This window comes from Martes martes (genome assembly GCF_963455335.1).
Source record: "Martes martes genome assembly, chromosome: 1".
NCBI lineage: Eukaryota > Metazoa > Chordata > Mammalia > Carnivora > Mustelidae > Martes > Martes martes.
The window spans coordinates 104,134,892-104,256,787 of record NC_137888.1 but is presented as its reverse complement, the minus strand read 5'-3'; the positions used below and the strand labels follow the sequence as shown (position 1 = coordinate 104,256,787).

The 121,896-nt window shown below is 34.6% G+C and overlaps 1 protein-coding gene across 1 annotated transcript; it reads right to left on the bottom strand.

Moving 5' to 3' along the window:
• Window positions 1-1,058: 1,058 nt before the first annotated feature.
• Window positions 1,059-114,863, bottom strand: ATP11B (ATPase phospholipid transporting 11B (putative)). Its single transcript, XM_080809564.1, has 30 exons — window positions 114,547-114,863; window positions 88,702-88,818; window positions 83,495-83,584; window positions 81,723-81,803; window positions 76,793-76,900; window positions 76,473-76,601; window positions 75,747-75,850; window positions 72,295-72,342; window positions 70,169-70,233; window positions 67,100-67,181; window positions 60,491-60,641; window positions 59,168-59,365; window positions 52,474-52,716; window positions 51,723-51,898; window positions 51,228-51,296; window positions 49,821-49,894; window positions 49,642-49,745; window positions 47,072-47,253; window positions 45,701-45,904; window positions 40,085-40,238; window positions 38,805-38,907; window positions 35,214-35,359; window positions 34,002-34,061; window positions 32,362-32,489; window positions 31,158-31,296; window positions 20,714-20,779; window positions 20,065-20,168; window positions 19,653-19,818; window positions 6,225-6,358; window positions 1,059-2,105 (listed from the first exon to the last, which is right to left on the bottom strand). The coding sequence occupies exons 1-30, from the start codon at window positions 114,571-114,573 to the stop codon at window positions 2,024-2,026; spliced, it is 3,534 nt and encodes a 1,177-aa protein (XP_080665690.1). The 5' UTR covers window positions 114,574-114,863; the 3' UTR covers window positions 1,059-2,023.
• Between the last annotated feature and the right edge of the window lie 7,033 nt (window positions 114,864-121,896).

Sequence of the window (121,896 nt, the reverse complement as noted above, 5' to 3'; positions counted from 1 at the left end):
TGTAAACTGTTAAGGAAGATGTAATGCAGGACTATTACATGTAATTTTGTTATATAAATATTTTATAAGACATTCTAAGAAAAAACAAATTCTGAGTTATCTTCCACTAAACTACCCTAACTGAATATTTTCTGCAATATTTCCTCTTCTGGAACATGAATTGGTAAATGTATACATTGTACACTGTATAATCCCTTTAATGTATTGCCAGAATCATAGTATATTCCTAAATTCAATTTTGGAATATCTAAGTTAAAGAAGGGCTATTAATGAACATTAATATTTAAGCTGAAATTCATAATCTAATATCCTTGCATTACTGAAACAAATGTTATGTTAGCAAGAAAATAAAACTTAAAAAAAAAAGTTTATCAGCAAACAAGGTAAAGTCTTAATTCTTGACTCTACCATTCTTTCCCTACCAGCTCAATTCCAGAAGTCTTATATTCATGAGATGGGAAAGAGGTGGAAGGTTGAAGAATAAATCTACAGAAAGGAATTATTATATTCTCCAGAGAAAATTTTGGAAAACCTTATTTAACCATTTCCATACAATTTATATGTATATGTACACAATCATATACTTAGAGCTTGGTAAGCTCTTTAGCCAATAATCATTTCCAAATTTTAAAATGACATTACTTTTTACCAAAACAAATGACAACATTGATCATATGATAAACTCAGGATGGCAATTAAGTACTGAAATACAGCAATATGTACCTGATTAATCATTCATAGCATTTTAATTTATGCTGCCATTACCCCTTAAGATTTAGAATTTTAAACTTTGTTTCATTTACATCCTGTAGGCATGCCTGAAAATATACCTTGTAATGGGACACTGGACAGATTTCACTTTACTGTGGTAGTCTACTGTAACTTAGATAACATAAACTAACCTAAAAATAACAGTATTCTTACATGAAATCCTTTATTCTAAATGCTAGCTTACTGAAAGGCAAGAGCAATTCTAAATTAGCCACAGAAAGAGGCTCTTATCTTTTTAATTACCCTAATATTTTGATTTATATTAAAAATATTTGCAATATTTAAATACTGTCCAAACTTGTTTTTTATTGATATAGTCGAACTTCACAACAGTGTCATAAAATACTATAAACAGAGCTTTCAGATAGAGAGGAAAAAAAAGGCAAATTTAAATATATTAACCAGATTAAAGCATGCAAAAGATCCAATGATAAACACATTAAATAATAATAATATGCTAATGGTATATAATTTACCCACTATAGGTTCTTTGTATTCCGTCACAAAAATATTAGTAAACATCAACTTGAAATTTGGTGAATGGACTTGATTCCTGATTTATATATATAATATACCCTTTGCATGTATATACTTAACTTTACTGGTTGTGTTACAGTATTTAGAGAAGTTTGGTTTTGGTATATATTTACTACCCACAATGCAGTAAATAATGATGGGAAATGCATTCTCCTAATTTGCTCTGTGAACTTAGAAAGCACTAAAGAATTAACAACATGGGTCACCGAGGGACCAAAATTCCTTTCTATTCACATTAACTTTTCCCATGAAAAGTTTCAAATATAACTCTAATAAAAAAAATAGAGTTTTCAAGGCAAACTTTTCAGCATAATTTACAGAAGCAGATTTGAATAGAAGACTCAATAACCAAACTAATACTAAAAAATACAATTAACTAGGAATTACCTCCCTTTTCTACCTTGATATTAAAATACAGTGGCCTTAGCAAGAGGCTGAAATGCCATTAGGAGTCCCATAAGCATGAGGGACAACCCAAAGAGATAGAAAATGTCTCTTTCACAAATTCTAACATGTTCGGATTTAAATGAAAGGGGTTGAAAGGGGGTTATGTTAATGCTTTTTATTTGTTTTCCATTATAACTCCGAGTGGGTATGAAATACTTGAGAAATTTTAGAAAGTAATTCTGCAGAACTAGTGTGGCCATTACCAGGATGATCACACTGAATTTTAGGAAAGGAGTTGAAATGGTTCCCACAAAGTACTACTGCCCCTTTAACAAGTAGATGAGTCCATTGTGGAGAGAGTCAAGATGCTCCTGTCGTTGGTATAGAAAGGGTCCGATGCACTCCAAGATCTAAAGTAACAATAAGAGAAAAGTTTGGCTCACCAGTACCTATGTTTTAAGTGAGACAAAAATTTACTCTAAAACTAAGGATCAAAAATGCAATTTGAATATTAAAATAATCACGTATTGATTCATTTTTAAGAGCTAGGAGAAGTTCTCATACTAGCCTTGAATGACCAGTCTATTTATATAATACAAAAACTTGGAAAAAATAATGCTCTAGTCATTATATAAAATGTTAGCCAAAATTCAGACATTCATTAGCATTAAAATAATTTCTGTAAGTAGTAAAGCAGGAGATGCTCTTAAAATCTTAACAATACAATAAAAAATAAGTATGTTACTAAGAGTTATGCACAACCAGTTTTACTGAAAAGCAACTAGGCTACATTTTGACATTACAGAAGCAAACATACATTCCACTTACCAAAAGCTTTAGAATGAAATAGTAATATGTTCATATTATATTATACTATTTCTTTTCAGCTATAAATTCTATTCTAAAGATTTTAGCATAATTAACTTGAATGCAGTAAATGGTTTATTCAATAGGTATCAAAGACAGCTGAGACTCAGTAGGGTTTTCACTCAACTGAGAACAAATAAACCTCCAATGGTCTGGAAAATTTAACTACTGTCTGAATAATAAGGCCTATAAGCAATTAGTTACATAACACTTTATTTGCAGCTCTAGTAACTTAAGCTAAAATAACTCAAGACCAGAAATAGCCTTCCATGCTTACAAGAGCCTAACCCATTTCAAGGACAGTATCAGGACTTTCAAGTCAAAGGTGGCTTTTCTTAAAGGACTAAAAGTACTAAACAATAAATACATTTTATGTAACTTTTTCCAGGGTTTCCATTTTCCTAAACAAAGATGTTAGAGGAAGAGACTAGCATTTAAAATGACTTAAATTCACTCATCAAATTTCCACTGTTTCCTTGAGATTCTGTATATAGTTTAAGTTTAAATCAATTAAGCAAGCACAGTGATAATGAAGTTTGGAACCTAGAAATTTTACAAAGTTGGCAAAGAGGAACACAAATAAGCTACAACCATACTGGTAGTTCACAAATTCTCTAATTTTATTAGTTTCCAGAAAACCTTAAACGCTGTAGTTTAAGGAAGGGCCTGTTCACTACTGTCTCTCTTTAGTACCTAGAACTGCAACTGGTACATAGCAGGCAGTATTTATAAAATAAATGAATGAAATGAGTCTATGAACATTTCTTAAAAGTATTTATCCAAGAAAAAGTATGCTTAGATAGATATAACAAAACGTAACTCCCAACACCCTAATTATCAGGAGTCAAGTTTCCATTCCCAAATTGCCAATATTTTATATTAGTTTTTCCTCTTTTCCAACAATTGCTTACACAGGAGAATTTTATTAGTTAAGGTTTCTTTTTATCTTTCAAAGCATGCATGTGCATTCATATGTTAAATGTCATATTTGACAGAACATTAAATATGGACCTACATATTAACTATTAAGTCCTTTCTATTTAGAAAATAGGTTTGATTAGGATAAAGTAATTGTTGGTAAAACGCATAAAGAAAATCATTTATTGCTGAAGTACAGCCTTTAGTGTATGACATGGCATATCCTTCATATAGCATCATGATGCTACACTTGAAACAAAGCCTGCAATATGGCATATTCCTTTGAAAACATCAACTAATAAAATGTAACAACTTTTGTGCCCGGATGGTAAAAGTTTTTAATCAGTGGAATAATGTGCATATGAAAGCCCTAGTTGTATTTCTCAAGTGATGCTTGTTACCTCTCATGTTTAATAGGTTAATAGAACAAATATCCAAAGGCTTCTACATCTTGTAACAGAAGTATTAGTCTTGCTTCACCTTTTAAGTTAGACATGAAATAGAAATGTAGAATAAAGGCTGTTCCAAAATCAAAACAGAAATGCCAAAAGTCTTTCACTAATACAAATATATGTAAAAAAACAAAACTCTACATATCAAAATGACTTTCAAATTTTAAAGATAATGTTAATGGATATATGGCAATTTCCATATAGTCCTTGGAAAAGCACCAAGTGGTTTTTCATATTGTATGATTTTTATCCACTAGAAAAAAACTGAACAGATCTTAAAAGACTTCTTAAATTATTCACTTGAGGAAAAAAGGAGGATAACAACAGTACTAACCAATAATATGACCTGAGATGTTGGACAAAACTGGTAAGATATTTATAGTCTGTCAAATAAGATAATACTGTTAAACATTTTATTAGAAAAATAAAAAATAAAATCTTACAAAAGAAAATATTATGATACAATTTTAAGTGAAAAAAAGTAGAGGTGATAGGAGAATGTACTGAAATAAATCTCCTATTTCCAGGGGCAGGTTCAAAGGGATAATGCAGTATAAAAATGGGGGCATATTACCTGAATAATGGATATCAAACAATGAGAATATATATAAAGCAAAAAACCATTTTTGGCTTATTTAAAATTAATTACAGTTTTTTAATAGTTAGTGAAGATGTATACTTGCATTAAAGAGAACTTCCTGTTGAAGCAGAAATTTTAAAAATTCTGTGGAAGTTCTATAGTTCTCTCAGTCTAACTCCCACTTTAATCCTAAATAGTTAAGCTGTCTTAATAAGTAAAATAATACTATAAAGTAGGTCCTTCTGAAACTTCTGTTGGAAAACTTGGTGGCCTGAGTACATGACAGAGCTGCTTTCTAATAATGCACTTTATAATACAATTGTGTAAGTCAAAATACATAAGTCCCAATAAATTTAACTGCTCACAGTAATTCTTTTATGTAGAATAAAATTACTACAAAATGATACCACAGCATTATGGAAATATTTTTGATCACATGTTATAATCAATAAATGGAGACTGAAAACACAGATGTTAAAGAATGCTATTTATAAATGCAACTGTACCTTAAAGACTCAGCCATAACTAAAGGCAAAGTGGGAACTAGTAAGTTTGCCAATAAGCGTTACCTGAATTTTATGATACATGAATGATAATTACTCATTTTAAAAACAAAATCTAAGCAAATATTAAGTTATTTTATCAGAAGGTAATAATAGTTCATCCTCCACCCTCTATTCCCTAACCCCGGGGTATTTTCCAACCTTTTCCATGCCACGGCACACATAGAAAGTGATTATTCATGTGGTACATGGTGGACAATGTACATCTATCTATCCTTGCCCATCTATAACTCTTCAGGCACACTGGTGCACTGCTGCTCTCATTTTAGGAATATGATAGAATTCACCTTAAGAACATCAAAGCATGAAAAAAGTTATTTCTACTTCTTAATGTCCCCTGAATAATAATATGTCTCTTGGAAACTATAGAAGAAATGATCCATTTCACTTTTAAATAAATTTAAGTGGCATTTACCAAAACATGGCATTTTCTGTTATGATCCACAAAAGCAAGCACTGATAAACCTAATTCAAGAAAAAATTTGGGAGGGGACAGAAATGCTAAGACTCTTCTAAACCATAATTTAACATGCCTGTTCTAGCTTATAAACTTCTAATTAGACCATGAACACCAAGTTAAAAAAAAAAATCACAACTCATTTTAAAAAACTCATTACAGAGATAAAATGGTATAAGAGAGCAGAAATACAGCCTTCTGTGTTCATAAATACCTTAAAGTCTCAAATGGATGACCAGAAAATATACATGAAGAGTAAGAGAAGCAAAATCCTTTGATTTTACTATTATGTGTAGACTATTTGGTAAATACAAAAAGCAAACAAATAAAAAAAAATACAGAAAATAAATCAGTAATATAAGGTATAATCAAAAAAAGAAAGTTATAAAAACTAAGTATCATATACACACTCCTATTCACCACATTATTGAAAGACTGCAAAGCAAAAATTTTTGTTCATTAGATGAAGTCTCTTCAAAGGTGCTTTCTCTTCCTTTGTTAGTGAAAGAGCCCCCTACCCCAAAACTGCAAAGTGAAATCTACCATCAAAGAGTGCTAATAAATAGCACACCTCCCGCTTCAGTTGGTAAAACCAGCTGCTGATTTATTAGGTATCTAGAGACGCAGGTTCATCCTGTTCCAGTTTACAGGACACTCATCTGCAGCAAAGGCTACTTAGAGAAATTTCACACCTGCTGACATGGGTTGGACTACATCTTCCTACTACTCGTTCCAGCATTCTTCCAACAGATGCGCACGCTGTTTCTCCCTCTGAGAAACAGCACATGGAGTCCAAGCACTTGATACCTGAATTTGTTTCAGTAAGCTGGAGGAGTTAAAGCAGAAAAAAATTAGTTATTTATAGATCTGGATTTCCAAAATGCATAAAAAAAAAAGACAACAAGCACTTTAAAACCAAAAGTAATGTATACAAATATGTTTTCTATAATATGAAAATATATGGAAGGCTTTAAGACTAATATACAAAAATATTTAAAAGGCACTGTGTCCTAAATTAAAAGATGAATAAAATAATTACATAAAAGTAAGTAGCTGGCTTTTATTTAAATCTATAAAGATTTTGGATTTTAATGTCTTATTTTAATAATTTATTACAGCCAAAATGATTTACATCAACCACTCAAACTCAATGAATTCTAATTCTTGAGTTTTTGTTTAGGTGAAATGCTCCTGTAATTTCAATGAAAAATGTCTAGCAATTGAGAAAAACGGAGTGTGAACCATTCTGAAGACTGGGAAATGATAAACAGGCAGGACCTAACCCCAATCTTCAACAACACCAACAACAACCGTAGCAAATACTTATGTAATGTTTTCTATGTGCTGGGTTCTAAGCACTCTACATATATACACTGAAATAATCCTTAAAAATTTGTTATAATTTTATAATTATCCTTGAAAAAAGCATCATTTATCTTAAACTTGCTAAGCAATTACTAAGTGCCAATTATGCCCATAATCAGCTTACCTTACTTTAAAAAAATTTACCGATTAATTTAATTTACTATATTGAAATCCATTAAACAAATGACTTACTACTATTTTTATCAATTTCTGAAGGTATGCAAGAGTCACACTGATTCAGGCATAAATAACCCAGCAAAATAACTTAAAGCCAATACTACTAATAATCTTAATCCCGTTAAAATGAGGGAAGAAATGGTATGATCACATAGCCCAATGAATCCCAACCTTGGTTTTGACATGGTCAGGTGTACTCCTTAATTTCTCAGGGGGTATCATTTTAAACAAACTGTTTTTCATTCATTTTCCTTTACATATATAACATACTGTATAACAAATCTTTGGAAAGTATAGAGGAAGGAGAACAAAAATAGATTTGTTAGAGTGCTGCAATTCACAAAGGTTGGGAATCACCAAGTGTTGAGTGTGGGCATGACAACAGGGGACATTTGTGGAGACGCGCACAATGGACAGAAGATGGATATGATGGAACATAAATAACCTGGCGCTCAGAATATAAGGAACGGGTGAGGTCCTGCAAAATACCTGCTCACAGTAATCCTGCCAAAAGCAAGCAGTGTGAGACAACATGATTCCCGTCTGGCAATGACCTAACTGTCCCAATGTCCTAAGGTCTGCTGAGCACTGAGAAACAGCCAAATTTTACTTGTTCCTTCATTGCAATACCCTCGGTTTAGGACGATTTATGTTAGTTTCTTAAACTGTTTTTTGAGAGATGTTTACAGATGTCTCATGAAAAAAAGTTCCGTGGCCAATTAAGTTCCAGAAACACTATTTCAATGATGGTCTAAACAGACTTATTGAGTAAGGGACTGTCAATAAGTCAGGACACATGTTCAGTCTCCAGGAGGAGAGCTAGACATAGTGCAATTCTCAAACTGTATTTTTTTTTCCCCAGTAAAATCTTGCCCCTGGGAATCAATCAACACTAGGAAGAACATTAATATCCAGAAGAATAGTTTCGGAAATTTTATATGTCTCCCAGTTTTCTCCTTGGGTCCTTGGGCTCTAGTTTTCTCCATCTCAAAAATCACCCTCTACAGAAGCAGGACTCGAAAGATCCCACATGCTCAAGGTGGAAGTACAATACTGTAAGGGGGCTTTAAGGCCCTTTATAACCTGACCACAGGCTGCCTTTCTTGCTCAACTTCCCAATGCTTCTGTACAGTCTTCACACAGCCAACCAGTGCAGTGTTCCTTGCCTTCAGGCATATGTCAGGGCCTATCACCAATTATGGTCAGAAGGCTGCCCCCTACACCTACTTCGGTTTAAATACCATCGTCTCCATGAAACCTCCCTCACCTCTCCAACTATCAGTAATCTCTCTCTGGATTCTATTACCCTGCTTGTTTGCATAACTTAATGGTATGAGCCCTTAAATTCAACTTGTATTTATTAAGCAAGGCACTGTGCTGGTTCCTAGAGGGGATGGCAATCTAGTGAGTTAATAGGATGGGAGATAAGTCAGGAACAAATAATGGCAGTTACATTAATGGAATGTTTACTATGTATGTGCCAGTTCCTATGTAAGATGCTTCTCATGGATTATTCTCACTGAAAACTTACAACAAAGTTTTGGGATAAGCACCATATTCAGAAGCATTTTACAGATGAGGAACTAGAGAAGTTGAGAATTTGTTCAAGATCACCCTGCTGAGGCTTGCGTCTCGGTTTCTTTAATTCCAGAGCTCAAATCTCTCTATCATGCCATTATACTGCCTTCTTATAATTATGGTAATGAGGCTGAATACAAATATTAAAAAAGAGGAGGGAAGGCTCAAACCCAGCTGTTGTTGTTGGTATTGGTGGGAGGGCATGAAAGAGTTGATGAAAAAGATAGCATCTGAAACACATTTTAAAGACTGGGTGGGATTTCAGTAGCTGGAGGTGGGAGAGAAAGGGCATTCTAGGCTAAGCAAAGAGAATGAGTAATTATGTGTGGGTAGAAAAGTATGATGTGTATTCAGCACATGTTTAGCCTAAGTGTAAGAAAGTAGTTGTTACACCTGCCCCTTTCCAAAAAGACCAGTGTGACTCAAAGTGTGATCCATGGGTCAGTGCTGGCCCGAAAACATTTGTTACTGGCCTATGAGGAGATAACTATTTCTGGCCTGTATGAATAAGAGGTTAAAAAATTTTATGGCAATTTGACAATACTTTTATAACTGTTGAATCTAATAATAATTTTAAATCAGGGCTTATTTCAAATATCTTTTAAATTTAATTTCCTAGCACAGTTTGACCCTTAAACAAGATGGGTTTGGACTGCACAGGTCCACTTACACATAAATTTTTTTCAATAAATACACATACAGTACTATAAATATATTTTTTCTTCCTTTTGATTTTTTCTCTGGCTTACTTTATTGTGAGAACAGAGCATAAAGCACCTATAAGATACAAAATACATGTTAATTGGTACTTTAATATTATCGATAAGAGTCCCGGTAAACAGTAGGCTATCAGCTAGGTTTTTGGGGAGTCAAAAGTTATACCTGAATTTTTTACTGCACGAAGAGTCAGCACCCTTAGCCCCCACATTGTTCAAGAGTAACTGTAACTCATTTTTATTGTATTTTACCAAAGAAATGGTCCATCATGGACTGGAAATTAAAAACAACAAAATAAGAAAACAACAAACTGGTCTTTCACATTTGGCTGGGGAACACTAAACTAGACCAGAAACTATAGACAGCAAGGAGTTTGCCTGGCACTTCTTAATTTAACAACTTGTGTTTTGCTTGTATAGCTGGAACTCAACTTTCAAGGATTCACTGAAGATGAAATCCGTAAGGTCAGCAGCATTCAAGTGACCACATATGCCCAGAACACAGCTTAGGTCTGGATCTGACTTTAGGTAATTATGTTGCTTGGCACTCATTACTTCTCACTTTAAAATCTCAGGACAGGTATTAATACGTGGACAATCCCAGAGAGAGTAAACATCTCGAAATATCAAAAATATTATAAAGAAATGACTTCCTTAAGATGATCTTTTGAACTAAGCAAAAATATATTTCCTTTTTTTCTCTAGAGAGAAAAAAAACCCCAGCTGCTTTAAAAATGCTGAATGCTGGTTAACTGTGCTTCTGTAAGCTGCTATTTATGTAAAAAAAAACCTACAGTGTTCTCCAGCAAACTTCCAAGCTCTACCACTTTCTCATATACATATCTTTGATCTCATATTCAGGAACTGGGAGACCAGCCAGATACATGTAGCCACAGCTGCCAATTAAGTGGGAGTAGGAAAAGGGTGGAACATTTAAATCTCATTTCATTCAAAGTAAGGAGAAGGAATTATTCCTTTTGTGTGTGTTTCTTGTTCTTTCTTTCTTTCTTTCTTTCTCTTTCTTCCTTCCTTCCTTTCTTTTTTTTTTTTTTTTTTTTTTGGACTGCTTATAAATACTAGACAAGAAAAAAAGCAAAGCAATGGGAATGAGACCCTATCTGGCACCACTTTAATTTACCAGAAATTTTGATTCATTGGTAAGACTCTCTACCACATTTTCTTCCCAAGAATGACCACATATCTTAGAGCTGAAAGGGTGGCCAAGCAAAACAACTATGGAGATTCAACATAATTATGTATGGCTAATAAAAACTTTCATCTTTCTAGAACTCACCTTTTGAAATAAATTCTGACTCAGTGCTCTTATTTCCATTGTTTTCATACCAGTGCTAGGAAACATTTAAAAATTTCTTCCAGTGCTTCTACTTCTATCTCCTATCTTTCTAGAATCTTCTAGATATTAGAAAATTATCATACATCTCTAAATTATTTAGTCTTTCCTATGACCTCTTACCTATCAAATCAAATCTTTTTAAGTATAGATAAGAATTATTGAACTATTAACCATATTTGTTCTTTTGTCTTTAAAACAGTTTTATAATAAATATATAATCAAAGTGAGAATCTTGTATAGCCTTAAAGGAGATATTTGGAAACTGTAATTATGGGGGGGAAAAAAAGGTGTTCAAGGAAATGTTTTTCTTTTTAATGTGAAATCAAAAGCCATCAAGAAGTACTGATTTCCAAATTTGGTTAAGAATAATAAAACCCTTAAAATAAGTAATAGCTTCAACTCATTATTCAGAATTGCAAGAGGTAGCTGATTAGCAATGACATTTAGAAGACTGCTATCTCTCACTCAAGGTCCATTTCTTCAAAACATGCCTCAAAAGCTCACATTCACTCCTCTATATTCTCTTCCTCTTTCCTTTTCCTCAAGGAAAATAAACAACTTCGAAAGATAGTTATAAATACCTCCATACTGTCTTTTAGGGATCTCCAGAGAGGAGATTTCTGTACATGTTGCCTAAATTTAACTATGAAAATAAGCATATAATAAGAATTACATTTATCAGGTATGGTTATTTTAATAATTTGGTTTATTCTAGTTTCAGAAAGAACTGAGGCACCCTTTTAATGATGTGGTTACATAAATAACAAAATCTGAAGTTTAAGAAGAGTATCAGTATCTCAAAAAATGGCATAATCACCAATTTTAATGGAGAGGGTAAATCAGAATAGCACTAATTAATGAACTAAACCATGGTATAGCCAATGTTAAGAATTCAGTTTTCTAAAAAAAAAAAAAAAAAAAAGAGAAAAGGAAAAAAAAATTCAGTTTTCTAAGTAGGAATCATAATTTTTTCTTCATTTCAACCTCCAGATTTTGCTGAAATAAGTCAGCACAGATTTGAAAATAACATTAGTTTTGTAAAGTGGTGTATTTATCAGGTATACATGCAGGTCTTGCTACTCATAGCAGCCTTATTAGTAGTTATTTTTTAATGTTCAATTCTATTTGTTCACAGAATTTTATTCAGGAAAGTATAGCTTTTACTGGCAAACTGAATCCAGGCCATTAAAATTTTCTCTTCCTTTTGTAGTTCACTTTGTTAAATGAGACAGTAGATATAAGTATCTTTGTCACAGAAGAGGAAGGTGACTTGCAGTTGGTTGAAACTGTTCAAATTTTTATTTATTTATTTATTTATTTTTTGGTCATAGGGCAAGTTTCAGGTCTGGGGCTTAGCAACCAGGTCCACAATGAGAAAGGTCAACGGCCTTAACAGTCTGTTGATATCCCTATAGTTGCTAGGTATAGTTGAAAAGAGCATCCAGAGCAGGCCAGGAATCTAGGGACAGAGAAACAACAAAACAATGGAGGCCAAAGAGGCAGGTCACAGTGGAGGGAGATGACTAGAAGGTCCTAGCCCAGGACAACATTTAGGGCTCAGCATCAACCTCTGCCTGATTTGGCAAGGCTGACCACATTTCCATTAGAGGAAACAACTGCCATGTCAAGACAGAAAAAAACAGAAGAGGGATATTACATAACACTTACTTTTTTGAAGTGATTTTTATTTTAAAATATATGCCAAAGGCAGAAATATATAAGAAAAATATTCAAGGTATACTTCACTCAATGAATGAAAATTCAGTGATAAGCAGGAAAAACTACAGGTCAGGGTAATACAATTTTACTAAAGTCATATTCATGGTTTCAGGGTTCTTCTAGCTTCTTGTTTATAGGGAAAAAGACCAACTATCACAGGATGATGAGATATTTTCACTCATCAACCTTTTGTAAAAGTAACCATAATAAGGCCCCTGTTATTAGGAGCGTTCTAAGAACCCATCTCTCAACTGTATTATACATTTTAATGGACATATTAAAGCAAAGCAGTACCAGATCCATGTCTTATGAAATATTCACTTCAACTTGACCCTTTGGGAAACTTTTAACACAGAGGTCATAGTTTTTTAGGGTTATATATATATATATATATATATATATATATATATATAGAGTCAGGTCCCAAGTGGATTATCTGCTTTGTGGATTATCCAGGGAATAATATAAATCCAGGCCAGCTCCCCCTCTTTGCCCAGCTCAACCAGGGCATATTTTAAAAACTAAAAAATTTTCCAATTTATCAAAGCAAAATACAAGATAAATTTAGAGTAAAAATAATCCTATAGAGCATCCCAAAACAAAAGTTCTGAATTTTTTTGAATTCTTTTCAATTTATAATAATAGAGTTGATCTTCAACATTTTCAATATAGTTAATCTTCAACATTTTTCATTTAGGGCAGTTCACTGAAGAAATCTAATTTTAAAAATATGTCTTCCAGAATAATCCAGGGTTTTCAAATTACTGTATCTGTTCTATGCTCTGATTCCATGGTAGAGTTAATATTTATAATTTTCAAGCAGTTTTGTTTGAAAGTTTTATCATTTATGATGTTTTATCTCAAATGAGACAATAGCACCTTACTGATCAGTAATTATAATATACAAATGGCAAATAATCCATAATTACTACCAATCAAAATATTTTACATGTTCCAATAAGGTCTAAAAGTGGTTGTTAGGATTGACTCCTCAAGATGTGAGTGAATCAAGTCCTCATCAATTCATACTTTTTTTATTACAAAGATATAAACTATCAAAGTTTATGAAAAATAAGAAGTGAGAGTCTGATGAATATTAGTTAACAGAAAACTATTCAGTACCATGTCTAAGCACTCATTCATTGGATCATTTAACTCAAGAGCCAGATTTAGATAAGTAATTTGGTGTCTAACTACATTAAGATGGATAAAATGATACACAATTGCCACTTCAAATGGGAAAACAGACTTCAGAAATAATAGAAATAGCACGACATATTTTCAAAAGAAGTGAAAAGGAATTTCTTGACTATAAACAACAGGTTGTGAGAATACCTTACTAGGCTAGAATTTGAGGTAAAGTATGATTTCACACTGTTTAACTCCAAAGGAAGACTAATAAAATATTCAGGGATGGACATATAAAAAATGTAAAGATCACAAAAAAGGAAGACAAGTGAACAAAAACAGTAAACATATGAAGAACAATGAAGGATTAGGAAAGTAAAAACTGAAAGTCAGGCCAGTTCTCCCATAGCATGCCCCAAGTATGAGAACTTAGCGGATAGGTCCCCAGGAAGGTCCAGCGCAGTACTACCTAGTGCACGCAAGAACTGTCCTGCTGGCTGCAAGCCTCAGCTAGCAGGTGCCTACTGTCCTCCCCTCTGTGCTTGCTTTCAGCAAATTCATATGCTGAGCTGACTGAACCCTTATCTTCTTCCATCTGGAAGGACAGAAAAGCAATAAGTCTTATATTACAGAACAATACTCTTCACTGTAAAATAGGTTTAGAATCAAAACAGCAAGTTGGGATCCACAATCTGTGAGGTACAAATGAATGTTCATACAATACCACATTCATTTACTGTCACAAAAGAGAGCTAACAGCAGCTTCTTAAGGGGATTACAACAAAGCACACAAAATTAAGCCATGATTTTCCAGTGCACAAAGTTAGATTAAAACCAGATTTCCTTCAATAAAATTCAATTTCTTCTACTAAATTCCTTGCCATCGAGATTTAGGGTTCTTATTGCAAAGGTATGTCTGCCCTTTTTCACAACTCTTACGCTCCCTTTTCAAAAGATGTCTCTACTCTAAGTGAACTTTAGCAGAGCAGAAGGGTCACTCGCATGGCCTTTCAAATGCTAGACATGTGGGTAAAGGGTGGGGTGGGTGGATTTTTTCAACAAAATTAATTTAATCCTTAATTTGAAATGTATCTTTTTAGTGAGTGCTAATTTACACAAACTTTTATTCTTCACTTTTTTTTTTTCTTCTTCTAGGGATTATGTTCCCATAGCCATGCTAATCTGAGCCTTTTTTAAATTGTAAGAAAATGTCTTCAGTGAGCAAAAAACAAATTTTTTCCTCATTATGTGTTTTCTCAGTCTTAGGACTGACCAACAATTATTTCTATCAAGAAAATGCTACCGTGACTATCTTACATGTATAAAAAATTAAGTAGTAGAAGTCCTTGGTTTCAAGAGTACAATAAGCTTATGTGAAGATAGCTTATTATTATTATTCTTATTACTATTATTATAGCTTTGCCTATAACACAGGGGATGGAAAAATACTCAAAATGAGTTTTTTTTCATTAAAGTTAATAGTTTTGTGTTAATGGTTCTTAAGAAGTACTAAACTGATTGAAGGATATTTTATATCTGCATAATTTTCCTCTTTGTCACAATAAACAAACTACCATGGATCACAGCCAGGAATACTGTTTAATGCAATTAAAAAAAAAAGATGTATTTAAAATTCACAGGATGCATCAGTAGATAGATGTATGTGAGCACTTGTCCTGCATGCAGCTATGAGCAAATGCCCACCCAGTGGTCACTCACTGCTTATTTAAACAACTGGCATTTCTGCTTGGCCTTTGGTTGAGCATAGTATTTTTTCCTTTTGTTCTCTGATGCTGACAATAAATAAAGAGACCACAGTATGTAAAATGATTACCTGATAGGTGAAGAACCTGGAGGCTCAGAGAGGTGAAATGATTTGGTTAGAGCACATAAGCTGTAGGACCAAGGGTATCACTAACACCCAGGCCTGGGGTCTCCCCACCAGGGCTCTTCTCTTCCTGCTATACTACCTGATTGGAGAGTGGCTTGTAGGAAAGGCAACCTGACCAGTATCTCTTGTTCTCATTGTGCTTTTTCACAGATGAATGTTAAGCTTACTACCTTATCATATTGTTACAGAAACTAGGATCTCTCTAATTTACAGTATTTTTACCTCATTTTTTTTAGTCTATTATTGCTCAAAAAACAAAACAAAACAAAAAAAAACAACAAACCCCTAAACAAAAAAACAACTTACATGGCTTGATTTAAGCCAATACGATATATGAAAATATGATTTCATAAAAACAGTGAGATTATTCACAATGCAAAAATTATCTTCACTTGATCAAAGAGTTTGCCAGGTGTTTTTTTAAATAACAAGCTCTCCTATTGTCTTAGAGTTAAATAATTAGAGGTTCAAAGGCACATAAGGATAAAATGTGTTACATGTATTTGACTCAACCAAAGGTGAAGACAAATTCTCAAGTTTGTTTTGATTTTAGTTCTTGTTTTAAACATAAAATTTAGTTGACTACCACTTAAACACCCATTTTTATATTCATATATTACACCTTTGTAATTCAAAGTAGAATATTTCAGAATTGTAGAAGATAATAAGAATAAAATCAAAAAGTGTGATAGAACTTTGGAACAGCTCAAAATTGTGAACTCACAGAGTTCTGTAAGACATTATTTAAGCAATGTTCCATCAAAGCCATTTGCTTGATCAAATGAACACAGATAGAAACCTTTAGAATAAAAAAAATTAAAAAAATATAATTAAGAATACACAAGATACTGACAGGGCAAGAAAATGAAGAGTGCCAAAAGTTAAAAAAATTTTTTTTAGTTATATTATTTTTCCTCTTCAAATCAGATTGGAGTTAAAGTTAATAAATAGTTCTGGTATCTTAATATCAAATGTTTCAGGATTTAAGCTTTCATTCTCTTCTAGCAAAAGACATCTCTATACTATTATTTTTGTGGAAACAGACAGAATGGATCTGTCTGTGGAGATAAAGATATTTGTTTAAGAGATACAAAATATATTGTGCAATTTATAGATGCACTAAACAGTAGCAAGGATATGAAATGCTTCAGCAGCCATTACAGTGTACAAAGACAAATACACACATGTACTTACAGCAAAGATAAGGCAAGATAAAAAATGGGCAACTCTCACTTTCAAGTAACTGAAACTTAAAACTTTAAAGTTTATGATGAATTTCTGTAGCTTAAGTTACTCAACATGCAGGAGCATCCTTAGTTATGAAAATAATATGACAAGCAGAAGCATTAGAATTGTACTATAAAAGATAGTTAAGGTGTAAAACATATAATAAGATACAGATCTCTGTCCTGTTATGCTGAATTTTCATCTGAATTTTCTTCTCAAAGAAGAAATGGATATATATTTTAAATTTTAATATACATATTAATAAAGGTCAAATTAAAGACAGAGCTGTGCTAACAAAAATGCCCCACTCTTAATTCATGCCTCTGCCCATCTTTTAAATATTGTTTCATTGACCTTTAGCATGCAGAAGAGTTAACAAGGTTCTACTTCTCCTACTCTACCTAAGTTTGCTCAGCTGATTCCTTGCCCTCGACAATGGCTGCAGTGCGATGAATTCGTCACTTAAAGCAACTGTGTTGGAGTACATCTATAAGTGGACAGAAAAGGGATGGTACATACAACAAGTCAGTGAGCTGTATTCATCACCTAAGAGACAGACACAGGACAAACTTTTTTGTAAAGACATCTGTTCCTCCAAGAATAGGAAATATCATACACGGTACACATACATGACTGACATTTGTAGGGCTGTTGGCTTTCTTATCAATTTACTCTTCACTCTTAATACCACATGATTATTCTGGAGAAAACAGCTCAAAATAAATGCAGACAACTCTTTTTTTGATTTTTTTTTTCTTGCTACTTTTGGTAAACAATGAAGCAGCTGATCATTTAAAATCAGTGGTAATACTGTAAGTCTGAAATAATAAATATTACTGCATGTAGCAAAGGAATGATGTCACACATAGGATGTGAATGGACCACATACTGTTTCAGCAAAAAAGAAAAAAACCTCAAAAAACCCTTTTAGCAGTCTAGAAGATCTCTGAGTGGAAGAAGAGATTTCCTCCTTGGATTAGACCACAATAGAACATCTATCTGGGTCAAGTTATTTTAAAAGTGAGTTTAGTGGGACAAAAGGGAGATTAGCTTTCACACCCAGAAAAAACGATTAGGTTACCACACATTTCATTTTCAATCACTTTTAATCTCTGGTAAAAGAACCAAAATATATATAAAGTATCTTTAACTTTTTCTTGTGTTTAAGGGTCCACTTTAAGGTAACAAATATTTCCTATGTAATCCTTTAAAAAGAAGCTATAGAAAAGGTAGCAAGAACTAATATCACTTTCTTTTATCATTAAGAAAGCTCTATAAATACACCTAAGTTTGCAAGTGCTCTAATGTAGATTTCTAAAGATAAATGTAAATAAACTTGATTATTTACTTTTATAAAGAATTAAGTTTTAAAAGTGATGTTGTTAATATATTTTGGTGAAACATAACTTTATATAGTCCAAGAGGGGGAGACAAATGTGTTATTCCTAAAGATCTAGAAAAAGTATAAGAGACAATATATTAAAAATAGTACTCTCTTACTCTAAATATTTGTCTGAAGATTAGAAAAAATATAGGCAAAACTATCTGATATATATTTAAGCAATATATGGCAAAGTAGAAAAGTTAGTAGCATATTTATATAAATATATGCATAGGCAGAGTAATCAGTTATGCAAATTTCTCCAGCCCCATTTGGAGATCAGTATCATAGAGCAACATCCTTATTGTCCTTACAGTTATGATGCTTCTACTGAGGACTCACTTCATACAGGCCCAGGGTTGGGTGCTTATATTATCTCAGCAATTACATAAGGTAGGAATTACTATCCTGATTTTGCAGAAGAGGAAACTGAGGCTAAGGGATGTGACTTGATTAGGGACATATATTTTACAAATGGTAAACCTGTATTTGAATTAAGTTTTTCAGGATTCAAGAGGCCTATGCTGCTTCAATGGTGTTAAAATGTATATTGGCTAGTTCTGAGTTACCAAGGCAAATAAATGCTAAAGCAATGCTGATATGATCAAGTGAAATCAAAGCTATTCCTCATTTAGGAAGCCTAACTCAGATCACTAAATACTTAGGGAAAAGTATTCTATTTTTGAATATACAACTAAATTTTAAAATTTAAATAAAATTTGCTTGGCATATAGCAAACATGCAGGAAAAAATCCCAACGTTGTATAAGTCAAAAAATCTCAACCATGTACAAGTCAAATACATGAAATGGCACATTCAACTAATAGTTACTATTTCTTGAGCATCTACTTTGTTACTGAACATTATTTCATTTAATCCTCATTACAAAGGTAATAAAATAGTTATTTCTATCATAATTTTACTACTCATGAGGAAACTGGGACCTGAAGTTACAGAGCTACCAAGTGGTAGAGCTGGGTTTTGAACTGAGAATTATCAGGTCCTAAAGTCCATGTCTTACATACTATGTAATATACTGTTAATATTTGCTGTAGCTTAATATTTATTGATAAATGTTTAGTAAGAAAATATATTTTACAAAAATCCATTCTGTAAAAATTGTTTAGGTTAAAAAACTTATTTCATACTCCTGTTGAAAACAATGTACCCTAAAAAAGTATTACTAGAATTCTAATGTTTCTAAAGATATGGCTATATATCCCAATTATATACCTCTGATAGAACACTGTGATAATGTTACTTAAAACATATTTACTATTATTATCCGGATATAACTTGGTAGTCCTTTTTTTTTTTTTTTTTTTACTTGATAGTCTTATATTTAAAAATCTGGAGTTCCATTAATAACAATTAATTTGTCAGGACTCAAAATTAATAGAAATAAGAAACAACTTAAAAATATCATATTTAACAATATTTGTTTTGCAAAATACTTGATAGAGGAATGAATAATTTCCTATTCTGTGATATAAGCAGATTTTAATGACAGCTTTTCATTGTTACAGAACAGTTGTTACAGAATAATTCTAATTTAAAACAGTACTATATAAAAAGAATGGTCACCTGTGCCTTTTCAGTATTTGTAGGATGGAGCTGTCGGTCAAATACTTTCTTCACAATATCAAGAAATAGACACGTAACAACCATGAGTATTATGGCAAACCAAGCAGAACCACTTGATAGGAGTTGAATAAATACAAAGTACATATTCTGGGAGCCCAAAAATGGCCTGCAAAGAAAAGAGGTAGAATATAGTCGATATTCAGTATTTGTTAATTTTTCTTCTCCCTATCAGTAAGATCAACTGAAGAAAGTAAATTTATTATCAATGAGACCCATCTCAACAAAATTATTCTGAGCAGAATTTGTTCATAATATAATCTATCACAATAAACAGAACTGAATCAATATAATTAACATAATTATAATTATAATTATAATATAATTATAATGAATCAATAACATAGTCACTCACCAGAGAATCCCTCCATAAAACAAAGAGAATATAAAATAGAATATAATAGATCCCCAGGTAACAAGATGGTTGATCCAGGTCCAAAAATGAGTTTCCAAAGCCATCTAAAAAAAATTTTTTTAATATCCTTAATACAAGATAATAAATATTTACTTAAATTAAGCCTCCCACGTAAAATTCGAGAATAAAATGTAGTAATTTTAAGTGCCGAAGCTTTCTATGGCAAAGTCCCTCAGCAGGTAAATATTAATGAAAGGGTCCAGTATGGAATTGAACAATTTCAAGTTTATAATGTTTTTCTTCTATGAGGAAGCAGCACTGAAATTTTCATGAGTACTTTATGCTCTACTCCATGGCCTAAAACAACCCATGTTGTCTATATACAAAGAAGTAAAATTTCAGAGATGAATATTGTGGGGTTAACCTTTACTTGACCATAAAAATCAGCTAAGGTTTTCCAAAATAATGAACTTGAAGTGTTTTTTTTTTTACAAAAATTAAAATTAATTATTAAAATAGCAATCAGTGAAATTATTCATGACTGAAAAAGGAAAAGTAAAAAGGGAAAACTATCTACCTATAGTTAAAGAAACAAACTACGTGTTATACAGATGCAAAATGTGTTCATGTTTCTATTTCTGCACCATACCTTTACTGTGACTGTAATAACCATGACTGTGAAAACCAAGGTGCCAAATGTCCAGTTTCCAAACATCTAAACAGAAAAAAAAAACAAACCAAACCCATTACTGCACTATGTTAATATGATGCTAAATCAGATATAAGGCAAAAAGTACTAAAAATCACTTGCATTATTTAAGCCAGTTACATTTGAAATCTGTGACATTAGTAAAGTTAAAGTAATGTGAAAAAACACCATACAGCATTATTATGCTTATTATTATCATGTAAAATGATCCTTTGGATAACATTATCAGATTGGAAACCCAAAGATGGCTTTAAGCCTATATGACACAGAATGCTTTTCTTTAGAATGATATAGTTGTTAGTGACTGCTTTATTCTGTCACACAATAAAAATGATAACTCTTCAATCATAATTATTTTCTGAAACCATTCCAACCAGATGTTATGACAGATCACTTGACACTGTATTTATGGACACAGTGTAGGCAAAGCAGGAGAAAAGAAATTTACACACAAAACCAACACCTGAAAGGAAAGATAACGGCCAATGGAATTATTTCTCAAAGGATTCTATGTAAAAATGCAGTTAATGCCAGGCAAAGTAGTCTTCTGGGATTTACAGCCAAAACTTACTAAGGTTTATCACAAATGCTGAATCCCCAAATAGTCAGGATTTAATTTCCACAAATAAGAACAGAACCAGAAGTTTCTTTCAATTAAATGTACAAAGTAGTTGGTTTTTACCACTGGTTTAGAAAATTATTTAAAAGGCTCTGTTTCTTTTTATTACTGATGTCTAAAAATTAGCATTTACTTGAAAAATTACTTAACCTCTCCGTATCTGACTTTCTCACTTGTAAAATGGGGGAAGAACTTTACAGGTTTCTATAAGAATTAGGATATGTAAACATGACAGGGTACCTGGTATATATAGTAAGCAATCAATAAATAATAGTTATTATCATCAACAATGAAACATCAATTAATAAGCCTTCATTTGAGGGTATATTAGGAGTTGATTTGCAAGAATAAAGGAATGGAAAAGTCATATTGAACCCCTCATTTTCCTACTTTTATCATCTCTAGAAATAGGTATTTGATGCACCCAAGGAACCTGTGCCTGGAAGTGGTAACATCCACACGTGCCCATCCCTTAGTTTTCTGGTTTTACTGGGCCCAGATTTAGGGCTACTGGTATCTTCCTTAGAAAGAGGGGATTTAGGGCTCCCTCTTGAATTCAAGGCTTCAGAGAGGGCTGTAGAAACATATTCACATGTTCTTTTTTGTTGTTTTATAAAATAAGCAGAAGTAATATATCTCAAACCAAACAGTTAAGACTTCTGTCTCTTTCCATACTGACTTCCACTTGAGCCAGTTGGTGATAAAGTGAATGCCAGAGGGTATTTTGAGATCAGGGTACAGAGAAGTTGAGTAGGGCTCATTACACTAGTTTGATTAAGTGTGATGGAACTATCTACGTCACTCAGTCATATTGATGTATACTTACGTTTGTATTTATAGTTCTATTTTTTTCTCTTAAAGAGGGCGTGCCAAAATGTGTAATGTTTAGACTTTCCTAAACCTGGATCTACCCCTGTTCAGAAAAGAAAGATGCTCAAAACCCTTTCTATCACAATCTGCTTGTTTTCTAGGATTACTTCTTCCAGCTGAATTTGTTAACTAATTATTTAATAAAGCCAAATCTGTATTCCAAATTAAAAAAGATCATTCATTATTTATTTGTATACTCCACAAATAGTAACTGCACATCTTTTACATACCGAGTACCATTCCAGGCCTTGGGAATAAAGCAGTGCTAAGAAAAAGTGCCTGACCTCATGAAGCTTACACACCGTAAAGGAGACATATAATAAACACACCTAGAAATATACTTTTAGGTAGAGATTAGTGCTCTGAAGAAAAATAAATGTAGGAGAGGTGGGAGTCAAGAAGTGATGGAAGGTGAGGGAGATAAGATTTTACTGGAGTGGGCAGAAAGGTCTACTCAACCCAGTAATATTTCAGCAGACCTAAATGAGTAAGGGAGTCAGTCACTTGCCCACGTGAGAGAAAAGCACCCAGGTAGAAGAACAGCAAGTTCAGAGGTCCTAAGTCAGCAACAATTTGATCTAGTCAAGGAACAATGTAACTAGTACAGCTAGAGTAGAGTGAATAAAAGGAACAGTGGTAGAAAACACAGCCCAATAGGCAGATGGGGTCAGGATGGATGAGATTTTTATACTGTAATTAGTCACTGAATGATTTTGTGCAGGGCATTACATATGCAATCCAATTTTCATTTTTAATAGAGCACCTGGGCTGCTGTGGAGAGAAGAGGTAGTAGAAAAGGGAATAATAAAAGCAGGAGCAGGTAGAGGCAGTTACTACAGTCCAGGAAAGAGATGGTGAGATCTGGACTGTGTGGAGAGAAGTGGAAACATTCAAGATATATGTGACTACTGGAACCAATATGATTGTGATCACTTGTGAGAGATGGGAAACAAAAAATGATTCCTGGACTTGAATGAGCAGCTGGGTAAAAAGTGGTTGTTTTTGTTAATACAGGGAAAAGTGGAAGGGAAATGGGTTTGCAGAAGATATAAAATTCTGTTTAGCTGTGTAAAATCTGAGATTCCTATGTGATTTGTTAATTGGAGAAGGTAGTTTATTTGAATTTGAGGAGAGACTGGCAGAGATATAAATTTAGGAGTTCTCAGCATACAAGCAGTATTTAAATGATGGGAAAAACATTTTACCCTATGTATGAATAAAGAAGAAAACATGTCTTAGCACTGAGCCCTGGGCCGCTGTTCCATTTAGGACAGTGGTTCTCCAGTGGGGTGTGATTTCTCCTCCCAAGGAACATTTGGCTAGGTCTGGAGACATTTTTGATTGTCATAACTAGGGAGGGCAGGTGTGTACACTTCTGGTATCTAGTGGGTAGAGGTTAAGCATGCTGCTTAACATCCTACAATTCATAGGATGAATCCCAACAATAAAAAATTATTTGACTCAAAATATCATTAGTACAGAGGGTGGGAAATTCTGATTCTGGGGGTAGGAAGAGAAGACTGAAAAGGAATAGTCAGTAAGAAAGCTGAAGTAGCCAACAGAAGCTGAGAGAAGATAATGTGGCAGGTAGGAATGCTTTGTAAATTGAGCCCAGCGGTTGGGTTCATAAGTTTTGAGACATGCTCTTGGATTTAACAATGTGGGGGTGGCTGGTGACCATAAAGAACATGGTTTTGATGGAGTACTGAGAGTGAAAGCCCTAAAGGATTATGTTCAAGGGAGAAGAGAAGGCAGGAAGTAGAAATAGCAAAAAATGATAACTTCTTCAAATTTTGCTCTAAAGACACACACACACACACACACGCACACACATACAGCCAAAGCAGCAGCAAAGCAAAGTTAGGTCAAGGAACTGAGGTTTTTATTAGAAGATGGGAGATAATGAAACATGTCTGTATGTGACTGGTTGGCTCTAAGAGAGGACAACAGATTAATGATGAAGGAAAGAGAAAAGATAAATGCAGAAGTAAAGTCCTAGGTTAGGCAAGAAGGAGTTTAAGAATAAACAAAAGAAAAAAAAAGAATAAACAAAAGATGAAAACTTTTCTGTATTAGGTTCAACTTAACTATACAGTGACCTATAAGTGATTACCTTCTTTATAGTTAATCTTCTTTATAGTTAATATATTAACTATAATAGTTAATATAGTTGTTCAGTTATCCACCAGTACAAACTCTCCTTAGTATAGGTTTTAAACATTTGAGCAATTGCTGGATGATACCATCAGAAGCAATGTTTATTTTTCTCTTCTCCTCTAATGCATACTACATTTCATTTTCTATCAGTTGTCTGGAATATTACTAGTTCTTTAAAAATCTGTCTCATGAATAAATTAACATTCAGGGAAATTCCATAATGAACCAGATAATCAAAGTCATATTAATCATATAACCTTTCATTCAAAGAAATCTGTACTTACTTATAGGAATTGCATTGCGTATGTGTTCTTTGAATGACCTGACTGGTAATAACAGTGGTTAAATCATTTACACTAAATAAAAGATATTGTATTCTCTGGAGAATACAGATATAAAATGGTAGATTTCTAGTCTTAAAACAGAGCTCTTATCATTTGATGGTTAGGTTTCAACAGCTGATGACATGTATAGCATGAAAAAGAAATTAATTAGGGACAGGAAATAAGGGGAAACTCATTATAATTTTAAGAAAAAAAAAAACAAACCAGTATAAAAAGCTTTATCCTTCTCTTTCTCTCAAAATTACAACCTGAAATTTCATCTGCTCATTCTACCTTGTTTTGCTAATTAATCAGGCAAATGGTCCAGACCTACAAGGTTTGATGAAGGGGTGAATTACTTTTTCTTCCTTAACACTTTCTCTCTCATTAAATAATTAATGTGGTGGAATACTATACAATATATATTTTAGAAGGGTGCTAAGGCTCTGATAATTCCAACATCTCCACTGGAGAAGTCTAACTGGCATTAGAATACTCTAATAGCTTTTCCCCTTTTCTCCCAATCCTGTATTTTTGGAATTTCAATTATTTTAGCTTTGGGGTATAATTGGGTATAACTCCATAAAGAGCAAAAATCATTTATGGTAGACATTTTCCTTTGAGTTCCTGTAGACTTCAGTAGAACAAAAACAAAATAAACAAGCAAATTAAAAAAAAAAACCCTTATTTGGGCCAGATATCATTTTAAATGGTAGTTACCTAATCTGTAATTTTCATATCAGACTACTGAGATGAGTGGAGTAGATATTAGAATTTGAGTTCCTGAAGTAACAGGAACTATTTTCTTTAGTCTTTCTCCTGTGAAGCCTTTGGTTGAAACTACCAGAGAAGTAGAATGTCATGTAGGGTGGGGGTGGGAACTCAGCTACCTCTGAAACTCTTCTGATATCTTCCTCCCCCCATCACAGTTTTCCACTTTCACCATGCCTACAATTCCCTCCTTCCTGTTTCCTTCATTGTAGTGTTTTAGTGTTCTGATATGCTTTTACGCAAGCCAGCATGCCTTGCCTTTGCATCCTATAGAAGTCTGCTTTAACTGGAGGTGATCTCTTTGACTCTGAATTGTTCCTCCACCTTCTTTCCTACCTATGATCTTAAGTAGCATCTTCCCCATCTGTAAAAATTTTAAATAGCTTTTTCCCTGAGAAAGTTACCTTGCTGAGATCCCAGAAAGACAATATAAGGTATTTCCAAAAATACTCTAAACAACAACATTATCAGAGCAAGTGTGTCCCAAGATGAGATGACTTACTCTGCAGAGATCAACAGAGGAAGACATTAATTCTTCTTTAAAAAAAAAAATAAGCCAAAGTCATTAGGTACCTCTTAATCTACTTAAATAAACATTCTTCATTGGTGTTTACCTCCCAATTAATTAGTTTGAAAAAAGTGACTTCATAGGTAGTCAAATTCATAGAAACAGAAAGTAGAATGGTGATTTTCAGGGGCTGGGAAGAGGGGGAAATGGGTGGTTGTTTATAGAGTTTCAGCTTTTCAAGATGAAAAAGTTCTGAAGATCTGTTGCACAATAATATGAATATACTTAACACTATAGAACTGTCCTCTTAAAAATGTTAAGATAGTTTTAAAAAAAGGATCAGATTCTTCTACAAAGCAGGAGAGAATATCCAATGGGAAAAAGACTGTCTTTTCAACAAATGGTGTTGGGAAAACTTGGACAGCAACATGCAACATAAACTGGACCACTTTCTTATACCACACACAAACATAAATTCAGAATGGGTGAAAGACCTAAATATGAGACCTGAAACCACAAAAATCCTAGAAGAGAACATAGGCAGTAACTTCTTTGACATTAGTCTTAACAGCTTTTTTCTACATATGTCTCCTGACACAAGGGAAACAAAAGCAAAAATAAACTGTGGGGATTGCATCAAAATAAAAAGCTTCTGCACAGTGACAGAAACAATCAGCAAAACTAAAAGGCAACCTACAGAATGGGAGAAGATACTTGCAAATGACAGCCAATAAAAGGTTAGCATCCAAAATATATAAAGAACTTATAAAACTCAACATCTAAAACACAAATAAGCCAGTTAAAAATGGGCGGAAGACATGGACAGGTATTTCTCCAAAGAAGACATCCAAAGGGCCAAGAAGACACATGAAAAGATGCTCATCATCACTTACCATCAGGGAAATACAAACCAAAACTATAATGAGGTATCATCTCATAACTGTCAGAATGGCTAAAATCAATAACACAAGAAACAAAAGGTGTTGGTGAGCACGTGGAGAAAAAGAACCCTTGTGCACTGTTGGTGGGAATGCAAACTGGAGCAGCCACTGTGGAAAACAGTATGGAGGTTCTTCAAAAAGTTAAAAATAGAGCTACCCTATGATCCAGCAATTTACATTATTGGGTATTCACAAAGAATACAAAAAACTAATTCAAAGAAGTGCATGCACCCCTACGTTTAAAGCAGCATTATTTACAATAGCCAAATTATGGAAGCAGCCTAAGTGTCCACTGATTGACGAACGGATAAACAGGAGGTACATATATACAATGAACTACTATTGGTCATAAAAAAAGAATGAAATCTTCCCATTTGCAATAACATGGATGGAACTAGAGAGTATAATGTTAAGTGAAATAAGTTGGTCAGAGTAAGATAAATACCATACGATTTCACTCATGTGGAATTTAAGAAAACAAAACAAACCAGTGAAGGGGACGAAAAAGACAAAACAAGAAACTTAATTACAGAGAACAATCAGAACAACCAGAGATGGTTACCAGAGAGGAGATGGGTGGGGGGGGATGAGTGAAATTGGTGATGGGCATTAAGGACTGCACTTGTTATGATGAACACTGGGTTTCATATGGATTGTTGAATCACTATATCGTACACCTGAAACTAATAAAACACTGTATGGTAAACTAACTTGAAGTAAAAATGTTTTTAAAAGTATCAAATTATATGTGTGTGTACGTGTGTGTATATTATATACACAGATATATATATATATATTTATATATATACACATATGTGCACACGAGAATGTGTAAGCGGGGGAGGGGGAATTAAGGGGAAAGGGGAGAGGGACAGAATCTTAAGCAGGTTCCATGCCCAGCATGAAGCTGGATGCTAGACTCAATCTCAAGACCCTGAGACCCTGAGCTGAAATCAAGAGTTGGACATTTAACCAACTGAACCACTCAGATGCCCTTCAAATTATATATTTTTAGTGCGTTTACTATATATCAAATACAACTCAATCAAGCTGTTTTTCTTTTTAATTTATTTTTTAAAAAGATGTTATATATTTATTTGTCAGAGAAAGAGAGAGAGAAGGAGCACAAGTTGGGGTGGGGGGCAGGCAGAGGGCAGGCTCTCTGCTGAGCAAGGAGCCCAATGTGGGACTCAGTCTCAGGACCCTGGGATCATGACCTGAGCCAAAGGCTTAACTGACTGAGCCACTCAGGGGTTCCTCAATGAAGCTGTTTTTCAAAAAAATGTTTTCATGGAAGTCAGTTTTTCTATTATTTTTGGAGGACTTAAAATTTTTTAATTAATTTTTTTATATTCCTAAGTAATCCCTATACCCAATGTGGGGCTTAAATTTATGATCCTGAGATTGAGTCACATGCTCTACTGACTGGGCCAGCCAAGGGCCCCCAGAGGACTTAAAAATTTTTGAAGTTATATCAAGATCTGACTGACTCATTTCACTTAGCATTATGATTTCATTCATTTGTGCAATTTAAGAAACAAAACAAACAAGCAAAGGGGAAAAAAGAGACAGGGAGACAAACTAAGAAACAGACTCTTAATTATATAGAGAACAAACTGATGGGTTACCGTAAGGGAGAGGGGTGGGAGGACGGGTTAAATAGACGATGGGGATTAAGGAGTGCACTTGTGGTAATGAGCCCTGGGTGAAACATGGAAGTGCTAAATCACTATATTGTATACTAGAAACTAAAATAACACTGTATGTTAACTAACTGGAATCAAAATAAAAACTTAAAAAAAAAAATAAAACCAAAGTTTTGTCAAAAACAAAGTAACATCAAGATTTTTTTAAAATTTTTTTTATTATTCAAGATTTTTTTTTTAAACATTTTACTTATTTATTAGAGAGCACAAGTAGGCAGAGCAGCAGGCAGAGAGAGAGGGAGAAGCAGGCTCTCCACTGAGCAGGGAGCCTGATGCGGGGCTCGATCTCAGGACTCTGGGATCATGACCTGAGCCAAAGACAGCTGCTTAACCCACTGAGCCACCCAGGCGGCACAACATCAAGATTTCTAGATTTTATAGAAGGTTTACCTTCTGTCAAAATTATTTAAATTAAAAAAATGGTGATACTGTTGGATTACAGAAATAACTCAAAACTTTTATGTTAAGCTCATTTTTAGCTTTGAAAATAAAATGAGGAGATAACCCACATAATATATTCACCAAATTACTAATCTGTGACTTTTGCCCAAATATTTGTGATAAGATGACACTGCTGTATTTTAAGAGAAAATGGGAGAAGAACCTTAATTTCCCCTGAACTGTCCTACCCTCCCTGGACCCCAAACTATTTTAACTCTTCCCTGCTCCTCTCTCAGGATCACTTATTTGCATCAACTTCATCTTGACCTTGAGCCACTTCTCTCCCAGTACGTCTCCCTAATAATGTTTTCTACTTCAGGTTTACAACTGTTTGTTGGGCATACAAGAATAATTACTGGAAAATGAAAGCATTCAAACACATCCAGTGCTGAACAATGAGACATGGGCTAGATGTCTAAAAAGATTTTCAGACCAGGAAGATATAAGAGGGTGCAAAGGACAAAGCTCTGTGGACTCAACCCTGAAGAACTGACAAGCCAGTCGTAAGAGAGACTTTGGGAATTTCCTCTAGAGGAAATATAACAATGGTTTAGCACTGCATGTTCTCAGAGAGCCAGCAAGGACAGTTTAACCTACACATTTAAAGAGGAGAGATTCTGGGAGAAGTAGATCAGAAGGGATTAGGAAGGATGGGGTCTTCAAAATAATGACTGGATGGTAAAAATAACAACTAACACTGCCAAGACTTATTGAGTACTTCTATATGCTAGTCACTGTGCCTAATGCTCTACATATATCATTTCATCCTCAAAGGAAACCTATAAGGTAAGGATTATATTCCTATAATTTTGTGGGTGAGGAAACTGAGTCTTAGAGGGTTAACTAACTCATCTCGAATCACTCAAATAACTTCAGGAGTCAGGATGTGGCTCCAAGGCACCTGATTCTAATGTAGGCTTCTTTTCCACTGTACCTAGTATTGGTGGCCGGGACTAGTAGATTAATTTCTAGTGGTATATATTAATTTCTAGGGGTATGTATCCGAGTGGTAGAACTGGTAGGCTAAAAGGGAAAAGAAGTTAATGATTTACAACTTGAGTTTAAAAAAAAAAAAAAGGAAACTGATAATTAATACGTGGTAAAGAGAAAAAACTTTTGTACCAGAGGCCAATTTACCTTCATAAAGATTTTACCTTTGTGGGCACCTGGGTGGCTTGGTCAGTTAAGCATCTGACTCTTGATTTTGGTTCAGGTCATAATCTCAGGGTCTTGAGATCAAGCCCAGCAATGGGTTCTGCATTGGGCATGGTGCCTGCTTGATAGTGTCTCTCTCTCTCTCTCTCTCTAACCCTTGCCTGCAACCACCACCCCTGCCCCGCCCCCCGGCTATGTACTGAAGAGTAAGGAGCACTTTCTAAGCATACAAAAAAAAATTTTTTTTTCACAGAATTAAAAGCAAAAACTAAACACCAAGTCCTCATTTCTCATATGAAAAATATGGGTCATAATCTCTCTCCAACAGGATTATCGAGAGGATTAATGGAGATGAAGCATGTAAAGCACTTACCAAAATATCAAGCACTAAATAGACAGTAATTATTATTAAAACACAATCCTGAAGTGAACAGCATTCAGAGGTGTACCCCCTTGTGTGAATTTTTTTTTTTTTAAGATTTATTTGAGAGAAAGAGAGAAAGATTGTGTGTGGGGGGAGGGGCAGAGGGAGAGAATCTTTAAGGAGATTCCCCACTGAGCACAGAGCTTGATGTACGGCGGGATCTCATGACCCTGAGATCATGACATGAGCTGAAATCAAGAGTCAGATGTTTAACTGACTGAGCTACCCAGCTGTCCCTGAATTAATTTTTCAATATCAAAATTATTTAGTAACTTGAGTTTCATATTAAGAATACATTGTACTATCTTTGTTTTAACTTTTATTTGAAATCTTTTTATAACTGCATTTTAATTTAATATCTATAATTTTATAATTTGAATTGAATTTTACTTTTTTTAAATGAAAGTTACGAAAAATCAAACTTAATCAGGCTATTAACAAATATTCTTTAAAAAATGATATATTTTACCTGGCCATTTCCAAGCAGAGATGTATCTTTTCCTATTAGAAAATAGGATCCAAAAAAGAAAATAAAGGCATGACTGAAACCCAGGATGGTCCAATAAAGAAATGTTTTAATGCTTAGTTGACGGTTTTTACTAATGTCTCTGTATATTAAAAAAAAAAAAAGAAAGAAAAGGAGCATATTAGGATTCATATTTATTATTTACCTACTAAATGATTACTACAATTTGACAGTTAAAAAAAAGATGGATTTTTAATTTAACATTGCTTGAAAATATAAGCAGAAAGAATAAACCTGAATTTACAAATCACTGTTTATAATAATATATGTCTGTGTAACAGCTTACAGTTCACCTAATGTATTCAAATACCTTTTCTCATTTAAGAAAGGAACATAGCATAGATATAGTAATTCAGTTGAGTTGTGAAAAGTTGATCTATCTGTATTATATTGTATTGTTAACATTCAGTCACTTTGCTAAGACTCTCTTTTTTTTTTTAGTGGAGTCATTTTCATTTTGTTCAGCACTGAGGCTCCTAATCCATTTCATATCCATCAACAGCTATTATGGGAAGAACAGCCTATCCTAATGTTAGGTCAAGACCAGTCCTAGGTATGCTGGAAAATCAAGGTGAGTTACTGCCATTTCTGGATGACTGAATACCTTTGTAAGAGTGGACATCAGGTTAATGAGGGAACCAAAAGCTAGCTGATCCTGAGGAATAGTTCCACAACTCTGTGATCACTTACTTGGTTCTGAAGAAACAGGGATAACCCAGAAGATCTGGAATTGGAATTAATGTCTTCAACCCCACATTTTGCACTGATTATGACTCTTAATTTGTCAATGCTACAACATGAACTAATTTCTTAGAATTCTAGAGATAACCAATTACTGAGTAACTTCTTTTGTGCACATAAAATGAAATACTACTGGTTTTCAACAGTAAATGCAAATTACACAATTGCCCAACACATTCCTAGTATGAAAGTGTTCATTCCTAAAAACACTGGAAAAGTTATTCAAATTTTTCTTTGATGTTCAACAATTACAAACCATAAACTACTTTTCTTAGTAAAGTATTAATCAACAAGATACTACCTAATATATTTGCTTATTTTTAAGGTGCTTTCAAAAATTGATAACTATGTAATAATTATTTGCAATCAAAAGTGTTATGGACATATAACACTGGAAAATACTTACCGATAGAGGGTGGGCTTGCTCTGTAATACATGAGGATCTATATGCTGTTCCAATAGACTATATATCAGAATAGGTAGGGAAGTAAAACAAATATTGTATAAAGTCAGGTACACGCTGTCATATAGTGTCTAGAAAGAGAAATTGGTAGGAATTTTGAGACTCTAAACTATGTATTACTGTTATATATATGATCACAAAGAAGTATATTAAAAATAAGCATGAGAATTATATAGCTTTTTCAATTTACACAAAAATCAATTTTAATAATTCTAATTTGTTTCTTATATAGACAAACATATAATATTCAGATTTATATTCTTATGGGAATTGGAACATTCTGTTATGTCAAATATGATCCATATTTATAAGTGACTTGCACCTACATTTCAAGATTCTTCACAATTTGGTCAGTGTGCTTTAATTTTACACAATTCTCCTACATGCATCCCAGGCTTTTTATTATTACTTTGATATGCTACACAAATAGTTTTGTTTTTATGGCTCTGTCTTACTATCTAAGTCCTACATTTCCTTTAAGGCATGATCTAAAGCCCAAGCAGGTATTTGGAATTTGAAGTTACAGGTTGTAAACAGAAGTGAAACAGTGATTAAGGATAGAGACAACCCATGAAAAACCAAAGATAACTAAATCCTTATTTCTTTTTTAAAAACACTTTTATTTATTTGAGAGAGAGTGAGAGCATGAGCAGGGGGAAGGGCAGAGGGAGAGAAAGAAGCAGACTCCCTGATGAGCAGGGAGCCCAATCCAGGGCTCAATACCAGGACCCTGGGATCATGACCTGAGCAGAAGGTAGATGCTTAACAGACTGTATCACCCAGGTGCCCCAAGCTCTTATTATTTCAATTAATTAGAATAATAGTCTTGATCAATTAGGGATGTATAGTGTGGTATGTGAAAAGGATGCTCAGTTAGTCAAAAGCTGTAGGTCCTAGTATGGTATAGTTATTAGCTATGTGATCTTGGGCAAGTTACTTAATTTCTGTGGATTTCCATTTCATTTTCTATAAAATAAGAGTAGATCAGGAATGGCAAATATGTGACATGTGTACAACCACAGACCCACATGTGCTCATTATAGCTTACTACTAACAAATTACAGGGTTTTCTTTCTGAGCCTATAGCTTTAGAAACCTTTTCAATGTAGCGTTTTTGGTCTGGTGGTCTCTATCAATTATTTAGAATTAGCTTCTGAGATAAAGCCTATATATCATTCCTGGACTCAGCCACTAAGCTTTCTTCCCAAGCCAAAGAAATTCTGTCAAAAAATAAATGAGGTAATCTCCCTATTAGTTATCCTGACATCGCTTGATACAGAGTTTACAGCAGTATTACACATAAGTTGAAAAAAGTTACCCAAATTCTTTCATAAGCTGTTTAGAGTTAGTATCTATTTTATAGAAAGCATCCAGAATTAAAATATATTTTGGTATTAACATTCACTACAACTTGAAAATCAGAGTAAATATTATCAATGTTATACTGATCAAATACACTAATTAGGGAAGTTTTGTCTATTTGCAGGAATAGGAGAAACATAAAAAAATCCCTCCAACTATCAAAAACCGAATACACATACCTTATTCTAAAAAGGATAAATCAAAAGCTTCTCTTTACTTACTTGTTGAGAAAACAAACAGTAGAACTGATATAAAAATTGGGGTGTGATAAAGCACACATTCTGAAAAACAAGATTAAATGAAAATAATTAAAATATTTGGGTCTAAAAGAGAAATGATTTCTAAAAATAGATATTAAAAAGCCAGAAACACAATCCCAGTAGACATGTAAGTAGAGAATCTGCTCATAAGAACTTGTCCCATCATTTAAAAATGTCTAAAAGAATTCTAAGCAGTGCCACAAATGTCAGAATGAAAATACCTTTGACTTTTATTGCTAAGCAATGCCATAATTTTGAATTTACAATCTTCTAGCTATTATTCAATACTTTTCATATACAATAAGTATAGTTTATTAAACTTTGGGCAGTAATAGCTTTAAAATTAAAAAAAATGTTTAAAACAATAAATGGAACTAGGGAAGTGTCTTTCCATTTCAATATACTTACATCACAGCAAAAGCTAATAAGGTAGAGAAAAATTGCCACCATCATTTATTAGCAATATGCAATCTACCTGTGTTTTTTCATTGGCTTGTAGCTACTATTTATAGAATATATGCAACACAGGATACTCTGGTGTACTAAATGCCTTGGTACCCAGGAGCTCCTAACATGGGTTTCACTGAAGTTCACCTTCTCCAAAGGGGTTAAGAGATAAAACAGTATTTCAACATAATTAGTTTTCTTGTAATCCAATGTTTTTACTTTATGCATTTAAAGCCCCTTTAATAAGTAGTTTATATATCATGCTAGAGTACCAAAAGGTTACTCATGGCACAAAAAAAAGGAAGAACCTCTGCTTTAAATCACTGTATTGGACTTAACTTAAAACTCATTACGAGTTCAGGACAAAATGACATGGAAGAAATAAAATTAATTACATTCTAATTCACACAGGATGAAACATATCAATTTTAAGTGTGAATTTTGATGCTGACAAATGTAAATACCCATGTAACCACCCCCACAATCAAATCAGAGAACTCTGTCATCCAAAGTTCTCTTATATCCCTTTCCAGTTGGTGCTATCGCCTGAACCCTTGGCCTCAGGCAACCACTTATTTGCTTTCTGTCAGTAAACATTAGATTTGTAACAAAAATCTTGATATGAAAACAATTTTTAAAAGAATAATTTGAATTGTAATTGCATATAAATTGAAGCCTATATTACTATATCAGTAAATGATTGTAAAATATCTCCATGAAACTCACCTTATAAAAAAAATACTGTACAAGGGTAGCTATTCTAATATAATAAAAATGACCATGAACAAAAAGCAATTTGGAGAGGAATTTAAATCTAGCTATTGCATAGTCACTATTTCTTGCAGCTTGTCTTCCTTCTTTACCCATGATTCCTGTAATAAAGAAGACAAAATGGCAAGTTCATTGATAACTGTTAAGTGTGATTTTCATGATTTATCTGCAATATCTTAATTACCGATAGCAGCTGAATCTGAACTTAGGATCACTATATCCTAATATATAGCAGAGAGTAGATTCCCAAAAGGTTGTTCAACTTAAATAGGCAATTAATACAAAGCACGTAACATCAAGTTTCAAAGACTCAGCATATAATAAAATACAACTAATATAAAAATAATATTGAAAGTTCAGAATCTAATAAGAACATCAAGTTTTACATTAATAGACACAAAGTACTAGTTAATAGATTTCTAATGGAGAAAATGCTATATAATGAACTGAGGGTTTCAGAAGGGAAGGGTAACAGGGTGATGGGTATTAAGGAGGGCATGTATTGTGATGTGCACTGGATGTTGTACCTAACTGATGAATCACTGAACACTACATCAAAAACTAATGTACTAACAGTGGCTAACTGAACATAATAAAAAAAATAGCTTTAATCCAATGAACATATAAAAAATATCCAAATTGAATGATTCCAACCTAGCAAAAATAAGCATGTTTAATGGTTTTAAAACTTTCACACACAAGTCAAACAAAATGTGCTCTTTATTTATTGAATAAATAACTTAATTATTTAAAAAGGAACTGCTGATTTTATTTATTATTGGATTCAACAGGCATGAACTATTTCAATAAATATAACTGGAACAAACATTATATGGAGCAAACAAAAAGACTTAATAAAAATTGTATGTAAGGTATGCTAAAAATTCTTGCATAATTAATAGTGAGAAAAGCTATCACACTCATAACTTTGTATCCTTCCACAACTGTACCTAAATAAAAAGTTACACATGAAGTAGCAACTCATCATATTAAATGTCCGTTTAATGTGACTATATTGCCCCCTACTTGTTATTTTATCTAACTGAGGCTGGACAAAATGTGCTTTTTTTTTAAAGTTTTTTTTTTTTTCTTAATTTATTTATTTGTTAGAGAGAGAGCGAGCGAGCACAGGCAGACAGAGTGGTAGGCAGAGGCAGAGGGAGAAGCAGGCTCCCCGCCGAGCAAGGAGCCCGATGTGGGACTCGATCCCAGGACGCTGAGATCATGACTTGAGCTGAAGGCAGCTGCTTAACCAACTGAGCCACCCAGGTGTCCCCAAAATGTGCTTTTTAAAAGTGTACAGTATCACCTGAAGTCAGTACATAATTTTATCTGGTAAATATGACTATATTTTTAAGATTACAGTAATTCTTTAGGTTTCAAAAGAGTTATCATAAGCCAACTTTATTTTTTCAATTTTTTTTTTCAATCTGGAAATAGCTTTGAAAAATGATTTTTCAAAATTATAATTTATTTTCATCATAAAAGGATTAAAATTTTCCAAAATGTATAGGTAAAGATAATTACATTTATAACACCTAGAGAAGACTACTAGTTTTTGTTTATATCCTTTCAGAATTTTTCCTTCTGCATTTTTTTGCAACCTCATAGGCAATTTTAACTTGCATTTTTTGATTAGTGACTGAATACTTTTTTCATGCATTTAGTCTTCATTTTAGATATCTCCTTTTGTGACAACCAATGACTCACATCCTTCTGCATATTTTACCAAAGTGTTTTCCTCATACTCCTTAATTTGTTAAGACCTTACACACCAGAAATATTAAGACTTCGTTATCTGTTTTGCAAATATTCTTTATTAGTTTCATGTTTAAAATTTGCATTTGGGGTATTTACTTCTGCCACACATACTGATGTCTTTCTTCACAGTGCCTTGCTTTCTTTGATATTTCTACTCAAAAGAGCCTTCAATACCTCAAATTACAAGATTACTCATTAAATCTTTTCTTCTATTACCTTTTTTGGTCTTTAAAATTTTTTTTTAAGATTTATTTATTTATTTGAGAGAGTGAGAGAGCACATGAGCAGAGGGACAAAGAGAGAGAAAGAGAATCCCAAGTAGATTCCCTGCTAAACATGAGTGCAGGGCTTGGGGCTCAATCTCACAGAGCCTGAGATCATGACCTGAAATGACACCAAGAGTCAGATGCTCAACTGACTGAGCCACCCAGGTGCCCCTCTTTGAAGTTTTTTTAAAATCCTTAATCCATCTAGAATTTGTTTAGCTATAAGCAATGGAAAAGAATCCAACTTCTTTTTTTTCCTGAATAACCAAACCAGTTATACTAATATTTTTTTATCAAGTAATTCGTTTCCCTACTTACTTGAAACATCTCCTACGTTATAAAATAAATTTCCAGATATTTGAATCTATTCTGTTCACAGGTCTGTTACCATCTAGACTCGAACTGTTATAAATACTGTAGCTTTTTATGCTTTAATGTATGTATAGGAAATTATCATCAAATTGTTATGGAGATTTATGGGAAACAATAATACAAGTTAGAAAGAAAATTAAGTTATCATAATGAAGATTTAATTAGCTCAGAGAAAGGAACTGATTTGAGAGCTACACTGGAGATATTAGACCTGAGAACTACTTCACAGGACATTATAGTGGTGATTTCAGAAGAGGCATCAGCTTCTTTTCTAACTAAAACTTTATCTGCTTCATTAAAAAACCTTCATACTTTTCATCTTTGCTTCTGTATTTGTATAATAAAGTTATTTAGGAATACAGGTCAGAATATGGTTTAAATATGAAATGACTGATAAACATAATAAAGTGATATTAGTATCCTAAATCCAACAAAAATTTTAGGCAAAAATAGAACAGAAATTAGAATAAAGGTTATTAGATTAGAAAATTATTTGAAATTTTGTATTTATTATTTTAGTTTAATTTCTTATTTCTAAAATTGTCATTAGAATGAGTTACAGAATCTTTAGGTTGAAAAATAGAGTAAGTAATAACACTCTAAAACAATAAATTGAAACCATGAGGAGAACTATGTAAATCACAAATTTAGAGTTTAAAAATGATAAAGTGATGTGAGAAAGTACTTCAAAAGGTACAAAATGGCAAGTAAAAATTAAATTACTTTATTATGAAGGGGGCTTGGCAAAGATAAAATCCACTAACATGGTATTTATTTCCTTGAAATTTTGTAATTAAAATATCCTAGGGATGCCTGGGTGGCTCAGTCAGTTAAGTGTCTGCCTTCAGCTCAGGTCATGATCCCAGGGTCCTGGGATCAAGTCTTATATCGGGCTCCTTGATCAGCTAGGAGCCTGCTTCTCTCTTTGCCTGCTACTCCCCCTGTTTGTGCTCTCATTTTCAATCTGATAAATAAATAAATAATCTTTAAAAAAATCCTAAATATTAGTCTTAATGAGGGGGATACACTGATATATTACTACATTGCATTCATATATTTGACACTGCACTTTAGTCCACAAAAGGAAAATTCAAAGTCACCAAATAAGTATACCAACTTTAAAAATTCAAGTAAAAAAATCAATCACCTATGCCGACATGTGCTTCTTGTATCATGCTTACATCATTAGCACCATCACCAACAGCCAATGTTATAGGTTTCTCAGGTGAGATTTTTATTAGTCTTATTACCTGAAAGATATACAACTAATTGGTTATTTATTATAAAATTTCAATTTTCTTATAGTAGATAGTCATTTATCTGAAATGACAGTTATAAGAATAGTTGAATAATGAAAAAAATTAATTTCGTATTAGACAATAATATGCCCTGGGGTTCATTTTCTGAGAATTTAGGAATGTCTTTCAAACATGTCACAGCAAAAAAGAATATTATCTTTGGATTTTACGATGGGAATCAAGAATCTTAAATACTACTTAATAATTGTGTTAGAAAATAGTTACACATAATTGAACTTAGGCAAAATGTTCTCTTTCTCAGGAAATTATTCTTTTCATTTGAAATAGAGGAAAGATAATTACTTTCTCTTGTCATAAAATTTAAGAAATTTTAAAAAGCAACAAAGATTAAATCCAATAAAATCAAAAGAAAGGTTTCTTTGGAATTCTTGAACATACTTAAAGAACCTAGGCATTAGCTCTATTTGGTCTTCAGTTTTAGTCTCCACAGACTGGGGTACATGATTTATAACAATACAGGCATTTTAACACTCACTTGAATCATAGCTGAAATTTAAATATTTCTTGTATATAGCTTCAAACCACAAGAACTGACTTTTTAACTTAAAGTTTCATCACTTAATAGCCACTTTTAACAAAGAATTATCACTGTATGAGAATGCAAAAATTAGCAGAGATCCACAGAACCACCTGAAGTGGCAGAAGTCTAACAGGTCCTCACTAGCTAAATAACTTATGAAACTAAGTTATCATAGTTCAATTTCTGTCTCAGCAAAATCACAAACTGATAATCATCAAAGAATTTGTAGGTCATTATGAATAGTTGAAACTAATAATCACTCTGAAAATTCCAAAGATCATTAGACTAATGTACTTGGTTAACATTCAAAACGTGAGAGGTGACTCACTTAGTAACATTCATACACTACATACTACCAAATAGGACTAGATAAGGCATTAACCTTAAAGAATACTTTTACACTTTTTTTTAAAAGTAGGCTCCACGTCCAGCATGGAGCCCAATGCGGGGCTTGACCTAAAGACTCTGAGATCAAGACCTTAGCAGAAATCAAGAGTCAGATGCCCAACTGACTGAACCACCCAGGAGCCCCCAAGAATACTTTTAGATCTAAATATCTTTCTGCAATGTTTTATAACACAAACATACCTTTGCTTTTTGCAGTGGTGCCATACGACAGCATAATACAGCTGAACAATTTCTGCAAACTTCCATAAATAGTTTTTCATGCTCCCTGAGTGCAAGAGACAGACTGGTCCCATCCACCACTAGCCCGTGCTGAATCACATGATCCTCTTTAATTCTAAGAGAAAATAATTATATCCTCTGTTAGATACATTGAAGCCGTATTATTTATACTTAAATTTAGTAAACAAAAAATTCTTACAAAAAGATGGACCATTTACCCATAGACTTTATGGTTACAAAACTGATATACCGGGGAAGAAACTAAGTTATGAGATTAAGCAGAACTGAAAGCTGAGATTAAGCAGAACTGAGAGTGACTTATATGATGAGTAAAACAGATGATATTCAGTTTTACAATGAACTGATACAGTTACTATATTTTCTAAAATGTGAATTATAACACTCAATCAGAGGTTTTTTTCCCCTAATTTTAGTATGAAAAATCATATAAAAATAAAAACATTATTAGTTATACATTTAGAAAATCCTAATTTTAAAGAATTAAATGCAATTAATGTTCAGGAAAATTCATAAGCTAGATTCACTATGGGAGCAGGAAGGAATGAAGGAATCAAAACTGTCTTTTGATATTAACCCCTTCTATGTAACACCAGATATTACTATGGTGGAATATGAATAACACCTCTCTGTGGGCATACGCTATATGAGTACCACTCAAAGTATGATCTGATTACTGACAGCTGGGTAAACTGTTGCCAGGAAGAGACAAAAAGCTTACATCAATATGTGAATCAACTATAATACTGGGCAAACTATTTTGTTCAACTGTTTCTCCCCATTCTCCCTTAATAATAAAACTTTCATGATAAAAGAAGCAGTATCTAGATTTACATTCTGCTGCAAACGTCTTTATGTAGTTGAAGGCCAGCACTCAAAGTAGCATTGTGTTACATCCATAAAGAAAATACTATAGTTCACCACAGTATAGCAGACTGCCTGAGAAATATCCCTTCATTTTTTTTTGAACTTAGTGCCTTTTTAAAATTTTATTTAAATTCAATTAATTAACATGTAATATTATTAGTTTCTGAGGTGGAGGTCAGTGATTCATCAGTCTTACATAATACCCAGTGCTCATTACATCACATGCCCTCCTTAATGTCTATCACCCAGTTACCCCATTCCCCAACTTCCCCCCCTCTAGCAATCCTCGGTTTGTTTCCGATGCTTAAGAGTCTCTTATGGTTTGTCTCCTGATTTTGTCTCTTTCCCTATGACCCTCTGTTTTGTTTCTTAAATTCCACGTGTGAGATATGATAATGTCTTTCTCTGATTGACTTATTTCACTTAGCATAATACCCTCTAGTTCCATCCATGTCATTGTAAATGGCAAGATTTTAATTTTTAATGACTGAGTAGTATTTCACTGTATATACCCATCTTCTTTAACCATTCATCTGTCGATGGATATATCCCTCCATTTTTATTTCATTTTTCCCCGCTTTGTTGAGATACAGTGGACATATAACATCATTTAAGGCATGCAATGTGATGATTTGCTACACATATATATTGCAAAATGATTACCACAATTAGGTTAGTTAACACCTTCATCCCCTAATGTAATGACCATTTTTTGATGTTGCAATTAATTTAGGGTCTAATCTATTAACAATATGTAATACGGTACTGTTAATTATAGTTATCATGCTCTACATTAGAATTCTAGAACTTACTCACTTTATATATAAGCTAGAAGTTTGTACTATTTGACAATCATCTCTCCATTTCCCCCCCACTCTGACCTCAGAAACCACCATTTTACTCTATTTCTATGAGTTCAGCTTTTTTATATTCCACATGTATGTATTTGTCTTTCTCAGTCTAACTTACTTCACTTAGCATACTGCCCTCAAGGTCCATCCATGTCACACAAAAAATTTCTTTTTATAGCTGAATACTACTCCTGTGTTTACACACACACACACACACACACACACGCGCACTTTTCTTTATCCATTCATCCAACAACAGATACTTAGGTTGTTTCCATTCTTGGCTATTGTGAATACTGCTGCCACAAACATGGTGGAAAGTGCAAATATCCCTCTGAGACAGTGACTGCATCTTCCTTGGATATATATCCAGAGGTGAGACTGCTGGATCACACAGTTCTATCTGTAGTTTTTTGAGAAACCTCCATATTGTTTTCCATAGTGGTTATACCCACCATTTCTTTTTAAGATTTTATTTATTTATTTGACAGAGAGAGATCACAAGCAGGCAGAGAGGCAGGCAGAGAGAGAGAGAGGAGGAAGCAGGCTCCTGCTGAGCAGACAGCCCGATGTGGGGCTCGATCCTAAGACCCTGGGATCATGACCTGAGCCGAAGGCAGAGGCCCCAACCCACTGAGCCACCCAGGCGCCCCTATACCCACCATTTTTAAATCAAAAGTGAGAACACTATTAAATGAGCAACAAGGTATAAAAACTAAATATATATCAACAGATTTTAGTCTTATAAAAAAATCTTTGAGTTAAAATGATGTCTTTCACAGTATGCCTTATCACTATTGTGTGGCACTAAACCAATAAGCGTTCAACGATTATCTTTTACAATGTGAAATTTTAAAAAATGTATTTTTCTTTTATCAATTGCCCAGTATTTGAAAGCAACACCACACTGACTGTTTTTTTCTCCCTATTGGCCAAATTTTACTTAGCAACCTGTGCTCCCTCCATTGTGTTCAGTCTAAGCACTGCCTGAGCACATGTCTCAGAAGAAGAGGGTAGCAAGCAGCTAAGAGTGGGAGAGATCAGATCAGTTTTCCTCTGGAAACTTCCCAAGGCACACTAAATTAGGTCTTCTCTGGACAGGTTTAATTAGTCACTGTATTATCTCACTATCCAGGAGATATTTAGGAAATATGGCAGAGCATCTCACAGTTTTGGCACATAGTAGGCAGCATCTGTTCATCTCTGTGGCTTCACATCTCAATACTTCCCATACCTTCTTTCCATCTTGTATTCTCTGGCCATACTCAACTACCATCACTTCTCTCTCAGCTCTGGAAATTTGCATATGCTGTCCCTTATGCTTTCTCGTGTTACTCTCTGACCAGTTAACACTTCTTTTGGGAGACAGCACAGTCTTGAGTTTTCCCACAGAGCTCTGTTGTCTAGGCTAAGCTTCCATCTTCTATATATCCAGAGCTTTCTGTTCTTGCCTGTTACAAGCCAGTTGTGATAGGTCTAGAACAGTATATCCACTTCTGTTTCTCCTATACATTGTAAGTATTCTGAGAGTAAACAATACTCCTTATATGACTCTGTATTCCAAATTCTAGATAGCAGACCATCAATGTATGTTTGTGAAGAAATGTATATAAACTAAAACTTTTAAAGGTATGGAATTCTTTGTTCTACCCAAGATTCTTATTTTTATTTATTTATTTTTATCATTTTTTTAAGATTTTATTTATTTATTTGACAAAGAGAGATCACAAGTAGGCAGAGGGGCAGGCAGTGGGCGGGGGGGGGGGGAGCAGGCCCCCTGCTGAGCAGAGACCCTCCCCACCCCCACCCCCGATGTGGGGCTCAATCCCAGGACCCCAGGATCATGAGCTGAGCCAAAGGCAGAGGCTTTAACCCACTGAGCCACCCAGGTGCCCTTACCCAAGATTTTTAGAACAGACATTTCCTGGAAGCCTGTAAATCAAAATCCTATTGACTTATCTGGTTATTTCAGGAAACATATTCTACCAAAAAGATGGTATAAACTTCATATAGCCAGCCTAAAAAAAAGACTGTAGTCTTTACTTTATCATATAGCTCTTGCACAAAAAGGGAAATAAACAATATCCATAATATTAACAGAGTCACTAGAAGCATAAATTTAGAAGACTTAAAGAAAACATTCTAAAATACAATAATTATGTAAACAGATGTAAACATCTGTATTATATTATGTCCCATCATTTCTTCTTTATCATCTTTAGTATTTTTTAAATGGACACTTACTACTTTTAAAATCAGGATTAATATTTTAGAAAGCATGTATAAAGTAAATGATCCCGAGCAATGAATTTCTATGTTTTAGGGACTTCTTGTTGATATTATGGTATTTAAATGTTTAAGCAGCCACAATCGTGTTGTCACTTCTCCCAACCTATAGTATAATTACCTAGATCAACCCCCTTTTTGAACTCAAGCAAAGAACCTTCTGAGAGTTGTACTATCTCTTTAAAACATCCCTTAAATAAGTTTTCCTTTGATGAAATCGAGTGTAGTACCACATCAATGCCTGCATATCAAATGTGAATATAGCTCTGAAAATATACTGATAACTGTGGTACTGTCTTTTCACATTTGTTTTTCTGTATTAGCATCACAAGACCACAAATGACAGGTACCTGTAGGAGACCTAAGATGCCTACATAGGAGCAACCCTGATGCTTACACTGAAGCAATCCTAAATTTACTGTGAAAAATAAGAATGTTAAAGGGAGTTCATGAATAAAGTTATCTGTCTACAAAACACAGACTTAGAAAAAGAGAATGAACTTAAGAGTATAAATACTTGGGTAATTATCATAGAACAATAAAATGCAGATTATTTTCCCAGTATAGTCAAATAAATTAGATCAGAATTAGTTTGACAAGTATTTTCTGTAATGAGGTAGAAGTAAATATTTTAATTTTTGGTTTTGTGGGCCAAGAAGCTCAATTGAGGTTATAATATAGGTACTTATATTAAAAGAGAGAAAACAGATTTTGACAAAAATTTTTTTTGACTAAGTAAAAAATGTAGTAATAGTAATTGAGCACAATTTTTAAGTAACATAAATCTACCAATGAGAAGAATGGAAATCTTTGGGGGTGGGAGGATAACATTTTGCTTAATTGGGGTTTAAAGTATATGCTCTCTACCATCAAAATCAATTGCAAATGTCCACCTTTTAATGATGAACTATAATGAGATTTTGCATTTTAACACAATAGAACTATCTTTAATAAGATTTTATACTTCATCTTTGAATATGTCTCTTCAAACAGGTAGTATATTAAAGTGTCACTGATTAATAAATACAATGCCATCTAATTTGATAATAAAATAATCAGTACTTCACTGTGCATTAAAAGTATATTAAAAGTCCATTTTTCTTTTGTTTGAGCATGATTGGTAAATACTGATAATAAAAATACAGTAAAATGTCATAGGGCAATATGGGTGACACTCAAAACATTACTGATTTATAATGGTGTCACAGTAATCTGTAGCAAATCAAGCAGCAGTGAGAAATGATAAAAGTGTTTCATAAGGTCTCTGTCACAACTATCCAACCAGGCTATTGTAGTGCAAAATCCTTTACTGATGATATGTAAATGAATGAATGTGCCTGTGTTTCAACAGAACTTTACTTACAGACGTTTAAATGTGAATTTCATAAGTTTTCACATCACAAAATATTATTCTTCTTTGGATTCTTTCTCTTCCTTTAGACAATGTAAAAATTATTTTGAGCTCAGGCTATAAAAAACAGGAAATGGGCCATCTTTGATCTATGGGCCATAGTTTGCTGACCCCTGAACTCATGAGATAAATTACATTTCTTACCTTCTGGCAAGCTGCCTCAATTGTTCAGCACATTCACCATCTGATTTCTGGTTTACAAGTTCAAGGATGTTCATGGTTCTGTGAAAATGTCCACATGATAAACTCACACTAACAGCTGTTTCATGTTTATCACCAGTTAGTACCCATACTTTGATACCAGCCATTCTCAATGCTTCAATAGTTTCTCGAACTCTATCTTGTAGCCTGAAAATAAAAGAAACATTAGCAGTAGAGAATACTTCTTTGACTATTTTAAATATACACCAGATAGTACACGTAACGTTAATTCTAGACTCCCTGACTAATGTTATAGTATAGTGATATAACTGAATTTTTTCCCATTAGGGAAGAAACAGGAATAATCAAATTAGTGATCATCTGGTTAACATAACATCTGCAAATTTGTATTTTAAGAATTTATCTTCAAAGTTGACTTTTATAGAACCACACTAAATATATGGTCTTCATAAACTCCTATTTTATTTAGAAAGTCTTAAATTTGAAATTAGAAGATTTTTCTTTTTTCATAAGAAAATTTCTCATATTAGTAGTTTAAAAACCAAAATATGGATAAAATAAATAAATATGATAATGGAAATTTATCCAAAATATGGATAAATAAAGGATGATGTAATTTCAGGTGAGTCTCAGAAATCTCATTAGGACAACTGAAAGGTAAATGAAAACCTATATTTTAAAAAATGCAAACACTCTTAGAGACAGATGGTAGGGAACAAAGACTAAATGGACCTTAAGGAATTCACAAACTAACAGAGGAGAAAGTCTTTAAAGAATTACTTGCACCGCCACAAAAACAACATAGAACTACCTACAAAACACGAATACTTCACAAAGAGAATTTTTAATCCTATTAGGGGTAAGGAAATGACTTACTGGAGTGGGGGTACTATCTGAGCTATACTTTGTAAAGACATTAAAAAATGGATGAAGGAAAAATTATCCAGGAAGAAGGCACAGCCTTGCCAAAGAGAAAAGGCACAAAATAGAATAGTTTTAGCTATAGTTGTTCGGAGAACTATATATGGTTTGGTACTACTGAAGCAGAAAGTGGAAGCAGGCAGTGGTGGGAAATGAGGTAGGAGAATTAAGCAGGTGCTTAAAGTACCTGTATGGCACACTGAGGAATATTCTAAAAATCGCCTATAAGCAAAACTATACACAGCAGAATTCTCTCATCTATTTAAGATATCTGCTAGAATAAAAATTGTATATACTGACTAGGAAAAATTAAGACTTTAACTATTTTGATTTAAAATACATTATTATAAGATGTTAATAAATGGAATTTATCACTTGGCTAAGAAAATTCTTATGAGAGAAAAGGCAATAGCCTGTTTGTCTGATGCCTACCTGTCTTCCACTGCTGTAGCTCCAAGTAATATCAGGTCTTTCTCTATGAACTGAAAGACATGTGCCAATTTCTCTTCCCGTTGTTGCAAGGCAGTCCTGGCTTCAAACAGACGTCTATCTATTTCTTCATACTCTTTAGATGTCAAATGTTTATAGGCCATACACAGAGTTCTTAGCCCTTTCTAAAACAGAAAAATTAAAGACAAATATTGAACAAAAATAACTAATGGGAAATCAAGAAGTCACTGAAAGAAACTGAGGCTGCCTTACCAAAAATCAATTACAAATAATTTAAAAAGTACTATCATTTAGTAATAAGAAATAAATGAAGTGTCACAAAGCCCTCATGACCTGAGTTATGGGACACATATTATCACAGCTCTTTTAATTGCTGAGGAGGTCTTAAAAAGTTGCTTAAAATAACTGAAGTTTTAAAGTTGTAGAATATTAGAGCCTAGACAGGATCATAAAGATTATCTTACTGTGGTTTTAAAACTGTTTTACCTGGAAAGCCAGAAAGTTCTATAGGGGTAATTTCAGGACTGTCAAGAGGGAGGTAGCCCCAGGTTCTTCTCTCTTGTTCTAACACTTACAAATCCACTTTTATGTACTTTAAAAGAATTTTTTTGAAGCAAAGGAGACCATAATTTCCTGAGAGTTCTTGGTATAATGAATTTACACTTCAATAATGAAGTCTGTGAGGTGGCCCTTATCAAATAAACAATACTTTCTATAGTCACCAAATGATCTTAAACCACATCATTGTATAACTTCACTAGTGAAATGGAATTATACGACACTTAGGAATATATATTTGATTATCTGATTCTCCTGGGCACAAATTTTTCTTACTGTGTTCTATTTAAAGTTCGTGTCTATAACTAAAAGCTATACAAGTTCCTTCTCTTGCCGTGCATTCTCCTCAGAAAAACCCAAAATAAATATATTTTTTTAAAGATTTTATTTATTTGTTTGGCAGAGAGAGCGTGAGAAAGGGCACAAGCAAGGGGAACAGCAGGCAGAGGGAGAGGGAGAAGCAGACTCTGTGCTGAGCAGGGGGTCTGATGCAGGGCTGGATCCCAGGACCCCGGGATCATGACCTGAGCTGAAAGTAGATGCTTAGTGCCTGAGCCACCCAGGCGTCCCCCAAAATAAATAGAACAGAACTTGGAAAGGGTACATTTTAAAATACTACATGACACTATTCAGATTCCTAAATAATTTATGTTCCTTGATTTACAAATGACCCACACCTATAAATAACTGTTTTTCTTAAACAACAGTTAAGGGACCATGAGTGTTATTAATATGTGAAACTAATTCATTTTACAACAAATATTTACTGAATGCCAACTATGTGCCGGTATTGTTCTGGATTAAAATGAGTGTAAGGGAGAACAATGTCTTTGTTCTCATGGATGTTACAGTGTGACAGACGAACTAGATCAGAAACAATTAGGAAACAAGTAATGGGAGAAAATAAACCATAGGTAAATAAAGGAGGCAGGTGAGCAGAGAGGAGTACAGAGCAATCATTTATAGAAATGCAGAAATGAGAGATCATGAGTTCTTAAGACTAAGAACTGCCTAAAAATCTTCCTCTTCAAATGAATTTCAGTATGTCGTTTTTGTAAGATTCTCCTTCACTCTTCAGGTAAGAGAGAACTAATTCACAAACCATAAAACTGACTCCTTTAAAGCGTACAATTCAGTGGATTTTAGTGTATTCACAGAGTTGTACTATTACTACTATCTAATTTGAGGACATTTTCATCAACCCCAAAAGGAATCCCACATCCATTAGCAGACATTTCCCTTTTACCCCTTCCTCTAGCCCCTGGCAACCACTAATATGCTTTTTGTCTCTATAAATTCCATTATTCTGGCTATTTCATATAAATGGAACATGTGACCTTTTGTGACTAGCTTCTTTCACTAGGCATAGGAACTTTTCAAGGTTCACCCTTGTTATAGCATATGATTACTTCATTTCTTTTGATGGCCAAACAACATTCCATTATATGAATATGACACATTGTTTAATTCTTGCATCAGCTGATGGACATTCAGATGTTTCCACCTTTTGCCTATTTAGGAATAATGCTAAGTTTTTATGTGAACATTCATTTTCAGTTCTCTTGGGTATATAACTAGTAGTGAACTCCTGGGTTATACAGTAACTATATTATTCTATGTTCTATGAGGAACTGTTAAACTATTTTCTAAGGTGTTTCTACCATTTATAATCCCACCAGCAAAGTATGAAGGTTCCAGTATCTCCACATCTTTGGGATTTCCCTATATTCTTTAAGTAAACTCCTCTTTTTAATATACTAATTTAAATAGTCTTTGCAGCCAAAAAAGCCCTGACTATAACAGGTTCAAAGAGAAGACCTGTATTTTAGCAGGTTAAAAGTTAATTTTTAACCAAAGAACGTAGGCGCCAACACATAGTGTAATAGAACTGCAGAATTTCCATACTTTTGATAAATTACTAATGCAAAAATGAAGCCTTAAATCTTACATATGTATATGTTTTAGAGTTTTATATCTTAGAAATTTACACTCACCAAAGCAAATTCATCTACATGAATTCGGGTTTTTTCTATTTCTCCACCTACACATTTAGGAAGAATTGATGATTCGGCTCCTTTAGCAAATAAAAGCTTCTCACCTAAAAAAAAAAAAATCAGTTATCAAACTCTTAATATTAGATAAATATAAATTCATAAAAGTTTAGGTAGGTTACCTGAAGGTGCCTGAACAATTACACTCATTCTCCTACGATCTGAATCAAATTCGAGAATATGAAGCAGTTTGTACCTAAGGAAAAAAATAAAAAAGACCAAAAGTTTACTTTTTTTTGAAAGATATTAAGTGAATATTTGAAGAACCCCTGTAAAAGATAAGATTTAGAACAAGAAATTAATCTCAACTACAATTTCAAGATGATGGGTTATGAGTCATTAATAACAATACAAGATAGAAATAGAAGGAACTGACATATATTGAGTACTTCCCAAATGCCAAGTACTTTATATACTTTATGTCATTTAATACCCATGAGAACCAAAGAAGGCAGTTCTTATCTCATTTTACAGAAGAGGACTATTCAATTCAGAAAGATAAGTAATTTTCTAAAGTCAAATAAGCTTGTGAGTGGCACAGCAAAGGACTGGAATCCAGATCTGCCCAGCTTCAGGTTTTTCCTCACCAAAAAATGTATTTGATTCTCAACCCTCTTTTCTGCCCAAACATACCTGAGAAATACAACACACTCACATTAGTAACGGAGGATCATTATAGCAGTGATTCTGAATCTGACACAGTGGACATATGTACAGGTCGGGGAGCAAATGCCTTTATAAGGAGTAGTAAAGGAATTTGTGTGGATAAGTCAGGTGTGGCTTAAAGTTTTCTGGATGGATTTATATAGTGATATACATATAGAATGATGGGTACACCTCAAAAAAAACCCGCACAACAAACCAGAGTGGTATAATGGTTCATAAGTTGATGAAATGAGCTAGACAGGCTTCTCCATGAAAACAGCCAAAGAATGGGCTCTATTTTAGTTTGGAAAAGCAGAGTTTGGAAAGGGACAGCTGGAGGTGAGATATGACTGGAATCGGTAAACCCATGAAAGGTATGAATAGAACAGGAATGGATTAATTTATCAAGTGGTGTAAATATTGGAAATAGGCAGGTGTTCCCTAACATTTGAAAAATAAAATCACAGGAAATATAAACAAGTTTTTTTTTATTTAGTAAGAACTCATGAAACTACCCCAGGAGTGCATAAAAATAAACCTCTTGAGTAAATTCAAGAAACACTAAGCTAAAATACAAATGAAAGATTCAGAGTAGGATACTGTTATTACTGTGATGAAGTATAACATAGTATTACATCATTCTAGAGCAGGGGTCAGTAGACTTTTTCTGTAAAGATCCAAATAGTAAATATTTTAGGCTTTGCAGGCCATATATGGTCTCTGTTGCATTAAAAAAAAAAATCAACTTTTAAACTATGTAATGAAGTTTTTTGAAGGCTTTATAAGCCAGCTGTAGGCTTATAAATATGACCTATGGGCCATAGTTTTACAGATTGTTGTTCTATATTAATTACATAGAAAACTACAGAATAGAAAAAAATTACCGTTCCAGTTTTCCAAGTGTTTTAACTTCCATGGTTTCTTCAGAATTGCCAATAAATACAATGCCAATTCTAGGGATTAAAAGATAAGGAAATATAAGATTTAAGGATGATATTTCATGTTTCATAATATATCATTATAACTTAGCATGAATAAAAGTATACAACTAAGATGTATTTTAAAACCTTTCTTTGAATATGGCAATGTTTTTAAAAATGTGAAGAATCAGCATAGGTGCAAAACAATACGTACACAAGTATTTCTCACAAATTATATTATTCATATTTCATAGTAATCAGATTTTTAAAGATCTCTTCAAAATATGATTCAATGCAAGCTTGACAACAAAATTAGTAACGCATATTTACAATTTAAAGTATACTGCTACCTTTATGTGTTTATGAATTTTGTTTGACAATTTAAAGTAATTTTCTAGTATTTGCACCTTTTAATTTAAAAGGTGTTTTTCTGAAGATTTGGAAATTAGATCAAACTACCTTGCAGCAGCTTCCACTAGAGCCTTTTCATCTGGTGAAGACGCATAGTATTCCAACTGGGAGGGTGCAAAGTTGGATTGCCAGGGGCCATCACCAATGCCATCAGTCTGAACATTGCTAATCTGTACAGTGTGACAGAGACTGACTGCTTTGAAGAAGAGATCATGTTCTTTAATCTGTAGAAGGATAATATTCTCAATAAAAATACCATTCCCAAGTAACATTTAGAAAACTGTTAGCAGAATTGGAAAAAAAAGTGTCAATAAATAAGTTAAAAATTTGGTTATCTTAGGTCTACAACAGGAGTGCTATAATCCTGAACTGCCTGAATATTAGCTCTTTGCAGAGTAAAATGTCACATTTGCTTATGACCCTTCAACACAAGAATATCTTTTTAGGAAAGAGCCAAATTATAAGTAAAGATAAAAACTCTTTTGAAAAAGTGAGATCACAAAAAGTATTAAATACATTTAAGTTCTATTTCTTAGCAAAGTCTTCTTTACTTTAAGGCAGTAAGGGTTCTCCACTTAGTCTCATTTAAATACTCAGAGAATGAAGGCAGGCAACATACTAATTTGCAAGTTAAACTGGATTGTGACTACAAATTCTCAGTGCTGAATCAAAGGATATACATTTCAAATATATATTCCTTGCTCCATTGACTCTTAAATTTTTTCTCCTACAATCCAGCAAATACCAAAGAGAATTACTTCAAATGAAATTCCAATTTATTAATTTAAAAGTTGCTTACTAGCTCAGTTTCATTTTCTGGACTGGTTCTAAAAGAAGAGCTGGTTGTAAGATGGGATAAGTTGTTAAGATGGGATAAACTATTAAGATAAGATAAGCTTCCTTCTGAAGAGTCTGGTGTTGGTCCTTCAGATACAAGTCTACCATTGATTTCTTGGTATTTAATGCCATTAATTGAACATTCCCGAAACTGCATCTCATTTTCTGTCAGTGTACCAGTTTTATCTGTAAACACATACTCCACCTAGAGATGGAAGATAGAAGAAAATAAATTTTTGTGTTTAACAAAAAAAACCAAAACGAAAAAACCTTGTCTTCCTCTATCTCCTAAAGTCAAGCTTACCTATTGCATACTGATGCTGAGATTTTTTTTTTTAAATAATCTAAGCGCAAATAAATTAAGATGCACAGAAACAAAACAGGGTAACATAAAATATTTCAAATCTATATAAACTTTGAAGTTTGTGGCATTTTTAGGTCCATGTTCATCTGTAGAGTTGACTGATAATGTGGGATTTAATACTTTTTTCCATCTCCTGGATAAGCTGTTTTGAGGTAGTAGGACTAAGAATGATCTTTGAGCAAGGTGGAAGGAATGCTTAATAACCTAGAATGTGTAAGGGTTATGTGGTCCAGAAGAAATGGTACAGAACTGGGAACAGGAACACAAAAGTAATAGCAACACAAGAAATCAGAGATGGAAAGTTTTCTAAAATATTAGAGAGGGAAATTGAAACCAAGTGTAGAAAACAAGCTCAGTGAAAAGGAAAGTATTTAAATGAAAAAAAAAATATATTTTAAAGATCTTATTTATTTGAGACAGAGAGAGACAGCACAAGTGGGAAGGAAGGACAGAGTGGGAGGAGAAGCAGACTCCCCACTGAGCAGGGAGCATGATACAGGGCTGGATCCCAGGACCCTGAGATCAAGACCTGAACAGAAGGCAGACACTTAACCAACTGAGCCACCACGTGTCCCTAAATAAAAATATTTTTAAAAGTAGATAAGACAAATAATTTTACTACTCTTTTGAGAATAATTCTGGAAAATTAACCCTATAAGAAGGCAGGTCCAAAAAGAGAAGGATGAAATAGTCAAGTCTTGATACAACTAGAATTATGCTGAGGATCTGATTAATGCAATAGTGATCTGAGAAAGTTGTGATTTAAAAAGGGAAGTACACATCACAAGGAAAAGCAACAACTAAAGACCAATATCCCTTAGGAAAATAAACACAAACCAAATCTAGAAACATAGAAAAAAGATACACCACGAATATGTGGGGTTTATCCTTGGAAGTCAAGATTGGTTCAACATAAATCAGTCAATGAAACCTATCACAATAATAAATTGGTATTCTTTATTCTATTATTAAAATGATCATCTTGACACATTCAAGAAAAGCATTTAACAAAATCCAATACTCTTTCATGATAAAAACATTTCAACAAATTAGGGATAGAAGGCTAGTTCTTCAACCTGATAAAATGTATCTACAAAACCCCATAATTAGTATCTTATTTAATATAGAAAGACTGAATGCTTTCCCCTAAACTAAGTTCAGGAATAAAGCAAAGATGTCTGTTCTTGCCAGTTTTATTTAACATTGTACCGAAAGTTCTAGCTTGGGTAATCAGGCAAGAAAAAAGAAATAAAAGGTATTCAGACTGGAAAAGAAGTAAAACCTTTTGTAGATGACATGACCTTGTATACAGAAAATCCTAAGGAATCCACTAAAAAACTGCTAGAATAAATGAGTTCAGCAAGATTGCAGAATAAAAGCCTCAACATACAAAAAGGGAGGCAGAGTTAAAGCTGGAAAAAATTGCCTGGACCAAGAAATAAAGTGTGAAAATATACCTTACGGTTCATTTTCTTGCAAACAGTAAAGATAACTACAACATCCAAGATGCAGGAATTCTGTTATGTAAAGTAGTAATAATAAAAGCCAATAATTATGTAGCAATCATTAGACTGCCAGCACTGCTAAGGGTTCTAACTCATTTAATCTTCTCAACAACTCCATGAGGTAGGTACTATTATTATTTTAGAGAAAAAGAAACAAAGGAAGAGTTAGGTTAAATAACTTAACAGTCATAGAGCTAGAAAATGTTGAAATTAGAAATAAAAGATGAAATAGTTTACCTTTGCGATGTGATATTATAGATTGCCCACTACTTACAGCAAATGTTGAATTATAAAGATGGATACAGAGAGATGTCACTTACCTATTCAAGTTAATAAGAAACTTTTAGATCAGGAAGAATAATAAGGTATAAAAAAATTATGATATAAAATATATCAGCAGTCAAACAGAAATAATATTTCAAAGGTGATTAGAATAGACACAGACCTATCGGTCATGGAGGACTCTTCAGAATTTAGATGATAGAGATAAATAAATTAACTTTGATTTTTAAAAATATATTGGGGCACCTGGGTGGCTCAGTGGGTTAAGCGTCTGCCTTCGGCTCTGGTCATGATCCCAGGGCTCTGGGTTCGAGCCCCACATCTTCCTGCTCAGCAGGGAGCCTGCTTCTTTCTCTCCCTCTGCCTGCTGCTCTGCCTTCTTGTGCTCTCTAACAAATAAATAAATAAATAAATAAATATATATATATATATGTATGTATATGTGTGTGTGTGTGTGTGTGTGTGTATACACATATATATATGTATACATATATATAAACAAGAAGTTTTAACTTTTAACTTTAGTTATAGAGAGGGCACTATACACCATCATAAGAGCAGTTTCTTTGATAGTATGGAAATGAAATGACACAGAATATGACAAAGTAGATGTCATTGGTATAAAAACAGATAAAAGAGGGGTGTCTGGGTGGCTCAGTGGGTTAAAGCCTCTGCTTTCAGCTCAGGTCATGATCCCAGGGTCCTGGGATCGAGCCCCGCATCAGGCTCTCTGCTCAGCAGGGAGCCCGCTTCTCCCTCTCTCTTTCTCCCTGCCTCTCTGCCTACTTGTGATCTCTATCTGTCAAATAGATAAATAAAATTTAAAAAAAAAACAGATAAAAGAATAGAGGCAATAAACATATTATGAAATACTTGCAGGCTTAAAAGTAAAAAGAGAGACTTAGATGAATTAGAAATGTTAAAAGTTTATCATTTAACATGTCTTAAAGAGAAAGCAAGTATGGATATGCATAAACAATGTGAGGTTCCAAAAAACAATATTCTAACATGAGGACAAGAGGAAGAGGGGAAACCTGGGATGGAAAAGGTCAAAGGAAAGAAAAAATGGGGGAGAAAAAGTGTTCAAAGAAGTAGTAGAAACTGGCTTTTTAGGTCTTGAATATGTGATACATAATTAAAGAAATGTGACATGAATTAATATTTAGCATAAATTACTATAAGTCTCTTAAATGCTAAAAATAAATGGATCAACTTCTGGTTAAAAATGGTAGGTTAAGCAAATACAATTATCTTTGTTCCTCTTGAGACTTTACTAAAATAAGAGTAAAGGAATTAAAAAAAAACCAAAAATAATGGCAGATGAGACAACATGAGAAGGGAGATATGACAAGTTTGGAAGACAAGAGACGTATGAGTGGTTAAGTGACTTAACAAAACTTAGAATATGAAACCTAAGCAATGGGGGAAAACCCTTTTCCGAAAACTCTCAGAAGTAGATGTACCAGCTACTACTGAATGTGAAAGTACAGAATGAGGCTGAAAATGGAGGTACCAGGAACAGTATGAAACTGTAAATCCCCTCATAACTTGCAAACCTGAGACTGCCCTTCACCTATCTGAGTAATAGTTGGAAGATTTATTCTCTAAGACCAGGACTGAACCAGAGAGAATCTGAGCCCCCGGGAAAGCTGAAAACAGGTGTGAGACAGCTGAAAACAGAAGTGTGACAGTATGCTAAAAACAGGGAGACTTCTACTGGATGACTTTAACAATCACAAGCAGCAGAAATACTAACTGTAGTAATTCTCTCCGGGGAAACTGAGGAAAAGACCAGTACTGACACTAGGGAATATGTCAAAAAACAGCAGGACGGCTGGGATTTTCTAGGGAAGACTTCTAGGCTTGTAAGGAAAACCCAAAGATTTGCTTTCATTTGAGGATCACTCCTTAAAAGAAAGGTAGAGTCTAAAACAAATTAGTTAGTTCCACTATAACACTGTCTTGAATCTATAACATGTTAAACATATTAAACATAAACAACATATTAAAACATGAATCTGTAACAATATAACTGATATATAAGGGAACAATTTGAGCATAATGTGGACTTTGCATTTGGTTATGCATAATTTCCTGTGAGAAACAGCAGCAAACTGCACACAAGGAACACATGAAATGTACACAACTCAAACAGCTACCAGCCACCTGAGGTCATCATAGGTGGTATAAGACACACCCCATCTACTTCTATTTTCAGATAATCTTCCTTTCGATACTTCACAATGACACACAGGTTGCAACACTTCTCCTGGTCACTTCCACATGTGGTCTTTTTCAAGACAAAATGCCACATATATTAGAGTATTTATGTATTTTTTTTAAAGATTTATTTATTTATTTGAGAGAGAGTGAGCGTGCAGAGGTGCGCCTATGAATGGGGAAGATAGGGCAGAGAAAGGGAAAAAGAGACTCCTCAAGCAGACTCGCCACCAGTGAGGCCTGGGCCCCTGAGATCATGACCTGAGCAGAAATCAAGAGTAAGACACCCTCTGTCAGACAACTGACAGAGCCACTCAGGTACCCCAGTATTTATGTGTTTCTTAACAATTTATTTTGAATGTATTACTAATAAATTTTTTGTTGCACTCCTAATTCCATTAGGCCTGTGGTTTTTACTAAGTAATTTTACATAGCATGGCAATTTTTAGGAATGCTTTGTCACATTGTAGCAGAACTAACTGTATTGAAAAAGGAACTAGGAGCAAACAGAAAATGCAGGGAACATTAGACTTTAAAAAACCATCATTAATATTCTGAGAGAGCTAAAAAAATAGATGATATTCAAGAAAAGGAATAAGATGCAATTAAAAGACATTCAGATATACTGGAATCTTAGAAATTAAAAATATTATAACAGAAATTAAAAAAAGTTAGGTAGAAAGATAAAGTTGACAAATTCTCCCAGAATTATAAAAACAAATAAGTAATTGCAAGTTGAAAGTCAAAGAAAGAATTTGAGAATCAAGATAAACGGTCTGATATGTCCAAATACTAAATTTAAAAAAAAGACGTTATCAAAGAAATAATGTAAGAAAAATGCCTAGAATTGAAGTACACATATTTCTAGACTGAAAGGGCTCACAGAGCTCATTGTCCAATGAAAGAAAAAAAATAAAAAGACTCACACCAAGGTATGTCATCATGAAATTTCAGAATTATCACATAAAGAAAAGATCTTAAACACTTCCAGAGATAAAATAACAGATCACACATAAAGAACTGGGAATCAAAATGGCACTGAATTTCTCAATAGCAACACTGGAAGCTAGAAAAAAAATGGAGAAATGTTTTTAAAATTTGAGGGAAAACTAACTTCCAACCTGGGATGCATTATAAGAGTGCATTAATCAAGTGCAAAAAAAGGGATAAAGAAAAAAAGGGAATAAAGATATTTTCAGCCATGCCAAGCCTCAAAATATTTTCCTCTCATGCATCCTTTGCCAGGGAGTTATTAGAACATGTGTTCCACCAAAATGAAAGAATAAGCCACAGGTGGGCCAACATAGGATCCAGGAGATCCAAAACAAGACAGAGGCAAAGGAATTTCTAGGGTAATGGTAAAGGGAAGTCCTTAGGTGACAGCTGAGAAGCAGGCTCAGATGTAAGTCCATAGTGAAGAAGACAAAAGACTCCAAAAATGCTGTCCACAAAAAAGAAAGATAAAGAGAGAAAGGGAAAGGAAGTCCTAGATTACCTAATGTGTTTGAATATGTAAAAAGAGATGTTTCATATATTGATCAGAAACTTGTTTGTGGTATACAAAAATTAAGCAATTAAGCATAAAAAAACAGAGCAATTAATTCTAGGGAAAATAATATATAAAAACACAAATGTAATTGTAGTGTCATAAGGCATACTTGAAGAACTCGAAATTAGTGAGCAATACTAAAAGAGTCAAAATAAGGTCAATAAAAAAATACTTAATAAATCCCTAATTGTGATATAAAAATATTAGGGGGGCTATGGGGAGACAAAGTGGGTATATATCTGGGTACGTATATATAAAACAGTAGCATAAAATTCTATCTTTATATTCCATAATAAATGCCTAAAATTGGGGCGCCTGGGTGGTTCAGAGGGTTAAGCCTCTGCCTTCAGCTCAGGTCATGGTCTCAGGGTCCTGGGATGGAGCCCCACATTGGGCTCTCTGCTCAGCAGGGAGCCTGCTTCCCCCCTCTCTCTGCTTGCCTCTCTGCCTACTTGTGATCTCTATCAAATAAATAAATAAAATCTTTAAAAAAAATAAAAAAAAATAAATGCCTAAAATTTAAAAATCAAGAAAGAATACTATGGTAGCGCTAACTAATGGAAGAAACGATTTCAGGTTTAAAAATGGGAAACAAGAGTTAGGTGTGGAGGAAAGTAGGTCTATTTTTTGGTATAAGTCTCATAACATTTTTCTTTGTACTTGTATTAGTCTTTGTACATGTACTGTTTCAAGAAAAATAACAAATTAGAAAAACATATTAAAAAGATCTTTTTACCTGTCCAAGCTCTTCATTCAGATCAGAAGTATTGACTTGAGCTTTCTGACCTGATTCTTCATGATAAAGATCAAGATCCCAGCCAATGAAAAATGATCCAAGAAATTTCTGCATTTCGACTGTCACATATAATGAAATTGGAATGATGAAATTGTAGAGTACCAAAAAAGCCAGGAAGTCTGAAATGAATCTCAGAATCTAGGGAGAAAAATGATTGTTTGATAAGAGAAAACATATAAGAACTTCCTTAGTAATACTAAAGAGCATTATCAGAAAGTTTCATGTCTAAACAGACCATCAGCTATATTCTGAAGCAGAAGTCTCATGAATTAAAATTCATTTTTTGAACTGCTTCTTTAATACATTTCTTTAGTTTTATTGTTCATTAGGATCTTAGACAAAATAAAAGAAGAAAGGTTAAATTTGAACTACTTGTTACTTTTCAGCAGCTACCAAAAAGCCTGGTGTGACTGAAACAATCTTTAGCAAAATTACAATTGTAATCCCTGGAGTATATTTACCATTTTATTTGTACCCTTCAAAATCACAAATAATGAAAAATTGACTGCAATTAAAAAAAAAAAACAACTATTTAAGAACTGTTAGTCCAGAACTGCTGGGCCAAAACTGCTGGAAATGAAAACACAGATTATATAGTAATAGCTTACTTCAATAGCATAGCAGTATCACATTTTAACATGTATTCTGTGAAAGGTAAAATACATAATCATGAATCATATGGAAAATATGTTCTGTGATCTGCTTTGTGGTTTCTTGAGATCCACATCTGTCTTCTAATATTTGTATTTTAATCAAATGTGAAATCTGGAGAATAATTATTTACCAAAATTGCATGTTAAATTTTCCTGCTAGTCCATATTCAGTTTAAAACTTAATATGACATATTGTGTGTTATTTCACATCATCAGTAGACTGACAGTAAGACTCCTTAAATTATTCTGACAGAACTGGAAATGAACTTACTTTTTTATTCACTTACTACATACAGTAAACAGAATTAAAAAAATGAGTTTGTAGTACTGAAGAGGAATGCCATTATAGATGATTTAAATTTTTGTGATCTCTTGTAACTACTCAAATCATGCCATGGGGAATACAACTGCTTATGCCCTGAAATGCAAAGAGCATACCAGTATAAACACGCTGGCCACTCTTCACTTACAGTGTCGTTTTGTCACCCTTCATTAGTAACGGTTTTAGAAGAGCTCAGTGGTTACTCTTATCAGAAGTCACTACCAAATCAGTAACTGTGCCAAAGAATAAAGTTTCCTTTATAGCAGAGTCAAGAACACCATAAAATACCTTACTACTATTTCTTTGATGTTCTGTTTTTTGGTTATACCAAGGTTCATCCCATTTTTCTTCAGCTTGCCATGTATATTTCAAGATAGTACTGATGATGGCTTCAGAAATAAGGATTATTAGATAAATTATCAAAAATGTATTCATTGACCTAAAATGAGAAAAAGAAAAATATAAAACATGTCAGTATGTGTTACTATATTCATCTGTCTGGAAATTTTATACTGGTATTAAATAAGATATAAAAATATATAAAATATCACAGTAGCTATTTAATGGAAACAATCTTCGTATTTTAAGAAATAACCATTCAACAGAATCTGTTTACTAGTGATAAAATAACCAATACATAAGATTATAAGCCTACTTGAATTAGTTATATTACTGTTCAAAATGCTTAAGTAAATGACAGCTTTGGCCAGTTATTCTTGCCATAAGTAATTATTCTAATTTTTTTTTAATTTTCAGGATCTAATTTTAAGTGTAAATATAACTAACATTTGTGTAGTATTAAGATTTTACAAAACGTTGTTACATCCACTCACTTGTCTAATCTTTCTAAAACCTCTATGAAGATATCACTTCCTTTTTAATGATGAAGATCAAAGCCCCAAAATCATTCTATAAATTTACCAAAATCACACAAGTCAGGAACTAACTTTAGAATCCCTGTTCTTTTACCAGGCAAGCTTATTATTATAGTATTTCACTAGGCAAGCTTAACTTTACATCTCTGATTCTTTCATCAGCATTTTGTAACTTTTCAGCACACAGATCCTCTATGTATTTCATTAGATGTACAAGTAGGTATTTCCTTTTTTGAGAATGATTGCAAATGGTATTGTTTCTAATCTTAGTGTCTGTCCTTGGTGTTTCTTTTTATTTTTTAAAAAATATTTATTTAGTTATTTTACAGAGAAAGCAAGTGCAGGCAGCAGGAGGAGCAAAGGGAGAGAATCCTGACTCCCTGCTGAGCGCAGACCCTGATGTGGGGCTCAATCCCAGAACCCTGGAGATCACGACCTGAGCTAAAATCAAGCCAGTTGCTTAACTGACTGAGCCACCCAGATGCCCCTGGTGTTTCTTTCCTAATGTAGGTATTTAGTTCTGTGATAGTTAATCTTGTATGTCAAGTTGACTGGGCTAAGCAATGCCCAGACAGCCGGTAAAATAATATTTTTGGGTGTGTCTGTGAGTGTGTGTCTGAAAGAGATTAGTATTTGATTCAGTAGACTTAGTAGAGAGATATGTCCTCACCAATGTAGGTGGGTATCATCACTGATGACCCCCCAAAAATACAAAAGGCAGAGGACAATTTTTTTCTCTTTTCTTGAGCTGGAACATCAGAGCTCCAGGTTTTTTAATCAGTGGCCAGCTCCCTGGTTCTCAGGCCGTTGGATGCTGACTGCGTTATGCCATCAGCTTTCCTGGTTCTCCAGCTTGCAGATGGCAGACTGTGGGACTTCGTAGCCTCTACAATCCATGAGCCAACTACTATAATAAATCTCCTCTTATATATACCCATATATATCCTACTGGTTCTGTTTCTCTGGGAAACCCTGTCTATACAAGTGCTATAAATTTCCTTCTCAGCATTGCTTTAGCTTCATCGTATAAAATTTGACACTGTATTTTCGTTAACTTCTGGATATTTTAAAAAATGTTCTTTGAGATTTCCTCTTTGACCCATTGATTATTCAGAATTAAGAGTTCCAGCTGCTCCATATCATTGCCAATATTTTTAGGCTTTTTAATTTTTGCCATTCCACTAAGTGTATATTGGTATGTATCTCTTTGTAGTTTTAGTTTGGATCTCTCTCATGACTAATGATGTTGTACACTTTTTCATACGTTTATTTGTCATTTGTATATTTTCTTTGTGAAAATTTCTCTGCTCCAGTCGTATATCCACTTTTTTTCATTGCATTGTTTTTCTTTTTATTATAGACATCTTAAGAGACGTATGAGCTCATAATGTATTCTTGATACAAGTTGTCAGATAGATGTTTTATGAATAAGTCTCTCAGTTTGTGGCTTCCTTATTCATTTCGTTAATTGTGTAGTGTGAGAAGTTCTTAATATTGAGGAAGTATAGTTAAAACAAATTGGTTATGTCCTAAGAAATATTTACCTATCCCTAGGTTGTGAAAATATCTTCCTAAGTTTTCTTCTAAAAGTTTTATAGTTTTAGCCTTTACAGTCAGGTATATGACTCATCTTCAAAAACTTTTTAGTGTATGATATGAGGTAGGAATTGAGGTTTATAATTTTTTTCTCATATGGATATCCAACTGTTGTATCATTTATTGAAAAGACCATCATTTTCTTTAATTTTTTAAAAAAGATTTTATTTATTTGAGAGAGAGAAAGAGAATAAGAGAAAGCACAAGCAGGGGGAGAAGCAGAGGGAGAGGGAGAAGCAGACTCCCCACTGAGCAGGGAGCCCAGCGCAGGGCTTGATCCCAAGACCCTAAGATCAGGACCTGAGCAGAAGGCAGACACATAACCCACTGAGCCACCCAGGTGCCCCAAGACTATCATTCTCTTCATTGAATTTACCTAATGCTTTGACTAAAAATCAATTGACCATATGTAAATGGATTTATTTCTCAACTGAAACATGTTTCTACTGAAACATCTTTTTTACTAATACCATACAACATTTACTGTAGCATTATAGTAAGTCTTAAAGTCAGATATAATATAAATTCTCCAGGTTTTTCGAGACTGTTTTCTTTATTCATTCTACATATGCGTTTTATTTATTTAAAGATTTTATCTATTTATTTAGAAAGAGGGAGAGAGACAACACAAGCGGGAGAGGGAGAATCTCAAGCACACTCTGCTAACCATGGAGCCTGAGGCAGGACTCGATCCCATGACCCCGAGACCATGCCCAGGCCAAAATCAAGAGTCAGACATCTGACTGACCTAACCAGACAACCCCAATATGCATTTTGGAATCCTGTCAATTACCATGGAGAAGCTTGCTGGGATTTTAATTAGTATTGAAAGAATCTATACATTAGCTGACAGCTTAACAATACTGAGCCTGCCAATCTAATAATGTGATTTCTCCAGTAAATAAACATCTCTCACCACGTTTTGTAGTTCTGACCTTGCTAAAACTCACTTATTAATCCTAATAGTTTTATTGTTGAGTACACTGTCTATATGAAAAATCCTGTGCCCTCTGGTAAGGACAATTTTCAGTATTTATGCTTTTTATTTCTTTGTCTTGTGGCACTGAAAAAGGCTTCTAGGATAATGTTTAAAAGAAGTGGTGAAAACGCATGCATGTTCTCGATATGAGTCCTTACAAAATATGTGCTTTGTAAATATTTTTCCTAATCTGTGGCTTCTCTTTTCATTTTTTTTAAACAGCGTCTTTTGGAAATGTAGAAGTTTTATTATTATTATTATTATTTAGCAGTGACATACAGTGTTATATTAGTTTCAGGTGTGAAGTCTTAATTTTGATGAAGTTTAATTTATAATTTGTGGTTTTGTTTTTTATTACTTTTTTATATATTTCCTATCTAAGAAATCTTTCCTTAACCCAAGGTCACAAATATTTTCTCCCATGTTTTATAGATTAAGTTCTTATGTTTGGGTCTTACATTTTAAGCCAGTTTTTTGTTTGTTTTTTAAGATTTATTTATTTGAGAGCGAGTAAGAGGCTCTACACTCAGCATGTGGCGCTTGATCTCATGACTCTGACATCATGACCTGAGCTAAAACCAAGTCAAACACTTAACTGACTGAGGCATCCAGGTACCCCTGAGTTGTTCTTGTATGTGGTGAGAGGTAAGGGTTAAGGTTTGGTTTCTGGCATTTGTACATCCAGTTGTTTCAGCACTGTGTGTTGAAAAACTATCCTTTGGTGTGGACCTATTTTTTAAAAAATAATAAATTAAATCTCTTTGACAGATAATAGGGCTATCTAGACTTTGTTCCATCCTATGTCAATTGTGTAAGTTGTATTTTCGAAGAATTTACCCATTTCATCTAAGTTGAAAAACGTAGTTACATAAAGTTGTTCAAAGTATTTCTTTATCTGTGGATAAAGTAACCACAGTAGATAGGATCTGTACTGATACTCTCCCTTTCAACCTTGGTTTTGGCAATTTTGTAGTTTTCTCTCCTACCACTTCTTTTTCCCCTTAACCTCTCAATCTAGGTAGAGGTTTATCAATTTTGTTAATATTTCCAAAGAAACAAGTTTTGGCTTTGTTAATTTTGTTTATTATTTGTTTTCTATTCTATTGGTTTCAGCTCACATCTTTAATATTTTTTCTTTCTCTTCTCTGATTGGCTCAAATTGCTCCTCTTTCTCTAGCTTCCTAAGGCAGAAACATAGATGACGGATTTTAAGCCTTTCTTCCTGTCTCGTATAAATACTTATAGCTAGAAATTTCTCTTTAACTTAGGTTTTGCCTTGAGTCCACAAATTTTGACTTGTTGGATTTAAATTACCACTGTTTTTTCTCAAATTTTAGAGATTTTCCATTATTATTTTTTCAAATAGTTTTATTCTGCCCCTTTTGCTCTCTCCTCTTTTGGACTCAATTAGACAGAGAGCTTAGTATTACAGTCTCACATGGCTCTGAAACACTGTTCATTTTTCCTCAATAATTTTTCTCCCTGTTCTTCAGACTGAATAATTTCTACTGCTTTTTTAAATTCACCAACAATTTCTTCTGCTTTCCTCTATCTGGTGTTGGGCCTGTCTATTGGCACTTACATTTTAGTAATTATATTTTCAACCCAAGAATATGCACTGAATTCTTTTTTTATAGTTCCATTTCTTCCTCCAAGTTTTTTATTTAAATTCTACTCAGTTAACATATGGCACAACACTAGCTTCAGGTGTAGAATTTAGTGATTCATCACCCACATAAAACACCCAGTTGCTCACCACAAGTGCCCTTCTTAATTGCCATCACCTATTTAACCCACCCCTGCCCACCTTCCCTCTGGTAATTCCCATCAGTTAATTCTCTATAGTTAAGAGTCTGTTTCTTGGTTTGCCTCTTGCCCACCTGCCATGTGCATTTGTTTTCTTTCTTAAATTCCACATATGAGTGAAATCATATGGTATTTGTCTTTCTCTAACTTATTTTACTTAGCGTATTACTGTCTAGCTCCAACCACATTGTCGCAAATGGTAATTTCTCATTCTTTTTATGGCTGAGTAATATTCCCTTGTGTATATAAACCACTTCTTTATCCATCCATCAGTCAGTGGACATTTGGGCTCTTCCCATAATTTGGTCTATTGTCGATAATGCTGTGATAAACATCAAGGTGTATGTATCCCTTCAAATTGGTAATTTTGTATCCTTTGTAGTGCAATTGCTGGATCATAGGGCCATTCTATTACTAACTTTTTGAGGAAACTTCATACTGTTTTCTACAGTTTCCATTTCTTTGCTGATATTTTACATGTTTATTCACACCTTCCTTTAGGTTCTTGAAAATACTTACAATATCTGCTTTAAAGACCTTGACTGCCAATACAAGATACAGAGCATTATGGTGACAGTTTCTATTGAATGCTTTTTCTCTTAAATGCAAGTTACATTTTCTTCAGGTGTCTACTTATTTTTTATTATTGGATTTTATAAATAATGGTCGTACAGATTCTGCACTCTTTTATGTTCCTCAGAAGAGTGCTGATTTTCATTTTAGCAGGAAGTTAACTTGGCTAGGCTCAAATATCAAAGTCTGTCTCCATTGCAACAGGCAACAGCAAAATTCTCTTCTGTTCTCTCAGCTTCCTGATACTGTTCTTGTGCCAAGCCCACTGGGTCTCTTCTGCACATGTATAGTTCCAACAGTCACCAAAGATTTGGGCATAATTTAAGTGCAGGTTTTAGAGTTCATTCCCTTCTGTGGCTCCCTCCCTTACCTGGTTTTCTTCTGTCTAGCTGTTCTTCCAGCTTTAAACCTGTCCTCTAACACTTAAATTTTGTAAAGCTCAGGCTCTCTGATGCCCTATGCAGCATATGAATTGGGGAATGCCTTCAGACAAAAATCTGCATTCTTTTTTTTTTTTTTAAAGATTTTATTTATTTATTTGACAGAGATCACAAGTAGGCAAAGAGAGGGGGTGGAAAGTAGGCTTCCTGCTGAGCAGAGAGCCCAATGCGGGGCTCGATCCCAGGATCCTGGGATCATGACCTGAGCTGAAGGCAGAGGCTTTAACCCACTGAGCCAACATGCGCCCCCAAAAATCTGCACTCTTAAATCTTTCCCCTTGTTGCTGCCATCGTTCAGGAGTAGACTGCCATTTTCTATCTGTTTTGTGTCACTCTCCTGTATTTTCAAACACATGTTTATGTTTTTGTCCAGATTTTATAAATTGCTATCTGTAGGAGGGCTGGTCTGATCAAGTGATTCCATTACTACCCAACAGCATTTATTTTAAAGTCCTAATGTAACACCTACTATATGCTAAACATTGTGCAAAATGCTACATGCATATATCCCTATCCTCAAGGATACCATCTTTTATTGACTGACATATATTTTTATATGGTATTTTAAACATATATGAATAATACACAGACATATTCATGTGTAAATAAATGAAAGTAGTTTTCTTACTTTTCTACTGCAGATCGTTTCTGTGACTTGCTCTTATAATTTAATGCCATCTTAGTTTCCATTCCAGTGTAGATAGCAACCCCTGCAAAACAAAAGAGTTCTTTAAAATAATCTGCTGGCATATTTCAAAAGAGAGATATACTCACTAGCATGAAAGGAAATGTATTATCTGATTATTGTTATAATTTGCCTTCAAGTCTTTTTGGAGTTTTTAAAAGGCTTTCCAAGTCCAATTCTGGGGAACTCCAGTCATTCAACCTGTTGGATAGGAAAGGCATGAGGGTTGTATTTCTGAGTTATAATTAATATACCTGAATGAAAGAGATATTACTAGAGTTGAAACTGATGAAGGAAAAGGATTTGGAAAGGTAAAGATAGCAGGGAAGGCCATTATAAATAGAGTAAACACTGTTAACACAGAAATGGAAAAGCACTTTGAACAATGGAATGTAGTCAGAATTTGAAAGGCCTTGAATGCCAGAATCTACGGTCAAGAAATAACTTTCTACCACTGGATAGATAATATGGGAATCTGTCAGAGTAAATGAAATAAACAAAGGTGCTATTTTAAGAATGTGTGCCTATGTGAATGACAGATAAGTAAGAATGACAGTAATAACGGCCTAAAGTTGGGGAGTGAATGAAGTTAGGTAAGACCAGATTTATAAGAAACTTTGGAGTCAGACCTTACCTTAGCCCTTACCTCTGCCACTTATGAGTTCTGGATCCTTGGGCAAGTTATTTAATCTAAGTCTCAAATTCCCCATCGTTAGATAGGAAAAAAAATACCTCAGAATTGTTGTGAGGTTTGTATGACAAAATAGCAAAATGTCTGGAAACAGAGATATGATCAATGAATATTCACACCCATCCTTAAATAGTGAAATCTGAGAAGCAGTGTAGGATTCATCATGCTCTCTTTCTAAAGATTTATCCTGGAATTTTCACCAGTACTCTTTAGAGGCAGGGATTATAACTCAGATGACAATGGGCACTGAAATTACAGAAATGTGAGAAATCAGCCAGAATGATATGCAGTAGAGAGGTGGCACTGAGGCAGACAACAGGAGAACCCAGCTAAAGGCATTCAAATATACATTTTATTTTAAGAATGTGAAAGGTGTTCCAGCTACAGAGATGTATTAAAATATAGCATTACATGAGGGGGTCCAAAAGCCCTGGAGATGTTCTTTGGCTTTGGGCATCAGAACATGACTATGGTTTTCTTTTTTTTAAACTATAATAAAATATACATTACATATAGTTCACCATTTTATTCATCTCAAAGTATACAATTTGGTGGCTCTTTGTACAATCACAATGTTGTGCAACCCTCACTAACTTGACATTTTTATCACCCTCAAAGAAAACCCTGTACCCATTAAGCAATCATTCCCTGTTCCCCTCTATTCCCCGGCCCCTGGGAACCACAAAGCTACTTTCTGTCTCTATGAATTTCCCTATTCTAGGTATTTCAAGTAAATGGAATCATACAATATGAAGCTTTTAGTGTCTGGCTTCTTTTATTCAGCATGTTTTCAGTGTTTATCCATGTTATAGCATGCATCAGTACTTCATTTTTTATGGGTGAATAATATTTCATTATATGGGTATCCCACATTTTGTTTATCCATTCATTAGTTGATGGATATTGGGCACTTTCTACCCTTTGGCTATTGAAAGTGCTGCTATGAATATCCCACACAAGTCTTTGAACACTTGTTTTCAATTCTTTTGGGTATAAATCTAGGAGTAGAACTGTTGGATCGTATGTAGAATTTTTGGATCATACAACAATTCTAGGTTTAACTCACTGAGGAACTGCCACACTATCGTTCACAGCAACTGTGACATTTTATATTCCCTCCAAAACTGTATGAGGGTTCCAAGTTCTCTACAACCTCACCAACACTTGCTGTTTTCTGTTTTTTTTTTTTTTTTTAAGGATATACGTATCTTTATCAGAGAGCCTCATACTGAGAGATAAAACATAGCAGTTAATAGGAAAGAAGAGAATGAAGAAGAGACCCTCAAAAGCTGTAAGCATTCAGCGAATAACACAGGCTGGGCAGTATATGAAAGGTCATTCCTAAAATGGGAGAAGCTAGCTGACAAAGGTTATCAGGACTTCACAATTTGTCTAGAGTTGACTCAGACCATGTGAATTAACTTAGATCTCTAACACTAGAGCATTATTTATTCATCCTTTTGATATAGTCAGTTTACATTCCAATAATACCTGCCATACAGTCATAGGTCAATAAGAATTTATTGAATGAATGGATAAAAGAATGAGTCAGTGGTTTTATGAATCCAATCTAAGAATCATATTGGAAATTATATAGGTGATTGTTTAACCATGTTGCCAGATTATATTGGTTCTCAACCACCATAAAAATCAGAATTTCTTAGCAGTGTTTCACAAGTATCCACCAAAAAAAGGAGCAAGGTTCTAGTCTATTATTAAAAAATAGGGATTAACAAAAAAATATAATACATTTTATTACACAGTCTTTGCAAGAAAATTATTACAGACAACATTTGACTAAGTAAATTATCCAACCAAAAGACCACAAATGTTATGCTTTAAAAAAAACTTTATATAGGGGTGCCCAAGTGGCTCAGTCAGTTGAGTGTCCAAGTCTTGTTTTCAGCTCGGGTCATGATCTCAGGGTTGTGAAATTGAGCCCAGTGTCAGGCTCTGTGCTGGGCATGGAGCCTGCTTAAGAGTCTCTCTCTCTCTTCCACTGCCTACCCACCCCCACTTGTGTGCTCTCTCTTTCAAAAAGAAATGCTTTATATAAAGCATCAACATGAATCTATAAGTTAAAATTTTCAGTAGAGGGTGCCTGGGTGGCTCAGTCAGTTAAGCGTCTGCATTTGGCACAGCTCATGATCCCAGGGTCCTGGGACTGAGACCCACATTTGAGGGGGATGGGGGGTTTCCTTGCCCAGCGGGGAGTCTGCTTTTCCCTCTCCTCTGCTCCTCGCCCACAAGTGCTCACTCTCTGTCTCTCAAATAAATAAAATCTTTAAAAAGAAATTTGTTTTTTTTTAATATATACAAACCAAAAATTTCTTTTGTGTTTTTTAACCTGGCTCCACGAAGCAAGAGACTCTCTGGCCCCAGAGGTCTAGGGAAAAAGAAAAGCATTAAATATATTAAAAATTCAATTAAGTTCTAAAATGGCATCTTCAGCAGAAAAATCCCTGAGCCATAGTTACAACACTGCTTCCATATAAAACCAAAATCTTGGTTACCATAAAGCTGTTTAGGTCAATTATGTTAGTGACCATAACAACAAATATCTGCTTTAGCATCTCAGGCACTCAGTGGCTCAGAAACAAGATTACACCTAGAAATAAACTCACAAAGCCATCAGTTTCAAGATTTTTAAACATAAAACACAACAAAAGATTAACCAAATGATTTTAAAATGTTTAACATAATGAAATTTAAAAATTTTGTGCAAAATCGAAGTTTTTAAATGGAAAATACAGAATTAAAATGCAATGTAAACATGAATTGCAGTCTACTTTGTATATAAATGCATCAATTCTCCATGATCAAAATTACACTGGATAATAAAACATAATGTAGTAGTGAGTTAGTACTTTCTCTAGGCAAGACTGATACTACAACTTGACTACTTGCTACATACTACATACTCTTTAGAGCAGGGGTCTTCCTGCTGTTTGAATTTTTCTCCATAAAGGAGATGTAAAATGAGAAGGAATAACTAGAAAGGAAATTGTATTTTCTTAGTGATAGCAAAATGATAAGACTGTTATGGATAAGTAAAGAAGCCTTAATTTTGTTGATATTCCTTATGTTTTTCTGAAACATACATACGCAGTTACCCAAATCAAATAGAATCTGAATCAATTCTGAAGACGTCTGCAAATCCAAACACTCTAAAAAAATCTAAAGAACCAAAAAAGGATCAGGTATTTGGGACATGGTTAACAAGTATGGTTTTATTAGAAAGTCATATTTAGAGCACATTCCATGGGTATTCCAAAATTAATTATTCAAAAGCATAAAATAGCTCTTTTTCACTTGGTGTTGGTTCTAACAATGAACAAAATAACTGAGATCACATTGATATATAAAACTGGGATATAATAATGGACAGCATCCAAATTAAAAGATAATTCATCAGTTCACTCAGGTTGCTTTAGCAAAGAACATAGCTGATCTTTTTAACCATTTTAAGTGCTGGATAACATAACTGATCTTTTGATTTACAAGCCACAATATCTTAATAAATTTGGATTATGTATCCACATATATATCCCACTATGTCACTCTAGAAATCAAAATAAAACCTAGTCATATTCATTTTATTTTTCATTTTCATTTATTCGGCAAGGGGTCCTATACTTACAGAGACTTTGTTAATGAGTTTACTGAATGTGCTCCTGTATTAATGTTTATTAAAAATGTGAACTGGTGCTGAAGTATCATGATATTTTTGGTGCCTTGTTTTGAGGACGTCATTTAAAAAATGCTCTACTCTTCTTGTTAGTGACTTATTTCAAGCAGCCAGTATTAACTGAACACATGTCCAGAAAAGCAGTGGAATGCTAATTGGACCAGAAATTCAAAGGCTGATTCCAAGATTTATTCTCAATTTGGCTTTGCGGTCATGAGTAATAATATAATCTCATCATATCAACACATTTCTGAAATAACTTAAAGCCTTTCATGCAGGAGCCAGAAATTAACTTGATTATTGAGGGCAAACACACCAGAACAACCAACTAAACAAAAAAAACAACCAGAAGAGTAAATAAGAGGTTCTAGATTGGCCACTACATATGACATTTATACTTATCACACATTATGTAAAACTTTTTTTTTGGATTCTAGACTAAGTGTGGTGGTTTAAATATGTAAGAACGTGAACAAGAATGGCTGTTTCCTTTTATGCCATTACCTAAAACTACCAGAAAAATACAAATACACAAATAATCTTACTAAACTACTTTGATATCACTTCATGGGATACTTTTTTTTTTGTCTGTACTCATTGCTGTTACAAATTATTAGAAGATGAAATGTTAAATGCTTTTAAATGAACCCCTTTCCACAATGTGCTGCTTACTTACCTAATCTCCCTTTAACTTGATTTTAGTCCCTCCCCAATACAATTCTCACATAATAGTAATTGGACAATGCAAATTATTCTTACCTTACAATTTCTTCCATTTGTTGAGTTATTATCATTCGTCCCATGAATCTATCAAAGAATTTACCATGTTACAAAAAAACCAATGATACTTACTTATAACATCAGTGGGTGAAAAATTTTTGATAGTTTTGACACTATTCTTATACATGAAACAAAACTAACCTTTTGTATTTGGAATGGTCCATTCTTAATGTTAGAAGTTACATAAGTAAATACTTATCATTCATTAAGCTTTAAAAAACTGATATTCTTGCCATTTCCATTCCAGTTATGAATGAGGTAACAAAAAAGTTTTCAAAATGGCAATAAAAATGTCATATCTTATTAGTTTAGTCATCATAATTTACAATTTCTACACAAAGATGCATATATTATTTAGCCAACAATGAATACTCACACATACCATAGTTTATTAAGTAAAGTCTCCTGACTAGAATCATTCATTTACTCACTAATTGACTTGGGCATGCATTCGTAAATACTCACTGAATGACAACCATGAGTGAGTTAAGTGATGGGGATAGAGTAGTAAGCAAAAACCTATCAGTGAACTCCAGACCTTCTTTAACTTTTGGTTGTCTGAAATCTAGAGTAAGTAGCCTGTTATCATAATGGATTTTCACAGCCTGGCCTTTCAGATCCAGCTTCCACAACCAGAACAGCTCCATTGCACAGAGTCAATTCAAGTGTACAATCACTTTCTACTAAATTCTAAGTTGAAGAACACTTTAGACAGAATTTTCATATTAATCATCTCACTAAGCAAAGAAATAAGCATTCCTTTCTAAATGTTCCTATTATCCCACTGCCAGGTCACACATGCTTAGACTTTGGCTTCATTGTTTCTTGCTAATCTCTTATTTCTACTTCCTTCACCTCCTTGTATCAGGGAGCATCACTGAAGTTTTTTTTTATCTCCACTTAATGGAATTTTATACAGTCCTGATTCCAGCCTCAATTTTGGATTTAGATTCAAAGAACCAATTCAGCTGCTATTTCCCTGGGTATCTTTTGGAGATGATGTGTGATCACTCTTTTGATTTCCCCGAGCAAAATTCCAATAAGAGATCTATTTTCCTTCATTTCACCTGTCCTGTGTCCCTTGACTCTAAGGTACTCCTATCTATTTATGCAGGTTCCATACTAGATTAACTTATCTTGCACTTTCCCTAGCCATTTCTCCCAACACACACTTTAATTTGATTCAAAATGGAAATAGTTTCATTATTCTCTTTTCTGAGTATAAAGACTACCTACACTGAAACACACACATTTTATAAAATGATTTAGTTTAAAAAGACATCAAGAGGGAAGTAAGAATCACTGGTAATCCCACTACTCAAATACAAACACTCTTGATATCCTGGAGTATCTTTTCCAGACTTTTTTTTTTCATGCATATATCTTAAAAACAAAATGGAATCATGCTATAAATACTATTGGTAACATTTTCCCTCACTTAACAAGTCCCGTCAAAAACACAGATCTACATCATTATTTTTAATGGCCACATACAGCACTGTATTTTGGGGATTACTGCATAATTTAAATAACTCACTGCTGAGTGTAGGTTTTTTCCACCTTACGGATAGTTTAAACAATGTAGCCCTGAACAACCTTGTGTATATATCTTTTCATATTTTCGTTAGGATACATTCCTAGGAGCAGAATTTCATTATTTCATTAGAAAAAATTTCTAGAAGTGCAGATGCTGAATCCAAGTTTAAAAAATTAAGAGTTGTAAAAAATAGAAAGAACTAAAGGAGCAAAGGTGCCCATCCCCCTCCCAACTCACCTCTGACAATCACCAGTTTGTTTTCTGTACCTAAAGAGTCTGGTTTTATTTGTTTTGTTAGATTCCACATATAAGTAAAATTATATGGCTTATTTCCTTTGGTATAATGTCTCTATAGGTCCATCCATGTTGTTGCAAATGGGATGATCTCATTTTTTTTTTTAATGGCTGAGTGATATTCTACTATATACATACACCACATCTTCTTTATCCATTCATCTACCAATAGATACTCGGGTTGCTACAAATGATACTTTATCTATTCATCTATCAATAGATCTTGGCTACTATAAATAATGCCATAGGGTAGCATATATCTTTCAAGTTAGTGTTTTCATTTTCTTTTTTTAAAGATTTTATTTATTTATTTGACAGAAAGAGTGATCAGAGTAGGCAGAGAGGCAGGAGGAGAGAGAGGAGGAAGCAGGCTCCCTGCTGAGCAGAGAGCCCTATGCGGGGCTTGATCCCAAGACCCTGAGATCATGACCTGAGCCAAAGGCAGAGGCTTAACCCACTGAGCCACCCAGGCACCCCTGTTTTCATTTTCTTTAAATACCCAGGAGTGGAATTACTAGATCATACAGTATTTCTATTTTTAATTTTTTGAAGAATTTACATACTGTTTTCCACAGTGGTTGCACCAATTTATATGCCTACCAACAGTGCATGAGGGGGTTCCCTTTCTCTTTACATCCTTGCCAACACCTGTTATGTCTTGCCTTTTTGATACCAGCCATTCTCCCTGATGAGAGGTGATACCTCACTGGGGTTTTGATCTACATTTCACTCATGATTAGTGATGCTGAGCATTTTTTCATGGGCCTGTTTCCATCTGTATGTCTTCTTTGGAAAAATGTCTACTCAGGTCCTCTACCCGTTTTTAATTAATTTATTTATTTTTTAAAAAGACTTACTTATTTGAGAGAGAGAGTGCACTTGAAATGGAGGGAGGGGTAGAGGGAGGAGAAGGAGAATCCCAGGCCCTCTCACCCCCTAAGTCCCCCCACCCTCCACCCCTAGGGGGTTGAGGGGAGGTAAGCAGGGATGGGGCTCAATCCCACAACCCATGAGATTAGGACCTGAGCTGAAATCAGGAGTCAGATGCTAAACCAACTGAGTCACCCAGGAATCCCTCTTCTACCTGTTTTTTAATTGAATTTTTTTTTTTTTTTTGGTGTTGAGATGAATTAAGTTCTTTATATATTTGGATATTAACCACTTATTAGGTATATCATTTGCAAATATCTTCTCCCATTCACTAGCTTCCCTTTTAGTTTTGTTGATGGTTTCCTTTGTTGTGCAAAAGTTCTTTATTTTGGTGTAGTCCTAACAGTTTATTTTTGCTTTTGTTTTCCTTGCCTGGGGAGACATATCTTGAAATATGTTGACAGAAGTGATGTCCAGGAGATTACCGTTTATGTTTTCTTTTAGGAGTGTTATGGTTTCAGGTCTCACATTTAGGTCTTTAATCCATTTTGAGTTTATTTTGTGTGTGGTTTAAGAGTGGTCCCTTTCTAAACTTATACTTTGCTAATGACAATAAAAATTAGTCCAATGTTTGTATAATCTGTCAAAGGCCATAGATTAATTATAATCCAACAATTCTAATTCTGCAGCTCTGTCTTTTCCTGGGAAATAATCTACTACTATACCGTACCTGTATAAGTCTGCTTCTGGTTGCTGACATTCTATCACAGCTATGAGTGTGTCCAAACTGGCAACTGTTTGTAATACTGCTGTTTCTGGAACTGCCACATGTGTCTGGGAAAATTAAAAATAAATAAATAAATAAATAAAAGATTACACTGCAGTTTCAGGATCCAAATGGGACCTTATCATCAATTTCAAATCTCTTTTTGGATGAAATCATAGTACACTGTAGTTGAGATCACTTAGCTAGACAGCAGAGAGAAGAAAGATTACAAAATAACAAGTAGGAAAGGAGCTATTATGATTACTAGTCTAGACAGGCCATTTGCATATAAAAAATTTAAGTCTGTATTAACAGTCATTATTTGCTCAAAGTTTATTATAAAGCAATTTAATGGGAAAAAATACGACTTTTCACTTTCATATGTGAAAACTGAGAACAATTTAAAGGTGTCTCTTATCTAAAAAAGCAGCAAAATATTAAAGGATTACATTTTTCTTAAAATCACTTTCCATTTTTCTTTAACTTGATTAAACTACATGAGGTTACCCTTGAAATAAATATGTAAGATTATTTCTTTTAAAAAACTTTTAATTTTAAAAAGCTTCAGTGGTTTAAAAAATTTCTTCCTTAGCAAGTCAAACAAAGGAAAATATCACTATAACCCAAAACCATTTTGTTCACCCAGAGCAACACTTACACATATTCAAGCACAAGCACACATGTACAAACCTTCAGGTTAGTTTCGCCATCCAAACTAGCAGTTGTAACGTGACAAGAACCATCAAGTCGATCTGAGGACAGAAGCACCAAATCTGCAGGAAAAATTTCATCTTTGGCTATTCGAACAATATCACCCACCTATAAGGAATTATGGGAGAAAAGTAAATATACAGATTTTATGAGGTAGAGACTTATTTTGATTGAGTTTTAAATAGGTGGCCTATCAGAATATTTTAATATAGGAAAGTAGGCTTTTAATTAAAGTATGATCAGATTAGAATTTGTGCTACCAAAATATAATTGATTTCCATTATTTACTAAATGCATACCCGAATGTTTTTTGATCTAGTTTTTACAAGGCCACCACTTCGAACAACATAAACAGGAGCTCCATTTACTTCATTATCTGAGTTATGTCGTAACCAATCTTCATATCCCTGTAAATATCAAAAGAACAACAAAAAATACCCTTTTTAATGTAATTAGAAGATACTTTTATTGCATGAGAAAAAGAAACATAAACACTTTTCTCAAAACGTTTATTTCAAAAAAAAAAAAAAACAAAACCCCCAAAAACATTTATTTCATTTACCAGAATTACATTAGACTAGTTTGATGCACATAACTCATTGTATTTGACATTCATTCCTACTAGGAACACTCTTCTCTTGGTGTCATTACACATGTTCCTGGTTTTCATAGTACCTTTCTAGTTACCCTTCAATTTCCTTGCAGGATACTCCTTGCACGTCACCTTTATGGGCCCCTTTTTCACCCTTCACTTTCTCACTATAAGATTTCTTCTATCCCCATGTCTTCAAAAAATCCCAAAATTTATCTCTAGCCTATATCTCTCTTTTGGACTGTAAACTTCAATATCCAACTGCATTCTTAACATCTCCATTTTGATGTGTCACTAAACATTTCAAAACTAAACTGACGATGTTATCCCTCCAAATCTATTGCACTTCCAATGTTTCCCATCTTGACAAATGACATCAACATCTACTGAATTGCTCTTAGCAGAAATCTGGGAAGTCATTCTTAATTCTTACCTTTTCCTACACCTACTTAATCTGTAAGTTCTATTACTTCTATGTAAAAATGATGTTATACTCATAAAAATAAATTCACAGAGCATTACTACAACAACAGTAAAAAAAAAAAAAGAATAGATTGAGTTCTTTCACTTTCGTAACCAATAGTCCAACAGAATTAATTATAATATGTACTTCAAAAAAATATGATAGGCTACATGCGTCATCATTAAAAAGGGGCACAGACATAAGCATTTCAGAAAGGAACCTTTGATTAAATGTTTAAGGAGTGGCAATTTTTTGAAAGTGGAAAAGGCTTTTTTGTGCTATTTTATTTTATTTATTTATTTTCAAAGATTTTACTTTTGTATTTGACAAATAGGGAGAGAAACAGCACAAGCAAGGGCAGGGGCAGAGGGAGAGGGAGAAGCAGGCTCTCTGCTCAGTGGGGAGCCTGATGCAGGGCTTGATTCTAGGACCATGGGATCATAACCTGAGCCCAAGGCAGACACTTAATCGACTGAGCCCCCAGGTGCCTCTTCTCATGCTATTTTAGAGGAAATTCAGTAACTCAGGGGTGCAGCAGAAGTACAGATAATGAAATGATATTCAAGAGATAGCATTAAGTGATAAAAATGAGGTACAGAATGTATTGTGTTCTATGCTATCATATATGGAAAAAAATGCCTGACTACGTGAATATTCTGCATAGATATCAGGACTAATGTACAAATATATCAGGAGAGGAAACGGGACTGGGAGGGGGGTTAGGAATATAAAAAACTTACTGTATGCTATTTTGTACTATTTCTGTTTTTGAAAAATATGTGAATCTATTACCTAAAAATGTAACACTATAAAATATAAAGCAAATATTAAGGATTGCTTTGAAGGTCTTTTTTTGTTTTCCCCCAGGGAGAAACCTTTTGGGAAAGCATTCTTAAGATACTTAAATTACAGTGACCTCATTTAAGATTTGGTATGTCAAATTTTAGAGAAATTTAACTGACAGTCAAAACATCTTTTCTGAAACTGTCAAAAAGCACAATTCCTTTTATGGTCAGATAACATTAACAGCTGAACAATGATAAAAACATTACCTTTTAAAACACAAATTCACAAATTCTAATCCACCTTATATGTTACTGCCAGATTAATGTTTCCAAAACATTGTTCTAAAATTCACTATCTTGGGGCGCCTGGGTGGCTCAGTGGGTTAAAGCCCCTCTGCCTTCAGCTCAGGTCATGATCCCAGGGTCCTGGGATCGAGCACCACATCGAGCATCTCTGCTGAGCAGAGAGCCTGCTTCCCCCACCCTCTCTCTGCCTGCCTCTCTGCCTACTTGTGCTCTATCTCTCTGCCAAATAAATAAATAAAATCTAAAAAAAAAAATAAAATAAAATTCACTATCTTGTTCAAAACCCCCTCAATAACTCTCAATGCTTATAGCAAAGAATCTTCCAACCTCTTTAATTTAGTATCAACCTGCAATTCTGTATTATCTTTTAATACTTCCCTCTACAGGGTCAAATATTTAGTTAGATATGTCATTCCCCAAAACAGGTCTTGGCTTTTCCTGCATTTGGCCTTTGCCTAAGTTGTTTGTTTCTATCTCACCTTCTTCACCAACTGTCATTTTTACCAATACTCCAAGTTTCATTTCTATTATTTATTCCATAAAACCTTCCTGATTATCAGATGAAGTGTTCCATTCTTTCTCTGAATATCTACAGCTCACTGTCTCTTACCTTATTAAACTATAATTACTGTTGTTTTTGGTCTAACCTCCCTTACTTCATAGGTTTTAAGTTCACAGAAGGCAAAGACTTTGATACTTCAGAGCACTATAGTCTTGCATTATACAACCAGAGAGAAGACTTAATATGTAAGTATGACTGGAAGAAGTTAAAAAACAAAATAACAACTTCATATTGAAGTATAAATAACTAATAAGGCTTTTTCTATTTTGATAAAAGTGCAAAGGCAGACTAAAAGGGGAGAAGACAAGGAGGGAAGACTGGAACATGGCAACTTTCACTTTGTAATTTTTCTAAAAATTTGTTCCACTAATCTATAGTGATGGATATATAAACCTGAACAGTACACACTCTGGTAAGTTTATTGAATGAATGAAACTTAGGAATAGTTACTACACAAGAGAAAATTTTTGAGTTCTGAAATCGTTTCTGAAAAAGGGAGAAAATCCTTATAGATCAAATTTTCTCTTTGAAAATTATGACCTTTTGGGGCGCCTGGGTGGCTCAGTGGGTTAAAGCCTCTGTCTTCGGCTCAGGTCATGATCCCAGGGTCCTGGGATTGAGCCCCCCATCAGGGTCTCTGGGCTCAGCAGGGAGCCTGCTTCCCCCTCTCTCTGCCTGCCTTTCTGCCTACTTGTGATCTCTATCTGTCAAATAAAAAATAAATAAAATCTTTAAAAAAGAAAATTATGACCTTTCATATTTCTTCTTTTGCTTTAGTTGTCAAAAAGCTCTCAAGTAAATTTAGTATTCAACTGCAATAACCATACTAACACAGGTTTGAGGTATAATCTTCCTACTTCCAATCTTTAGATTTTACATGTTTTACTTAACTCTTTTTAGAGGAAGACAGGTTGTTAATTGTTATTACATTAAACGCTCTCATTTTGCAGATATAAACTCACCACTATTTCTCAACTCCGTTAATGGCATCACTTTTCAATTAAATCCAGTGTATATTTGGCCAAATATATTGGGAAATCAGGGCAAGAAGTTTCACAACATTTTACATTGAATTTACATTCAATAGGTTTATTCATTCATTTATTTATCTATCAAACAAATGTTTATTATTGTAGGCCCAATTTGTACATGACTTTGTTTTGGTCACTGAAAATAATCTGGTATATAAAACAAATGTTTAGCTCCTAGAGCTAAACATTCAAATGAAGGTAAGAGATAAATAAACATTTACTCAACAGAACAACAGGTAGTGACAAACGATACAAACAAAAAAGACCAGATCAAGAAATGAGAGAGTGACATGGTGGTCAGGAAAAGCCTAAGATATCCATGTGGAAATGTTGCACAAACATTTGTATATGTGTGTCTGGAGTTCAGGGAATAGTTTTAGGATACATATTGATTTGAGAACCATCAACATATAAATGGTACTATAACCCACTAGACTAAATGAAATCACCTGAGAAGGAAAGTATATATAGAAAAGAGTTCCAAGGGACAAATATGTGTTACTTTGAAGAAATAAATGACATCTACAAAACCAAGTAAATATGTAACTGTATGAAGTGATTTGGATGCTTACTGAGTCGCACAAATTCTAGCCTCCAACAAAACAGTAAAAGGAGATCAAACTTAGTGAAAGTAGTAGCATGGTATTCTGACACACCAGATTTATAATGTAACTGTTAATCCATAGATTCCTCTTATCCTTCTATGTAAGTAATAAAGAATATACTAAATCCCAGAGTTATAAAATGTTTGTCAATTTTATTTCCATGTCTAATTTAAATCTTATCCCTAAATCTTATAAAATCGAAATTCACCATATTTATAATTATGATTCAATTAACTCTTTCAGGTGGAAGGGTCATCTATTTAACTGGGCCTCTGACAAGATTTTTTGAGAAGTGATAGCTATACAGACAAGACATTTCTATGACTTTATGTTTTATTCAGCATGTGTATCTAATGATCTTACTTTTCTATACCTACATTTTAATACCAATTCAAGATTTGGTTGAAGCTATCTCCCCAAGGGTATTACTTTATATAAAAATCAACATTGCCAGGGAAAGTAGTAGAAAGCAGGAAAACACTATACAATTTTTATTCAAAATGGTCATGTCAAAAGTACATGCTTCACTCCCAAGAAATATACCTCTTTTGAATTGTAATTCCTTTAAATATTGCCAAACCTACAAAGATGACTATAATAATTAATCTGTTTCATATATACATTGGTTTGTACATAAAATGCTTGTTTTTGGATGCCTCCTAGGTGTGTCAAGGGAACAACATATTTTAACAATGGTAATCATTCCATGAATCCCTAGTACCTGAAATGCAAAAGTGGCTTAACTCAGTTTAATTTGACCATATTCAATACCAAATTTGTTGCTTTCTTATGGAAATTAGTTTCACAAAAATAAATGTTAGTTTGAGGTGGAAATATTTATCAACTTCTAAATGACTTGGAGAGAAATAGAAAGTATTGTCATACCTGCTTTATGGCAGTTACTGTTATCACAAAGAATAATGGAAGTCCACTGGTAATTGGACTGGTAGGTGTATCAATCATAAGCTAGATTTACAACAACAAAAAAAGAATGCAAATATTAATATTTTTATATTGCATACATCACACTATTAACATCTAAAATCTCATACTTATTGGGAATTCTGAAAACACTATAGGAAGTGCGTATCATGATCCAGAGTAAAAAACAGGAGAGAGATATCATGCATAGAGTTTATTTCAGTTTCACCGAGTTCATTTTGTTGGCTATTATATGAAGTTAGTAGAATCTATTGCATATCCACAAATATTGCTAGAGTAGACTCAGTCACCTCTGCCTTTTTAACACAGAGTACTTAAGGTCTTCCTCCTCAGTATTTGCTTATAAGCAGAGCTACAGCTGCTCAGAATCTCATTTTACATTTCTTTGCCCATCCTGGTAAATGCTGAAAAGTCTGTCAGCAATTTTTACGCTGGAATTCAGAATAAATTCACCACTTATAAAGACAGAACAAGGAATGGGACTAGGAAAAGGATTTTTTCTACAGTGATTTTGTTATATCTACTGAGCCAGAGGGGTAGAGCTCAGAAAATGACGCCATAATTACGATCTAAATCACACAACTGAGGTTTCAATAAATTGCTGCAGAAGTAATTTTTGCAGTAATTATGTTTGGTTAGTTAAAAAAATGGATTTAATGGTTTATTAATGTTGCTTTACCCTGAATAGGCCAATTAAATTTGTTCTATTCCACAGACAAGCTGAATTCCTGATCTTAGCTAGTAATTTCACAAATGCATGTGTTAGTGGTCATGTTAACATAAATTCTCACTTTGCCAAAAAAAAAAAAAAAAGAAAGAAAAAAACCAAGTTGATGTTCTATTGACAGAAAATCAGAAGTTCCTTCTCTGTTCATGAAAGAAAGCAATTTTTTAAAAAAGTAAATGTTTCCTCAAGCTTTAAAGTAATCACTTGACAAGCTTTTTTTCTTCTGAAATTCCAGGTTCTATGAAAGAAAAGTTCAGTTTATACAAAAATTCAATGCTACATTGAAACAGATTGCTAATGTATCATCAGAAAAGAATAACCCTTTTAAAAGAAAATGGCAATCGCTCTTTTAAAATCTTGACTTATACTCAAGTTTTATAAGCTGTTCTCTTGACACTTTGATATTAGAGAAAAAAAAGGAACAATGTGAAAATTAAGAAATTGTAAAAGAGTTTATAATGCATACAGATTTAAGAAAATGGTCCCTGGATTAAAAATCTATACTAAAAAAAAAAAAGAAAAAAAAATCTATACTCGTGGGGGTTCTTAAAAATTTAAATAAAAAAAAACCCTTAAAATAAAAGTAAAATTTAAACTGAAAACAAAGGAAGAGCCTAAGAAAGATTTTCACAGCCAAAGATGGTTCCATAGGCAGAAATGTCCAAAAACATGTGCTGTATATTAAAAGCCAAAATATTTTTGTTCTGAGGCAGAGCAACTGAAATGTAAAATTGGTTTTGATTATGGGTATCAATACCACAGCATATTAATGATGAAACAAAATAAAATTAATCTTAAAATTCATAGGCTATTTTTTAGAAATCTGCATGTGGTTTAAATCACAATATTCACTGATTACAAAGGGGAAACTCTGCAGGAAAAATAAAAGTCCCATAGTCAAATGATTTAGAATGCAATGTAACTTTCCCCTGAAGACATAATTTTAGAAATCATTCTATAAACTTAATCTATTGAGAGATAAGCTTACCTGAACCAAAAATATAATAAGAAAATAAAAGTTTGCCACTCTTCTGAATTGTTCAAATAAATTTTTTGGAACAAAATTCCACACAGTATACTAAAAAAAAAAGAGAGAGATGGATAAATTAATATTTAAAATAATATACATTATATCCATGTAATAATAAGCAAAATGAAATCAGATTTACTAAGTCCTTAGACAAATTACATAAATCTTGATGCTACAAAAACTACCTGGCTTTTAAGAGTTTCAGAACTTTTATTCTATACTTTTTTCTTTCTTATACTATTTATTGCTAATTATGTAATTTAAACAGATGAGATAAACTGGAACCTACCAATTTTGCTATCAAATTCTTGATTTTTTAGAAGTTGTAGATGACAGATCTAAAACAACATTTAATAATTTATTTTGGACTCTGGTTACACAAAACTGAACTAATGTTAAAAATAAATAAGAGCTGATAAAAACATTCACACTAGATACAATTTATTTCCTATTTTAAATAGCTCAGTGTCAGAAATAAAGGAAATGGTATAATTATTTGATTATCCTTTGTTAAGTACAGAATATGGAAAAATAACTTAGAATGTGAAAAAGATTAAAAAATACTTTACATAAATGATCACTGGTATAACCACCAAGAAAATCCCATAAAGGCATGAAAATCTGTCACAATGTCAATTTTTAAAGTAGACAGTCAAATGACCTTGGACTAATCTCTCTGTACCCCACTTTGTGCCTCTATAAAATGAGGACAATAATAAACATAGTGTATAGGGTTGTTAAGATTTACATAGCTAATATATTTATGAAGCACTTAGGACAGAAACTGGCTCATATTAACCGCTATGTATCTGTTGTTAGATTACTAATCAGCATACAAGCCTAAAATGCTATATTATAGGGGTAGGGTAAAACAGTACAAATTCTACTTGTGTCACTAACTGCTCACAACACAATTTCATACATGAAACAGGAAAATACTTTGTAGCACTGTTACTTTATCTACATACATTCTCTCAACAGAATGTAAGATCCTTGAGGCTAGGGACATGGTTTTATTTACTGCTGTATCTCCAGCACTTACCACTACTAATCAGCACATAGCTGAAGATCAAAACTTGAGCAGAACATAAGAATACACACATAATAGATACATACATACATAAGGCTGAAATGCATTTTTTTTAGATAACTATCCTATCTCAAGGCAATGAACCCTTAATGGTTATAGACCATTTTAAGATTTGTAAGAGGCAGTTTACCTAATTTTCTCTGGTGCAACGTAAGATGATTCTAATTTCTGAATTATCTTATTTAGAAAATTCACTTCTTCATCAGTTGTTTGAGACCTCAAATGTCCTTTCCCATATGAACAATTTTATAAATAGGGTTAAGTTCCCAAAAGAGCCCACAAAAGCCTGTTTGACCCAAAGATATATAAGCAGTACAACACCTAACAACATTTCTCTCAGGTGAAATTATATTTTCAGTTCTAATCTGAAATATCTGAAACATATTTTCCTGTGGTAGTGGTACCACCAGTGGCTCCAGAATCTGGGAGTGGGGATTATGTTCAGGGCTCTGGAGAGAAGAGATGTAGATGCTTTCTATTCACTCTTCAATGTGTAAAAATGAGATGGTAACTTATCATCTCTAGCTGATCTTTTTTTTTTTTTAAGATTTTATTTATTTATTTGACAGACAGAGATCACAAGCAGGCAGAGAGGCAGGCAGAGAGAGAGACGAGGAAGCAGGCTCCCCGCAGAGCAGAGAGCCCGATGCGGGGCTCGATCCCAGGACCCTGGGATCATGACCCGAGCCGAAGGCAGAGGCTTTAACCCACTGAGCCATCCAGGCGCTCCATCTCTAGCTGATCTTAACTGGAGTAAAAAGACAGTTGTCCCTACAGGGGTTAGAGTATTCCAGGTAACTCCCTTAGTCACCAAATCAAATATATAAAACTTCACAGGAATCAAGTTGGCAATGTCCTAAGTTACATCAATCTATTTAAATCATAACAATGACAATATATTTTGTCTTCCAGAATCTCAAAAAGAACAATTACATAAATTGGAATTAGGGTAATTTGTTTCAGGGTATTTTCTTTGGCTAGTTCAATAACACACGGAAAAACTCAGAATAAATAAAATTTTCTTATGAAAACTAGCTTACAAATATTAGTAATTGTTATTTCCAGGTTTTCTAAAATACAAATATATTAATAAACTGAACAAGTCTAAATTCTGTGCTTATCCTATCATATGTAGAGGAGAAACTACAGAATAAATATTAAACAATATAAAAATATTCTAAGAAAAATAGTGATTTATTATGCTTTAAAATTATTTTAGTTATTATGTAATAATGGTCAATAAAAATAAATTAGAAGTATAACTTCTTTAGAGCTATGTATATGACTATACAATTGACATTTTTTTCCTCAAATTCTGACATCAGTAAGAAAACCAAAACATAGTTATGAAATTAAATCTTTTGTAAAGAAGTTGAAATTTAAGTTAAGGTAGTTACTATGGTAAATTAAACAGAGATATCAGGTACCTACAACGTGCAAGACACTTGCACTATGGGAGGAACTAAGAAGTTTTAATATTAGAGGAAATTAAGAAGAAAATATCAATAGCTATATTCAAAGATAAAGTAAGTGAAGGAATAGATAAAGAATTAAAATGAAAAGCAGTCAGTGAGAAAGAAAAATTTAATGACGAAGGTCCTATTTGGCAGGGGCTTTAAGAGGGGAATATTCAATAGGCTGAAAATAGGGGGCAATTAGAGGAAGACCATTTTAGGAAAAAAAGACAGCATGAACATAGGCAGAGAGGAGGAAAGTTCATCATGACTCTATGAGATAGATAATAATACAGTGTGGAAGAGTTTAAGGAAATACTAAGGGAGTATAGTTTGTAAAGGGAATTTAGAAAAAGTCAGCCTCAATATGGTCAGAATAAAATGGACACTGTCTAAACAAGTGCCCACATTTCTGAATCTGTGGTCAAAAACGTGAATTTTACATTTCCATAAAAACATGAAATCTACAATCTCTGCAGAAACATAAAATCTACATTTAAAAAAACATGGTTATCAACACGACATCATAGCAAAGGCATAGTTGGAAGTTCAACACGTTTTTATGGAATAGCAGGTAATCTGGTTTGCAGGAAGTATGAGAAAACAGTAGTGGAATAATAAAGGAGTAATGAGAGACAGAATCCTCATATGCTTAAAAAAAAAGCAATGTTTATTTAAATATCTACATTTTTGAAATTGTGGTCAAAAACAATAAACCTAATACTTCTGCATATGAATACAATCCTATAAAGATACTTAATCACAAAAGTTTTCCAGGACACTCAGCTTTCAATACTCTCAGAAGACTAAAGGGATCCTCTAACTCCCAGCAGATAAGAACTACAAAAACTAGATTTTAAAAATGGATTCAGGAAAGTATCCAAAATATGGACAGAAACTGGAAGAGAGTTTAATTTTAAAAAAATGTAAATGGAGGGAATATAAATTGTGAACTATGGCTTCTTACCCTGTAGACACTACGTAACTCTCACACCTATGGCAGCAAACAGTAGGGGAAAACTATACTCTTATCACAAAATATGACAGAGATTTGAGTTCAGGGCTGGAAAAGTAGACGGAAATTTAAGGGGAAAGTATTGGTAGTGAAGAACCATGCAAGGAAAATGACCCAAATTCAGAATGTAAACCATCCAAACTTAGGCTGACAGCTAATCTGCACCAAAAAGGAATAAACTGCAGATATATGCAATAACAAAGATGAATCTGGATTATTGTTACATCAAAAGAAGCCAGACACAGAAGACTCATACTATATGACTGTACTTAAATGAAATTCAGAAAAAACCATAGTTATAGAAAGTAGATCAGTGGTGGCTAGCGCTAGAGGTGAAGAGGAAAAGAACTAGCTGCTAATTTTTTAGTGATGGATGTATTCTATATCTTGATATTTGATGGTCACATGTTGTTACACATTTGCTAAAACTCATCAAATTGTATACTTAAAATTGGTGAATTTTAGTGTATTTAGATTATACCCAAATTAAAAAAGTTTTTTTCCAAGGACTTTTTAAAAAAGGATTTTACTTATTTTTACTATTTATTTGAAAGAGAGAGTGTGTGTGCAATAAAAGATGCTTCTTAAGGTGGTCTATGAAGTAAAAGAAATGATTTAAGGAGAACTCTACTCTTAGTCTCTTTGAATCACATCTCTAACTACACTGTCCAATAGGTAACCACTAGCCACATATGATTGACATTTAATTTAAAATAAATTAAAATTTAAAAATTAGGTTCTTCAGTGCCATTAGCCACATTTCATGGCCTACCTAGTCCTAAATAACTACTGGCTATCATAGCAGACAGCAAACATTTCCTCTATGAGGAGAGGAAAGTCTATTGGGACAGCATGACGCTATAATCTTCAGTTTCAAGATAAACTAAGATATCTTAAAAATGTCATAGAAAGGGGCGCCTGGATGACTCAACTGAGCGTCTGCCTTCAGCTCAGGTCATGATCTCAGGGTCCTGGGATGGAGCTCTGCATCAGGCTCTCTGCTCAGAGGCGAGTCTGCTTCTCCCTCTCACTCTGTGATCTCTCTCACTTTCACTCTCTTTCAAATAAAATCTTTTTTAAAAAGTCATAGAAAAAAATGAAATGAGGAAGAATATGTGAGTGAAGCAGTATCTTGTTACTATAAAATGTTTACAGAAGAGTGGTAAAATTGGAGGAAGTCAGGTTTTAAAGTCACACAGAACTGAGTTCAAACTCCAGTCTTGTCACTTACTTGTGTGCAACCCTGTAAATTATTTCCCAACACTTTAATTGAAGAAACAAATATAAAATGAGCATAATGCTTTGCAAAAGCTGCCTCAGGGCTGTAAAAGAATTAAATGATATGAGATGCACATAACATAGTGCCTGGCACACGGTATAAATATTAGTTCCTCAGTTTAACTGCAACTAAGGATAATTTCGGTTACCTGGTATTAACACTGGCAACTCCTTTTACTTTACAGTTCACAATTTTGGTTAAGATAAATTTGCCAAAACCATTTCCTTGATTTTTTTTTAAGGATATAAATGTATACTAGAACACATAAATCACTTTTCAGAACAAAACTGAACATATCTATAGTTTTAATATTGTGTTAATGCTTACCTTAGATGAAATGATCCGGTTATCTATAAATTTCTGAGGTGTGTAAAGGCCATTCTGGGGAAACCTGTTGGCTATGTAAATAGTTCTTGTGTCACTTTGATGTGGTGGGTCAAAACCCTAAGACCAAGCAAAAGAAAAATAATGATCAACAAGGTTAGTTGTTATGATTTTTTACTGTTGGTTTAACTAATCAGATTGTACCTATTATTACTAGACCTGAATTGCATATAGGCTCAATCTATCTAATTATTAGCAGAGTTAAACATATATTTTTTTCTTTCCCAGGTAAACTAGTATATTATCCTCAAGTATAAACTAACTAGCTTATACATCTGGTGATGAAAAATGATCCATACTCTGTTAGAAATGCTTCCATAAAGGGAAAAAAATCATAGAGAAGATTTACAGAAGCATCTGAGGATAAGACTTCTTTCCTTCCCTTTCATTCCTGTGGGTTCCTTACCTTTCTTCTTAATATGGATTCCTACTCAGTGATGTGGAAATCCCGTGTAGCAATGGTCTAGCCAGAACCTACCACATCTGATGACAAATGTTTATTATTTTATTTCTTCCACAACCAGATCAACTTGGTTTCAAAGAGCTTTGATCCCACAGGCCTCACAATGCACCGGGTAGGGTCTTGCCCAGATTCATTTCACACAATTTTCTCTTTGCGTTAGTTATATAATCAAATCCCTGAAATATGGATATATAATTCTGGCCTGAAAATTAGGATACCATCTTTCAAAGTACATTTAGTAATGATCTCCAGTGTAAAAGTTTTCACTGGAACAAAAATACTGATACTTTATTCCCAGAGTATTTTACTATTTTCCTAGGTGGCAACTGAATCTTCAACACTCGTTTGGCAGATCTTGGAGACATTCTGACAGGTTGAAAGCAACCACCAAAAGCAATGCCTTTTGGCAGGGGTTCTACCTGGCAATGATTTGAAATTTCTCAGATTTTCATTTCTTTCATGGTGGTCAATGGCTATTTACTGCTGCTACTAAGTTACTAAAAAGTTAACTAAAGTTGGTATTCTTGACTATAAGGATCCACTTATAGATATTAAAGACTCTAATTCAGTAATCTACTAAGTAAGTGATGTGGCTGCCATTCAACACTCAGCATCCCTGTAAAATTTCCATTAAGCACATACATACACAGAAAGTGGAAATTTCCATACTACCTAGATGTATACTTTGTTTAGTACATCAGAATATCAACAGTGTTATGTATAAGTTTCAACTGCTGTTATTCTGAGTTTTAAAAAATTTATTCTGTGATCTTAGAAAGAGCTAGTATAAGACTGTGAAAATTAAATGCATTTGTACACACCATAAAAAACCATGAAGTTTCATTTTATTTGTTTATTCTATTTATAGTGATGACCACATTTTGTGGATGTGAATGTGTCATTATGTGTCTGATTTCAAAATCAGTTTCTTCAAAGATAAAATGTGGCATGCATTTTTATCTCCCTCATAAATTTTCCTTTAAACATTTCATAATTGTTCCCTATAATAACTCATGGGGGAAAAAGGCAGGTCTCAAAACTGGAGCTGTAACTCATTGATCTATCTAGAATATTGCAATCATCTAAAAGATATATGCCATTTATCCATTCAACAAATATTTACTGAGTTTAAGTACCATGTTAATCTATGTAGGATTATGTGATTTGTTAATTACTCAAGCAAATCACAGTATGCTCCAACTAAATAAATAAAAAGGAATGAACAAAGAGTTTGCATGCTACTCCTGTAATCTATTGCTGTATTTCTCAAAGGCGGTTCACATGAAGTTTGCCAGTAAAGTTCATAAAGTTATAAGAGAGACAGACACACAGGTAACTGGAACATTGGACCGCATGAAGCATATTTATTCCACATCCACTCTGTAACCATGTAAAAATAATAGCAAGTTACATACCATGTATGTAAGCTTTAGGGATAAATTAAATGTAAAAAAAGTAAGTTTATGGTTCTGAAAGAATATACAAATCTTTTTTTTTTTTTTTTAGATAGAGAGCGAGTGAGCATGCACGTGTGCACATGCATGTGAGGGCGCGATGCGGAGGGAGAGGGAGAAAGAATCTTAAGCAGGCTCCGTGCTCTGTGTGGAACCTGATACAGAACTCAATCTCATGACCCTGAGATGATGACCTGAGCTGAAATCAAGAGTCAGATGACTGAGCCACCCAGGTGCTCCAAGAATGAACAAATATTTAAGAAGATGTCAAGACAATTGAGACTGGGAACTACTGATATAGAATTTTATTTTTTGCTAAATTCCAGCAAGACTAGAATGTATTACTATGTACGTCTAAAGTTATGAAACATAAAGCAAAAGAAGGACTCAAATTACGTATGTTATTTATATATGTTACTATTGCAACACCTCATTCATGACTTTCCAGGAAGCAAATACTCATCCTTTTCCATTCATCTTTACTGGCTTTACCAGTAATCACATACTAAAGTTTTGAAACTCCTTAGATTTCTATAATTATTTTAAGGGGATATATTGAAATATTTTTAAAATGAAATCAATTTTAAATTAAACTGAATTTTAAATGCAGTATCATTACATTCCAAAATACCATAATTTAACATAATTCCAAAAGGAGAATGACAAGTTTTTCCTTATTCTATAACATCCACTTATACATTTTTCAGTTGTAATTAATTCACATGATCTGAATCACTTTACAATCAATGGCATGCCTGTATGTGTGGGTATTTTTTTTTTTTAAGATTTTATTTATTTATTTGACACAGAGAGACACCGTGAGAGAGGGAATACAAGCAGGGGGAGTGGGAGAGGGAGAAGCAGGCTTCCCGCTGAGCAAGGAGCCTGATGCAGGGCTCCATCCCAGGACCCTAGGATCATGACCTGAGCTGAAGGCAGATGCTTAACCATCTGAACCACCCAGGTGCCCGGGTGTTTTTTTTTTTTTTTTTTTCCACACAAAATAGTTACATTTTATATTTATGACTATAAATTTTGTATCTGGGATAGCTAGATATCCCTTATGGAAAAAACCTCTAACTTCGGTTCATTAACACTACCTTCTCTGCAACATATTAAGTCAGCCATAAGCAATAAAAATAAAAGAATAAAACTGTCAAAAAATAAAGAAAGTGACTTAGAGCAGGATCCATAAATGGGCTTCTGATCTCTGAAACTGTATGCAAATTTACATAACGTGCATTTTTCTGATGAGAGTGAGCACAGGTTTCACTGGTTTTTCATGATGTAAAGAAGCTTAAAACCACTTACCTAAAGTCTTGCTTTACAATCAGTTCTCCATCTCAATATTGCAGATTTTAAAAACACCAGACAGTTTATGCTCTACTCTTTTTAAAAGGAGTCAAAACAAACATATTATCAAAATTAACTGTATAACTATACTCTTAGGGTGAAGTTCAAGTATTGCATGCTTTTCTAGCAAATATTAACCACAATTCACAGCACTGAGAAAGAAATACAGTCTGAACTTCCTAATCACTAGGAGGGCTACATGCCCCGGGGTTGGCACACATTTTCTGTTGTCATCTCAGACTAACCATTCACACCTTTAACTCCTAAGTGCTAGTCTGCTTTTGTTCTCCTCTGATTTCATCTTGCCCTGGGCAAAGAAACTGAGATAGATTAATGCTATTCTAGTCATTCTGATTCTATTTTAATAGCATGTAGAGCTTTGGAAGCACACAAATTTAAGCTGTTTAAAAATAAAAAACTCCCATATTCTATAAAAGTCTGAAATTCAAAACCTCTTTTCAGTCTAGATTTGTGAGCATATGTGAAAGTCACAGGTATTTAAAAAAAAAAAAAGTGGGTAAAGTGGAAAAAATCTCGGGATGGTTTCTTGGGGAAGAACTGACAACACACAGAATTGGTTTGAAAAAAGAGACTCCTTTTGTAACCATAAGCTGATGAGACCTAGGGAAACCAAACAAGTAAACAGCTTTGTAATTTTTAGAAGTTAGTCTTTGGCACACAGCAGTACTTGGAAATGAATCACAAGATTTTGCATTTTCATACCAAATATACCAGCCTCTCCATAATCTTAAAAGCTCAAAGATTTTATGAAAAATACAAACATTACACATAAAAGCACTAACAAGAGACTAAAACCATAGTCCTATACTTAAAAGTGTTACACTTCTTTAACATAACTAAGAAGACATCATCTTTAGGGTTCACAGTGATCAAAGTAAATTTGTGCTTCTTATTCTTATGTGATTTATTTCCTCTAAAATATAAAGAAAAAAGCTTCAAAATAAACCACACACCAAAAAATCCATCAAAACTCAAAAAACAAAAAAAAGAAGCTTCAGATTCAAAACTGCAATACCCACCATTATTAAAATAAATGAACAAAAGCTTTATTTACGTCACAGACTTTATTACATGACAGAAAGTTATTTTTGTTGGCTGTATGCTCCAATGTACATAGGCACATGAAAATGGCCTAGCAAAAATATGATACTGGGGAAGAATAGTTTATTTTATTTTATTTTTTTTAATTTTTTTATTTTAATAAACATATAATGTATTTTTATCCCCAGGGGTACAGGTCTGTGAATCGCCAGGTTTACACATTTCACAGCACTCATCATAGCACATACCCTCCCCAATGTCCATTTCCCCACCACCCTCTCCCGTCCCCCCTCCCCCCAGCAACCCTCAGTCTGTTTTGAGATTGAGTCTTTTATGGTTTGTCTCCCTCCCAATCCCATCTTTTAGAATAGTGTATTTTAATCTATAAACTTAATTGTGAATTAAGTTTGTGAATTGTAATTCATATAATTGTGAATTTTGAATTACATAGACTTTAAATACACCTATATGAAGGTACTATAAGAGCAAGACAATTTTACACTGTTAACAGAACAAAGGAAGGTGATAGAGAATAACTTAAAATGTCCGTGACATAAACAAACACAATAATCATGCATTTTTGTTTCAAGTTACATAATTTTCATTTTAGGACTTAAGGTTGATTGCCATCTATCAAACCAATCTGGGCTTCTAGGAACTTTGGTTTACTGCAGGGTTGGGTTAGGACTGGCTTTCTAACTATATGATATAAAATACAGAGTGATCTTTAATTCTAAAACTCTTAAATCATCTGTCAGTACTTTACTACAGGAAGGTCATCTCTGATAGCGTATGGTATTACTTCCCAAACTTGATTTCCTATTTCAACATAAACCTCCAGCAAAAGCCTCCTCATCCTTTAAGTTTCAGCTTAAGAGTCCTTCTCAGTGGAGCTTTACCTGACACTCCTTTTTCCCAGAAACAAAGGCAGGCATCTGTTATTTATTATGCTCACCAAACCTTTTACACACTTTCAGTAGGGATTTTATTACATGGAATAGTAATTGCTTGACTGTATATCCATCTCCCCGCTCCAGATTAAAGATTCTTAAAGGCAGCAAGTACCAATTAATTATTTAATGAATATTTAGTGAAATGGGCTAAATTCTCCAGTTTCGAGGTTCTAGATTTAGTTTTTAAATATCTTTAACCATGACTTTTCTACCAAATTGAATTTATATTCAATGATATTTAAATGAGTGAGTCTGCAAAGTGAAGTCTACCATTACTAGTAAAAGAGAGGCTAATAAGAAGCTTTTCATTCTGCTGTTCCTAGATTTATCTTATTCTCATCAAAGCCATTTGTTAAAGCTTTACAGTTGTTTGGGGTTCATTTCTGGATGTCAAAGAAACCAACTTCTATTAGGGAAACACAACCACAATGAGATACCACCTGCCACCCATCAAGATGGCCATTACAGAAAAAAAAAAAAAAAAACAAACCAAACCGAAACAGAAAACTATTAGTACTGACAAGAATGTGGAGAAATTGGAATCCTTCTGCATGCCAGCAGTAATGTAGAGTGGTACAGCCTCTGTGGAAATACGGAAACTCTTCAAAAAAAAGTAAACACAGAATAATCATATATGAGCCATCAATTTCACTTCTGGGTATATACTCAAAAGACATGGAAGCAGAGACTTGAACAGATATGTGTATACCCATGTTCAAGGCAGTATTATTCATAAAAGCCAAAAGGTGAAAGCAACATAAGTGTTCATCAACAGATGAATGGATAAACCACATATGGCACATATGCACAATGAGCTATTATTCAGCCTTAAAAAAGGAATTCTGACAGCTGATACAATATGGATATACCTGAAAGACATTATGCTAAATAAGTCTGTCATGAGAGAAAAGTATTGCATGATTCCTCTTTTTTAAAAGATTTATTTATTTGAGAAAGAGAGAGAGCGTGCGCACATGCATGCACATGAGCAGAGCAAGGGGGAGAGAGAGAACCTCCTGCAGACTCCCTGGTTAGTAGGGAGCCTAAGGCAGGGCTCAATCCCACGACCCTGAGATCATGACCTGAGCTGAAACCAAGAGTCGGACACTTAACCAAATGAGCCACCCAGGCACCTCATCAGGGGCCGGTGTATGATGCCTCTTACACAAGAAATAGACAAATTCAGGTTGTTAGGTGTTTAGTGAATGGGGGAATAGGGAGTTTGTGTTTAAAGGTTATGGAATTTCAGTTTGGGAAGATAAAAAAGTTCAGGACATGGATGGTGGTAATGGCTGCACAACAATGTGAATGTACTTAATTAAGCTACAGAACTGCAGACTTAAAATTGGTTAACATGATAAATTGTTCATGTTATATATATATTACCACAATTAAAATATCAATTAAAAATCAATTTCATCCATTTGAAATTTTCTGATGGAATAGAAGAGTCCTATTTGGTTATAATTCAACCATTATAATAATGAATGTCTTTTGTTTGTTAGACTGGTGATTTCCATGTATGGCAACAGAGACATTTATGATAAAAATAAATGTGTGAGGCTGTTTTAGTGTAGATCAAATTCAAAAATAATAGACTTAGGGTTCCTGGGTGGCTCAGTGGGTTAAGCCTCTGCCTTCAGCTCAGGTCATGATCTCAGGGTCCTGGGATCAAGCCCCGCATCGGGCTCTCTGCTGATGCATCAGGAGCCTCCTTCCCCCTCTTTCTCTGCCTGCCTCTCTGCCTACTTGTGACCTCTCTTTCTCTCTCAAATAAACAAAATCTTAGGAAAAAAAAGACTTTAAAAATAATAGACTTAAAAACCCTAAATTTGATTTTGTTATTGTTCTGCCTATCAGGTTGAACACTGATTAGACAAGAAGTGAAGCTGGTAAATCTTCTAACTGTGATAACCAAATTAGAAACAGATAGTTGTACAAAGAAATTTTTTTTTTTGGTACATGCATGAAAGAGCGAGTGAGTGCACACACATGCGAGCGGTGGGGGGGGGGGCACAGAGAGAGAGATTCTTAAGCGGGCTCCATGCTAACATGGAGCCTGACATAAGGCTCCATCTCAATCCCTGAGATCACCACCTTAGCCAAGATCAAGAGTCTGTTACTTAACCAATTAAGCCACCCAGACGCCCCTAAAAAGAAATTTCTACTCAGGTTTCTCAAATACTTCCGAGCCTTCTCCTTCTCCCTTCACAATCATACACAGCAGTGCAATGAAGATGGTTTATAGGTCCTCCTTAGAATATCAGAAGCAATGAGTTATAACTGAGACAGGCTGGAGACATGTTGTCAATCAAATAGCAGATCCTTTACACAGTATATCCAAAGTCTAATATTTAAAAATATCAAGCACAAGGGCGCCTGGGTGGCTCAGTGGGTTAAAGCCTCTGCCTTCGGCTCAGGTCATGATCTCAGGGTCCTGGGATCGAGCCCCGCATCAGGCTCTCTGCTCGGCAGGGAGCCTGCTTCCCTTCCTCTCTCTGCCTGCCTCTCTGCCTACTTGTGATCTCTGAAAAAAATAAAAATAAAAAAATAAAAATAAAAATATCAAGCACAAAGACACAACCACAAAATTCTAAAGAACAACATGAAAAAGCATATTGAAGTCAAAGAACAGAGACATAGGGTGAATCCTATTTAGTTATTTAGAAAAGAATTGGCACAGCCACTCCAACTTCTAGCAACCATCACTCTCATCAGTCAGCAGCCATCAACATCCAGGCAAGACCCTTCACCAGCAAAAAGATTATGACTTGCTGAAAGCTGAGATTATGGTTAGCATTTTTAGCAATAAAGTATTTTTAAACAGAGGTATGTACACAGTTTATTTAGACATAAACTGCTGCACACTTAATACAGTATAGTATAAACATAAATTTTTTTTATGATTTTTTATTTATTTATTCAAAGACAGAGATCACAAGTAGGCAGAGAGGCAGGCAGAGAGAGAGGGGAAGGGAAGCAGGCTCCCCGCTGAGAAGAGAGCCCGATGCGGGGCTTGATCCCAGGACCCTGAGATCATGACCTGAGCCGAAGGCAGAGGTTTTAACCCACTGAGCCACCCAGGCACCCCAAACATAAATTTTATATGCACTAGGAACCAAAAAATTCATTTGACTTGCTGTATTGTGATACTCCATTGTGTGTGGTGCTCTGGAATTGAACCCACAACACCTCCAAGGTACGCCTGTGCACTACACTTTCAGCAGTCCGCATTAGCACAATGATTACACCATTTGAATATTATGTCTACTGACATCATGACTGCACATTTACATAATGAAATAGGTATTATTATTTTTAAAGATTTTATTTATTTATTTGACAGAGAGAGAGATCACAAGTAGGCATAGAGGCAGGCAGAGAGAGAGGCGGAAGCAGGCTCCCTGCCGAGCAGAGAGCGTGACACGGAACTCCATCCCATGACCCTGAGACCATGACACAAGGCGAAGGCAGAGGCTTAACCCACTGAGTCACCAAAGTGCCCCTGAAATAGATATTATTTAATATAAGTATTTTTTAATTTTTCCTTCATATAACAACCAGTTTTGATGTTGATTTTTTAAAGAAGTTATTATGTAGTCAGGTTACATATTTAAATTTTATCACAGGATAAGAAGGGATGAAGCATTTATAAAATATTTGTTAGGGTCTGATAGGGTTGGAAAAGCAATTAGGTACTTGGGAGACCAAAATATACATTATAAATATTCAATTTTGGGTCTATAATAGGATCCCTTAAATTAGAAGCTGCTGCTTTTACAATGAGCTGTATAGTATAGGCAGTATTCACACCAGGAAACCACAACAAATATTTCCAAGTACAGATTTAAACGGGGTGATGTATTTGGTAAAAAATTATAAACAATAACAACATAAAAATATGTTGAAGTTAAAGAATAGAGACGCCAAGTGAATTCTACTTAGCTATATTAAACAAGAATTAAAACAAAGAGTAGAAAACAGCAGGGCAGAAAAACGATAATTATCTTATTAATTTCATCTGCTGGGAACCTGAGAAACATGTAGAAGAAAATAAAACATGTCCATACAAAGTTAAACAAACAGGACCCAGCAAATCTTAAAACTATTGTTACAAAAATTTGAAAATTAAACTTTAAGCAGAGAAATTATTTAGCAACACTGAGTTGACTGACATAATTTTAAAAATTTATTCAAAAAACCCCACAAAAGAATATTTTAGTTTACTTTTAGTTCTTCCAGGGAGCAAGTGGTTCATCTATCTTGCATAATGACTATTAAAATTGTACTGCTGATCTGCAATTCTTGACTTCTACATGTAATGAAAAGAATTTGCTTTAGCATTCAAAGAGTACTTATTGAGTACTTTTCTATGTGCTATGTAGTAAGCTAAGGACCACGGGTGATAAAAATAGATGACTTAGTCCCTGCCCACTTGGAGCTGATAAAACCTTAGTGATTTAGGCCTTATTTACCTTAGATATCACCTAAGTTCCTATTTCTACTCATGTATTTAAGGTCAGACTAGAATTATTTTCTGATTTCAATGTGGGACTCCCTACATAGATATCCAGAAAGCAACTGGATATTTTTGTTTATATGTTAGGAAAGAGGGTTGGACTTGAGATTGGAACCCAGCAAGCGTAATGATGATAGTTAAAACAAAAAACATAGTATGAGACTGCCTATTATGAGTGTACAGAGGAAGAAGAGAATAAAAGCAAAAGATGGAATTCTCAAGGCTATCATTTAGGAGAGAAGGAATAAGCAAAGGAGAAAGATTACCAGACAGGAAGGAAAACAGAGAAGAGGTATGGCAGGAACACAGGAAGAAGCTGCAAGAAGAAATTATTTCATATGCTGTAAAGAGAAATGAGAACTGGAAGAGTATCTAATTTAATCATTAGGAAATCATTGGTGGCTTTTGTCGACGGTCTGAATAAAGTTAAAAGGGCTACAATGGATTGACTGAATGGGGTTGAAGAAGAGAGTGCAGAATTGGGGATGGTGAGGAAATGGGGTTAGTGGGGAAGTGGGGACTGTGATTAACTACAGCTGTATCAAATGAAAGATTTTTTTTTTAGTGTAAATAAATCATATATTCAGGTATGAAATGAAGGATATGATAGAGAGAGAGAAAAAGAAAGCTATGAGAAAAAAAATTATTGAAGATCAGGGAATTACTAAATGTAGTGTGTTATCCCAGATAGAAGAAAGAATATTAGTGAAAAAAATAACAACATCAGAATAAAGTATGGAGTTTAACTAATAATAATGTATAAATATTGGTTTATTAGTGTAACAAGTGTAGCCTAGTAATATAAGATGTTAATAATAAGAGAAACTGGGTGTGGGGCATCTGGGTGGCTCAGTCAGTTCAGCATCCTGCTCTTGATTTCAGCTAAGGTCATGATCTCGGGAGCCTGAGATCAAGCCCTGAGAGCCCTGCATCTGTCAGGCTTGGCACTCAGCAGGGAGTGTGCTTCTCTCCCTCTTCCTCTGCCCCTGCCTCTGCCCCTGCCCCTGCCCCAGTGCATAGGCTCTCATGGGTGCTCTGTCTCTCTCTAAAATAAATAAAGAAAATCTTATTTAAAAGAGAGAGGAAAAAAAAAAAAAAAAACTAGGTGAAGGATATCTACAGGAATTCTGTATTATTTTTGCAACTTTTCTGTAAATCTGAAACTATTCTAAGATAAAAAAAAAGTTTATTTTTTAGAAGTTAAAAAAATTCTGTTCTCAAAAACAAGTACATCTACAAATTTAAGCAAATACACATGCACACAACACACACACAAGGCCATAGGTGCATTACACTAACCTAGTTTTTCTCATTTTGCAAAGATCACTGACAAATTTATCTCAATCTATAGGAAACATCATCATTAGGGAACTAACGGTCTAGGAAACATTATAAAGATTGTTAAAAGCATCTCTGATTACTTAAGAATTTGACTTTCACTGTCTCCTAATAAATTCCTAAGTTCGTTCTTTCTTTTCTTTTTTTTTTTTCAAATTCTGCAAACATGTGCTGGAAAAAGGGCTGATCAACACTGCACATAGCCACTGCACTAATTTCCTTTAAATGTGCATAAAGAGTTGATGCCACAAAGTTAGAGCGTCTCCGGAATACCTAGATAGAGGCCAGTGCCTTTACATATAGATTTCAATAGGAAAACACACATTAGAGAACCACTTACCTGTTTTTCAATGTAAAGAATCAAGTCCATCTTCACATCTTTGTTAGCATTTTTCAAATTTGTATATTAAAGAATACAGTGGAGAGCTGAGATAAACAAGAATATCTATATTCCCTTTGTAGTTCGGGAGATGCCAAGAATGAAGAAACAATTTCCTAGGTAACAGATAATTAAGGCCGGAACCAACTACTACTTAAGCTTTATCTACCAATTGTACTCATCACAAATGACTCTTCAAAGCAAAATCTTAGAATACCAATATGTAACACAAGTATTTATTGGGAAAAATGTGCTTGATACCAAATGAGAGACTGTACCAAATTTCAGTAAAAATATCTGAACATTCTGAAATATCAAGCTACTTAGTATGTCATTTATTAAATTATTCTATAATTTAATTTTTAAAAATTCAATTTATAAATATTATGAGCATTGACTATATACTAGCTATTATGCTTGGTATGATGGAGATACCAAAATAGAAGTCAGGGCCTCTGTTCTGGATAAAGATTCATTTAGAAAAAATAAGGCCTCTTAATGAGCACAAAAAAAAGACAAACAAAATTTCAAGTAAAATTAGTAAAATTTTGACTGAAATAGTAATAAATCATTAGACGACTCACTTTTTCCCCTATAGAAAATTATCAAATACATCCTTCTGAATAAAGTTAAATGTATGATATAATTTCATTACAGATGTAATAAAAGTTATTAATAAAAATGGAGTATATTTTTCAGCATTTCCAATTTCTATTTCAACACCACAAACTTGTCAAACTTCAAAATAAATTTTTGAGTTCCCAAGGTTCAAGACAAAAAGGAAATTAAAAAGTTGAAAAACTTTAAAAAAATTTGCCATGCTGTTCAAAACCAATTTAAGTGTACTGCAGTTTATGGTAGATAACATTTTCTTTCTTTCTTTTTTTTTTTTTTTTAAAGATTTTATTTATTTATTTGACAGAGGGAGAGAGATCACAAGTAGGCAGAAAGGCAGGCAGAGAGAGAGGGGGAAGCAGGCTCCCTGCTGAGCAGAGAGCCCGATGCGGGGCTCGATCCCAGGACCCTGAGATCATGACCTGAGCCGAAGGCAGAGGCTTTAACCCACTGAGCCACCCAGGCGCCCCGGTAGATAACATTTTCAAGAGGAGATACACATTAAAGTACAAGCAAGTCTTAATTTTTCTGGTATCTAAAATATTAACGTTAACTTAAGAATAGCCATTGCTGAGTAAAAGAACTCTCGATCACTTCTCTCCTTTTCCTCTACAAACCTGTCACTCCACAGTACCAATGCCACCTAGAAATTTCCCCAACTCATTTTCTAGCCTTGCCTCACTCTTGAGCAGATTTAAGATGGCAGGACTGGGAATGAGAGATATAGGGAAAACTGCTGCTGTTGCTTATTCTCTTCCATACAGCTAAACTCCCTGGAAAAACTCTTGGGTTCAGTCAAGTCTTGCCGCTGGAATTCCAAACTCCAAACTTTGAACTCTTCCCTTTTCTTTACAAAAGCAAACATGGATAAATTATCTTTTTTTCTTTAATCAAGAAGACTTAGCTAGCCTCAAAATAAGATAACCATTTTATATAATCAGGGGCTAAGCCTTTGGGAATCTGTGTCTAGAGAGAAACAGTCTGAAGTTCAGTTCCTATGGCATGATAAGGATTAATAGCACCCCTTTGTACCTGGGTCCTACAGTCAGGTTCAATTGAAAGGAAGCTGAAAAAAGCTGTGTACTTTTAAATATGTAAAAAAACCTCCAAAGAGATAATAATATCTACTTTAAAAAGAAAAAGGAAATATTCTGAGAAAACCAAGCAGATACGCATCAAGAACAAGCAGAATTGAGAGACCCAATAAATTTTGGAAATAAAAAAGTCACTTACATTTGTAATTTGGAGGACAGGATGAACTCTAGGCTGAACACAGGTGAGAGAATTAGAGAACTGGAAGCTAGAACTAAGGAATTCACAGTGAAAGTAGCAAAGATAGAAAATGAAAGATGAAAAATATGAAAAAGAAGAGCCATAGAAGACAGACTGGTATCAAGCAAGAGTTCTAGATTGAGAAAATTAAAGGCTGAGAAGCAATATTTAAAGAAAAAAAATGGCTGAAAATTTCCTGAACCATAGCAATAAGAGCCTTCAGACTGAAAGCAAATGCAAGTGCAGAGCAGGAAAAACATGAAAAAATATGATAAATACAGCAAAATAATATTGCAAAATATCAAGGACAAAGAGAATTTTAAAATGAACTGGACACGGATTACCAACAGCAATGGCAGTTAGATGAAAAACACATTTTGTACCAGCAATTATAAATGTTCAGAAAGCAATGGAGTAAGTAGTATCTTCAATATGTTAAGTGAAAGTAAATGTTAATCCAGAATTCTGTATCTACTTAAATTAGTGTTCAACAATAATTATAAAATAAAGACATAAAAACTAAAACAGATCATTCTTTCAAACCCTTGCTTAAAACTTACTAAAGGAGGGGCGCCTGGGTGGCTCAGTGGGTTGAGGCCTCTGCTTTCAGCTCAGGTCACGATCGCAGGGTGCTGGGATCGAGCCCCGCATCAGGCTCTCTGCTCAGCGGGGAGCCTGTTTCCCCCTCTCTCTCTGCCTGCCTCTCTGCCTACTCGTGATCTCTGTCTGTCAAATAAATAAATAAAATCTTTAAAAAAAAAAAAAAAACTTACTAAAGGATGCATTTTATTAAAAAAAGTGAACCCAGAGAGAGGAGGTGGTATGCAAGAAACAATGGTGAGTAAAAGAAATTACTAATTCTTCATAGAAAATAAAAATGAGTAACTGACAAAAATTAGGAACTGTTTTGAGAAGAAGAACTAGAATACACATTAAAGGAAAAAATATTTGCAAGCTATATAGCTATTAAAGTTCTTGTATCCAGAATATTAAAAAAGAACTTTCACAAATCAATTAAAAAAAAAATTTAATGGACAAAAAGATCTGAATAGGCATTTCTCCAGAAAAGGCTTATAAGGACATGAGAAGATGTTTGAAATCATTAGTAATTAGCAAACTGTAAATCAAAACCACAATGAGGTTCATTCCTGCCATGAAAGCTATAATTAAAAAGACAGACAAAACCAAGTGTTGACAAGGATATGAAGACATTAGAATCCTTATACATTGCTGGTGGGAATGTAAAATGGTGCAGCAACTTTGGAAAACAGTTTGGCAATTCTTCATAGAGTTAAAAATAGAGTTACCATATGACCCAGTAAACCCACTCTTTAGGTATACACACACAAGAGAAATGAAAATATACATGGACACAAAGACTTGTACATCAGTGGTCAAAGCAGTGTTATTTCTAACACTCAAAAAGTGGAAAAAACTAAATGTCCATGATGAACAAAATGTGGTATATCCATACAATGGATTATTTGACAATAAAAAGGGATGAATTACTAATACATGCTATGACATGGATGACCCTCGAAAACACTATGCTAGGTGAAATATTATACTAGAAAACATTCACAAAATACCAAATACTATAAAATACTATTTCTATGAAATGTCCACAGTAGGCAAATTGAGAGAGGTAGAAAATAAATTAGTGACTGCTTAGTGCTGGGGGCTAGAGATTTAGGGGAATGGAAAGTGCGAGTCAATTGGAAGGGAGTTTCAGGGGGTATAAAAATGTTCTAGCATCGGACTGTGGTGATGGCTGCACAATTCCACAAATATACTAAAAAAATTGAATACTTTAAATGGGTAAACTGTATGGTAGTGAGTTAAGTCTTAATAAAACAGATAAAAGGAAAACAGCAGAACTAAACTATTACATAATAGTAATGTGGAAGGTGAGAGAAGAAATACCAGAGTTAAAACTTAAATCCCTGTATTATTTGTACGTGAATACAGATACTCAATATAAAGGTATAGGGAGAAAATGATGATGTACAATCCATAGCTTCTACCTCATCAAAGAAAAAAATATGCAAAGGAACTTAACAAATTCAATACAAAACCAATCAAAATCCTAGAAAGATTCTCCACAGAATTTGACAAATTGATTATAAATAGCATATGGAATACTAAAGTTCAATGCAATTCTGAAAGAAAAAAAAGAACTGGGGGTTCTACTCAGCCAGATATCAAGACTTAAAAAAATACTGTAACTAAGACAGTGCATAACACTCTACTTAAGATCAATGGATAGATGATCCAAACAGAAAATCAACAAGGAAACTTGTTGGCTTTGAATGACATATTGGGCCAGATGGATCTAACAGATATACTCAGAACATTCCGTCCTAAAACAGCAGAATACACATTCTTTTCAAGTGCGCATGGAACATTCTCCAGAACAGATCACGTATTAGGCCACAAAACAAATCTCAACAAATTTAAAAAGATCAAAGTAATACCATGCATCTTTTCTGACCATAATACTATGAAACCAGAAATCAACCACAAGAAAAACCCTAGAAAGCACACAAATACATGGAGGTTAAATAACATGCTACTAAGCAATGAATGGGTCAACCAAGAAATCAAAGAGAAAATTAAAAAAAAAATACATGCAGACAAATGAAAATGACAACACAATGGTCCAAAATCTTCGGGATGAAGCGAAAGCTTTCTAAGAGGGAAGTTTATAGCAATACAGGCCTATCTAAAGAAGGGGAAAAAAATCCCAAACAAACAACCTAACCTTACACCTGATGGATCAAAAAAAAGAAAAACAAACAAAACCCCAAATTAGTAGAAGGAAGGAAATAATAAAGATTAGAGCAAAAATAAATGAAATAGAAACCAAAAAAAGTAATAGAACAGATCAATGAAACCAGGAACTAGTTCTTTGAAATGATCAAAAAAACTGATAAACCCTTAGCCAGACTCATTAAAAAAAAAGAGAACACACAAATAAAATCAGAAAGGAAAATGGAGAAATAACAACCGACATTACAGAAATACAAAAGATTGTAACAGAATATTATGAAAAATTATATACCAACAAATTGGACAACCCAGAAGAAATGGATAAATCCCTAGAAATATATAACCTCCCAAAATTTAATTAGGAAGAGATAAAAAATTTGAACAGACTGATTACAAACAGTGAAATTGAATTAATCATCAAAAATTCCCAATAAACAAAAGTCCAGGACTAGATGGCCTCACAGGTAAATTCTACCAAACATTTAAGGAAGAGATAATACCTATTCTTCTCAAACTAGTCCAAAAAAATAGAAGAGGAAGGAAAACTTAATTAATTCTAGGAAGCCAGCATTACCCTGATACCAAAGCCAGATAAAGACACTACAGAAAAAGAGAACTATAGGTCAATAATCTCTGATCAACATAGATGCAAAAATCCTCAACAAACTATTAGCAAACCAAATCCAATGATACATTAAACAAATGATTCATCACAATCAGTGGGGCTTATCCCTGGGATGCAAGGTGGGTCAATATTCACAAGTCAATCAATGTGATACATCACATCAATAAAAGAAGGGATAAAAACCATATGATCATGTCAACAGATGCAGAAAAAGCATTTGACAAAGTATGACATCCATTCATCCCGCAACAAAGTAGGATTAGAGGGAACATACCTCAACATAATAAAGTCCAATATAAAACCCCACGGCTCACATTATACTAACGGGGAAAAACAGAATATTTCTCCTAGAATCAGGAATAAGACAGGATGTCCACTCTTACCACTCTTATTTAACACAGTACTGGATTTAACATAGTACTGGAAGTCCTAGCCACAGCAATCAGACAAGAGGAAAGAATAAAAGGCATCCTAATTGGTAAAGAAAGTAAAACTTTTCACTATCTGGAGAAGACATTATATTATACACAGAAAACCCTAAAGACTGCACCAAAAAAGTACTAGAACTGATAAATGAATTCAGTAAGGTCATAGGATATAAAATCAACTTACAGAAATTCATGGTATTTTTAAACACTAAAAATGAAGCAACAGAAAGAGAAATTAAGAAAGTAATCCCATTTACAACTGCACCAAAGTTAATAAAATACCGAGGAATAAACTTCATCAAAGAGGTGAAGGCCTACTTTGAAAACTATAAAACACTGATGAAAGGTATTGAAGACAACACAAACAAGTGGGAAAACAGCCCATGCTCATGTATTGGAAGCACAAATACGGTTAAAACGTCCATAGTACCCAAAACAACCTACAGATTTAATGTACTCCCATCAAAATACCAACAACATTTTTCGCAGAACTAGAACAAATAATCCTAAAATTTATATGGAACCACAGAAGACTAAACCTCCAAAACAATCTTGAAAAAGAAAAACAAAGCTAAAGGTATCACAATTCCAGATTTCAAGTTATACTACAAAGTGCAGTTATCAAAACAGTATTGAACTGGCACAAAAATGGCCCATTGATCAATGGAATACAAAGCCCAGAAATAGACCTGTTAATATGGTCAATTAATCTTTGACAAAGGAGGAAAGAAAATGCAATGGAGAAAAGACAGCATCTTCAACAAATGGTGTTGGGAGAACCAGATGGGTATGTGCAAAAGAAGGAAACTGGACCACCGGCTTATACCACACACAAAGATAAAATTAAAAATGAATTAAGGACTTATATGTGACACCTGAAACTATAAACATCCTAGAAGAGAGAAAAGGCAGTGATTCTCCAACATTAGAAGTAGCAGCTTTTTCCTAGGTATGTCTCCAAAGGCAAGGAAAATAAAAGCAAAAATAAACTATTGGAACTCCAACAAAATGAAAAGCTTCTGCATACCAAAGGAAACAATTGACAAACCTAAAAGACAACCTACTGAATGGGAGAACATATTTGCAAATGACACAACCGTTAAAGGTTTAGTACCCAAAGTATATAAAGACCTTACACAACTCAACACCCATAAAACACATGATCAAATTAAAAAATGGGCAGAAAACATAAATAGCTTCTCCAAAGAATACAGATGGTCAACAGACACATGAAAAGATGCTCTCAACATCACTTGTCATCAGGGAGCTGCAAATCAAAACTTCAATGTGGTATCACCTCACACCTATCAAGAATGGCTAAATCAAAAACGCAAGAAACAACAGGTGTTGGCAAAGGATGTGGAGAAATAGGAATCCTTGTGCACTGTTGGTAGGAGTGCAAACTGGGGAACCCGCTAGAGAAAACAGTATGAAGATTCCTCAAAAAGTTAAAAATGGAACTATCTTACAATCCAATAATTGTACTACTGGGTATTTACCCCCCAAATGCAAAAACTCTAATTCAAGGATACATGCACCCTTCTGTTTATAACAGCATTATTTACAAAAGCCAAATTATGGAAGCAGCCCAAGTGTCCATCAATAGATAAATGGACAAAGAAAATGTACATATATACAACGGAATATCACTCAACCATAAAAAGAATGAAATCTTGCCATGTGCAACAAATATAATGCAAGTATAATATTAGCAAGTATAATGCTAAGCGAAATAAGCCAGTGATAGGAAGACAAATACCATATGATCTCGTTTTAGAAACAGAACAAATGAGTAAAGGGAAAAAAAGGAGAACGAGCCGAACTAAGAAACAGACTCTTAACTATAGAGAATAAACTGATGATGGGTGGGAGATGGGTAAAATAGGTGAAGGGGATTATACACTTATCATGATAAGCACTGAATAATGTATAGAATTGCTGAATTGCTATATTGTACACTTGAAATTAATATAACACTGTATGTTAACTACACTGGAATTAAAATTTAAAACTTAATTAAAAGAGTGCATTAGGGGTGCCTGGGTGGCTCAGTGGGTTAAACCTCTGCCTTCAGCTCAGGTCATGATCTCAGGGTTCTGGGATCAAGCCCCACATCAGGCTCTCTGCTCAGCGGGAAGTCTGCTTCTCTCTCTCTCTCTCTCTGCCTACTTGTGATCTCTCTCTGTTAAATAAATAAATAAAATCTTTGGAAAAAAAAAGATAGTACATTATTGGTGCATCAGATCAATAGATAAATGAAACTGAATAGGGGATTTAGGAAGCGAACATGATATATGAAAGAGAATGCGGATATATAACAGAAAAAGCAAACAACACCCATTAGTGGGGAAAAGGTAGCTCATTCAAGAAAAAGTACTGAGACAAATAACTTTCCATATGGGAGAAAGTAAAGTATATTCTCTATTCCATAAATAAAATTCAATTCTAGATATACTAGAGACCTAAATGTTGAAAAACTAAATTTTAAGACACTTTGAAGACAACACTAGAAAAATAACTCTATGATCACAGGAAAGGAATATCTAAACAACTAATAAAAAAACAAAATCACTACTCTTAATAAATTTACCTACAAATAAATTTGAAATTTCTCTATCAAAAAAAGACACTATCAACAAAGTTAAATACATACAAGGAATGAACTGGAAGAAAATTTTTACAACCACAACAAAGAATTAGAATACAGACTACAGAAAGAACTAATAGGGGAAAGACAAACTATTCAATAGAAAAATGAGCAATCTAGTCATATGAATGAAATACAGGACACTTGAATCTCATTAGCAATCAGGAAAATGCAAATAAAAACAAAATAAAATACAATTCACACTCATCCAGACTGGTAAATTTCAAGTCTGACAGTACAAAGTGTTGACCAAGAGGTAGGGAAAGGGGAACTCTCACATTCTGGAAAATAATTTGGCAATACATGTAATAGTTATAATGTACACACCCTGTTACCGCAATTCCACTTCTAAGTGTTTCAGTAATAATTTTTAAAAACCCATAAACATAAATAATGGCCACTGCAACATTTTTTGTAATAGGAAAAAATGACAACAATCCAAATACCCATTTGGGAAGAAGAGACTCTTGGAAGACTGAGTAGGAAAGGGTTGCCTTATTTTGTAGTTTGAGAACCTAGCAACATGCTATCACAAATTAGGTGTTCAGAAAATGTTCGAGTGAATGAGTAAATAAATAAAAAAGAAATAAATGAGGAACAGTTCTTGTCATATGGAGAACTAAAACTAGACAAAAATCCTTGCCTTCATGAGATAAAGGAGACAAATACATTGTAGAGTATGTTAAATAGTGTTAAGTACTTAGAAAAATAAAAAGCAGGTAAGGGGGATAGGGAAGTACTGGGGAGGGTTACAGTTTTATACTGAATGTCCAGAAAAGGCCTCACTGAATAAGTAACAACTGAATAAAGACTTGAAGGGAGTAAAGGAACCAGCAGATAAGGGGATGGGGGAGTTGGGAGGGTGGCATTCCAGGCAGAGGTAACAGACAAGGGAAAGATCCTGAGATTGAAGTACACCTGACACTTCTGATGAATTGCAAGGCAGCCATTGTGGGTAAAGGAAAGTGAGGAAAGAGTGATGGGAGATGAGAAGTGGTTTGGCAGGTCAAAGTAGGAAGAGTGTGCATACAGAGATACAGATCAAGCAAAGACTTTGTTTTTTACTCTGAGCAAGAAAGCAAATCCTTAGAAGGTTTTAAGCGCAGGAATTACATGATCCAACTTGTGTTTTTAATAAGATCACTGCGGCTGCTCTCTTGAAAACAGACTGCAGGGATTGAAGGGATATTTAATGACAATAATAGCAGCCATAAGGTTCTTTTGGAGGATCTAAGCAAGGTCCCTACTTCTGTGCTTCTGGGATACTTGGGATTCTTCTAATGCTTGACCTCCCTATTAAATGAAAAAGTGGGTATCTAAGAATGTGTCTAAAGATAAAGATAAAGGAAGCAAATATTCAAAGATCTGGTTTCTTAAACATTAATTCCTGAGGTTAAAACTTACTTAGCTCCACCAAATACTACCACCACAGGTCTGTGCCTCCTTTTCCTACTCTTGAGAGAAAGGCAAAGAATACAGGTACTCCTAAACTGACGCTGAAATAAATATGATAGTCATTCATTAATTCAACCAATATTTGGTGGGTGAGTATATACAATGAATGGGCCAGCTGCTGTCTTGAGTACAAGGGATATAAAGATGAACAAGATATGTCCCTGCCCTAAGATATTTACAGTCTAGTGAGTGAGATACCTAGACTTATATTGTGTGCTATATAGAAACACGGAACACGCTTTTAATATTACCCAGAAGCACTAACAGAAATATAACATGTGTCACAAATGCAAGCCACATATACAATCTAAAAATTTCTAGTAACCACATTAGAAAAATAAATAAAAACAGGAAAAATTAATTGAAATATTTTACTTCACCTGATATAGCCTAAATATTAACATGTAACCAACAGAAAAATTGAGATATTTTACATTATTTTCATACTGTTTTTGAAATCCTGTATTTTATACCTAAGAATATCTTGATTCAAATAGCCACATTTCAAGTGTACTGGACAGCACAATTATATAGGACAGATCTATTTTCTAGAAAACTGAAAAGAATTTGACAGTTAAGAGTACAGGACAAAGTAAAATAGTAGAGGGAGAGTTGAACATGTTCACATATTGAAGGACAAGACTAGGGTAAACATACTATAGATAAATGATAGGGAGTGTGGAGAGTAGGATGAAAGAACAAGATTAAGAGCACAAGTGGGCTGGTTAGTTTGGAAAAGAGGATAGTCACCTGTTTTTTGTTTTTGTTTTTTTGTGACAGGTGGAAAGGGAAGAGTTAAATACAGATATCAACAAGTTTGGTAAGTGTGAGAGAACAGAAAGTTGAAAGAGTTTAGTTTAAGAGCTTGCCATTTTTCTCAGTGAATCACAAGACAATCTCACCAGTCTTTTCACTATTGCCAGTACAAATCTGAAGGCACTACTTTACAGAACAATTTAAGAAACAGTATCCTGGAATGACAAGATTAAGATTAATTTGTAAAATTACAGTACTTTTCTACTTTTTTTCTGGAGGGGTCAATCTCGTATGTTGTCATTTTATCTCTAAACACAGAAGCAACACCATGGATTCATTCTTTCTTTCTTTCCTTACCTACTCATTTTTTCAGCATACATGTACCCAGTGTCTACTCTATGTCAAGTATAGTGAGGCACTGAACATACAGAGATGAATAAGGCCTACATTTATATCTCCAGTATTTAGCATTATAATGTCTGCACACAGTAAGTGCTTTAAAAGCACAGCATTACTTTGTCCTGTAAAGAAATATCACACGGCAACTAAAGTATATATTAGCAAAGGATTTCATTTAAAAATCTAAAGAAGTGGGGCACCTAGGTAGCTTAGCTGGTTAAGCATCCTACTCTTGATCTCAGGGTTGTAAGGTCAAGCCCATGCCTAGCATGGAGCCTGTTTAAAAAAAAAAGTCTAAAGAAGTGCTGTCCAACAGAATTTTCTGTGATAATGAAAATGTTCTACTCTGAACTGTCCAATATAATAGCTAATAAGTACATGAATTTTTAATTTAATTAATTGGATTTTAGTTTAAATAGCTAATATGTTTAGTTAATGGCTATCATACAAATCCAAACGTTAGAATACAGTGAGTAGCTAATAGCATTAATACTATTATAATCAAGGTGCTGTCATCTCTAAGGGATTAATACACATAATATGCTGCCAGAAATGAGTACACTATGAACACTAATTGCACCAGAAAAACACGGTAAGAAATTTTGCTTAGAATTTTCTTAGTGTAAACTAACCTTAGCACTTTGAGCCAAAAAAACAAAGAACAAAAGAAAAAGAAAAAAGATATACCAATCTTTTCTTTTCACTCTACTTCCCCAAGTTGGAAAACAGCAACCTTCTTTGAGTTTTCTCATTGTGTCAAGAAATGAAAATACTTGGACCACCTGGGTGGCTCTTGGTGGTTAAGCGGCTGCCTTCAGTTTGGGTCATGATCCTAGGGTCCTGGGATAGAATCCCACTTGGAGGCCCAATTGGAGCCCAGCATCGAGCTCCTTGCTGAGCAAGGAGCCTGCTTCTCTCTCTCCCACTCTCCCTGCTGGCGTTTCCTCTGTGTCGCTCTGTCAAATAAATAAATAAAATCTTAAAAAAAAAAAAAAAAGAAAATACTTTGTGGAGATAAGGAGTCAAAGTTTCCTTAAGTTATAAATTACTACAGTGTGGGAATTACTTTTGTAACATGACAGGAAACTTTTTTTTGGCAAGACAATCTAAGTTGCTGAAAATCAGGATTCACATAATGAATAAAGGGTTTATAATTAAAAAAAAAAAAACCTGTCCTGCAATTTAATTTCCCCAGATTTGTCCCACTTACCTGAATTTTTAGAATGAACCTATGGTTAAAAGACATGGTGACAAAATCCATTGAGCAAATGGAAGTATACTCTAAACTACACTTTGAGTTGAATAATTCCTGGTGTAGTAACTAAAATAGCTGTTTATGCTGGAGATAGCAAATATACTTTCATTACTCCATGTATCCACTATCCATAATGTACAATTTAAGTGTGTGTGTACAAACTTAATCAGAGATACAAACTCCTAACATTGGCACAGATCTGATTACCTTCTTAGAAGATCTGATAACTTAAAAATAAAACCAGCGAGGTGAGCAACTAAATGTCAGAGATAGCATTTTTTAGGCACAGCAAGTTGTTCAACTTGTTAATCACTCAGTAAGGCAGGTGTCTTGTAAAATAACCATACCACTTCCTGCCCTTCCTTTTAGTTGTGTTCATTTGAAGCAGTTTTAAAAAACATTACCAGATTGCCTGTCTTGAAGATGAGAGTGGTTACACAACCCCGAGATTTTATTCAGGTTAACAGAAATACCTAACACCTAGAAGCAGTGTCTTAATCTACTAGGAAAAGCTTTAAGAAAGCCACTTTAGAATGATCTTCCTACCACACAAAAACAGCATTAGCTAAATCTTTTATACATGGAGACTGGTAAATCAAAAGCATGAGATCAGACCTGTAATAAATAACTTTCAGAGTCAAGTTGTGCTATGGGTTATTGCAACAAGGCCAAGGTATTACAGTATAGTATTATAATGACATCACTAGCTCAGTTTCCTAATAAGGCATATATATATATGGAATACCTGAATTTACAATTAGCTAAAAATAGGAAGCCAACATCTGTTTGAGCGGCAGGCAGTTCCAGTTTTATTTATAAGAGTTTTTTCTGAGTGATGCCCTTTCCAAAATGACTTAACAGAAGGCTGGCTCTGAAACAGAATTAACATTAAAATGTTGTTCTAGAGCAGGGAAAAAGAGGTATAAATGCTTCAAACCCACAAAATCTTTAGAGTGCCACAAAAGTCGTTTTTGCTGCATTGCCTTTTGAATCAGTAAATGGGAACACTGAACTGTAGAAGCATTAATTAATGCGATTTAGAAATTAAGCAGCAACCAGCAAAAGACCTCATCACAGAGATAAGGTTTAGGCTTCTTCAGCCAGGAACAATTTCTGTCCTCATTGTCACTGTCGCCTTACTGCTGTATTTTCTAGGCTGTAGTTGCCAGGAGGCAGGAAAGATTTTTCTCTCTGAATTAATTCTGAGAAAGGTGGCGCTTTTTTTATATGCCTTAAATCACCCTTTTCTAAGATTTTTTTTTCTCCAGATGTTCCAGTAAAACTGAGAAGTTAACCACTGGTTCCAAACCTGTGTCGTTCAAACTGCCTTGAGAGAACGGGAAAAAGTAAGGTTCACAATTCAAAAGTTTGACTTGGGGTGAGGTAGGGTGAGGACAAGGTAAGAGGAGAAAAACAGTCCTTCGTAACTTTCGTACACCTCTTTTCCGAAAGCAGACGGGGTGTTGGAATATTTTGTCTTTCCCTCACTTAGGGCTTGAGTAAAATTTCTGTCGAGGCGAGGGGCTACATTAGAGAAGGTACCCCCCTCCTTGATAACTAACGCAACACTGAATCGTGACACCTAACTGAAAACAGTGACAAGAGGGAGCTGAAGAGAAGTCCTCCCCTTTCCGTTCCCTCAAACGTGTCCCAAATTGTAGGTGCAGGAAACAGAAGCCTCTCGTCTCTCCCCTACACCTACTCTCTTTCCGTTCCCTCGCCCTGTTTCCTCAGGGGGGTCGCCGAGCCCGCTCGGGACCCCCGCCTGCGGCCGTGACACCCAGGAGCGGCGAGAACCGAGGAGACCTTAGAAGTGCGGGCAGGAAGCAGCCGCCTCCCCCCGGCCTCCGCGTCCCGGGGTCGGAGGCGAGATTGGTGCGGGAGCTGTACGCGGCTTTCCAGCTCGGGCCCCGCGCTTGCCTCCGCCGCGGCCTAGCCCGGCGCCCGCGCCCCGGCCTCGCGGCTCCGAGCAGCCGGCCCTTCCCCGCCGCCCGGGCCCGAGAGGCCGCGCGGCGGCGGACGTCCGGGAGGAGAGAAGGCACTTACCAGCTGCTGCCGGACCCAGCGCCACATGCCCCCGCCGTCGCCGTCCCGGTCCCGCGGGTCGCGGGGGCCGAGGGGCTGCAGGTGGAAGCTGACGAGCCAGAGGGGGAAGCGGGATTGCCCCTCTGGCTGAAGTTCCGCTCGCCGCCGCAGCCACCTCACTCCCCGCGCCGGGTCCCCATCTCGCCGCGCCGGCTCCGAGGTCCTACAGGCGCGGCCCCGGCGCCGCCCCCGCCCGGCGCAGCTGAGCCTGCCGCCGCGCCGCAGCCACCTTCATTATTGACCGTTGTCACCCGAAGCACCACCACAACCCCACCCCCGTCCAGCCCGGCCCCCAGCCCCACCCGGGCCCTCCCCCGGCGCCCCGGCCCGCCCCCGGACGTGACGAAAGGGGCTGTGGGGACCGAGGGGCCCGGCGCGCCCAGCAGCCGTCAGGAGCCTGGGGTCAGTTGGGTGGGCGGGGCCGGCAGCCGGCCTGGCCAGGTGCAGCTTCTCGAAAGCGGCTTCTTCCTTCTGTCCCCCTTTCTTCCCAATTCAGGGATGGGATTAAATCGTGTCTGTCTACGGAGTCTGCAGCCTCTTGCGGACTCTGATTCTACCTCCTGTTGCAGGTCTGTCGCCGTCTGCCTTCTTTGGTCTCCCGGTCCCCCAACACGCATACGCACTTTCTCAAGTGTAGTGACTGAAAGTTAATCCCCAGGGGCCAGGTGGGTTCAATTAGATTGTCAAAGTCTTTTTTTCAATGCATAACCCAGCCCTCTTCTTAAGCAAATGACTGAGCTGGAGCTAGGGGAATCTTGATTACTGCCTCAAAGTAATTTCGAGAAGGGCTGCAACTGCCCTGTGCCTGATCCAGTCTGGACCACCATTTCCCGGAGAATGGACGAGATACTCTGTTTTGCTGTGCTAAATTGAACAGGTTGGAGGAAGGAAGGGGGGGTGAGCAATATTTTGTATGGGAAGGTATGTTAACTCCTGCAATCAAAACCACTCTAGAAGTAGCAAGACCTAGGTAAGATAACGGTGTGCTTAAATAAAGGTAAGGAGGAATGTAAAAAAACAACTAGAACAAGGCTTTGACTTGGAAGGCTGACACAAAGCTGTACATCTCCTTATTGTTCAAAAGCAGCCCCACCTACATCTTGAGTGTTATGTTTCTTGTGCAGTATTTTTGCTGAATTAAAGAACACTTCACCAACATACAGGTGTTTCTTGTGGTTGAAACAAATTTTTTTAAATTAAGAGAAGACAGAAATGAGAGTAAATGACCAAGCAAGTTATTGCATATATACATAATCTTTTAGTTTTAATAAACATTCCGTATTCTATAATGATTATCTAGTGCCACAAATAGATCTTTTCCTTAGGGATATTTATGATCTATAAAACCAGCAGTGGAATTTTATATTATAAATAACCCGAGTACAGAAATTAGCTAGATATTTAAAGAAAAAAGTAGTCTCACTTTTGTTCTTATGATTGAACCTTGCTTTCTGACCCTAAAAGGAAGTTTGAGATATATTTACTTATTGTTATAGTAATAAAATATTACTGCCATTCATGGAGCACTTGTGTGTCCCAGGCCCTGTACTAAGCTCTTTACTTGCATGGTCTAATTTAACCCCTCCTCTACCCTTTGAAACTGAAATGATTATTTCCAATGTATGGGTACAGAAGTGGAGGCTCAGGTTAAATAAACTTGCTCAGCTTAAGTAACTTTGCAAAGCTGGGATTCAGATCCTGAATGGTCTAGCAACAAAGCTCATGATCTTAAGCTACGTAAAGAAAGAAAAAATACGATCATACCTATACCTACTTAGCGAAACTACTTTTCATCTGCAAGTGGTCTGATTAAATTAGGCCTGGAAATTTTTATTTATATGCCACTAACATTTATCAAGACAACATAAGATGTAGAAATCAAGAGGATACTTTTGTGATTATTTAACTATGCCCTAAATTTCAAAAGATAAAAGTGGGATGAGGACTTGATTCTAAATGCTATTGTGGGATGCGGGGAGAAGTGATCTCAAGATAACTGAAAAGATCGTAATTGTAGGTCAGACTGTCAGGAACAGAATACTCAAAGCGCTGTTTTGTTCTCAAAGCACTTGTCAAGAGCAATATTATGTTATCTCATATTAATCCAAGGAGCACAGAGTATTTTTATAACAGAGATTATAACCCATTAGTAGTAATGAAATCAATTTAGTGTGTCATAATCGGTATTTTAAAAAATAGAACAGAAAACATCAGAATATATTGCACAGTGTAATATGTATTGTTTTGTGAAACTTTTGTACAAACACACAGGCATACCAGGTCATAATATAAAAAGAATTTCTTCCTATTGGTTGTACCTGGAAAGGTTTAAAAAAGCATTGACATGGAAATAACAAGACTTAAGGTAGGCACCAGCTGTAAAAGAAAGAAAATGTGTTTCCAGTCAGTGGTAATTTATTCATTTCACAGTTGTTTCTTAAGTATTGAGCACCAAATGTATGCATAACAACTGCCTAAAACAGAGAAGACACAAATGGAAATTTAAGGTGACCCTTTCTCACTGGATGGAGTTTGCAACCTAGTTGGAGAGAGAAGTTATAGAGAGTAATCAGTTAAATAGCTGCAGGAGCAAGTACTTAGAGAGTGGAGAAAACTCAAGGTGTTTGAGGTACAACTAATAAGAGTAATAGGTAGTAACTAAGAGGTGGAGTTGGGTGAGTAAGTATAGGCATAGCATGGAAAGAGTTTCCAATTAGTCACGAGCTTACAGGAGGTAAGCAATTCCCAGAACTTTCTGAACAAGGAAATGATGGGATGAAATCAGAATGCTATTCCATAGATACTATATGTGACAGGTAGGAGAGAGAAGAAAGGTAAGATATGAAATTATTGCTAGAGTGAAAGATAGAGTTCGAAAGTGCCGGACTGGCAAAGAGCCAGAAGTAAATAAAGCACGTTGTAGGGAGTTGTGCTCTGGTGACAGAAAGGGAAACCTGAAACTTCAGTCATTCCAAGTGAAGTGACAGACATTTCAAGAGAGTACGCTTGCCAGCATCAAACAGTCACTGAATTAATGGTAAATAGGGTTCTTTTTCTTAAGTCAACCTGTTAATATAATTCTGTGCTACTTATACTTGTGAGGTATGTTTAATCCCAGGGGAAAAAAAATATATCTCCTGATTTGGTGTAACAGGTATAACAGGGACAAAACAAAGGAGGATATTTTTCTTGATTAGAACATCTTGAACTATGAATGGAAAGCACAGGCTATGAGCTTGTTAACGTCAAAATTCCTGCCTCATTCATTTTGGTACTTACGGTGTCTTAAAGGTACTCAATGTATGTCTGTTAAATAATTGATATCAATAAATGAGTAGCTAAGGAAAAAAATACCTACTTCAGGTATATCAAAGTAATATAAAGTGGAGCATAATGAATAATTTCAGTAGATCCCAGGCTCTGCAGTTAAGACCAGTGGTCATTGTTGCTTGGACTCAGGATAGTCTCTGTTGTGTGCCTCTCAGAACTCTTCAAGGGTCAGTCTGACTGGAGGACACTAAGCCTTGCCTGTCTTTTGTCTTAATGCCTTAATTATTTCTTCAGCAATGGGAGCCATCAGAGGGGCCCTAGAATCTGCTCTCATTTTTAAAAAGGGCACTTTCCATTTTTCTCAAAATCACAAATCTAGTAGATTATACATTATTCCACTTGAAAAGTGATTATCACTTCTGATAATTATCTGATTAGTTATCATTCCAGAACTTCTAGACCAGACTTCAGGCTGAAGGAAAACAGACTTCAGGTAAACTTTTCCAGTACTGACCAGGATTATATATTTATCACCTTATGACAAAATTCATCAGGAACAATATCACATTACATATTTGCAAGTTTTCTTGAAAATTTCTCAAAACCAGTATCGGTTGTAGACTAAGTTATATAAATAGAGTTTTAATTTTTGGCTATTTATGCTTATATAGAACCGAATCTCAAAACCATGGTGAGAGTTAGGATCCATAAAAATGACCTTTCTTGAAGAGCTCAAGCATGCAAAACAAATGTGTTCTGCACCTTCCTCCTTCCTTATTTTTTTTAAAGATTTATTTATTTATTTTGAGAAAGAGAGAGAGGGAGAGAATTGGGAGAGGGGTGGAGCGGTCAGAGAGAGAGAGAAAAAGAGAGAGAAAGAATCTCAAGCAGACTCCTATCTGAGGATGGGGCTGGATCCCAGGGCCCTGAGATCATGACCTGAGTCGAAATCAAGAGTCAGTCGCTTAACCGACTGAACCAGCCAGGCACCCTCTTTCTTCCTTATTTTTAAGTTGCCCTTTCATAAGTCAATACTACTTTTGTGTTAACTAGATGCAGTGTTCTATCACTTCTCTTGTAAAAAAAAAAAAAAAGTAGAAAAATGAACTTGTGTACCTTTTGGACTTAGTTTTACTTGTCATAATAGGGGAGACATTCAGACAAGCACCTGTGATTGAATTATTGACAAAAAGAGTGATGGCCTCAGATCAGCAGCAGCAACACCAAAGCTGCTGTTGTTAATTAACAGTCTCCAAACCTAAGCAACTTTTGATTACTTGTGCCACATAATCAAATTATTTAGCCATCCAGAGGCATTGGTTTTTGTAGCATTTTAACTTCTGGATATCACAGGCAAATTTCACGGCTTGATGTTAGATATTTTATGAATGCTTTTCTTCCTGACTAAAATGACTGCATTAGGTCAGACTGAGAGAAGGTAGAATGGTGGTTTCCAGGGGCTGGGGAGAGAGGGGAGACGGAATGTCTTGTTTAATGGGTACAGAGTTTTAGTGAAAAGAGTAAAAAAAATTTTTTTTTGAAGATGAAAAGGGTTAGGAAGATGGATGTTGGTGATGGTTGTACAACATTATGAATATATTTAACACCACTAAACTGTACACTTAAAGTGGCTAAGGTGATAGACTATGTGTTGCTCTTACTACGATAAAAAAAAAAATAATAATGGGGAAAATTGACTGCAGAGGTAGGTTTCTGGTAATAGCCGCTTCATAGATTTTGTAGGCTAAACCATCACAGGTGATTTCAATGGCAGAATCTTGACATTTGCCCTTTTATCTGTATTAGAATAGATCCACAGTTGTTTTCTGAGGAAAATCTTGGCTTAGTCCTTAAAACTTTTATAAAACAATGTTAATCCTATCCCCAGTTCTGCTGAGTACTAATGGGAATGAATATGCCCTAAATTGCCAGAGCATCTGTGTGCTTTGCAGATATGATCAGAAATGCTCAGTGGACAGAGGTAGTGTTAATGGAGGATTTCCTGAAAAGCATTCACTCTTTGGGTGATCTAAATTTTGTCTTTAAAAGAAAAATGATCGAAATCTGTTTCTGGAAAGTCTGGTTTGGGCTCCTCTGTGATTACTTTCACTGACCTGCAGTTTAGGGCCATATGAACAGCTGGAGTCCAGGGACCACAGAGATGCAGCCTGAGGAATCCGACAACTGTTTTTACCATGGAAGTGCAGGTGAGAATGTTGCTCATTGTGTTGTCCTGACAAGAGCCTGCAGAAATTCATTACCGCAAATGACTGTTTTTCTCTTGAGCAACTAGTTTGTTTTATAATCTGCACATTTGGATTATGTAATAGAATGTGCTTCCTTCCATCATGTGTTGGTACTTTAAAAATTTGGAGGCTTCCTTATGGCAAGTGCCCAGACTCTACATGGTACATTTTGGGAATTACTTTTGCCCTGAGTTCTTACTTGTCTACTCTTAGTTTCCCTTTGGTTGGTTACTCCACTTCCTTAACATCTTATTGTACTGTAATGTATTTCATGAGACATCTTCAATCTTTTCTGAATAAAAGGAATAAAGGAAAATATGACATAACTATTCGTTATTATAAGTCATAAATATTAGTTTTGGGGGTTTTTTTGTTTTTATTTTATTTATTTTGGGGAGAAGCAGAGAGAGAGAGAGAAAGAGAGAGTCCTAAATGGATTCTGTGCTGAGCACAGAGCCCAACATGGGGGGGGGGGCTTCATATCAGGACCCTGAGATCACAACCTGAGCCAGAACCAAGAATCAGTCCCTCAACTGACTGTGCCACCCAGGCACCCCTGTTTGGTTTTCCCATGAAGATAACTTTTAAGATGAGACAATGAATTCCAAATAATTTAATCTGAAAATTATGTGATTTCCTTTAGCTCCATAGCAATTCCATATGTATTTTCACCATCTTCCAGTGACTATAAATGTTAATTTGTATGAGTAGCAGATTGACTGGAAGCAATGAGTAAACATTCAGTGAGCAAAAACTGAAGCTAGGTAAGGCAGTGTATGAACCGGGGAAAAAAGTGAGCGAGAAGAAAATATGCTGGGTCAAAGTGAAATCAAGGACGATGTTCATTAAGATTGCAACTAGTAGAATGGTTTGGAAGTTTAGCACTGAAAAATGCTAGTTCAAACAGACTTCTGTTTGGGAGACAGGTTGAAAGCAATAGCTTGAACATCTGATTTTGGTAATAGCTTATGACTATTGGAAGGAAGAGTGTAAGAAATTCTCATAAAGGCAAAAAGCCTGTTGTTTCCTTAGTGCTCAGACTGGCTGAGCAGAAGGGTGCTGGGATGGACCGAAGACAGGAGCTGGGTTGGTTTGGGATTGTGGGAGATGGGATGCTGGGACAGAAACAAAGTGTAGCTAGGTGAAGTCACATTTCTCAGGGAATCAGATAAGAGGAAGATCTGGGCTGGAGAGAGCTGAGATCCAGCTGTAGATCCACAATAACCTAGAGGGGCAGAAATCCTTGGGTATCTCCAGTGCTTAACCCAAGGCCTGGCCCATAGTATGTATTTGAAATTGTTCTGTCATATAAATAAAGCTGGACCAAACTGAATCCTGTATGTTATTGTGATTGCTCACTTGTGGTTAATGTCCCAACGTGGCTCCAACGGCAAGAAGGCCTTCCCTTGTGCGTATATGACAGCATCCGACTGAGTCTGCCTTAAGACATAACTCCCTAAAGAGGAGAGGAAATAGATGAATGGGGTCAGACTGTGCTCTCAGCCACCTTGGGTCATTTCACATGCTGCATGTACCATCTGAAAATCCCTTCTGATATCTTCTACCTTCTTCTTACTCACCTAATTCTTCATCATTTAAATCTTAATGTAAAAGTTACCCTTCAGAGGTTAGGCTCCCTTGTAGAGCTGGCAACATTTATATAAACCCTAAGCACTTGGAAGATTGTGTTGGCTCCCCCAGCACAGCTAAATATGAATTCAAACACAAAATAAAAGTGTGAAATGTTTACTTTTTTTTTTTTTTGGAAATGACATACAACAAAATGTATACATAT

Bases quoted from the DNA above. Each gene is read 5' to 3' on its own strand.
- ATP11B (XM_080809564.1), bottom strand. From the start codon at position 114,573: ATGTGGCGCTGGGTCCGGCAGCAGCTG. The intron at 34,062-35,213 runs GTGAGTTTCATG...CTTGTTTTTCAG, and splicing joins TACAGTATTTTTTTTATAAG to AATGTGTGCTTTATCACACC. The intron at 32,490-34,001 runs GTAAGTAAAGAG...TTCTCTTTCTAG, and splicing joins ACTGTTTGTTTTCTCAACAA to ACACTATATGACAGCGTGTA.